Raw genomic sequence first — 144179 nt, 5'->3', positions numbered from 1 at the left:
TTATAACATTTAATTAGGTTTAGAAAAACGCTAAAAAGATTTTATTTTACTAATCCTCATTATAGTTTACTTAATTAGCTAAATAAGTTGTCATATATGCCCTGTCTGACTGCTACTGTATGTAATACTCCGAGTCCCATACAGCGGTAACTGGAAGGATTAGCTGATTGATGCGGTGGTGACAATTTAAAAGAAGTTATCTGTACTGAGGCTACACCATTTTTTTACAGTGCACCAAGAGATTTTTAGACTTTATATCTTATCTTACAGGACATTTTCAATAATGGGTCAGCCATTGGGAATCTATGAAAACACATTGCGATGGGACTTTTAATTCAGCCATTGCTTGTTACGAATGAGTTCTCCACTTGTCACAATTCCTATAAATGAGGGTTCTTTGACAATTAGCTAATCACAGAATTTCCCTTTTTCTGGGGCCCTCGTTAATCAACTGTAACCTGTGGAGAAAACTGGCAGTGAGTCCTATAGGCCCTTTTTTAACATCTTAAAATACATAACATACGTAGTGCTACATCTAAAAACATTTGGTCATTTTGGACATTTTGGTTTGATCTTCGGTAAGGAAACTGTTAAATGTGTATGTGATTTTGTCCAAAGGAGGAGAGAGTGAAACATCCGCTGATTAGCCGCAGGGATTGCGTAACATAATGTCATGTGATCCCCGGGAAAGCCAGTGTCGACAATGCTGGAACGGCGCTGGCACCGAAGGTGAGTAGTTGTTATTTTAGAAGGGAGAAACATACGGATTGAGAAGGGGTTGTCCGTGTATTAAAATATGGACTAGGGCTTGTCACTTTGGTCTTTGACAATTCTTAAAGGGGAGCATCAAAGTGCCCGGACTTCCTCTTCATGTTACATTCAACAGGAGGCGGGCACAGTGACGCCAGAGCTGATTGGGCGACGGCGTCACATGCGACAACACCACACGCAACCCTGGACACTGTGACTGCTGAGACTGCGGGAACGGCACCAGCATGGGAGTATTAGCTTTTTTATTTTATCAGGGCCAAGCAGGGGTTATGAGAAGGCGTTGTTCTAGTAGTGGACAACCCCTTTAAGCTAACATTGCTAGTCACTCAGCCACCTGGTATTTTACCAACAGCACTTAGTTGTTGTGGAAAATGCAGTTACCATATGACATGTTATAAAATCTCATTCAGAGACGTCAATGGATTAAACCACATTCCAGTAAAACAGCATGTCAAGCTGTGCTTATGACTTTCAGATGCAGTATTGCACAACGGTTTTCCATATCAGTGGTTCATTGTACATTTTCTTAAAATGCTTCTCTAAGAATAAAAATGTAGTTGTTAAAGGGGCTGGCCACTACTTAACATGCCCCTTTCATGTGAACTAACTGCCATAAACAAGCATTTACTAGAGACCTTGCTGTGCCAAATGCTTCTGTAATCTAAGCTGCTCTTCTGGTCACATGACCTCTGGCTGAGAATCTCCTGACTTCCTGTGATGTCACATCAGATTCTCTCTCACTTCCTGGTTCTGGAAACTGTGTAGTGTGGGCGGGGCTTGCCGTGTTGGCGGACAGACATGCTGCTGCTGCAGACACAGCTCTGCCTGCAGACTAAGCTTTCCCTTGTATCTTTATGTATATACTGTATTAGTATATACATGTGCACATACTGCTGTATACCCTGTGTAATGTATATACACCCTGTTGTATTCTCTCTATTATATGAATACAGTCGTATCTCTCTACCTATCTGATCAATAAGTCTGATCTATGTAACTACCTACCCCATCCTATCTATCTATCTAGAAAAAATGAAGGCAGCACACACAAACTGAAAAAGTGAAAAAAATACATTCTATTTAATAGCCTACAATGGCAATGTTTTGGCTCCAAGTGTTAGTCTTTCTCAAGCACACACAGAAACGTCACCATTATGGGCTAGTAAATAGCACTTTTTTACTTTTTCAATTGGTGTGCTGCCTTCATTTTTTTCTATATATTCAAGGCTTGGTCCTTGCCTGGGAGGCTTGGCACCCTAGCTCTATTGCTGGTGCTGTTTCTATTTATTTATTTTTATCTATCTATCTGTGTACCCCCATCCATCCCATCTATCTATCCCGTCCGTGCCACCCCATCTGTCTATCCCATCGATTTATCCATCTATCCATGTCATCCATGTGCCCACCCATTCATCCATCAGGCAGTTGGTGAGGGGGAGTAGATAATCTTTTTTTGCCAGTGCTGCTGTTCTGTTGCAATGTGCATAATTTCTATTCCCTGCAGTGTCCTGAACATGAGATGGTGCTGGGGCTGTGTATGACACAGGGGGTGAACTGTGAGGGGTGTAGGCAAAGTTAGAGATCTGTGCTCACTGCTGGCTTGCAGCCTAGCACAAGAAATGATGGGAAATGTAGTCAGAAGGGAGCAGAGAAATCTGAAGAGGAAGTGATCACTATGACAACAGAACTGTTGCCAGGACACAGGAAGCAAAGCAAAAAGGCATAAAGCCACAAAAAATTTAGCAGAAAAGGTATATAGCGACCTTTAGGGGCATTATCCTTTAGAAGTTATTGCAAAACCAGAAAATGAGCTAGGGTAGTGGACAACGTCTTTAACTAACCTAGACTGAAGACTACTTTATTAGAGTCACCCTTCTGTAGTGCAATAAACCTCAAGATTCCACTAGTTGATTAAATCGTTCTGCAGAAATATTGGTCCCTGCTGACAAGATAGCTTCCTAAAGGTGTTACAAATTAGTTGGGGGTCCAGACACATTGCTTAGGCAGCTGGTTCAGCTGCACTGAGGCCCAGAGGGGGAGGTGGCCATTTCCAACTGTATATCAGTGCTGGACACTCACAGGAAAGGCAGCACAACTGAGCAAAGCAATAAAGGATTTGTGTAAAATATCCTCTGAAGCCGCACTTTGAGTGGGAGGGCTAAATTGCTCAATTGGGCTTAATCAGGATGTGAGTGGGGATTATTCATTGAGCTAATAGAAGTTTTCTGTGTCTTACCTGCAGAAGAAGGCTGGTAAGTATAACAGTGTGAGTGATGCTTGTTTAGGATGCTCGTAATGAGTGATGTGCGCAGTGTTAGCATGTTCAGTTTACTCGGAATAATGTGTGTGCTGCACTAATGTGTCATATGTCTATAATCTGTAGCTGGCATTTATGCGTCATGTGTTTAGTGTGCAGCTGGTGTTTACAGTCAGGTCCATATATATTTGGACAGAGACAACATTTTTCTTATTTTGGTTCTAGACATTACCACAATGAATTTTAAACAAAACAATTCAGATGCAGTTGAAGTTCAGACTTTCAGCTTTCATTTGAGGGTATCCACATTAAAATTGGATGAAGGGTTTAGGAGTTTCAGCTCCTTAACATGTGCCACCCTGTTTTTAAAAGGGACCAAAAGTAATTGCACAGATTAAATAATTGTAAATAAAATGTTCATTTCTAGTACTTGGTTGAAAACCCTTTGTTGGCAATGACTGCCTGAAGTCTTGAACTTATGGACATCACCAGACGCTGTGTTTCCTCCTTTTTGATGCTCTGCCAGGCTTTCACTGCGGTGGTTTTCAGTTGCTGTTTGTTTGTGGGCCTTTCTGTCTGAAGTTTAGTCTTTAACAAGTGAAATGCATGCTCAATTGGGTTGAGATCGGGTGACTGACTTGGCCATTTAAGAATATTCCACTTCTTTGCTTTAATAAACTCCTGGGTTGCTTTGGCTTTATGTTTTGGGTCATTGTCTATCTGTAGTATGAAACGACGACCAATCAGTTTGGCTGCATTTGGCTGGATCTCAGCACACAGTTTGGCTCTGAATACATCAGAATTCATTCGGCTGCTTCTGTCCTGTGTCACATCATCAATAAACACTAGTGACCCAGTGCCACTGGCAGCCATGCACGCCCAAGCCATTACACTGCCCCTGCCGTGTTTTACAGATGATGTGGTATGCTTTGGATCATGAGCTGTACCACACCTTCGCCATACTTTTCTCTTTCCATCATTCTGGTAGAGGTTGATCTTGGTTTCATCTGTCCAAACAATGTTCTTCCAGAACTGTGCTGGCTTTTTTAGATGTTTTTTAGCAAAGTGCAGTCTAGCCTTTTTATTCTTGATGCTTATGAGTGGCTTGCACCGTGCAGTGAACCCTCTGTATTTACTTTCATGCAGTCTTCTCTTTATGCTAGATTTGGATATTGATACGCCTACCTCCTGGAGAGTGTTGCTCACTTGGTTGGCTGTTGTGAAGGGGTTTCTCTTCACCATGGAGATTATTCTGCGATCATCCACCACTGTTGTCTTCCGTGGGCGCCCAGGTCTTTTTGCATTGATGAGTTCACCAGTGCTTTCTTTCTTTCTCGGGATGTACCAAACTGTAGATTTTGCCACTCCTAATATTGTAGCAATTTCTCGGATGGGTTTTTTCTGTTTTTGCAGCTTAAGGATGGTTTGTTTCACCTGCATGGAGAGCTCCTTTGACCGCATGTTTACTTCATACCAAAACCTTCCAAATGCAAGCACCACACCTCAAATCAACTCCAGGCCTTTTATCTGCTTAATTGAGAATGACATAACAAAGGGATTGCCCACACCTGTCCATGAAATAGCCTTGGAGTCAATTGTCCAATTACTTTTGGTCACTTTAAAAACAGGGTGGCACATGTTAAGGAGCTGAAACTCCTAAACCCTTCATCCAATTTTAATGTGGATATCTTCAAATGAAAGCTGAAAGTCTGAACTTCAACTGCATCTGAATTGTTTTGTTTAAAATTCATTGTGGTAATGTCTAGAACCAAAATTAGAAAAATGTTGTCTCTGTCCAAATATATATGGACCTAACTGTATGTAGCATGTCTAATGCATGACTGGCGTCTATGTGACATGTGTCTATTGTGTGACTGGCATCTATGTGGTATGTGTCTGGTGTGTCACTGGCATCTATGTAAGTGGCAAGTGTCTAGTGTATGACTGGACACTATGTAGCAGGGGGCACAGACACATTTCTTACAGTGGGCTCTTTTTTTCAACAATTTGCAATGTGGAGTATGACTTCCACCCGACTGTGCGCTCTTATCCACTCATCAGAAAGGTTCTATTAGGAGCTAAGCCTGATTCTTATCTGTTCCCAATTTCATTTGAGGTCTGCCTGGGCTCATAGAGAGGTCAGTCATTACATTTAAGGACCATCTATATTCAGGTACACCTTGACATGATTGAATGACTTTTACTTTTTTGATCAAAACATGTTAATTAAGAACCTCACTTTTTTAACGTGTATAGCAATAGTGAAATTCATGTATTTATTAATGGCAGTGTGCTGTATGTTGTATACTGTGTAGTGTATGTTTATTAGATTTGTCTTCAATCCTGTAAAAAAAAAAAAAAAAAATTAAATCCCCCTCCAAACCCCTGCTTTTCCCAAGTCTAGTTGCCTGTCTTTAGCTGCATCGGTTTCAGAACCTACTCATTTGGGGTAGAGATGGTGGAAGGGAAAGCGTCAGGTGAACATCTGTGTCTCACTAAGGGTATGTGCGAACAGTGTCTTTTTCAGGCAGATTCCGCTCTTAAAACTGCCTAAAAACGTGCCCAAAATGCACAAATGAATTTCTATGTAAAATCAACTTGTTGTGCATATATTCACAATTTTGAATGACTCCAAAGACTCCAAGCTGTTAAAATAAGTGAGCAGCAGACACTGTGTTTCGTCACTCTCGGCAAGGATAAACATTACCCCTTGGATCCTAGTCAGATGCTTCTCACCCAGACAAACCAAATCCCACACTTTGTACTGACGAGGGGCAGTACTCGAAACACAGTGTCTGCAAATTGAGATTTTGATTTTGTCTTTTACCCTAAGTCATGTGGCAAGGCTCGTTAGAGGGTTGATATTGACTTTTAGGATTGCTACTTCCAATAGGTGGCACTAGAGTTCTAGTCCTCTTCCTCTCTGAAGACACAATTTGCATTTTTCCCAGAGGAGCATTGCAAGGCTTAAAAGTCTCCTCACCTTGGCATGTCAGGCTTGACATGTCACTCTCCGCAAGGAAAAACGTTACCCCTTGGATCCTGGTCAGACGCCTCTCACCCAGCCAAACCAAATCTCACACTTTGCACTGATGAGGGGCAGTACCCCAAAACACAGAGTCAGCAAATTGAGATTTTGGTTTTGGCTTTTATCCTAAGTCAAGTGACAATGCTTGTTAGAGGGTCGATTATGGACTTTTAGGATTGCTACTTCCTATAGGTGGCACTAGTGTTCTAGTCCTCTTCCTCTCTGAAGAGACAATTTGTTGGTAAGTATGCATAGATAAATACAAATACATAATAAGTGTATGATAAGGTGGGACCTGCATATATTACCAAAACAGAGGGGTCTCACATTCCGTGTCCGTTCTCATGTGGTAGCTACTGGCCACTGCATCTTAGCTGCAAATAAATGAAGAGTTAGCAATGAGTATCAGCGCTCTCTACTCACTTCTATGTGAACCACAGCTGGACTGTAACCACCATAGAAGTGAATGGGAAAGCAGTCTACATGCATGGCCATCTATGCATTAATTCTCCACCACAATGCAGTGTCTAGTAGCTACCACTCAACGAGGGACAGGGGATGGGAGATCCCTGTTGTGGAAATAGATGCAAGTCCCACCTATCCCACATTCCTGGCATATTCCAATAGGATGATTAGTATGAGAATACTCTTTTAAACTTTCGAACTGGGCCACCATTGTGTACATGCCACACACACACACTTACAGAGTCTTAGGCCACGTTCACAAGTTCAGTATTTGGTGAGTTTTTTACCTCAGTATGTGTAAGCCAAAACTAGGAGTGGGTGATAAATAGTGGTGACGTGTTTCTATTATACTATTCCTCTGACTGTTCCACGCCTGCCTTTGGCTTACTAATACTGAGGTAAAAAAAAACTCACCAAATACTCAACGTTGCACGTGGCCTTACTGGCTCAATATGATTGTGCCTTACTGACATTATTTTGAGCCTCCCAATAGTATGAGAGAACACCTCATGTACCTATTTTATCTTTAATATTGAGCCTTCAGTGCTGTCCTGCCTTAGACGAAATCATACTCAAAAGTATGTATAAGCTTGAGACTGATCTCAAAGCATTTTGATGCCTTTGTAGTTCACTGCCTATAAAAACATACATGTATATAAAGTACATACACATTCATACATGCATTCCACATATATACATGTACCTACAGTATATCTCCTCATACCTCACTAAACACACATTTAGTGCTTCCCACTACTATACTTCCTCCTCATCCAGCCCTCTCTTGGTTGGTGGCCCTTAAGGCTCTGTCCTGGTACTCCTATTCTTTTCCTATTCAAAGTGGCTATCACCCAAATCCTACTTCTTCTCATCACACTTTTTAAAACTGAATGTGGAGAAAACCAAACTCATAATCTTTCCTCCATCTCACTCAATCTCCTATCTATCTATCACAAATAACATCACACTTTCCCCTGTATCACAAGTCTGCTGCCTCAATGTAACCTTTGATTCTGACCTGTCCTTCAAACCGCACATCCATGTCCTTACCACCTCCCGCAGCCTCTAACTCAAAATATTTCTAGAACTTGTCCTTTCCTCAACCCTGAATCTATTAAAATGTTCCTGCATGCACTCATCATTGCACGCCTCGACTACTGCAACGTCCCCCTGTGAGGCCTCCCTACTAACACTCTTGCCCCTTTCCAGTCTATCCTTGACTACACTGCCCGATTAATCCACTTCTATCCTCGCTACTCCTCCAACTCTCCCCTCTGCCAATCCCTTCACTGGCTTCCAATTCCCTAGCCAATCCAGTTTAAACTACTAACAATGATTTACAAGGCTGTCCGTACATATCCAAACAAATCCCCCAATACCTTCCCACTTCCGTCCTCGCAAGACCTCCTTCTGTCCTCCACTCTTTTACGTTCCTCACCCAGTCGCCTCCAAGATTTTTTCTGAGCATCCCCCATCCTCTGGAATTTTAGTTTCTCAGCACATCCGATTGTCTTTCACATTTGGATTTCTCTGATGCACCCTGAAATCTAATTTCTTCAGGAAAGCCCACAGCCTGCAATAACCACGCTGCCACCTCACTACCACCCGAGCTGCTGCATCACCCCTTTGTACTGTTTCCATTACCTTATGGGGGTATGAGGGAGGATCCTCTGCCCTTCTGTACCAGTCTGTCAGTTTGTTTACTTTTCTTTAGGTATGTAAAATGTAAGTAACCCATTTCATATGTACAACACCATGAATTTAATGGTACTTTTAAAAAACTAATAATATATACACATATATTTACTATTCCTGTAGATCTCTGTATTCTGTTATCTGAGCAGCCCACATCAGCATCAGAGGAACTATAACTGTTATGCAAAGGGCAACTTGAGGTTGAGGAGAAGACAGGGTGCTGTATGCATGGGTTTGTCTCAGCAGACTCTATTTTCTCCTTTCTCACCATTCCCACAGCTGAGCAGCTGCCTCTACTGAGTTACAACAGCAAGAAACTGTTGTAACTGAAGTCAATTCAAGCAGGGAATGGAGTGAGGAGAAGGCAGGATCGGCATGTGGCCTGCCAGTGAAGATGAGTGATACCAAGGGTATTTCTTCCTGGGTGCAAAACAATACGTACTTTTCTGCATGTACAGGCTGTTGGTAAAATGAGAACCACTAATCTCTTATATCTGCAAGATCTCTATATTCTCTAATATGTGCAACAACTGCTGATAATTGGATGAATACCTGCCGGTTAAGAAGGCAATTAGGATATCTTCCAACCAGCAGATCTCCAGTAGAATCAAGACCCAGACATTACCAAATGTCAGCTGAGAGTACAGGACAGATGGCAGCTACAAACCGTATCTAGCACTAAAAATCACTTATTTAGGTGCCGCCACGTACAAACCGCCGCCCTAGGCACACGCCCCCTGATGCTTAGTGGAAAATTTTTCCCTGGCAATGTACCTTGATCACACCATCTTTGGTTTCCAATCAATGAGGAAATCCCATGAGGTTGTCAGTTATTGAAATACTGGCCCTAGCCCCCCCGCCTCCCTTTACTCCCCTACCCTTCCCCCGTTTTATAAAATTTCATCAATAAAAATTATTGGAAAATAAATACTGGCCCCAGATAGTCTAGCATCAATGATCATACCACATTAGAAATTGCTCACATCACTTGATTTCCCCATTCTAATGTGGATTGATCCATGGAAAACTTGTTTATTTACTTTTATGCAACAAATGTCCATTCAATGTAAATGTTAGAGCAAGAATGGTAGGTAGATGTGAATATTCTGGTAACAGATAGCTGTTGTAAGGGCAAAATCCACAAAGTACACTTATTTATTGCGTAATGTAAGAAATGTCACATCATACAAGTGAAATGTTAGTACAATGCAGACCAAATCTGTTTTCTAGTTCACCATTTTCAATGATCAAGAATAGAAGAAGGAACAATGATGTCCAAACATTAAATAAATATGTGTGTCATTTTTGGAAGCAACTTTTATCGTAAAATAGTTTACACCAATTTTTATTTTATGAGTAATATATTATTTCCAACTGACATTTTCTAAATATATCTGACCCTAGACAGAACATTATTGTAACATGATTGTGTTTACTTGCCAACTGATGTCCTTAAGAAGAATTGGAAACATCGTAGGAGAGGAAAGTATGACAAATATCAGCTGGAAAATATGGCCATGATTCATCATTTGTATTTGCTTTTTGAAGTCACTTTACTTTTTTGCCTTGTGGTATTTCTTATCATTTTTTATCCAAATTCTTCAAAATAGTGCACAAGATTCATGAACTTTGCATACACTCAAAAATGCTCTTTATTTTTGTCTTTAACCTTTATTTTTACCTCAAAAAGTGGCACTTTTCATAAAATGTTGCAAAAATTGCTGGCATGCGTAAAATTTCTCCAATGGGGAAGGGTTGTACTTTTGTGCAAAAATGTAGCAAAATTTCCAAAAGTAACAGAAGATGAATTAGGTGAAAATATCACCAAAGGCCACAAATTTTGCCCAAAATCGAAAACATAGAAAAAAACAGATGAACACATGTAAGATAGACAAAACTCAAAAGAAGAATTACTTAAAACTAGACAAAAAAAGAAGCAAACGCAATGATGAATCTGCCTGCATGTGTCATGGTGATAAGAGCAAATAGTAGCAACCAAGTAGAAGCATAGTGTCACATGACACCGAAGTTCCATGTTTCTCTGCTTCCTGAGATGGTGGTGAAAGCAGGGTATCGAAAACTACATAATAAAATATGCAAAGTTCATTGGGAGAGCATTTAAAAAAAATCGGACTCATTTTTTAAAGCCAATTTACAGGTGCATCTCACAAAATTAGAATATCATTAAAAAGTTTATTTCAGTTCTTCAATACAAAAAGTGAAACTCATGTTATATAGAGTCATTACAAACAGAGTGATCTATTTCAAGTGTTTATTTCTGTTAATGTTGATGATTATGTTTTACAGCCAATGATAACATAAAAGTCATTATCTCAGTAAATTAGAATACTTTATAACAAAAGCCTGAAAAATGTTTTTAAAATCCGAAATGTTGGCCTACTGAAATGTATGTTCACTAAATGCCCTCAATACTTGGTCGGGGCTCTTTTTGCATTTATTACTGCATCAATGCGGCGTGGCATGGGGGCGATCAGCCTGTGGCACTGCTGAGGTGTTATGGAAGCCCAGGTTGCTTTGATAGCCGCCTTCAGCTCCTCTGAATTGTTGGGTCTGGTGTCTCTCATCTTCCTCTTGACAATACCCCATAGATTCTCTATGGGGTTAAGGTCAGGCGAGTTTTCTGGCCAATCAAGCACAGTGATACTGTTGTTTTTAAACCAGGTATTGGTACTTTTGGCAGTGTGGACAGGTGCCAAGTCCTGCTGGAGAATGAAATTTCCATCTCCAAAAAGCTTGTCGGCAGAGGGAAGCATGAAGTGCTCTAAAATGTCCTGGTAGACGGCTGTGCTGACTTTGGTCTTGATAAAACCCAGCGGACCTACACCAGCAGATGACATGGCTCCCCAAACCATCACTGATTGTGGAAACTTCACACTAGACCTCAAGCAGCTTGGATTGTGGCCTCTCCACTCTTCCTCCACACTCTGGGATCTTGATTTCCAAATTAAAATTGGAACTCTGGGACCTTGTGGAGTGTGTCAATGACTGCCTTCTGGACATCTGCCAAGTCAGCAGTCTTCCCCATGATTGTGGAGCCTACTGAAACAGACTAAGGGACCTTTCTAAACGCTTAGGAAGCCTTTGCAGGTGTTTTTTGTTAATTATTCTAATTTACTGAGATAATGACTTTTGTGTTTTCATTGGCTGTAAGCCATAGTCATCAACATTAACAGAAATAAACACTTGAAATAGATCACTCTGTTTGTAATGACTCTATATAATATGTGAGTTTCACTTTTTGTATTGAAGAACTGAAATAAATTAACTTTTTGATGATATTCTAATTTTGTGAGATGCACCTGTAGTTCTGAAAAATACAAGGGGTTTGTCCACTTCGTGAATAACCCCTTCTCAATTGCTATGTTTTCCCCTAGTAAAATAATAATACCTAAAGTGAATTTTAGTGCAGGTGCTGTTTCAGAGGTGTTGGCACCGGCTCTCCCATAACAATGTCAGGCGATCTCTGCAGTCAGTCAGCTGCTGCTTCATTCTCCCCTCCTTCAGATGTAACTAAGATCCGGAGGACATCAGGGCTGTGGCTGCTCTCACACCACCTCCGGATGTCAGTTACGTTTGAAGGAGGGGAGAGTGAAGCAGTTGCTGATTGGCTGCAGAGATCGCATGACATAATAATGTAAAGCGAGCCCCGGGCACTGTGTTGTCAACTTGATTATTTATTTTTTCTGGACAGCTTATCAAAAAAATCACAGGTAACATCCAGTGCTGACACTGCTGGAACTGCTCTGGCACTGGAAGTGAGTATAGCTGCTATTATTTTACTTGGGGGAAACACAGTGATTCAGAAGGGGTTGTTTGAGGGGTGGACAACCACTTTAAGAATAGTATTGCCACACTAATAATCTACATTTGTGCCCATAACATCTCTCAAAAAATGTCACAGTTATAATTTCTCTCGACTAATGCAGACATGATGAAATCGCAGAGACCAATATAAAGTGGAGAAATCACAGCTTGGCGTTTTTTCAGCTAGAGTAAATACATTTCCTGTCCTAGCCTATAGAGTGAAATGTTGGTGCCCAGCACCTGGGACTCTCGACGCACCAACTTAACCCTTGTTATGCCCTTGTGAACTGCCATTTAAGTGGACACCCCAGCAGTCACAAATGCAACCATAATCAGCCATGTGAAAAGGGCCTTATGCTGACTTTATTATTTTCTCTATTGAGGAACACAACCTTTTTGTCACAGCTGACATACAATTTATAGCCACCTGCAATGTGCAGGAATATTTTTGCCACTTTCGTTTGGAAGTAGCTGGAACACAAGTTCTGATCTGTGTGGAAACGTGCCATACGTTAGCGTGGGAGTATTCTGTAAGCATGCTGCTGTATGGAGATATATACCGCTGCTCTAACATGTTGCACTCTGCTTGAACTCAATCTTGTTTAAAAATATGCACTTGCCAGAAAACATTTGATTCCGCCATTTACTGTCTTTCTGGAAGGCTGCCGTGGAATACGTGCAATTATAGTTTGTATTTTTGGACTTCTTACACCTTCGACTCACCGCCATACAAAATAAACAATAACCGGCAACAATGTCTGCTGCTTTCAGCCTTATAAATTAAGTTGCACGGTTTTTATAAAGGAAAGTTTATTATGCATACTTGCATATACACAGTAATTTCTAGATGCCTGCATGGAACAAGAAGATCTTGTCTGGTGCTATGTATAATGGGACCTATTCATCTCACTGACAAGCAGAAAATCACCAAAGAATAAATGAATTAAAACAAGTCATCAACACTGGTCACGTGGCCTTACACCTGCATTCAGAAAGAGGCGGCCAGACCAGCAGGGCCACTCGTAGCACATTCAATGCTCTTTTAGTAGCGACTGGAGGAGGAGATGCTGTAATCCCTTAATCATTCGAGCTTTTAAGCTGATTGGACCTATGCAGAGTTTCAGTTAGGTCCAATATGTTGACTTTCATTTTTTTTCATTTTTTTTTTTTTTTTTTTTTAACGAGCGGCCTTCAAAGTAGCATCTGTTTGTCCTAATAACTTGATTGCAGCACCATCTCTTCCTATGGGAAATTTAGCAGTGTTTTCTGATTTCCTCTTTAGCGGGTACGTATTTATGTGTATCACAAATGCAAATAGCTGAAAAACACAAAGGCTGCCTGATCAAGTCATAATGATGGCACCAATCATTCCTAGACCTCCTATAGTTTAGAAGAGAGAACCTCTTATTTAGGAATGGTTTTTGTCTTACAAAAAAATACAGTATATCAAATATCAAAACTGTTTTGCTTTATTTACTGAGATTGTTTAGTCCTATAGCCCTATTTTACAGATCACATAAAATTATGCAAAATTCCTTGATCTTTCTCTTAATTAATGCATAATAACATTGAGTTACTAGAGACTTAGGCTACGTTCCCACAATGAGCTTTTGGTGCTTTTTTCACACTGTTTTTGATGTGTCAAAAATGCAGCATCTTTCAATTCTAGCAAAGTGAATGGGATTTATAGAAATCTCCTGCCCATGTGCTTCTTTTTAAGGGCTCTTTCACACGTCCTGATATTTACGGTACTGTAAAAAACAGTACCGGAGTTATCCGTGTCCCTGTGCACCTGTGTGGCACATGTGTGGCAACCGTGTGCCACATCAGGAGCACACCTACTGGCACTTGGGAATCAGTGGTACAGTTAGCGCTGTTCCCAAGTGCCGGGTGCTGAACGCCGCCCTCATCATTGTCCACTGCTTGCTCTGCGATCAGCACCAGCAGGGGACCTGTCCTAAGTGTCCCCCGCTGTAATCCATGCGACCACTCACGCCAAGGAGCCAGGGAGAAAGACTCCTGTAGCGAGCGGGCACCGGAACTGCGCTCAGCGAGCGGTGTCCTGTTACTCATTAAGCTCAGCGCAGCTCCGGGGCCCGCTCGCTGCAGGAGTCATTCTTCCCGGCTCCTTGGCGTGAGCGGTCGCATAGATTACAGCGGGAGACACTTAGGACAGGTGAGTATATGTTTTTTTTATTTTATTCTTATTTTTACAGTTGGAGACAGTGGGAGCAGAATACTACTCTCATCATGGTCCCCTGATGGTACTGATCAAGGCGCAAGCAGAGGACAATGATGAGGGCAGCGTTCAGCACCCGGGGGCTGGGAACAGCACTAACTGTACCGCTGATTCCCAATCACCATTACGTGTTACACCGATGACACATGGATGACATCTATATGTTATCAGTGTTGGACAATTGCAGAGCCGTGCAGCGCGTAAAAAATGGACATGTCAGCGTGTGGAACACACGGACACACGGTCCGTGGAAACACACGGAAATATGTGCAGACCCATTCATTTGCATGGGTCTGCGTGTGTCAGTGTCTCCAGTACGTGTGGAAACTGTCACCACATGTCCTGGAGACACTGACATCTGAAACTGACCTGCGTGTTTCAAATCCGAACCATATCAATTTCTCTTGCGGCTACTTGGGTTTTTTGTGTAGATTTTCCCCATAGACTTCCATTACGTGCGGAAATTCTGCAGGTAAAAACGCACATGCACATCCGTGGTGGAAACACATCAAAAAACAATGTAATCCACACCTAAGTATGTCAATAAAGTTTTGTCAAAGATAAACACCAGGAAGTATCAAAAACAAAGCAGCTTTATTTAAAACATGACACACCACAAAGAGACAAAAACAAAACGTCAAAAACGCAATTTAAATAATAAATGCAGAAATTCTGCAATATCAAAAACTCATCGTGGGAACGTAGTCTTAATGTCAATTTTGTAACATGATCAACAGAAGAGATTTTAGCAACAAAATGAGCAAATATTTCTCCAAAGTTATTTTGATTGTTGAATTTCCTGATACAAAAAATGCAATAGTAAAATGGAAGTAAAATGTGTTGAGACCAGTCTTGATGTAAATACACTTGTATCTAGTAAAAATGACCCAATAAAAAAATCACCTCAAATACTGTAATTTCACTACAAGGCTGCTAAATGTACCGGTAAAGAGGTCGATACGGAAAAATTCTCAAGTTACTGGGTGTTCCTAGTAGATTTTATTTTCTTTAGGGCTCATTCAAAAATCCGTTTTTCACGTACGAGTGCTATCTGTTTCTTTCGTGGATAGCACTTGTACCTATGACAGTCTAAGGGGCTGTTCACATGTCAGACTGTTGTCTCAGACCAAGTGATTGCTGTAAAATCAGAGAGACATGTCCGATATTGATGTGAGTTTCGGCAATGCAAGTCAATGTGTCAGTGAAAAAATCTGACAGTATTCGGATGCCATACATGTGCTGTCCATTTTTCACTGAGGAGAAGGTGGAGAAACTTTTTTTGTCTGATCAGTAAAAAAAAACGATGAAACTCCAACCAAACTCTGATGAAAATCACTGATGAAACTCAGTCCGTTTTTCTGCTCTGTCAAAAAAACTGACGTCTGAATGAAGCCTTAGGTTGAAACAGGTCCAACTATCTACGCATATTATATAAGGGACAAAGCTCTGTAAAAAGGGGGTTTCAGCAACTGAGAAAGAAGATACTATACATAAAATAGTTTTTAGCTGGAACTATGAAAAAAAAAATCCTGAAATAGGGTAACATGTTTCACATACGTGTACTTTCTGTATATTTCACAGATACAACATGTGCCTATTATAATTTATGCTGCTGTTCACATGTCCATGTTTTTTCGCGGACCAGGTGTCCATTCAAAAATCACGGAGACATATAGTTTTTTTTCTGGTAGCACGGATGAAACGGGCTAATACAAGTCTATGGGTCCATGAAATGGCATCAGTGTGCAGTCCATTGTTAACATTACAAAGGCTAAGAGAAGCTTTGTAATTTATTTACTTATATATATTTATTAATCTATATCTGAAAAACACTGATGAAACACAGATGACGCACTGTGCAAACACTGATGACACACAGGGGTGTAATGATCGCGGTTGCAGAGGGTGCGAATGCGATCAGGCCCATGCGACAGGGGGGCCCGCCAACGCCAGCAGCTATTTCAGCTGGATGTACATCCAAGGACGCACACTCAGCTGAAATGTATTGCGCCACAGAGACCCACCAGGTCCCTGTACTGCATTACACGCTACCAGACAATCAGAGGCCAGCAGCTGACGTCGGCATGTAAGTCACTGGTGGCGCATGGCAGTGTCGTCATGCGCTGCCCGTCGCTTGCACATTGAAGTCAGCTGCCGGCTTCTGAGCCAGCTATGGAAGAGGATGCCGCACGTCATTGGAGCAGAGGAAGGTGAGTAGAATTGTTTATTTTTTTTAATATTTACTGGAGAAGAGCCACACAACAGGGACATTATTACTGGAAGAAGCCCAGGATGGGGCACATTATACCAGGATGAAGGACTAATTTTACTGGAAGAGACCCAGGATGAAGGACATATATTATTGGAAGGGGCCCAGGATGAGGGACATATATTATTGGAAGAGGCCCAGGATGGGGGACATATATTACTGGAAGGGGCCCAGGATGGGGCACATTATATCAGGAGGGTGGACATATATTACTGGAAGGGACCCAGGATGGGGCACGTTATACCAGGATGAAGGACTAATTTTACTGGAAAAGACCCAGGATGATGGACATAAATTACTGGAAGGAGCCCAAGATGTATATATTAATGGATGGGGACATATATTACTGGAAGGGGCCCAGTATAGAGAACATTATACCAGGATAGGGGACATACATTGCTGGAAGGGGTCCAGGATGAGGGACATATATTATTGGAAGGGGCCCGGGATTAGGCACATATATTACTGGAAGGGGCCTAGGATGGGGGCATTATACCAGGATGGGGGACATACATTACTGGATGGGGCCTAGGATGGGGACATTATACCAGGAAAAGGCCCAGGAAGGAGGACATTGTATCTGGAAAGGACCCAGGATGAGGGACATTATTACTGGAAGGGTCCAGGATGGAGGACATTTTTACAGGAAAGGGGCACGGGATGGGGGCCATTATTACAGGAAAGGGTCAGGATCAATGACATTATTACAGGATGGGGGACATTGTTACATGAAAAGGTGAGCACATATGTATTCACAGGATCTGAAATGCTACAAGGGCCTAGACATCTAATAAACATTCAGAATAGGGCTGAGGCCCAAATTTTGCAACAGGGCCCATTGGACTCTAGTTATGCCACTGATAACACATGTAACATTTTGAAAAACACTGAAAAAGTGAAAAACATTGATGTCTGAATAAAGCCTAACAGTGAAGGTCAGATGGGGGCAAGAACATACAGCCAAACACATTATTGAAAACTTGCTATACTCTGCATGAAACAATTTCCATCATGACAGCCACCTAAAACATAAAGCCAAAGCTACCTAAAAATGGTTTAAAACAGCAATCTTATTGTCATAAAACAACAAAGTCAGCAAGTCCAGACCTCAAAAGAGGTGACATTTTGTGTCTGGACTTAATTATAGATATTTACTTAAGAACCCCAGCCAGTTTGACAGGGTTTGGGCATTTTTGCAAAAAAAAAAAAGAAGAGAACAGCTATGTACAAACCAGATGCCGACGTATCCACACAAACTGAAGCCGGTAATAGCTGCATAGAGCTGCCTCTACAAAGCACTAACATGAATGAAAGTAATAGTTATGCATGTATGATTTTCTGGTGATTATTATTAAAAAAGTTGCCAAACAATAAAACAGGAAATAGTACAAGGAGAATTAATATTTTATAAGGGATTGAACGTAAGATAACAAAGGAGAACCTTCATCCAATAAAGCATTCATGCCTTGTAGATGCCTGTACCATCAATGTCACAGACCAATGCAATTCAAACAATTCAGCTTTACTGAACACAACTGCAGACACATTGGCATACAAGTCTATTTGGTTTCTGTTAAGAAGTTAAATATTCTTAAAGGTTTCAACATTCAGATTACGTACATAAACTTGACCTAAACATTAGCCTTCAGTGCCCTCTTTCTATGTACACTATATGGACTAATGTATTGTCACACCTACACATTACACCTAAAGAGCTTTGATGACAACCCATTTAAATTCATAAGCATTAATACTTAGTTGGTCCCCCATTTCCCGATATAACAGTGTCCACTCTTCTGGGAAGGCTTTCTACAAGATTTTGGTGGTGTCTGTGGGAATTTTTGCCCATTCATCCAGAAGAGCATTTGTGAGGCCAGACACTGATGTTCTTCTAGAAAGGTATGTGATGCTGTTGAGTTCAGGGCTTTATGCCAGTCAGTCAAGTTCTTCCACAACAAACTCACCCAATCATGCCTTTATGGACCTTGTTTTGTGCACTGGGGCACAGTTATGGTGGTACAGAAAAGGGCCTTCACCTGAACTGCTCCTGCAATGTTGGGAACATACACTACTCCAGAATGTCTTGGTGTGCTAAAGTAAAATAATCCTATATCTATTACCCACCAAACTTTACAGTTAGCCTTATGTAATTAAGAAGATAACGTTCTCCTAGCATTCGCCAAACCTAGAATCATTCAACAGACTGACACATATTGAACCATGATTCATCACTTGACAGAACATTGGTCCACTGTTCCAGAGTGACAGAGTCCTATGACAGTGTGCTTTACAGCACTCCATCCAATATTGGCATTGTGCTTGCTTATGTAAAGTTTGCATTCAGCTGCTCGGTCATAAAACTCATGCCATGAAGCTCCCGACGCGTAGTCTTTGTGCTGATGCCAAAGTAGGTTTGAAGCTCTGCGGTTATTGAGTCAGCAGAGTGTTGGTGAATTTTATGCACCTAAACACTTGGTGACCCCACTCTATAACTTTACCTGGTCTGTTACTTTGTGGCTGAATTGCTGTGGTTCATCAACACTTCCACTTTTCAGTAATACCACTCACATTTGATAATGGAAAATTTAAGAAGGAAGAAATTTCCCAAAGTGACTTGTTACAACGATGGCATCTGTTGCAATACCATGCTAGAATTCAGTGAGCCCTTTAAAGGAAGCCTTATTTCACAGATGTTTATAAAGGCAGACTTCATGGCTGGGCCTGGATTTTATACAGATCTGGCAAATAAACTGAAGGAAAAGCCTGAATTCAATGATGAGGACGTGGGTCCAATACTTTTGTCCATGCAATATTTCAAGCCCCTCTATCAAAGGACCTGTTCCTCTACCAGGGTCCTGGTTCCACCATTACAAATCTTGCTCTTTTGAGTCACACTCCAGTTTGTCTTGCCCATGACCTGAAGGATCTTGTCACTCTCCTGCCAAGATCTTGCAAGATAAGGTTGAGTGATGAGATAGTGGATCATATTTGGCTCATTATGATCTGCAAGCTTGGATTGGTCATACTAAGGTGAAGGCACAGTCTTTTTATACAGGAAACAAAAACTAAATTAATGACTCTTTGCAATAAACATCACCTGGCTTATTACAAGTAGTGGTGTCTGTCCTGTAGGCCTGGGGTGTGCTCAGGTAAGTGATGGTTGACCTCATATAAACCATGTGTTTCTCTCACTGAAGAAGGGAGTAGTAGCAGTGACTGTGTAGAAGCGGCAAGTTTTCTTCATCTAAGGTCACGGCCCTACTATCACTATTTGGTCAGTATTCGGTCAGTATTTTTTCTCAGGAATGGAAGCCAAAACCAGGTGAGGAACAACAAGAGAAAAGGTGTAATAGAAACAAGTCACCAATTCTGCATTTATCACCCACTCCTGGTTTTGGCTCCCAATCCTGAGAAAAAATACTGACCTAATGTTGACCAAATACTGATAGTGGGACCGTGGCCTTATATGAAAAAAACTTGCCGCTTCTGCACAGTCCCCATGGGCATCTCCTTCCATCTTTTCATTAGGCCACCTACCAGGAGTGCACAGTCACTGCTTCATTTGCTGGTCACAAAGAATCTCCTTCATTCAGACTCTCAACCCAGAAGCTTCTTGTTGGACTCAGATGTGCACACTACTTGAGCACATGCCAAACTTCCAATATTGGTACTAATTGTTACCTTATTTAGTATCTACAGTACCTGCCATAAACAACTCCATGCCACTATGCCTATGAAGTTACATATTTCAGTCGTCACTCAGAGATTCTCAGTAATGATCCCTATTTTGTCATCCAACTCATGAGCCCAGATCTAGCATGGCCAAGATACTGTAACATAACAGCTCCATTCAGTCAATCACAAGCACAAGTCAACTGAGCTTTCAGATCCCACCACAGGCCTTCACTGTGGGTCCGATCTAGTCCCACAGAAATTGCAGATATTTGCACTCAGACCTGGTTTTGCTGGGACATCCCCAGGAGTCATAAAAGGGTTGGAGCTTAGTAAGATCACACCCTCTTTTTGATTGGATGTTTTTGGCCGCTCCTTGGGGGTAATGAAAGTGGGGCTTAAATGTCCCAAATTTTGCTCTATAATTGCTGATCATAGCCCTGATCATTTTTAAGCATCACTGTGATTGAAAATGCAAAAAATAGCAGAAGCTCAAGCCATGTCTATCAAAATTTATGTTGCAAATTAAGTAGCTGATTGATTTCTCCAGTTTGGGTCCCATAGTCAATGAAAATATTCCCCCACCCATACACTCCAAAGAAAGTGTAGAGCAATATGTAGAATGTCTGTGCAGATTGGAGCAACGCTGTACGCAGCATACATATAGTTCTAGCAGATGTACAATAGAGGCAATGAAAGAGTTAGCAGCTCTCATTAGCAGCTGTCCAGGTTGTGATTATGATTGTGCAAATAACTGTGAATAGCGAGTGGAAGTGACTACAACACCCATATGTAGCGCGTTCTTTCTTCTTTGTGACTGTGATGCTGTTTATTGATTCAAAATGTCATAAGAATTTTCAGCCATATGATCAACTACACATGATCCGTTCTTCATTTATATTACATACATTGTGCCAAGTTCTGATTCATTGAACATATTGGACTAGGATTATATTTAACTGGTATTATTGGTGTTTCAACCTGTTTAGGAACTACTTTGGGTTTTTCCCCACACTTCACTCTCATTGGCACAGTCAGCTAAAGAGAATGTATCCTCAGAAAACGAGCTATTGTTTAAAATGTTTTTTTTTGTGTTATATGTATTTTAAAAAATGGAAACATTTTAGCAATGTTTTTTATTTATATATGAGAAATCTTGAAATTTTCACATTGGCCACTAGGACTATTGTTTCTGGTACTCATGCTATTATTTACAAAAGACTTTTCAGCAGGCTCATTATCATTGCAGGCAGGTACAATGACAGGTAACTGATGATAACTTAAGGTTCACCATTCACAATAGGCAATGTCACTGCTACCTCTACCTTCACAGTGATCTTTGCACATGCTAATTAGAAGCTTAAAGAGGTGGTCCACTACATTGTATAATGCACCCACCGATTTAAACCTTTTAAATAAGCATTTTTATAAATACCTTCTGCTGCCACATGTGCCTGTGGGCGGCGCTATCGCTGCTCGGTCAGTCCCGATCACGTGGCCCCGGCTGAAGCCGCCGCTGACATCCGCTGATATCACGTTCAATTTATTTTTCTTAAGTTCATTAACCATAAAAACCTGATGTAAACAGTAGGTCATTTTTTACATTTAAAGGAGTTGTTGACTTCATTTTAATAAATGTGTAGAGACATAATTTTATGGCACTGACCAATTAATCAGTATTATGGCTCTCCTGCTTTTTTTTAATGAAGCCTTCCTCACAGACTGCACAGCACTCCTGTCCACAAAATGGCTGCTGATGGAGGAGCATGTAACCAGAAAAATACTTCACATACAGTACCGGATAAAGGTTTGGACACATCTGTTCATGCTGCCATTTTGCTGTTCTTACAGGAATATGCACATTGTAGATTCAGACTGAAGGCAGCAAAGCCACAAAGGTTTAAAGATACACATGTGAAACGAACCAGAATGTTTGTTAAACCTTAAATTCCTCAAAGTTCCCACCTTTTACTCTGCTGACAGCTTTACACACCGTTGTCATTATTGTAAGCAGCTTCATTGGGGTCGTCACTTGGAATGGCTCCCAATGAACAGATATACTTATCAAGAATTCATTTGTGCAATCACCAGACTTCAGAAAAGTATTTGTGACCATCAGGTGTCATTTGCAGAGGCAGCCATGGTAAACAGTTCCATGTTAGGAATCTTAAGGTTTAATACATATTCTGGATTGTTTCACCCTTAGGGCTCGCTCCCACTTGAGATGTAATCGGACGAATGCAATCAGATAAAAAATCAGATTGCACTCACCCCAATGTAACCCTATGGGGCAGCTCACATCTGCGATTATTTTCTCATGCCAATTCGGCATGCGTAAACAATCACAGCATGCTGCGATTGCATCTGCAGATCGGATCGCACACACCCATATAAGACTATGGGTTCGTGTGAAACATCACACTGCACTCGGATATCACCCGAGTGCAGTGCGATTCCAGCGGATGCCAGAAATGGAGGAGATGGAGAAATTAATTTTTCCATCTCCTCCGCAGCTGTGCTGCGATTCTCTCATATGAGAGGATCGGAGCACAGAGCACTGACACTCGGCTCCCACTCGCAGCAGAGCATATCGCATCCAATGCTCTCACATCGGATGCCATATGGGTGGATATGAGAGAGTGTGCACCGCACTTGGTCTGTGGATCACATACAATACACCTCTGTCCATTTGCTCCCTGTGTCTGCTGCTCTCATTTGCTTTGAGTACAAGCATTTGATGCTGGTTAGAGCCCTTTCTTCTGGCGCTGTGTACATCATTGTGTTTACTGGGTATACTATTGTGTGATTCCCTTTGTTACTTTGTTTTATATCACACCTATACATACAGCACTTGTATCATTTTATTCCAGCTGCAGGTGTTCTTATGGACGGGTATCATCCCTAGCATAGCAGCTTTTGCCAGTGTTTTGTCAATTCACGGGACCCCGCTATAGTCATCACATTGAGGATAGTACAATACATTTTTGAGGCTCTGTGTGACTGCTTGGCTATTTTACAACAATCAGCTACTATTGTATTCTACTAGATTTGATGTGTATTACATAAATTTATGAATTTTGTCTGTGTGGTCCAAGACTAATTTTTTAATCAATTATGTATGTTATCTTGCTTCTTATGTAGTGCGGGCACTCTTGTCTTTAGTGCCACCATATAACATTACTTGTCTAATAAAAGTTTTTTATCTATGCTCCGGATCTCTCTTTTTGGCCACGGCCCCGCTATCAGTATTTGATCAGTATTTTTTCTCTGGAGTGGGAGCCAAAACCAGGAGTGGGTTATAAATGCAGAATTGGTGACTTGTTTCTATTATACCTTTTCTCTGATTGTTCCTCACCTGGTTTTGGCTCCCACTCCTGAGAAAAAATACTGACCAAATACTGATAGTGGGGCCGTGGCCTTTGACTGTTTGTTCGGTGTTCTCCTTTTGGGTCTCCTATCCTATTCCGAATGGTCTGGCATTCATATCCTAAGCAAATATATGTCACTACTTTTTTACACTTGTTCATTTAATCTTTTTTTAGTTGATGTCTATGATTTGCTGTGTTCAGTATGTGCTTCCCAAAGGATGTGAAATGCAAATTATTTTGTAAACGTTTATCTCCACAATTACCAGCACTGTATCAGTATATAAAATGTTTTTCAGTGCTTTGCATCTATATGTATGTTCAATATTAAAAGAAATGGAAATTAGTGGCATACTGTATCATTAGGGTTCCACCAATATAGAATTGGTAAGAGCGAACTACTGTTACACCCACCAACCACTAGAATGAAGTGGGTGCAGCACTAATAAACATTGCGTCAATTCATCTCTCCTAAGAGCACTGCTTACCGTTCACTGGTGGGCACATGGTCGGCCCGTCGTAGTATATGTCACTAAATTCTATTATCCTAGTCATATCACGCCGTTATCTATTCTGAATCCCCTTCAATGCAGGCTTCATACATATCTGTAATACTGGTTCATAGATTTTTATTGTGCTTTTATGCAGCCAGATGTACTTCATACAAAGTATTTTCGCTTGAGAAGATTTTGTGGCATACTGTGGTGCATGGCATTTAAAAGAAAAAAAACAGCATACTCTGGGTATGGCGTTTAATCTGGCATTAAAATACTAACTCCATATGACAATCGCCATAAAATGCTTGTCAAATGCAAAAAATGCTCTATTTTTAAAAAGTTTTTTTTCATGCCATACTAGCACTGCACCTGTTACTGGGCCAGGGGCCCACAAGGGCCCCACTTTTCAGCTACATGTAAATGTGACATTATCCTCAATCACAAATTTATATAACAATGAACTCGGTTGATTGTTAAATGAATAAGATGCTGCCTTTGTCTGTACATAGTGATTCCAGTATATAGTGCTAAGTACTGCTCATATAAGAGGGTGGTGGCCCACTCCTGCACAGGGGCCCACCAGAGGATTCTCCTGTTCTCCCGTGGGCCAGTCCAAGCCTAGGTACAGTGTCTGAGAAAATAGCTTTTAGTTCATATGCAAATGATGAGATTTTGACGCACCCTTGCAACAGTTTGGTGCACCGTTACGCCTCCTCATTTGCATATTGGGGCCCTTGCCCCATTTCTGATTGACAGTGTTTGCTTCCCATATGCACATACCCTCAAAATGTGTGAAGAAGTCGTAGGGTGGGTTTACATGTTGCGGATTTGGTGAGGATTTTACACACAGATTTCTAATCTGAAATCTTCAGTATTTCAGCATCTAAAATCTGCACATATTTTCCTTGTTTATGCAGGTTCATGTGTTTTCTTTTATTGAGGAAATGTATCAAAAACCAAAATAAAATATTGCCGGGCCAGCAATTTAATCAGCGCTTAGAAGGTCCCCATTGTAATTCAAGTAAAATCCAAACTAAAAAGGTACGTTTCTGCAACAGAAATTAACATGGTGCGAATTAAAAAAAAAAAAGCAACAAAAGTCAATATCCACACAGAATCCACAAAAAAATGCAGCATATGGATGTGAATAAGTTAAAACTCGTCCACTTTGCTGGTAGTGTAGGATGCTGTGTATTACATATGTGTAAAATCCACGCTAAGTGTGAACACAGCCTTATGGTGGGTTCTCACACTGTTTTTTCCTACTGCATTTTGCAAAAAAAATTGAATGACAAAAACTGAAAAAAATGCATGAAAATTTCTAAAATCTGAAGAAACATTTTGGCCTAAAAATACAAAGGCTTGATGCCCATTGTACACAACCATATCTGATTTTGTTTTTTAATAACATAAAGTGTAAAATATAAAAATACATAATAGGGTATGTGCACACGCCTGAAAAAGGGAAAATTGACAGGAAAATGCCAGTATAAAAGATAACCCAAAAATGGTAGAAAAACACTTAAAACAATCACCAACTGTCAAAAATAACTAAAAAGCATTCAAAAAGGTGCAAAAAAAATACTCTTCAGGACATAAAATGGCAGGGTGTCCTGTAGTGTCTTCTTCTAGAAACACTTGGCAAGTTCACATGCCCATATAGTGAGATAAATACTGAGCTTGGTAAAGACAAAACCAGTCCTCTTTCATCATCTAACATTTCACTCCAATCATGTGCATGAGTCTTGATACTGCAATAGCTGCTGAGTCGGCGTCGTAGATAACAATTAGCAGTAATCTATTCAGTGTCATTTAGACTGTGAAGTAAGTGTGGTAGGCTGTATTCACACTAGCATCTTGTTTTTAGATGTGTGAACCTGTAAGGATTTAGATGAAGAAAAGACTGAACAACTGATCCATTTTTGCATCATTTGTCCAATTCCTTCTCCATTGACCTCAATTCAAAAGCATTAAAAGAAAAGCACACTTCACTTAATTTTTTTTTTTTTTCATTAAAATCAATGGAGTAAAGATTTACCAACACATGCATAAGTGTATCAATTGTCCAATATGTTTCACAGATAAAAACTTTGGGCTGATTCATACTACATCCATGGTGCACCGTGCGAAAGATTTAGGCAGGTGTGGAGTAAGAATGCTTTCAATATTAGAAACGTTAATAGTTTATTTTTATCAATTAACAAAATGTGAAGTGAATAAACAAAAGAGAAATCTAAATCCAATAAATTGGTGACCACTATTTGCATTCAAAATCAATTCTTCTAGGTACGACTTGCACACATACGTTTATGCCTGAACTCAGCAGGGAGGTTGTTCTAAACATCTTGGAGAACTAACCACAAATGTTCTGTGGATGAAGGGTTGAGCAAATCCTTACGTCTCTTAATGTATTCTGAGATAGACATGATGATGTTCAGTTCAGGGCTCTGTGGGAACCATACCATCACTTGCAAGACTCCTTGTTCTTCTTTATGATGAAGATAATCCTTAATGACATTGGCTGTATGTTCGGGGCCCTTGTCCTGCTGCAGAAAAAAATTGGAGCGAATCAGATGTCTTCCTGATGGTATTGTATGTTGGATAAGTATCTCTCTGTGTTTCTCAGCATCGAGGATATCATTAATCTTTACCAAGATCCCAACTCCATTTGCTAAAATGCAGTCCTAAATCTCCAAGGTATGTCCACCATGCCTCACTGTTGCCTTCAGACTCTCATTATTTTGCATTTTGATTCAATTGGCCTTGTCTCCATATCAAAGGTATAGATTTTGGGCGCAACTCTTGCATGAAGACCACTTCTGTCTGAGAACAGTAGATCGGAATCGCTGGGTCCTACTGGTTGACTAACTTGGAAAAAAAATCTAATTTTGTTTTTGATCATCTCTAATTTCAATACATCAATTGTGTCTTGCAAAGTTCCTTTTTTGCACAGCCAAATAAGAAAAAACTCTGAATGCAATGTTTTTTGGTCTGGTTCTATATATACCTAACTCTGCAGACAGGTATATTTATAAATTCACCCATTGACCTCATAGGCATGTTGTTTATTTCTTTCCTTTGCATATTTCTCAGCCGAGAAGGAACATTGCCAACAACTGATGCATCACATGGATGGAAACTAATGCAAGAAAATTCCTATTTCTTCTATTAGTTATTTGCAGGACCCTTTAAAGTGCCAGATCAGAAAAAGTACACGTTGCATTTTTCCATCTGGCCCACTAGTTTTGCAGCAGAAAATTCCTGATGACTACTGGTGCCATTTTGACACCAAAAAAAATGTATCCGGATGGCACTGATATATGAATACCTGGTAAATGGCTGGTGTCAAACATCCAAGTTTTATGGACTGTACTCAGACCACAATGCACGGACTGGCTGCGGGTCTCCTGACCTGGACTCATATATGCCTTACGGGCTGTTGAGTTTGGATCAGGAGACCAGCGGTCAGTCCTTTTGAGATCAGGCTGTGAGACACAAATGTGTGAAAACGGCTTAAATGTGTATTTTTGTTTTTATTTTGATCTGAGGTTCCCTGGATGTAAATGACGACTAGAAGTAGTCACTATGGAATTGTGTAGCCCTAATTAGGATAGAGGTTAAATGTTTTATGCAGGTCAGACATCTCTAAAATATCTTCTAGTCCTCACAATAATTAACGGTAAGTGCATCACTTCATTTAATACAATAGCCTCTTCAACATTAAAAGTGTGCAATCAGTTAAGAAATTGTGTCCTTTTATTTTTTTTACCTTGTAAATATTTATTGTACAATGTGCCTGGAGAGGCAGAAGATGTTTGGATTGTTATAATGTAGCAATGGAATAAAAATAATTTTGCCTTAAAGTGGTTGTCTGAAAATAATAGCTTAAAAGCAGGAAATGTTCTAAAATAAAACAAAATGTATCAGAACTCATGTGTAGTATCCCTCATGGCTCTAGCACCGATCCTCTGGTGGTTGGTCTCTTACTTTACTTTGCTGTAGCTGTGACCTGCTGTGCATCCATGTGAGCGCTGCAGCCAATCAATGGCTTTACCAATCTTGTGCTATACAAGACAGCGTCACCGCTGAGGCCAGTGTCTAGCTACAGAAGTCATGTGGATGTACAGCAGGTTATCACTGCAGCAACGTAATCAGAGACTCGGAGGGACCATAAGGCTATGTGCCCACGATGCAGAAATGCTCCGGATTTTATCCTGAGCATTTCTGCATCTCCCTGGCAGAAAAAACGCATGCGGATTGTGCATGCGTTTTTCCTGCCAGGGACATGCGGATGTGAAGCGTTCTTCACATGCATTTCCGCATGCAGGTTGACAAGCGCTTTCCAAGCAATTTTAGCATCACTTGGAAAGTGCTTGGCAACTTGGTCACACTATGTAAATCCATGCAAACAGCATGGATTTATATAGTGTGACCTTAAAGAATGGTAAAAAATGAAAATATTAATCTATACTTACCTTCTTATGGCCCCTGGATTCTTTATTCGCTCCGTCCTGGTTTGCCGGCAGCTCGCGGTACACTGAAGGACCTGCCGTCACAAGACTAAATGACGTCAGCGCAGGTCCTTCAGTCCACCGCGATCTGCCGGCAAGTGAAGACGAGGAGACCAGGGGCCATCAGAAGGTAAATATAATATTTATTTTTTATTTTATTCTTTTTTTTACAGGTTCTATGGTACCCGGGTCCGGAGGAGAGTCTCCTCTTCTCCAGACCCGGGTACCATCCGCACATTGAAACGCTTGGATTCCGCATGTACAGATCCAGTGATGCGGAATCCAAGCGTTCCAATGCAAGTCAATGTCGACGAAAACGCAGCACTTCCGCAAAATAATTGGTAGTGCTGCGTTTTTTTCCATAATGATAACCCGCAGCGGAAATTTCCGCAGCATGTGCACAGCACATGCGTATTATCATTGGGGAACATAGCAGGCCTTCTACCATGCGTTTTTTAAGCGTTTCTGCAGCATTTTTGCCGCTGCGGAAATGCTTAAAAAACGCATCGTGGGCACACGACCTAACATTCATTTTCCTGATACCATTCCATTGATTTTCCTGATACCATTCCATTGATTTTATTGATACCACTCCATTCATTTTCCTGATACCATTCCATTCATTTGCCACATACTGAGATCCTTCTAGACAACGGGAGACATTTATTAATATTGGTTTCGTGCTGTATTTACTTTGAAAAGAAAAAATTGTTTCGCTTGAACATTGTATTTAGGCTGCGTTCACAGTGGTCATGCGGAGGCCGTTTTGCATATCGTTTTTACATGATCAATTTAATAAATAATAAAGGTCAGCTACAGCTTCCTATCTTAATAATTGTGATGGATTCGTGAAATACATATGACATATGAATGGTAGCCCGTACTTGATCTGTTTTTTTGTACTCACACTGAGTGCTGTATATATAATGTACTGAGAATACAAGGGGGTGTACTCACTTGCGCTGAACACTGTATGTATAACGTGTTGAGAATACAGGGGGATGTACTCACTTATGCTGAGCACTGTATATATAATGTACTGAGAATACAGGGGATGTACTCACTTACGCTGAGCGCTGTACGTATAACGTACTGAGAATACATGGAGGTGTACTCACTTATGCTGAGCGCTATATATATAACGTACTGAGAATACAGGGGGTGTACTCACTTACGCTGAGTGCTGTATGTATAATGTACTGAAAATACAAGGGGTGTACTCACGCTGAGCGCTGTATGTATAACGTACTGACAATACAGGGGGTGTACTCACTTGTGCTGAGCGCTATATATATAACGTACTGAGAATACATGGAGGTGTACTCACTTATACTGAGCGCTGTATATATAACGTACTGAGAATACAGGGGGTGTACTCACTTACGCTGAGCGCTGTATGTATAATGTACTGAGAATACAGGGGGTGTACTCACTTACGCTGAGCGCTGCATATGTAACATACTGAGAATACAGGGGTGTGTACTCACGCTGAGCGCTGTATATATAACATACTTAGAATACAGGGGGAGTACTGACTTACGCTGAGTGCTGTATATATAACATGCTGAGAATACAGGGGGTGGAACTCACTTATGCTGAGCGCTGTATATATAACATACTTAGAATACAGGGGGAGTACTGACTTACGCTGAGTGCTGTATATATAACATGCTGAGAATACAGGGGGGTGTACTCACTTATGCTGAGCGCTGTATATATAATGTACTGAGAATACAGGGGGTGTACTCACTTACGCTGAGCGCTGCATATGTAACATACTGAGAATACAGGGGTGTGTACTCACTTACGCTGAGCGCTGTATATATAACATACTTAGAATACAGGGGGAGTACTGACTTACGCTGAGTGCTGTATATATAACATGCTGAGAATACAGGGGGGTGTACTCACTTATGCTGAGCGCTGTATATATAATGTGCTGAGAATACAGGGGGTGTACTCACTTACGCTGAGTGCTGTATGTATAATGTGCTGAGAAGACAGGGGGGTGTACTCACTTATGCTGAGCACTGTATATATAGTGTACTGAGAATACAGGGGGTGGAACTCACTTATGCTGAGCGCTGTATATATAACATACTTAGAATACAGGGGGAGTACTGACTTACGCTGAGTGCTGTATATATAACATGCTGAGAATACAGGGGGGTGTACTCACTTATGCTGAGCGCTGTATATATAATGTACTGAGAATACAGGGGGTGTACTCACTTACGCTGAGCGCTGCATATGTAACATACTGAGAATACAGGGGCGTGTACTCACTTACGCTGAGTGCTGTATGTATAATGTGCTGAGAAGACAGGGGGGTGTACTCACTTATGCTGAGCACTGTATATATAGTGTACTGAGAATACAGGGGGTGGAACTCACTTATGCTGAGCGCTGTATATATAGTGTACTGAGAATACAGGGGGTGTACTCACTTACGCTGAGCGCTGTATGTATAATGTGCTGAGAATACAGGGGGTGTACTCACTTACGCTGAGTGGTGTATGTATAATGTGCTGAGAAGACAGGGGGGTGTACTCACTTATGCTGAGCGCTGTATGTTTAATGTGCTGAGAATACAGGGGGTGTACTCACTTACGCTGAGCGCTGTATGTATAATGTGCTGAGAATACAGGGGGTGTACTCACTTACGCTGAGTGGTGTATGTATAATGTGCTGAGAAGACAGGGGGGTGTACTCACTTATGCTGAGCGCTGTATGTATAATGTGCTGAGAATACAGGGGGTGTACTCACTTACGCTGAGCGCTGTATGTATAATGTGCTGAGAATACAGGGGGTGTACTCACTTACGCTGAGTGGTGTATGTATAATGTGCTGAGAAGACAGGGGGGTGTACTCACTTATGCTGAGCACTGTATATATAGTGTACTAATAATATGGGGGTGTACTCACGAGTTTGTCTTTCTCTTTCTTTCTCTCTCTCTCGTCCTGGACATATTGCCGTCATGGCGCCACACTGAGCATGCTCAGTCTATAGAGGCTTCGGGCAGAAGGACACATCCCTGGTTATATTAGAGATATGTGTCATATCTCCCATAACTCATCAATGTACCTTTTTCCCTCCTTATTCTGTATATGAGATAAACAAAAATTCTCTCCTAGGCAGTCACTGCTTACACACTTTTTTAAACACAAGCAGATACCACACAGATACATAATACATACATATTTACATCTGTCTGCATCAGTATTGATCCATAATGACATCTGAATAATGCGCACAGAATATGTAGATATTTCCATTCGATCTGTCATTTACAGGACACATTTACAATCTTTCATGGCATTGCAGTTCTGTGAATTTAAGGATACACCATTTTGCTGTGCATATATCTGTTTTCAGGGTCAATCAGAAAATAATAGTGGTTCATTATGTGTGGAAAATACCATGTAGTAATTGTTAGGAGGGGCTTACTAATATCAGCCATAGACTGCATTGTTATGAAGGCTACAAACCCTGCAAATGTTATTCATAAAATGATGTGTAAAACTTAGATAATATCTTCTCTTTCCACTGATCCGTACCCCAAGGAGTGTAAGTGACCTTCTGAATATTTGGAGTTACAACCTCACACTACCACGTTATCAGTAATACATAAACTAATGGCATACAATGCATGATTGTGCAATAACCGTCCCCAGAAGATAATGACGTCATACTGGTATTATAGGCTAAACTTACTATATGGTACAAAAGATGAGCCATCCCTTACTGCAGCCAATCCAGATTGTGCCACTCTCCCACCCTGTGTCATTGGCAGAACGTCTCATAGAGTTTACAGAGAGTATGACAGTATGTATGAGAGTATGTATCAGAGTATGCATGACAGCATATATGACAGTGTATGAGAGTGTGTATCAGAGTATGTATGAGAGTATGTATCAGAGTATGCATGACAGCATGTATGAGAGTGTGTATGAGAGTGTGTATCAGAGTATGTATGAGAATATCTATGAGAGTATGTATCAGAGTGCGCATGAGAGCATATATGAGAGTATGTATGAGCCATAGGCTGCGAGAAAGAGAACTGTGATATGCCATGGACTTCCATAGCCCCAACCCTGGGTGTGCCCTATCCATCAATCCTACAGTCCCTATCCCTATTCCCTACTGTATACGTGCTTTGGCAAAACTAATGTTTATTTGGTTCTGCCAATAAATCTTCTTTGAATTGGCATTTGCGTATGTATGAGAGTATTCATGAGAGTATGTATGAAAGTATGTATCAGAGTATGTATGAGAATATGTATCAGAGTATGTATGAAACTATGTATGGGTATGTATGAGAGTATGTAACAGTAACATAGTAACATAGGTTGAATAAAGACCTAGGTCCATCAAGTTCAACCTTCCTCCCCCAATTGTATGTATGAGAGTATGTATGAGAATATGTATGAGAGTATGTATGAGACTATGTATGAGTATGTATGAGAGTATGTAACAGTAGCATAGTAACATAGGTTGAATAAAGACCTAGGTCCATCAAGTTCAACCTTCCTGCCCCAATTGTATGTATGAGAGTATGTATGAGAGTATGTATGCATGAGTATGTATGAGATTATGTATGAGACTATGTATGAGTATGTATGAGAGCATGTAACAGTAACATAGGTTAAATAAAGACCTAGGTCCATCAAGTTCAACCTTCCTCCCCCAATTGTATGTATGAGAGTATGTATGAGAGTATGTATAAGAGTATGTATGAAAATATGTATGAGAGTATGTATGAGTATGCATGAGAGTATATATGAGAGTATGTAACAGTAACATAGTAACATAGGTTGAATAAAGACCTAGGTCCATCAAGTTCAACCTTCCTCCCCCAATTGTATGTATGAGAGTATGTATGAGAATATGTATGAGAGTATGTATGAGACTATGTATGAGTATGTATGAGAGTATGTAACAGTAACATAGTAACATAGGTTGAATAAAGACCTAGGTCCATCAAGTTCAACCTTCCTCCCCCAATTGTATGTATGAGAGTGTGTATGCAATTGTATGCATGAGAGTATATATGAGAGTATTTATCAGAGTAAATATGGCCGCTGTCCAATGTGTGCACTGACATTCAGTGGCTAGAAGGTACTATAGATCTGAATAAAAATGATCAGAAAGGACAGAGTAATCGATACTGATTATCAGCTACAGGGCTTGTTTGTGAAACTGAGAAATGGCACATCTGTGGCAATTCATGAGACTATTATCCAAAATTTATTGTGGTCTGTAGATAGATAGATAGATAGATAGATATGTTAGTATACATCTCTATATTGTTTTGGTGTATGGCACTATATCTCAAATCTTTGTGTCTGTTTATGGATGTATTTAGCTTTCTCCGGCTTCCTTTCTTTCCTGACAGTCATCCCTCTTTGGTGTATGCATATGTTACTATCTCATCTATGTAATTATTATATATCTATCTATGCTGTTTATTTGTATTTTACCACCTCTCAAATATATACATGTATTTTGTTTTTCTGTCTTCCTTTCTTTATATTTCTTTCTTTCTTTTTATTTTACAAACTAGTTTTCTTCCATTTGCATTTATATATTTATTTAATGGTTTCTATTTTGGTGTTTTCTATAGTTTATGTTTATGTATTTGTTAATATTAGGCTATAGTTTTTGTATATGTAACTTAGCTTTATAAGGATAGTTTGTTATTATTACCTATTTATTTATTTATCAACCATTCTATCATCTTGTATGTAATATGCTGCTATCTCTCTGTTGTTTATATAATGTCCACATATAATGGTCAGTGTGCAATAAGTTTAGTGTAAATTAATATTCCACAATAGCTACATTGATAAAACTCACGCTGGGGTCTGTACAATATGTATGTATATTTATATATATATATATATATATATAATATATATATATATATATATATATATATATATATATATTACTATGCAAACTAGTATAACACAAATTTAACTTTTGCTAGCAAAGAAGAGGCCATCTAAATGCCATGTACTTTTGTTATTTCATTGCAAATCCTAATATATAGTGTATTAATCCCATAGCAAATAGTCGGCAGAAATAATTAAGGCTTTTAGCAGTCCCGTTGCACATGTAAAGGAACTGACTCATTGGGTTTGACAAATTTTTGCAGCAAAAAGGGGAATAGAGCAGAATCTCCGGAGAAGACATAAAGAGCTTATTGACACTCCCAACAACAAAAATGTGTTTTTTTAATAAAGTAGCATTGATTGCACTTTTAAATAACCACTTTCATTAGGAAAAGCTGGTTTGTTTAACAATCAGCTTGGTTGGAATAAGAGGTATTGTGTGTCCATAAATTGTATTGTACGTTTGGTTAGAGGAGGAGGAGATGAAGCATTTTGCTAAATAATAAGTGCTAAGTACCTTGTATAAATGCATGTAGTGTTTATTCACCGTCAGGTAGTGTGCAGAATGCTGGGGGGCTCGGTGCATTGTGTGGCAGGAGGGTACTTCAGTCAGCAGGTGCTGCAGGCACACAAGTGTGTTAATGGGAGGTTACACTGAGGGACACCCATATGCATCAAGCCTTTTGTTCTTCATTTCAGGCAAATTCCACTTATCTGAATGTCTTATATTTTAAAGAAGCTCCCTTAATTGGGAAGGAATAAAAAAAAAGTCTATAGCAGACTAGACCACTCAATGCATTACTTGCAAAGCTGTTGCCCCATGTTAGAAGTGCAACCCCCTCCTTATTGACCAATTACTAGGGGGCCCATGTATAATCTACATAAGGACATCAGTCTCTTATATATTCATCAGTATCCGACACGATATAACTACATTGTGCATATGAGCTCTGCTTCTTTCTGTATGGTTGTTGTACCTGCTGTTCTTCTTACATGTCACATATGTGAGGAACACTGTAAAGTTGTGACATTTACAGGCAGAAGATTTCTATGTATCCATCCATCCAGGTTATACTTCATTCATATGAGTTCTACGCCTTGTGCTATCGGACTGGACCCAGCAGCTCATTGCACTCTCACCAGCAGGGGCAGGGTTAACCCATTTATGCACACTCTCCAGATAAACCCCCTGCACCCTGAGCAAATATCCTGTGTAGAAGTGCAATCAATCGTCTTAGTATGGGCTCATTCATTAAGGGGGTGCAGTGTAAATCCTGCCTGGTATCAATGACATGCCAGCTTAGCACTGGAACTCAGCCCATGGGCTACATAGTACAGATCTCTCATTTATTCCTATCACGTTTGCATAACACAAGGTATAAACAAGGACTTCCCCAGCAGGCAATCACTTCTGTTTGCTCTAGTTCCCATGCAGGGTGGGCATGACACCTGGATGGCACACATCTCCCTGGCACTGCAGCAGTCACTCTCTGTGCCAGGGAGGGGGAGAGCAGGCATATGAACTGTGCTCTGCTCATTTCCTGTGACTGGGGCTGGTGATGCCATCACACTGGCGATAGATGGGCATAATAATAAGTGTTATGTGTGTGAGAGCTTAGTGGGTGGTTACCATCCACAGCCAATACAGTCCTGTGTATCATTCAGCTGCTGCAAAATGGCTGCTGCTTGCAAAATGGAATTTCTCCAAGTGAATCTCTTTCAAGGGGACACAGATCTGCAGCTCTGCCCCTATCTTCAATCTATTATGTACAGAAGATGGCATAAAATAGAGTATTAACCTTCATGTGACTCTATAATGCAGTAATATCTGACAGCCACTCATATTTGCTTGCCATGCATACATAATACAAGACCTGCTGGAAGTGCTCTTGAAGACTTTGATCTAGTGCTAGGTGATCATGTAAGACGTCTCCCTATTGTGCCTGTACAAAGCTTCCTGCTAATTGTTATCTCGACGAATAAAGGGCTGTAGTACCGGCTTGCTACCAGTGGTGGCAGCAAAGAGCATGCTGTCAATCTCCTGGCCGCCTGGCACTTGCTGTAAGGGTGAATATTGTGTCATCACTTTTTTTTGACAAATTAGAAACCTAGAGACAAGCACTGATTGACCATTTCATACTACAGCTCCATCATTCATATAAAACTTCTTACATGGGTGTCATTTTTTGCTATTTATCAATGCTGATGTTTTTTTCCTATAGCAAAGAATAAATCACACATCCTAAATCTAGTGTTCTGCTTGTCTATCATAATTAGTGTCTTTTTTCACATCAGACATTAACTGTGATCCTAAGACACTAGTGAGCTGCAGTTGACCGGACAGCCATATACATATTAATATGTGGCACAACATACTGTAATCACCCTATTGTTACCTAAGCCCTTTATACAAGGCTTAGCTCCTTATAGGATATTTCTACAAAGGTCCCATGGGAACATATTAGTGAGTTTTCCTTATCACTGGTAAGAATGGGTGTCCACTTTTATGCATCAAAAGTAATGCTGGATAGATGTCAATTCCTATAAGACTGATGATTCCTAATGGATAACACATATCTTGTAATTGCTGGAGGTGTCTTCTCTGACCTTGGCACTGCTTATGTTCTTGTTGTTCATACTGACAAGTGTTCTTTATATTTGTAAGTATTTTAAGAAAAAAAAAGTGAATTCTATGACTCTTTTTCTGATTGTCAGTGAATGGAGGGTCTTGTGGACATCTATAAATTCCCCAACTCTATTCAATATAGTCTTTCTATACCTCAAGTCGAGTATTTAACAACTTCAATATAAAGGAATTCCCAAAATGTGACTAGTGGAAAGAGAATGTCTACAACGATGACACATTCTATTGTAGGGGAAAAGTTGTCATCCAGAGATATAATGAAGCAATGAGCAGAGGTTGGCCATCTTCTGGGGAGATTTGCACTTTATTATAATACCATTGGACAGACTTGTTCCTTTTGAGTAAGTTAACACTATATTGAGTTATGCTAAGGTTGTACAAATAGCCATTTATGACGAAGAATAGTTAATAAAAGTAAAGTTTCTCAGCTATCCATTTATTGTGCTGGTGAATATAGTCTATGGTTCTCTGTTATCAGCCATTGTAGGCTAGGAATAGGGTAATTAGTTGTAATGTAATGCTGTGCACATCACTACCTAGGTAATCAGGGATTATGGAGCTAACTGTATCCTTGTGGCATCAAAACTATTACAAAAGGATGACATAAACATAATGTATAAAGAAAAAGCACAATGTGGATATGTATTATATATGTAGATCAGCAGTGCCAGGCTCCAAGTCATTAAACAGAAGAAGCTGCAGCTCTCACAGCCTGTGCCTGGGTGGGATTTGTGCCAGGATTTCACTAGGTGCATATTTAGACAATGAACACACCAGGAATAATCCTCTCAGTTATTTATTTGTATCGAAAGAGTGTAGTATGCCCCTGATATTACAAGATCAGAAGAGGGGCAGTACGTTCTGGTCTGCAGATATATCTGCTATATAGCTACGAAATGCAGCAATCATTTCTGATGCAAAATCCATGTTTTTGCTATAATTCAATTGTGTTCCTGGACTGTGTATATGTCCAGATAGCTAATACTACAGATTACACCATCATACAGGCAATACACCAAAATAAATCTATCTGGACATTGCAACAGGGGCTAAATCATATGTATGTAAGCAGGTACTATCTATCTATCTACCTATCTATTTATTTATTCTGTTCAGAGTTATAGGCATGTAGGCAGAGTAGTACCCATCAGATGGGAGGTCACCTTGCAGTGGTTGATGGGCACACATGAATTGGCCAATTTATGCGCTAAGAACCTCCATTTTTTGTAAGTAAGGCTCATTGAGTAATAACATCGTTTAAATCAAATGTTTTTATTGTCTTTATGTATCTTGGCCATAATGGAGTGCTGCTGCGCTTTCTTTTTATATATCTTATGCAGTTTCTGCAGCTTGCACCTGTTCACATTTAGGATGTGCTGGTCAGTTTTCTTTTCTTTTTACATTTATCTATCTATCTATCTACCTATCTATCTACCTATCTATTTATTTATCTATCTATCTATTTATCTATCTATCTATTTATTTATTTATCTATTTATCTATGTATCTATCTTTCTATCTGTCCGCTTGTCTGCCTGTCTTTGTCAGTCTGTCTGTCTGTCTATCTGTCTATATTTATGTCTTATCTATCTATCTATCTATCTATCTATCTATCTATCTATCTTAATTGTAATATATTTTATCTATCTATCTGCCTATCTCATCTATATATCTATCCATCCATCTAATCTATCTATCTATCTTTTTATCCATCTAATCTATCTATCGAATCAAAAAGAAAAGCAGGCAGCACTCCAATTGTGAAAAAAAATATGAGGACTTTATTAGCCCATCAGATGTGGCAAAGTTTCAGGCTGAGAACAACCTTTTTCAAGCTGTCTATCTATCTATCTATCTATCTATCTATCTATCTATCTATCTATCGTTATTTCTTGTCTATCTATTCATCTATCTATCCATATCTATCTTAATTGTAATGTTGGCGCTATATAAATTACTATTATTATTATTATCTACCTTTCTACCTTTCCGCTTGTCTGCCTGTCTCTGTCAGTCTGTCTGTCTATATCTGTCTATCTTTCTATCTGTATCTCTATCTATCTCCCTGTCTGTCTATCTATCTTAATTTATTGTACATCTATATTTTATCTATTTATCTATAATCTATCTATCTTTCTACCTGTCTGTCCATTTATTTGTCTGTCTATCTATCTATGCTTCAGGGATGGACAAAAGGTAGTCCCTGTTCAAGAACTGTATAGTAATAGTACACATAAATAACATAGGGCACTTAAGAAACACTGTTTTTGATTTAAAAAAAAAGCATTAATACCATCACACCACAACAAGGTGTACCACAATCAGGATGGTCCTATCCTCTAGTATTAAAACCTCACTTAGTGTCAGACAACCTAAACACAGAGTGGGTACGGGGTTGACTGGTCAGACTCCTGGCCATGGGAAGCTATATAAATGAAATGCCCAGTTCATAAAAGGGAGCCACACCACTGTTTGTACAAAGTACAAAAAAAGTGCAGCAAAACAACAGAAATGAGAAAGAGCATAAGTTGGTATACATGTAACGTATAGGAGCATGTTCACACTGTGACCATTTGACCGACAAAACTTAAGATATTAGAAAAATGAGCATATACCCTGCTGTAAGTAAGTAAATAGTAATAGTACATATAAATAACATAGGGTACTTAGTAAATACTGTTTTTGATGAAAAAAGTGTAAAAGCCATCCCACCGCGACAAGGTGTACCCAATCAGTACGGTCCCCGATCCCGCTTTGCCACCATCTACATTGAGGTCGTCTGACATTAGGTGAGGTTTTAATACTAGAGAAGTTTGGAATAAACCTTGTCGTGGTGGGGTGACTTTTATGCTTATTTGATCAAAAACAGTGTTAACTAAGTGCCCTATGTTATTTACATGTATTATTACTATTTACATACTTACAGCAGGGTATTTGCTCCTTTTGTTTCTATATTAGATTTAATGTATTGCTACATGCAATATTATATGCGGGGAGTATTTACAAATAATTGCTAGATATAATATATGCAGGGGATATGTACAAATCATTGCTACATGTAGAATCATATGTGGGGGATATACAAATCATTGTTAGATATAATATATGAGGGGGATATTTTCAAATCATTGCTACATGTAATATTATATGTGCGGGGTATGTAGAAACCATTGCCACATATAGTATTATATGTGGGGGTTATTTATAAATCATTGCTACATGTAGAATGAAATGTGGGAAGTATTTACCAGCCATTGCCACATGTAGTATTATATGTGGTGGTATTTACCAACCAGTGTTAGATATAGTATCATATGTGGGGGTATTCAGAAACCATTAATACATGTAGTATTATATGTGGTAATATATACAAATCATTGCTACATGTAGTATTATGTGCAGGGGGTATTTACAAATCATTGCCATATGTAGTATTATATGTGGGGGATATTTACAAATCATTGCTATATGTAGTATTATGTTCAGAGGGTATTTACAAACCATTGCCACGTATAGTATTATATATGGGGAGTACTTACCCGCCATTGCTACATGTAGTATTATATATGGGGATATTTACAAACCATTGCCACATGTAGTATTATGTGTGGGGGGTATTTACAAATCATTGCTACATGTAGTATTATATGTGGGGGATATACAAATCATTGTCACATGTAGTATTATATGTGGGGGATATACAAATCATTGCAACATGTAGAATCATATGTGGAGAGTATTTACAAATCATTGTTAGATATAATATATGAGGGGGATATTTTCAAATCATTGCTACATGTAATATTATATGTGCGGGGTATGTAGAAACCATTGCCACATATAGTATTATATGTGGGGGTTATTTATAAATCATTGCTACATGTAGAATTAAATGTGGGAAGTATTTACCAGCCATTGCCACATGTAGTATTATATGTGGTGGTATTTACCAACCAGTGTTAGATATAGTATCATATGTGGGGGTATTCAGAAACCATTACTACATGTAGTATTATATGTGGTAATATATACAAATCATTGCTACATGTAGTATTATGTGCAGGGGGTATTTACAAATCATTGCCATATGTAGTATTATATGTGGGGGATATTTACAAATCATTGCTATATGTAGTATTATGTGCAGGGGGTATTTACAAACCATTGCCACGTATAGTATTATATATGGGGAGTACTTACCCGCCATTGCTACATGTAGTATTATATATGGGGATATTTACAAACCATTGGCACATGTAGTATTATGTGTGGGGGGTATTTACAAATCATTGCTACATGTAGTATTATATGTGGGGGATATACAAATCATTGCCACATGTAGTATTATATGTGGGGAATATACAAATCATTGCCACATGTAGTATTATATGTGGGGATATTTACAAACCATTGCCACATGTAGTATTATATGTGGGGATATTTACAAACCATTGCCACATGTAGTATTATATGTGGGTAGTATTTACAAATCATTGCTACATGTAGTATTATATGTGGAGGATATACAAATCATTGCCACATGTAGTATTATATGTGGGGATATTTACAAATCATTGCCACATGTAGTATTATATGTGGGGATATTTACAAACCATTGCCACATGTAGTATTATATGTGGGTAGTATTTACAAATCATTGGTACTTGTTGTATTATATCTGGGGGGGGTTAGAAACCATTGCCACATGTAGTATTATATGTGGGGGGTATTTAGAACCCATTGCCACATGTAGTATTATATGTGGGGGGTATTTAGAAACCATTGCCACATGTAGTATTATATGTAGGGGGTATTTAGAAACCATTGCCACATATAGTATTATACGTGGGGGGTATTTACAAATCATTGGTACAAGTGGTATTATGTGTGGGGGGTATTTGGAAACCATTGCCACATGTAGTACTATATGTGGGGGTATTTAAAAACCATTGCCACATGTAGTACTATATGTGAGGTATTTATAAATCATTGCTACATGTAGTATTATATGTGGGGGATATACAAATCTTTGCTACATGTAGTATTATATGCGGAGTACTAATGCATTGCTCTCTGATATATTACAGTAGTAAATGACGTCCTGCAGGGGAATAGGAAGATCTCTGTAAGGGACACACCACATAACAGAGGCCTGTCCATCATACGAGAGTCGTGATAGTGACAACGAGCGGCCATATTGCAATGAAATCTCTATCACTACACAACATGGCCCGGTGCTGCTGCTGTAACCAGAGCGTGAGGATTCTGAGTTGCTAAGCAACACTGCACGCACAACTAGAATGCAGCAGCTCAGACGTGATTGTGACTTATCATGCAAGGGGCATCTACATATTCAAATCCCCCTCAGATGACCAATTAACCCGGAGGCTGGCACCTGGAGCTTAAAGGGTTAAAGGCTTAGCCAAAGTCAGAGAGCTGCGTCTGGTGTATCCGAAAGCCTTGGTGAGAAAGTATAGATTATTTTTCTTTATATTGAACATTTTTGGGCATATTCAGTGAGTGCAAGAACTTGGGAAGTAAACAAGGCAATAGTCCGCAGTAGGGTATTCAATGGTCAAATAATATTCTCTTTTTTCGCTTAAAGATTTATACGCTGAATACGTTTATTTAATTGTATGTCTGCGAGTTTCATCACGCAATAAATCAGGTGCAATAAATAATATACCGTGAAATATAGAGTTAACCCTTTAGAGCGTACAAAGTTATTGTATGCAGTAAATGTAATTATTCCACCTTCCCATGGGTGGTGTCATTAATACTGCTGGTCACATGCAGACTAGACATCACATTACAGATATGAATACGCAACAGTATTTTTGCCAATCACATCCTCAATGAACCATCAACTTATTTAACTCCCAGATCACTTTAGGTTTCATACCGCCAATCTTAAGCACAATTTTTCACAATTTTGGCATATTGATTATATGTACAACCCATCATCATTAAACAAAAACAACTCAAACTCCTTTATAAATGCTGGTGAGAACACAATATAAAGACTCTTACCTTCATCCTGGTGACCTCCTTGAGTCTTGTCATCAGTTGTATGGAAAAGTTTGTTCTCCTATATAAGAAATGTATTTATAATCAGGCTCTGCTAGGATGCAGGAAACCTTGTGATGATGCTTCTTCCCCTCTCTGATGAATTCGTTGGACAGGGATCTAATACATTGAAATATGTATGCAAGAAGAGACTTATGTGAGTGCTTATACTGGGAAGGAAGGTTGTTAAGTTTGCCGTCAGACAGCTAAACAGTGCCAAGTACAGAAGAACCAATAAAGAGCAATTGTTAGAGAGAACAAAAGCCTGGGAGGAAAGTAGTTGAGATTCCTGGGCAAAGCCTACAAACTTGCACTTGAACTTGAATATAGGTCTGTGTCTGTCACCCTGCAGAATAAATGTGTGTCTGTCCCGCCAGCCCACATTAAATCATGTCAACCCTTGGCCATTGAACTGTGTTGCTAAGAGAATTATCACAGTTGATGGAGACTTTCACACCACTGTGTTTGGTAGACATCAGAACGTCCAGATGTATTCAATTTATTTATTTCCTCTTTCCATTTCGCCATCATATCCCCACTGTTTGTCCCACTGTTGAATTAACCCTCTCCATGCCTTAATAGCCTACAGATTTGGTGCCTGCTGGGGGGGTGGGGGCAAGGGGGGTCTTGCTCCTGCAGAAGGCCTGTCTCCTGAGGGCTGTTGTCATGACTAATGTTTTGGTTTGGAGGGCAGGGATTGTCTGGCTTTGGGGATCCCTCAGTATTTTAGAAGCAAGCTGCTGAGTTTTCTCACAGTCTGGCTGGAAGACAGGATTCTGCTCAGCCAATGCTGCTATTCAACACTTAATTAAACGCTAATGGCAGCTGTGGATGAGGTCACCCCAGACAGCTTTTCTCACACATTTTTCATGCAAATCTACTAAACTCAAAACAAATTTGAATAAAACGCCCTTTGTGAAGCCACTGTATGGACTGTCTTGTGTTCCTCCAAGGTCATTATGTCTGGCTCAACAGACTCCAAAACTTTGCTTTACCACCGTAAAATGGAGCCCAGATTTCTGCAAACCAACCTCATTCCCAAAGCAAAGAAAATATCAGTTTAATTTCATCAATTATGTCAGATTCTGTCTATGTTGTTTACAGGCTCTAGTTACATTTTATTTCACTAAGTTTTTGTTTTGTTTTTCTAGTCCCAACTGGTCCCTTTGATTCATATAGTTTTCACTTTTATTTTGTATTTTAAAAAAAAAATCCTCATTTGTTTATATGCAAAAGATTTATTTAAAATTATTACTTTTTTCACATTTGTTTTTTTAACTGCATTTTTAAAAGGTGCATAAAACACTAGACTCAGGACCTGCTGCAATTTTCAAAATACTCCTGACTACAAATGTGCTACTAAAATGCCACAACCAAATCGCTGTGTATAAGATGTGAAAAAAGTTTCTACAATTACAAGCAAACATCTTCCTGCAGCATTTCTCTTCAACAAATCCGCCTGAAATAAAAAAAATGCTATTGAAAAGCACAAAAAAATGTTGCAAAAAAAAAGAAAATCCAAGTAGCCACCTATGGTGGCCCGTATTTGTCACACTGAATTCTCTTTGGTTTTTAATAAATGTACTATGAGATCAAGATGCTCTAAAAATATAATTTTTACATTTTTGTTATTGATTCTACATTTCTTCACGTAAAGCTATTGGACATGATTGACATGGAAAAATAATTTTTGTATACCGTATTTTAGTGGTTACCTTTAGTTAATAAAATTGCACTAAGTTTCAGTCTGCTTTTTTTCATTTATTCAGTCATTTTCAGATCAAATGGACATACAGTTTTCAGCCTGATTCAAGTTTTCTCTTCCTAGAGTGTCTCTACTGATAATATAGGCTGGATGAAATAATCTTTGCATATGTAGTGTTTTGCTGTCTTCATTAGCAAACATGTCAGCACAGCTTCTATGCTGTACCAGTTCCTCTTCATGTGCTTCCCTCCTTATCTGTAGCTTCTTTTCTCTGCCTTCTGTGAGAATATTAATGCTTTCCCATCTTTCAATTGAGATCTGTGTACAACCCTTTCCCTCTTCATGCTGCTATCTCTAAGGCCACTGCCCCACTATCAGTATTTGATCAGTATTCGGTCAGTATTTTTTCTCAGGAGTGGGAGCCAAAACCAGGTGAAGAACAATCAGAGAAAAGGTATAATAGAAACAAGTCACCAATTCTGCATTTATCAACCACTCCTGGTTTTGGATCCCACTCCTGAGAAAAAATACTGACTGAATACTGACCAAATACTGATAGTGGGGCCGTGGCCTAACACTGAGAGAAGGGAGAGGGGAGCAGAGTTCTATCAGGAGCATGATTTCTGACAGACTGCATCAGTTTTGCGAAAGCACTTAACTAGATAGGACTTCTAGACTCTCTGCAGCGGCAACCTGGTAGAAATTTTTTTAATAAAAAAGTATTAAAAAGAGGCTTAATATTGCATTTAGTAAGCAAATGCTTCATAAAAAAAATTGTGTGAAGGTGTACATAGCCTTTAAAGAACACGGTTATCCAACAAAGGTAACTGTCTTCTAAAATATCGTGACTATTTGCACCACCTTTAACAGAAATTATAACAATCTAAAGAGTCATATAATTTCAAAGAGTTTTCACATCTCTTTTGAGAGAAAGCTAGACCAATCCAAACCTATAATTTTTCTTCTCTTCCGCCATTCAGATGTAGACTTGCTTTTGTTCTTTTATCTTTTTCTTGTGGTGTAAACTAATTACACTTCATTTTCAGCTTACAGACATTTGAATTACCATTTTTATTATGACTTTTCAGGTACATTATAGGTCAGGAACCCTTCAATATTAACAAGTTCTACAGGTCCTTAGGTAGTAAAACAACTCACACAAAAACTCACAAATGTTATTATTGTTGAATATTGAAATGTATTTTTTTCACATTTTTATGAGACAAGATTTGGTGTTAATTATTGATAGCAGTCCTTCTGTTATAGGCTCTCTAAGCCATAAGTCTGGAGGAGCAGCACGAACCAGAGGTGATGATGCAGCATATTAGCAAATACCACGACCGCAGGTTATGCAGGATGGCAGAAGAAAAAGTGGAGAAGGAAGCACAGATAAAGCGGATACACATCATCAGAACATTAAATGTATAGGAAACTTGTATCTTTCAGCAGTTAATCAAAGGAATACAGTCTGGTATCTTCAAGCATGGCAGTCGTTAAACGTGTAGGAAAGAAGTAAATGCAGCCTGGTAGCTTCCAGTAGGGTAGTAGTTAATAGCAGTCATGTATGCAAACTGGGACTTGTAGAAAAGAAATGGCTTCACAGCAAGAAAGCAGCAAAGTGTTTAGGCATATTGAACACTCACTTGCAGAGACCAGGTGTGACCAGGACCAAGAATAGTTGTGAGGCATTGTTAATGTGCATGCTGAGAGGTAGGTGTGGAGAACACCTAGTAAGCATTTGCTGAGTTTGGAGATAATGCTGGCTGTGGCATGAAAGTCAGAAGTAGCAGAGGTGGGTGATAAGACACCTAGCTGAAGCTGAGGTAAGTGGCTCAGAAGGAAACTCCTGACAAACTTAAGGCAACTGTGAGCAATGCTACTAAATACCAAATCACCAGATCTCTACCTGAGCTAGCCGTAAAAGGCATAGGGTTATGATATCATAGGAGTTTGAGGGGTTACTTAAGAAACCTGCCACCTTCTACTGCAAAGGGAGGGAGCAATAAGAGAAGGGAGCAAGACCAGGAGTTGGAGCCAGCACACGTACCAGCTTCAAGTCTTGCAACTTGGCAGTGTAGAGTCATAAGCACTAACCTTGGTCTGCACTGCTTTGGAATCCTCTTATACAATATTTAGTGACTTTCTAAATTAATTTTTGTTTATCCCTTGCATTAATTTAACAGATCAGCCACTACTAGAAAGATATACTCCTGTTCAGGGCCGGACTGGCCATCTGGCAGTTCTGGCATTTGCCAGAGGGGCCGCACTCTGCTGAAGCCCCTTTGATGTGGTTTCAGGACGGGGGCAGCTCAGGAGCAGGAGAAGGAGGCGCAGCCTGAACGCATCTTCTCATGTGAGCAGCAGCAGCGAGACCTCTCTGGTCCCAGCAGTGAGACAGAAGTCGGCAGTAAGGAGGAGGGGCAGGGGCGGGGCAGTCTCCAAGCTCCTGCTCTGGGCCTGCAAGGCTAATTTACATACATCACTAGGAGGCCATCAGATATAAATCTCACAACTGCTGTCTGTAGCTCCCATCCAATGAAATCAAGCAGGGGAGCTACAGAAACCAAATAGAGGAGGTGGGCGGGGCCAGTGCTGTGAGGAGAACAAGACTATGGAAGATTCTACAACTGAGCTCTTCCCATAGCAGCTCCGGCCTCCCTCCCCCCTTTTGCTGTAATGTCACCAGCAGTCGAGACGGGTGAGAGAGAGTGAAGGAGGGTCAGGGCTGGAGAATGCAGGGCTGAGATCAGAACAGGAGGGCTCAGGGCAGGACGGGAGAGCCAAGAGCAGGGCGGGAGGGCCGAGAACAGGACGGGAGGGCCGAGAGCAGGACGGGAGGGCCGAGAGCAGGACGGGAGGGCCGAGAGCAGGACGGGAGGGCCGAGAGCAGGACGGGAGGGCTGAGAGCAGGACAGGAGGGCTCAGGCCTGTGTGCACAACCACCACCCTAGCAACTGCCCTGAAATCCCCGATTCCTAGGATGTAATATCGCATGATGAAGAAATCCAGCTGCCTGCAGAAAAGAGTGAGTATATATGTGCTCAATGTGTAAAGTGTGTATATGTGCAAGTCATGTCTGTAGTACATGTATATGTGTATGACGCGCCCCCTGGGCCGTGGGGATACCGGGAGCCGGGCCTGATAGACGCTGGGGGTTGTAGTCACCTGACTGACTGGAACTGAACTCTCTTCACTCCCTGAACCAAGATGGTTCCTTACATTTATACTTCCTACTACAGTGCTCCCAGGATCTACGTCCTCCACCTATCCACTACATAGTTCCCCCTCTCTAAGTGGTTCCTCCCCACTCCAGCCAGGGATCAGGGACTGTGCTCTCCCGTAGGAGCAATCTCGCCCTGTCCCCCGGAAATGTGGTGTAGTGGATGTAGTGTTAGGGTCCTGAGCCATACTCCTTCCTTACCTGAGAGTGAGATACCACACCTCTGGGTAAGATACAATACCTCTGTGGCGACCGAACCCTCAGGGGCGCTACATGTATATATGCACTATTTGTAAATATATATATATATATTATATGTGTATGTGTGTATATATATATATATATATATATACATATATACACTGCTCAAAAAAATAAAGTGAACACTTAAACAACAGAATATAACTGCAAGTAAATCAAGCTTCTGTGAAATCAAACTGTCCACTTAGGAAGCAACACTGATTGACAATCAATTTCACATGCTGTTGTGCAAATGGAATAGACAATAGATGGAAATTATTGGCAATTATCAAGACACCCTCAACAAAAGAGTGGTTCTGCAGGTGGGGACCACAGACCACATCTCAGTACCAATGCTTTCTGGCTGATGTTTTGAATGTTGGTTGTGCTTTCACACTCGTGGTAGCATGAGACGGACTCTACAACCCACAGAAGTTGCTCAGGTAGTGCAGCTCATCCAGGATGGCACATCAGTGCGAGCTGTGGCAAGAAGGTTTGCTGTGTCTGTCAGGGTAGTGTCCAGAGGCTGGAGGCGCTACCAGGAGACAGGCCAGTACACCAGGAGACGTGGAGGGGGCCGTAGGAGGGCAACAACCCAGCAGCAGGACCGCTACCTCCGCCTTTGTGCAAGGAGCAACAGGAGAAGCACTGCCAGAGCCCTGCAAAATGACCTCCAGCAGGCCACAAATGTGCATGTGTCTGCACAAACGGTTAGAAACCGACTCCATGAGGGTGGTATGAGTGCCGACGTCCACAGCCGGGGATCACGTGATGCCTGTGAGTGTCCAGTGATAGCGCCGCTCACAGGCAATAAATACAACTAAAGGTTATTACAAAAAGACTTATGGGCACAAGATAAATACATTGGGGGACATTGGGGCAATTGAAAAAAGTAACGGACAACTTCATTAAACCTTTGTTGGAAAAACTTGCAATACATTTACAGAAATTTAAGCAGAGCTTTGTTAGCAATCTGAACACTAAAAAACTGTGTTTGTATAGGAAACACTAGTGTTAGGCCACGTTCACACGTTCAGTATTTGGTCAGTATTTTACATCAGTGTATAAGCCAAAACCAGGAGTGGTTGAGAAATGCAGAAGTGGTGACGTGTTTCTATTATACTTTTCCTCTGATTCTTCCACTCCTGGTTTTTGGCTTATACACTGATGTAAAATACTGACAAAATACTGAACATGTGCACCCAATCACAGAGGCCTCTGCTCCTTTTAAGTACACCTGACAGCAGATACATGGTGCCGATCTATGGGCAGGGTGTATCAGGCACTGGCTTGTTTTTCTAGTCAGAATGCGGCAAGGATTATGCATATCGCCTACTTTCAGTCCTGGCACTGGGGAATCTTGACAGTCAGCTGTGCACGATGCGAGGCTTCACAAGTCTGCAGTCACATAGTGCATCTGCAGGCTATCACAAAAAACATGGACCAACCCCTTTAATCCCTTTACGACCTTGTCAGTAATAGTACGTAGCTGCGCCCTGGGCCTATAGGGCCAGCTATGTACTATTACGCGGGGTGCAATCGCGCCCGCACACAAGCGTTGCGGGGCGATCGCTGCGGGTGTCAGCGGATTGTGACAGCTGACATCCGGTGCTATGTGCCAGGAGTGGTCCCGTACCGCTTCCGGCACATTAACCCCCGCAATGCTGCGATCGAAGTCGATCGCAGCATTGTGGGGACAAGGGGAGGTAAGCGTGATACTCACTTCTCCTGCCGGCGTCCCGTGATATCTGCGGCGGCTCCCGGATGTTGTCATGACGACCTGATGTCATCATGACCACATCCGGGTCACCAGACAGCAGGAAGTTATTTTGCTCATGCGCAGTGCCCAACCAAAGTAACTTCTCCCTGTGCAGCGCTGACAGGCTCTATAGCACAGGGATGGTGCTGCATTCCTGTGCTATATAGCGATCAGGCTGCAAAAAGTGAAAGTCCCATAGTGGGACAAAGTGTAAAAGTAAAAAAAGTGCCAGAAATTGAAAAAAAAATTAAAAAAAATTGTAAAAATGTATAGAAAAAAATAATCCCCAAAAAATAAAAATATATTGTACCCATAATATTTATTTATTATGAAAAAAAACAATAAAAGTACACATATTTGGTATTGCCACGTCCGGAATGACCTGACCTATAAAACTGGCCCACTAGTTAACCCCTTTAGTGAACACAGTAAAAAAATAAAATAAAAAACGAAGCAAAAAAAGATGCTTTATCATCATACCCCCAAACAAAAAATGGAATAAAACGCTATCAAAAAGACGAATGCAAATAAAAATGGTACTGCTGAAAACGTCATCTTGTCCCACAAAAAACAAGCTGCCATACAGCTCCAAAGACCGAAAAATAAAAAAGTTATAGCTCTCAGAATAAAGCGATGCAAAAACAATTCTTTTCTATAAAAGTTTTTATTGTGTAAAAGTGCTAAAACATAAAAAAACTATATAAATGTGGTACTGCTGTAAACGTACTGACCCGAAGTATAAAGCTGCCTTATCAATTTTACCACACACGGAACGGCATAAAAAAATATATATTTCGAAATTGTTGGTTTTTGTTTATTCTGCCTTCCAAAATTCAGAATAGAAAGTGATCAAAAAATGTCACATGGCCGAAAATGGTACCAATACAAACACCAACTTGTCCCGCAAAAAACAAGCCATCACATGACTCTGTTGGCCAAAATATGGAAAAATTATAGCTCTCAAAATATGGCGATGCAAAAACTAGTCTTTGCAAAAAAAAGCGTCTTTTAGTGTGCAACAGCTGTCAGTCATAAAAACCCGATATGAATCTGGTATCGCTGTAATCGCACTGACCCGAAGAATAAAGTCATCTATTCACTTATACCGCATGAGGAACAGCATAAATAATAAACTTTAGGACTAGGGTTGTGCTAGGGTTAGGGTTGGGCTAGGGTTAGGGTTGGGCTAGGGTTAGGGTTGGACTAGGGTTAGGGTTGGACTAGGGTTAGGGTTAGGGTTGGGCTAGGGTTAGGGTTGGGCTAGGGTTGTGCTAGGGCTAGGGTTGTGCTAGGGCTAGGGTTGTGCTAGGGCAAGACTAGGGTTATGGTTGGGCTAGGTTTAGGGTTGGGGTTTTATTAGGATTGGGGTTAGGCTTGTGTTGGGGTTGGGATTTTTACAAAAAGTGCTCTCTATTTGAGTTTGCATCGGGTGCTCGGGTATGCACCGTGTATCATGAGTGCTTGAGTCTCCACCCCATATGTTTTGCAGCTGTTATACAGCCAAAAAAACCTCGCGGGGATTGCCTGCCATGCACGAGCGATCCCCGCATGTTTTTTTTTGGGTGTCTAATAATCGTGAAACATGCGGGGCGAGGACTCGAGCATGTCACTTGAGCACCTGCGATACATGGTGCATACCCAAGCACCCGATGCAAACTCAAGTAGCGAGCACTTGCGCTCAAGACTAATGACAACTTATTCAATATGATGACATAATGTTATCAAATTCTGTGTCGAACAAAATGTTCACTTAACCCCTTGATAAAATCCTTGAGGGGTCTAGTTTCCAAAATAGAGTCACTTCTGGGGGGTTTCCGCTGTTTAGGCGCGTCAAGGGCTCTCCAAACGCGACATGGCGTCCGCTTTCGATTCCAGCCAATTTTGCGTTCAAAAAGTCACACAGTGCTCCTTCCCTTCTGAACCCTGCCGTGAGCCCAAACTATGGCTTTCCCCCACATATGGGGTATTGGCTTACTCAAGAGAAATTGCACAACAAATGCTATGGCACAATTTCTCCTATTACCCTTATGAAAATGCAAAATTGGGAGCTGAAAAACATTTTTGTGGGAAAAATGTGAAAATTTTATTTTTACGGCTCAATGTTATAAACTTCTGTGAACCACCTGAGGGTTCACGGTGCTCACCACACATCTAGATAAGTTCCCTGAGGGGTCTCTAGTTTCCAAAATGGTGTCACTTGTGGGGGGTTTCCATTGTTTAGGCACATCAGGGGCTCCCCAACGGCAACATGGCATCCGCTAATTATTTAAGCAAATTTTACATTCAAAAAGTCAAATGGCGGTCCTTCCCTTCCGAACTCTACCGTGCGCCCAAACAATGGCTTTCTGCTACATATGGGGTATCGGCGTGCTCAGGAGGAATTGCACAACAAATTTTGTGCTCTATTTTTTAATGATACCCTTGTGAAAATAAAAAATTGGGGTCTAAAGTAACATTTTTGTGAAAAAAAATCAATGTTCATTTTTTTCTTCCACATTCCAAAAATTCCTGTGAAGCACCTGAAGGGTTAATAAACTTTTTGAATGTGGTTTTGAGCACCTTGAGGGGTGCAGTTTTTGGAATGGTGTCACTTTTTGGTATTTTCTGTAATAAAGGCCCCTCAAAGTCACTTCAAATGTGATGTGGTCCCTAAAAAAATGGTTTTGAAAATTTTGTTGTAAAAATGAAAAATCGCTGGTCAAATATTAACCCTTATAGCTCCCTATCAAAAAAAATGTTGGCTCCAAAATTGTGTTGATGTAAAGTAGACATGTGGGAAACGTTATTTATTAACTATGCTGTGTGACATATCACTCTGATTTGAAAATTCAAAGTTTGAAAATTTTCAAAATTTTCAAAATTTTCGCCAAATTTCCGTTTTTTTCACAAATAAACGCAAGTGATATTGAACAAATTTTACCACTATCGTGAAGTACAATATGTCACAAAAAAAACAATCTCACAGTCAGTGGGATTCGTTGAAGCGTTCCAGAATAATTACCGCATAAAGTGACAGTGGTCAGAATTGTAAAAATTGGCCTGGTCATCAAAGTGCAAACCACCTTGGGGGGTAAAGGGGTTAAAGAGAATGTTTCACCATTTTTACATCCTAGACTGGCCACATCATGATAAAGAGGCTGAAGATCTAAATAAAACATATATATTTTTAACTTTTCCTCTCCATTGTGGGGGTTTTAGCTTACATCTCAATCCCGTACAGAGTCCTCATTCAGGTGTTATTGATTTTTCATGTACTCAAAAATGGTCCTAGTTTAATCAGCGTTTCAGCTTTTGCCATCAGTATTTCATTAGTGATTTTCACATATGAAAAAAATAAATAAATTACAAAGCATGTCCTATACATTACACTGTTAATCACGGACCACACGGATTGTGCACTGGCGCTACCCGTGTGCTGTCCATGATTGTCACAGTAGGGCCATAGATTTGTAGAGGTGATTTTCTCTGTGGCGCTGATAAAACACGAAAATGTCTCTGATTTTTTTTGGGAGACACAGTCTGCAATAAAATATGGGGATATGAACAGGACCATAGACTATAATGGAAATGAAATCATGAAAACCACAGATAGAACATGTACATGAGAAACAGATGTCTGAATGAGACATGACTGTCATTACATGTGTCAGGAGTAGAGCGGGATGGCGCACGCTGCAGCTGTAGTCTCCCTGGTTGTTATAACATGTATATGGCCACCCATCAGCTATATACATGCCAGTCATCGTCCTATACGGCCTATTCACACAGGAGGTCCGCACTTCTCTGTGCACAGAGCGATTGTTAATATGTTGTGTGCACGTACAGTCATGGCCAAAAGTATTGAGAATGAGACAAATAGTAATTTTTCCAAAGTTTACTGCTTCAATTTTTGTAATGGCAATTTGCATATACTCCTGAATGTCAAAGAGTGATCAGCTTAACAGCAATTACTGTACTTGCAAAGTCAATATTTGCCCAGAAAATGAACTTTAACCCCCAAAGCACATTTCAACATCATTGCAGTCCTGCCTTAAAAGGAGCAGCTAACATCGTTTTAGTGATTGATACATTAACACAGGTGTGGGTGTTGATGAGGACAGGGCTGGCGATCAATCAGTCATGATTAAGTAAGAATGACATCACTGGACACTTTAAAAGGAGGCTGGTTCTTGGTATCATTGTTTCTCTTCAGTTAACCATGGTTATCTCTAAAGAAACACGTGCAGCCATCATTGCACTGCACAAAAATGGCCTAACAGGGAAGAGTATCGCAGCTACAAAGATTGCACCTCAGTCAACAATCTATCGCATCATCAAGAACTTCAAGGAGAGAGCTTCCATTGTTGTCAAAAAGGCTCCAGGGCACCCAAGAAACACCAGCAAGCGCCAGGACCGTATCTTAAAACTGTTTCAGCTGCGGGATCGGACTACCACCAGTGCCGAGCTTGCTCAGGAATGGCAGCAGGCTGGTGTGAGTGCTTCTGCACACACTGTGAGGCGGAGACTCTTTGAGCAAGGGCTGGTTTCAAGGAGGGCAGCAAAGAAGCAACTTCTCTCCAGAAAAAACATCAGGGACCGACTGATATTCTGCAAAAGGTACAGGGAGTGGACTGCTGAGGACTGAGGCAAAGTCATTTTCTCTGATGAATCCCCTTTTCGATTGTTTGGGACATCTGGAAAACAGCTTATTCGGAGAAGAAGAGGTGAGCGCTACCACCAGTCTTGTCTCATGCCAACTGTAAAGCATCCTGAAACCATTCATGTGTGGGGTTGCTTCTCAGCCAAGGGAATCGGCTCACTCACAGTCTTGCCTAAAAACACAGCCATGAATAAAGAATGGTACCAGAATGTCCTCCAAGAGCAACTTCTCCCAACTGTCCAAGAGCAGTTTGGCGCCCAACAATGCCTTTTCCAGCATGATGGAGCACCTTGCCATAAAGCAAAGGTGATAACTAAATGGCTCATGGAACAAAACATAGAGATTTTGGGTCCATGGCCTGGAAACTCCCCAGATCTTAATCCCATTGAGAACTTGTGGTCAATCATCAAGAGACGGGTGGACAAACAAAAACCAACAAATTCTGGCAAAATGCAAGCATTGATTATGCAAGAATGGACTGCTATCAGTCAGGATTTGGTCCAAAAGTTGATTGAGAGCATGCCAGGGAGAATTACAGAGGTCTTGAAGAAGAAGGGGCAACACTGCAAATATTGACTTTTCTAACTGTCAATATAACCTATTGGTACTCATAATATGATTGCAATTATATTTCTGTATGCGATATAAACATCAGACAAACACTAATAAAAACCAGAGGCCAGCAGATCATGTGAAAATATAATTTTGGTGACATTCTCCAAACATTTTGCCATTACTGTACAATGTCATGTTCTCAGGAGTACATGTCCTGTTTACCGGGACTAATGTGCTACCAAGAACCACGATTTTTAAGCTGGCTAAAAATCATCGCACGTGACGAGTAACCATTTTGCTCTTTTATCAGGTGATTACTGACCTGTTTAAATGAGCCAATATCTGGAAGGCTCCTACCAACACATACCGGTATTTCATGATTATTGGATCATCTAAATTGGCCATAATTCAGTGGCTGTCAGCTATGGAGGTCCGCAACACAAACCACACATCATTGTATGCTGCTGACCTGTAGTTAGACTATCTAGAGAGCAAGATTACAGAAGTTACAAGAAGTGGGCCTGTGTTCTTGAAAATGCCAGGGCTGAATTTCAGTCCCAGTCCGGCCCTGCTCCTGTTGCATTGAAACCTCTTTGGACTATTTTCAGAGTTCCCATGAACAGCTACCCAATGCTCAACGATTGGAAGCAACTCCAAACGTTTTTCCATATTATTTTTTCATAAAATAACTAAGTAACCCCTGCACAAGGTTATGATGTACACTAGCTTTTCAGTCAATTTTGCAGTTGCTGGCAAGTCTGTGCTACTTGTGAAGGCTATGTAAAAAATACCTGTAATTCCACAATGCTTAAAGAGGTTGTGCTAGCTCAGCAATTTATCACCTACCTAGAGGGCAGGTGATAACTTGCTGATCACTGAGGATCCCACTGATTCTGAGAACGGGGCTCTGAAGTGTAAAGTACTCAGCTTTCTCCTGCAGTCCCATACAGAATGAATGGTGCTGCGGTCGAGAATGCACACTGGCACTCTATTCTAATGGGGATAAAGTAACCGGTCCTGGTAGATGGGGGTTCTAGCAGTCAAACCCCCACCTATCTATTTATTTTAATCAAATTTTCATTTCTACGTTTAAAATCCATTGTACTGGACTGAACTATATACTCATAGTCACGTGTTATACATCCCATTGCTTCATGATATCTGGCTCCATATATGGAATGGATTAAACTGAAAATATAATTTAAAAGAATATTATACCAGATCACACAGTTATCTGTGCATTATTCCACATAAAAAAATCAGTGAACTCCTCGCAATTTTTAAAAACAATGATCAAACACCTGATAACATATATTTGTAGCCAATAATACATTTCTGACTTTATAAACTAGAGAAAGGTTGATGTGCTTTTCCATCCAGAGACATATGAGGAAACAGAAGGTATAGAGATATTTTTTTCAATTTTTCCACTGATTTTATGATAAAAAAATCCCTATTTTATCTTAGGGTACAAGGTGAAATAAAACGCGTATAACGCTTCTGTACAGTTCTAAAAACAAAGAGTGTGTTAATACGATACTTTTTGATACTGACTAAGGCCCCTTCATACATCCGCTTAAAAAACATACTAGTGACACTGACCGTTTTATCTATCCGTGTGATTTTCTGTTGGCCGTCCTTGAGTACATATGTAAAATCCATGTGTTACCCATGTACTATCCATGTGACATTCGTCTGCCGTCCATGTGACACTTACCAGATTTTTAAGTGTTAAAGATGTGCAAAGATATAGATAGATAGATAGATAGATAGATAGATAGATAGATAGATAGATAGATAGATAGATAGATAGATAGATAAATAGATAATTAGTGCCTTGCATATGTTGGTTACTGTACATGGATTAATCAAATAAATAAATGAGAAAATTTATGTGGGATCCCCCTCATTTTTTGTAACCAGCAAAGGTTAAGCAGACAGCTGTGAGCTGATATTATCAGGCTGGGAAAGTCCATGGTTATTGAGCCCTTCCGAGCCTAAAAATACAGCCCTCAGGCTCCCCAAAAGTGGACCATCACATGAGATGCTCCATGTCTGGCGCTTCACCTTTGCTCTTCCCGATTGCCCTGGTGCATTGGCAGTCGGGGTAATGGGGCTTGGACTTGATGTCAGCTGTGAATTGTCCTAAAACACAGCTGGCATCAAGCCCTGTTGTAATGGAGAGGTGTCTATCAGACCCCATGATTACTAACCCAGTAATAAAAAAAACACACAAAAAAAATTCTTTATTTAAATAAACACCCCCTGACACTTTCCCTGGTCTACCAGTTTATTTTTATTTTTTAAAAATCCCACGCAGGTCCACCGTAGTCCACCTCAATCAGACGTAGTCCAGCAAATGGAAAGCTGAAAAGAATACACACACAAAACACAGAGAAATAAATCAAAGACACTTTCCCTCGTTCACCACTTTTAAAAAAAAAGTTCACACTCCGGTCCGACGTAGTCCAAGCAAATCCAGAGATGTCCATCGAATCCACCATACTAGCCTATGGTGCCTCATTCTGAGGCTCCATATTCTTTGTAAACAGTCACTGCCGGGTCATACTGCGCTGAGCAAGACCAGGCGATTCTGAAGGACTTTGACGTCATTAACGTTACCGCTCATCAGAGTCGCCAAGTCACAAAGAGGGCAGCGTGACACGGTGACTCTGATGTGAACCAGGGAAAGTGGTGAACCAGGGAAAGTGTCGGGAGTGTATATTTAAATAATTGCCAATGCACCAGGGCTATGGCAAAGCCCCAGACTTGGAACATCTCATGTGATGCTCCACTTGTGGGGTGGCTGCAGGCTGATAATTTTAGGCTGGGAAGGGACCAATAACTGGGGACCTTCCCTGCCTGATAATATCAGCTCACAGCTGTCTGCTTTATCTTTGCTGGTTACCAAAAATGGGGCGGACCCCATGTCATTTTTTTCATATATGTATTTATCTATTAGGCTAATACATGTACAGTAAGCTACACACGCAAGGCACTAATTATATATCTCATGGATATCTATCTATCTATATTTTTGCACATCTTAAACCTAAAAATCTGTAAATTCTATTCTGCACTCTATTCCGGTACATATCACACAGAAGGTACACGGATGACAGAAGGATGTTATCCTTGTGTGGTACGTATTGTCATACATGCTGCCGGGAAAAAAAACGGACATGTCTACGCATGGGTCACATGAACACATGGTCCGTGTGAAAACTCTGACATGTGCACAGCCCCATAGATTATAATGGGTGTGTGTAAGTAAGTGTCTCCGGTACGAGTGAAAACGGACTCCACATGTACCGGAAACATGGACGCGTGAAGAGGGCCTAAGATAAAATTGAATCCTACAAGTTGTGAAACAGAGCATGTAAATTGGGAGAAGAGAATAACAGATGCCAGGTGATACATATAAGTTTAGGCTGGTAGGGTCATTAAGGAGTTTGTCTTATATTATCTCTGATTATTCATAGCACAACAGAGTAAGCTTCTAACATAAGTAACGCATTTCATTTACTGGAGAAATCGGTACACAATAATTCTTTTCTTTCATACCCCCTACAGGAAACTCCTTTATTGGAAGGGAGCCAAGACAACCTTATTTTCTGTGCCATTGTCACTTTATGGACTGTAAAAGGAAGAGAGGAACATTGCTGCCATAGCAGGAGATTGAAATGAAGTTTGCCAAACAAGCATACAATTTCATTTGCACTTAAACTTTCCTTCCAACAAAAAGCCATTGCTGGTGGATTGACATGTTTACACCCTGTGATTTTCCTTAAAGAAAGGGATATAAAAAAAAGCTTACCGCTGATGTTTTCAATAGGCTCTGGCCGAAAATACATTGTTGTGTGACTTTGGAGCAAACCTTTGCATTCATTATAATATCTTGTATTGTGAAGGGAACGTGATTTCATTGAGGAGCTATTGGGCTAAAAGGTAGATTGTAGAGCCCAGTGGGATCATGTCTGTCAGAGTCATTCATATACTACAATAGCAAGTATATGGCCTCAAAGGGAAACACAAAAACTTAACATAGAAAACTTGTGAAAGTAAAAAGATCTTTAAACATCTATTGTATACAGTACTGTGCAAATGTTGGTGGGTATGGAAAAATTGCTGCAAAGTAAAAATGCTTTCAAAAATAGAATTCTTGATTCTTTATCAATTACAACTTGCAAAGTGAATGAACAAAAGGAAATCTAAATCAAGTCAATATTTGGTGTGACCGCCCTTTGCCTTCAAAACAGCATCAAACCATCAATTCTTCTAGTTACACTTGTACGCCGTTTCTGAAGAAACTCGGTAGGAAGGTAGCTTCTTGAAGAACTAACCACAGATCTTCTGTGGATGTAGGAGTACGCAAAAACTTCTGTCACTTTACGTAATCCTACACAGACTCGATGATGTTGAGATCAGGGCTGTATGGGGGTCATATCATCACTTCCAGGACTCATTGCTCTTCTTTATACTGAAGATAATTCTTAATTAAATTAGTTGCATTTTGGGGTATTTTTCCTGCTGTAGAATAAATTTGGAGCCAATATGCCTCCCTGATAGTACTGCATGATGGATAAGTATCTGACTGTATTTGTCATCATTGAGGACACCATTAATCTTGACAAAATCCCAAACTCCATTTGCTGAAATGCAGTCTCAAATTTGCAAGGAACCTCCAGCATGCTTCACTGTTAAAAAAGAAGTTAAAAAATAATATAACTTTTTGGAGCTGGAATTCTTCACTTTTTTTTTTGCATTGATTCCATGTGTGACCACACGTTGTTCCTGGCTTCGACACTGTGAAATCCGTGGAGGGTGAGCTGACTTCCATTTGTTGTCTATTGCTATGCTTCACTGTTGCCTGCAGAAACTCATTATTGTACCGCTGTCCAGCTCTCTGGTGAACAAACTGCCTTGTGCTACAGCCAAATATTTCAAATTTTAACTCATCGGTTCAGAGCGCCTGATGCCATTTTTCTGAACTCCCTATGTTTTGGGGCATATTTGAGTCACTTAGCCTTGTTTCTATGTTTAATGTATGGTATTTGGCTGCAATTCTTCCATGAAGGCCACTTCTGGCCAGACTTCTTCGAACAGTAGATGGGTGATGGGTATAGTTGGGTCCCAATTGTTGCTGCCAGTAATTATTTGATAGTACTGGGGGACATCTTCCGATTTTAAAAGGAAGTAAGAATGATGTCTTTCATCTGCTGCACTGTTTCTTTGGCCGACCATTGATATGGTCATCAACATTGCCCATTTCTTGGTGTCCTCAGGGAGGTATCTGATTGGATTCAAATTTATTCTGCAACAGGTCAATGTCTCTAAACATACAGCCAATGTCATTAAGTACTATCTTCAGTATAAAGGCAAAGAAAAAAATGGCAAAAAACTATGCTTTCTCATAATGTCGCCAAACAAAAAGTGGAATAACATGCTATGAAAAAGAGAAATGTAAATAAAACTGCTATCACTGAAAACGCCATGTTGTCCCTCAAAAAACAAGCTGCCATACAGCTCCGTATATAGAGAAATAAAAAAGCTATAGCTCTCAGAATAGAGCGATGCAAAAACAATTGTTTTTTCTATAAAATAGTTTTAATTGTGAAAAAGCGGCAAAACATAAAAAATTATATAAATGTGTTATCACTGTAATCGTACTGACTTGAAGAATAAATCTGTCTTATCTGTTATACCACACGGTGGGCGGCATAAAAAAAAAAACAAACAATTCCTGTCTCCCAAAAATCAGAATAGAAAGCGATCAAAAAATGCTGTATACCCGAAAATGGTACCAATAAAAATATAAACTCGTCCTACAAAACAACAAGCCCTCACATCACTGTCAACAGAAAAATTGAAAAATTATAGCTCTCAAAATATGGCGATGCAAAAACGTATAAATCTGGTATCGCTGTAATCGCACTGACCCAAAGAATAAAGTCGTGTAATCACTGATACCGCATGAGGAACAGCGTAAAAAAATAAATAAAACCAATTGTTCACCTGCTGTTCATTTGTTTCTACTGCCTCCCAAAGATCGCAGTATGGCTTGGCTCACATTTATCCTGCACTCTGCGCTGAGCGCTTACACCGGGGTTTCTATGCAAATCTCTGAAATATGTGATTCAGACGGAACCCCGGCAGAAGATTCCCTATAGGGCAGATGAAGACACTGTGGATGCCGTCTGGCCTAAGATCCAGCGGTGTCCGTCTTTTTCAGTGTTCATAAAAGCATGGTTGACCGCAGTTTTATTCACTTCTGAAAAGAAGAACACCGCAGAGGCCAGACGGAGTCCAGAGTAACTTTGCTGCCTCATTATAGTGAATGGATCGGGGGTTTCATCTGAATCACGTCATTCGGAGATTTAGATGGAAACCCTGAAATAAATGCTCAGTGTAGAGCGCTGGATAAATGTGATCCAAAATGTTATGTAAAATGTTCCCAATAAAAGCTTCAAGCCAATCCATAAAAAAAGCGAGTCCCCACTCAGGTCCATCATCTGTCAATGGAAATATAGGGGGCTTCCACATTACTGGTAGCTCAAATGCTATGGACAAGGACTATTGCTCCTTGCCCCTCAAAAGAAATCAAGCTAATTTTGCGCTCCCAAATCCAAATGCCTAAACCACATTTAGCTTCCACATATTTGGCATATCTGTAGCAATGAGAGCCCGCTTAATTTATGGATGCATGTCTCCAGAAACACAAACTGTGCGTAATGTATAGGGCACTACAATGTACCGGGCACTACAACATAATGGGGACTACAATGTACTTATCTGAAGATTTGCAATATTCATTTAGCAAAATCCATTGCTGCTTGTTTCCGGACAACACCCATGGAGTCCAAATCATCACTACACCTGTAGATAAATTCCCAGAGGGGTGTAATTTTCAGAATGGGGTCACCTGAGGGGGGATATGGCTCTTCTAGCACTTAGGGCCTCTGTATATGGAGTCTGCAAACTATTCTAGGAAAATCTGTGCTTCAAGAGTCAAATAGCGCTCATTCCCACCCGAGTCTCGCCGTGTGGCTAAGCAGTACTGTACAGCCACATTTTTTCATTCAGCAGAAATTGTATAGCCAATTTTGGTTCCATTTTTACCCTTGTGAAAATGTAAAACCTGGGGCTAAAACAATTTTTTGGGGGGTAAAAATTTAATTATTTTCTTTTCACTGACCAATGGTATAAAATTATGTGACACATCTGTGGTGTCAATATGATCACTGCACTCATAGATGAATTCATTGTGAGGTATAATTTAGAAATAGGGTCAGTTATGGGGTGTTCTGCTGTTCTTGCTCCTCAGGGGCTCTTCCAATGGGTCATCATGGCATAAGCAAACCATAACAGTAAAATCTGCACTGTAATATGGCGCTCCTTCCTTTCTGGGCTTTCCATTGAGCCTGAAAGTAGTTCCCGATTACATGTAGGGTATTGGCACACTCAGCAGAATTTGCACAACAAACTGTGAAGTCCATTTTTTCGTATTAGCCCTTATAAAAATTAGAAATTTGGGGTTAAACAACATTTTAGTGGTAAAAATTGTTACGGATTCGGGTGGTGGAACCTCTGTGCTGCGGTGCAAGGAGGGACCAGAGGGGCGTAACTAGGTATCAACCCGGACTGACCAAGGTCGCACGGTGGCTCAATCGACTCCGTGAACCAGGGAAGGACCGAGCAGAGGGACCAGGTGTTACTCTGGGCCAGTCCTTGTATGAGAGCAGGTGACTCTCACGGGTCAGAAGGCAGGGACTGACCGATACAGCAGATGAGCACAGCAGGCAGGCTGACGGGTGATCCGGGTAGACGGACTGGCAGACACCACGGGTAACTGGCAGGAGCCTCCAGGTAGGCATGCTGGTAGGCACAGCAGGTAACAAGCAGGAGCCTCCAGGTAGGCTGGCTGGTAGGCACGGCAGGTAACTGGTACGTTCTCCGGGTAGGCAGGCTAGCCTGGCCCATAGACAGACTGGCGGGTTTGGACCGTAGGCAGACCGTCGGGCTGGAGAGTGTACTTAAGAGGAAGCGTGGCGTGGATGTTCTCCCTGGGTTCCCAAGTTCTCTCCTCTGGGCCAAACCCCTTCCAATCCACAAGGAAAAAGGCTTTTCCTCTTACCCTCTTGGTGGCCAGAATATTCTCTACCTCATAGAAGTCCTCAGCGGAGACCGGAGCTGGGGAGTTACCTGGATCGTCGGAAAAAGAATTAAGAACAACTGGTTTGAGGAGAGATACGTGGAAGGAGTTGGGAATCCGTAAGTTTTAACTTGTAGGCCACTAGATTGATTTGCTTGAGTACTTCAAATGGACCGATGAACCGTGGACCCAACTTATAGGAGGGTATTTTGAGACGAACATGTTTGGAGGAGAGCCAAACCTTGTCTCCCGGACGGAATTGAGGTGGGTCCAGATGTCTCTTGTTGGCATGTCTCCTCATCCGCTCAGAGGATTGAAGAAGTGCGGATCTAGTGTCCTCCCAAATGGTGGAAAATTCGCTGACCAGAGACTCCGCGGGAAACGGAATCCGGGGGTGTTGACCGTAGACCACAAAGAACAGGGACTTGGAAGAAGATTCACTCTCATGGTTGTTATAGGAGAACTTGGCCCATGGGAGGAGCTCTATCTAATCGGTATGGTGAGCGTTGACAAAGTGCCGGAGGAAGCTGGTAAGGATCTGGTTGATACGTTGCACCTGGCCATTGGACTGAGGATGATAAGTAGAGGAGAAATCCAGGGAGACATCCATCAGCTTACACGTAGCTCTCCAGAAGCGCGAAGTGAACTGGACCCCTCGATCAGACACAATGTGGAGGGGTAGGCCGTGGAGACGAAAGATGTGATGGATGAAGTCCTTAGCCAGCACAGATGCAGATGGGAGACCAGGCAGAGGGATGAAGTGGGCCATTTTAGAAAAGCGGTCAGCGACCACCCAAATGACAGTACAACCAGCAGAAACAGGGAGATCAGTAATAAAGTCCACGGGGCAGCAAGTACGGGAAGAGGTAGGAGACGGCCGGCTGGAAGATGTCTGGGAACTTGTTGCGGGCACAGGATGAACAGGCCGTGACGAAGTCTACAACATCCGTGCGCAAGGAAGGCCACCAGTAATGCCAGGTAATGAGCAAGAAGGTCTTCCTCTGGCCAGCATGGCCAGCTAGTTTAGATTAATGACCCCACTGAAGAACCTTCTTACGATCCGGAACCGCTACAAACGTCTTACCGGGTGGGAGATGAGACAGGTCCAACGGAGCCACATTCATCACTTTGGAGGGATCGATGATATGCATAGGCTCCTCCTCTTGATCGGAGGACAGGAAGGATCAGGACAAAGCGTCAGCTTTAACGTTCTTGTCCACATGGCGGTAATGTAGGGTAAAGTCCGGACCTGACGCGGATTGAGTCTTTGGGCATTTTGTAGATATGCCAGGTTTTTGTGGTCAGTGTAGATGACCACCGGGTGCAGAGCCTCCTCTAGCAGGTAACGCCACTCCTCTAGTGCCAATTTGATGGCTAGCAGTTCTTGGTCTCCTATGGAGTAGTTGTGCTCGGACGAGGAGAAGAGCTTGGAGAAGAAGCCACAGGTTACCATTCTCCCGGACGGAGATTTCTGGGTGAGCACCGCTCCAGCTCCGGAAGAGGAAGCATCAACCTCCAGAAAGAACTGTTTGTTGCAATCCGGACGGTGCAGCACCGGGGCAGAAGAGAAGGCTTGTTTTAAGGAGAGGAAGGCCTCCTTCGCTTCGGACGTCCATTCCTTAGGATTTGCTCCCTTACGGGTGAGCGCAGAGATGGGTGCAGTCCGGGAAGAGAAATGTGGGATGAAGAGACGGTAATAGTTACCGAAGCCCAGGAATCGCTGAATCGCCTTCAACCCCTCCGGTCGAGGCAACTTTCGACGGCAGAGACCTTCTCGGGGTCCATCCGTAGACCACTCTTACAAATAATATAGCCCAGGAGCGGAAGAGAGGTCTGCTCGAAGAGGCATTTCTCAAATTTTGTGTATAGGCGATTCTGCCTAGCCTAAGCAGGACCTGACGAACATCCCTCCGGTGTGTGGGTACATCTGGAGAGAAGACCAAGATGTCGTCCAGGTACAACACCACGCATGAATACAGTGGTGGCCAAAAGTATTGGCACCCCTGCATTTCTGTCAGATAATACTCAGTTTCTTCCTGAAAATGATTGCAATCACAAATTCTTTGGTATTATTATCTTCATTTAATTTGCTTGCAAGGAAAAAACACAAAAGAGAATGAAGCAAAAATCAAATCATTGATCATTTCACACAAAACTCCAAAAATGGGCCAGACAAAAGTATTGGCACCCTCAGCCTAATACTTGATTGCACAACCTTTAGCCAAAATAACTGCGAACAACCGATTCCGGTAACCATCAATGAGTTTCTTACAATGCTCTGCTGGAATTTTAGACCATTCTTCTTTGGCAAACTGCTCCAGGTCCCTAATATTTGAAGGGTGCCTTCTCCAAACTGCCATTTTGAGATCTCTCCACAGGTGTTCTATGGGATTCAGGTCTGGACTCATTGCTGGCCACCATAGAAGTCTCCAGTGCTTTCTCTCAAACCATTTTATAGTGCTTTTGGAAGTGTGTGTTGGGTCATTGTCCTGCTGGAAGACCCATGACCTCTGAGGGAGACCAAGATTTCTCACACTGGGCCCTACATTATGCTGCAAAATTTGTTGGTAGTCTTCAGACTTCATAATGCCATGCACACGGTCAAGCTGTCCAGTGCCAGAGGCAGCAAAGCAACCCCAAAACATCAGGGAACCTCCGCCATGTTTGACTGTAGGGACCGTGTTCTTTTCTTTGAATGCCTCTTTTTTTTTCATGTACACTCTATGTTGATGCTTTTTCCCAAAAAGCTCTACTTTTGTCTCATCTGACCAGAGAACATTCTTCCAAAACGTTTTAGGCTTTCTCAGGTAAGTTTTGGCAAACTCCAGCCTGGCTTTTTTATGTCTCGGGGTAAGAAGTGGGGTCTTCCTGGGTATCCTACCATACAGTCCCTTTTCATTCAGACACCGACGGATAGTACGGGTTGACACTGTTGTACCCTCGGACTGCAGTGCAGCTTGAACTTGTTGGGATGTTAGTCGAGGTTCTTTATCCACCATCCGCACAATCTTGCGTTGAAATCTCTCGTCAATTTTTCTTTTCCGTCCACATCTAGGGCGGTTAGCCACAGTGCCATGGGCTTTAAACTTCTTGATGACACTGCGCACGGAAGACACAGGAACATTCAGGTCTTTGGAGATGGACATATAGTCCTGAGATTGCTTATGCTTCCTCACAATTTGGTTTCTCCAGTCCTCAGACAGTTCTTTGGTCTTCTTTCTTTTCTCCATGCTCAATGTGGTACACACAAGGACACAGGACAGAGGTTGAATCAACTTTAATCCATGTTAACTGGCTGCAAGTGTGATTTAGTTATTGCCAACACCTGTTAAGTGCCACAGGTAAGTTACAGGTGCTGTTAATTACACGAATTAGAGAAGCATCACATGATTTTTCAAACAGTGCCAATACTTTTGTCCACCCCCTTTTTTAGGTTTGGTGTGGAATTGTATCCAATTTGGCTTTAGGACAATTATTTTTGTGTTTTTTCATTGAAGACAAATTAAATGAAGATAATAATACCAAAGAATTTGTGATTGCAATCATTTTCAGGAAGAAACTGAGTATTATCTGACAGAATTGCAGGGGTGCCAATACTTTTGGCCACCACTGTATAAGAGGTCACAGAAGATGTCGTTAACTAGTTCTTGGAAGATAGCTGGAGCATTACAGAGGCCGAACGGCATCACACGGTATTCATAGTGGCCGTCCCGGGTATTGAATGCCGTCTTCCACTCGTCTCCTTGGCGGATCTGGACCAAGTTATACTCCCCACGAAGATCGAGCTTGGTGAAGATCTTTGCGCCTTTAAGGCGGTCGAACAGCTCTGAGATGAGTGGCAGGGGGTATTTGTTTTTGATGGTAATCTGGTTGAGTCCTCTATAATCGATGCAGGGGTGTAGTGAACCGTCTTTCTTTTTTACGAAGAAGAATCCTGCTCCAGCCGGGGAGGTAGATTTCTGGATGAATCCCCCAGCCAGATTTTCTTCAATATACTCAGACATGGCCCGGGTTTCGGCCAGCGACAAGGGGTAGATACGCCCACGGGGTGGAGAGGCACCGGGTACCAGGTCGATAGGGCAATCATATGTCCTATGAGGTGGCAGTGTCTCTGCTTCCTTCTTGTCGAAGACATATGCATAGGACAGTAAGGTGCCGGTAGACCTGGTAAATTAGCCAGAGTAGACGGAGGTCGAGCCGGGTGAACCGGGACCAGGCAGGTCTCATGGCAATCCTGCCCCCAACCTCACCGGATCGCCAATTCAGAACGGGTTCATGTCTCTGTTGCCAGGGTAGACCTAGCAAAAGGGAGTGAGAGAGTCCGGATAGCACATGGTTGGAGATCCTCTCCGAGTGCAGAATTCCCACCTGAAGGGTTACAGGCTCTGTGACGAGCAAGATGGTCACCGGAAGGAGTCTTCCATCCACGGAAGCGACTGCCAATGGTTCAGCCAGACGTTTGGGGGGAATCTGATACTTCTCCACAAGGGACTGAGAAATGAGATTCGCAGCGGCTCCGGAATCCAGGTGGGCGGTTTAAAAGAAGCGGGTCTCTCCCCAGGAAATATAAACGGATAGAGTCAAGGATGGAGAGGATTTACTCTTGCCTAGGACGACCTCTCTGAGCGGTCCTAGACACTGGAGTTTCCCGGCTTCACCGGACAGGAACGGATCAGATGCTCCTTACAACCACAGTAGAAACAGCTCCCCTCGGCTCGACGTGTTTCTTGGCGAGACTTGACCATCTTGGTCTGGTCGATCTGCATGGGTTCGGGCGAGCGTGCCCGGGGAGTTGCTGGTTGGGAGGCAGGTTTCTGGAAAACAGGAGCAAGACGAGGAAATCTTCTCTCCCAGGTAGTCTCCCTAGCTCGTTTCAGGAAATGGATGTCAATCCCGGTAGCTAGTGACACCAGGTCATCCAGGGTGGTAGGAATGTCCCGGCCGGCTAGCTCGTCCTTGATCCGTCCGGAAAGACCCAGAAGGTGGACACCAGAGCCTCGTTGTTCCAGGCAAGCTCAGATGCGAGGGTACGGAACTGTATGGCATGCTGGCCCACGGTGAAACTCCCTTGGCGGAGAAGGAGCAATGAGGAGGCAGTAGAAGTCCTTCGTCCGGGCTCATCGAAGACCTTCCGAAAGGCAGTGAGGAAAGCCGGAAGATCGGACACCAGGGGATCCTCTCTCTCCCATAAAGGGTTTAGCCATGCCAATGCTTCCCCGGTGAGGTGAGACATGATGAACGTCACCTTGGCCCGGTCGGAGGGAAACTTATGTGCCAGGAGTTCAAAGTGCAGGGTGCACTGGTTCAGAAAACCCCAACATAAGATGGGGTCACCCCAAAAACGAGGAGGCACAGAGAGCCGGGGTCCAGAGCTGGATGCCATGGCACCAGTGGGCTGAGGCATCGCCGGAGCGGGTGCCGCTCGGCTCGAGGCGGACACAGGTGGGACGGACAGCGTGTCCAGGTGGGAGGTGACAGACCGCAGGTAGGTCAGGATGGTTTCCTGTTGGGATCTCTGACGAGAAACCTCCTGGTACAGGTCAGCAAGTGAAGGAGCCTGGGGGCCACCGGGTTCCATGGCCCGTGCAAACTTTTACGGATCCGGGTGGTGGAACCTCTGTGCTGCGGTGCAAGGAGGGACCAGAGGGGCGTAACTAGTATCAACTCGGACTGACCAAGGTCGCACGGCGGCTCAATCGACTCCGTGAACCAGGGAAGGACCGAGCAGAGGGACCAGGTGCTACTCTGGGCCAGTCCTTGTATGAGAGCAGGTGACTCCCATGGGTCAGAAGGCAGGGACTGACCGGTACAGCAGATGAGCACGGCAGGCAGGCTGACGGGTGATCTGGGTAGACGGACTGGCAGACACCACGGGTAACTGGCAGGAGCCTCCAGGTAGGCAGGCTGGTAGGCACGGCAGGTAACAAGCAGGAGCCTCCAGGTAGGCTGGCTGGTAGGCACGGCAGGTAACTGGTACGTTCTCCGGGTAGGCAGGCTAGCCTGGCCCATAGACAGACTGGCGGGTTTGGACCGTAGGCAGACCGGGCTGGAGAGTGTACAAGGCTGGGGGAGACAGGTAGCAGGTAAAGGCTCCGGATAAGCGGACTGGCCAAGCTCATAGACAGACTGGCGGGCTGGGCTGTGAGCAGACTGTCGGGCTGGACTGGTAGTCAGGCTGGCGGACTGGACTGGTAGTCAGGCTGGCGGACTGGACTGGTAGTCAGGCTAGCAGCGGGACCTGAGGGCTGAAGCAGAGTAAGTACACAGAGCTACAACCTTGCACGGGCACCTCCATTTTGGAGGAGGTGCCTTTTATATGAGAAGTCTTCCAGCCATTGGCCGGGGACTCCTTAGGACGACGCGCACGGCCCCTTTAAGAGGGAGGGAGCGCGCGCACGCCCTAAGCACAGTTCCCGGGAAGCTGCGCACGCCGGCAGCAGCAGGAGAGCCAGAAGACGCCGGCCCAGGAGCGCGGCGGTAAGGGGGACGGCATCTCTGCCTGTCAGGAGGCAGAGACGCCGATGCTACAAAAATGTAATTATTCTTTCTTTAACGCCCAATGGTATAAATTCTGTGAGGCACATGTGGTGTTAACATGCTCCTTGCACCCCTAGATGAATTCATTGGAGGTGTAGTTTGTAAAATAGGGTCACTTATGGGGGGTTACGCTGTTCTGTCACCTCAGGGGGGCTCTGCCAATGTGACCTGGCACCCTCTAAACTATTCTAGCAAAAGCTGAACTCCAATATGCCGCTTCTTCCCTTCTGAGCTTTGCACTGTGCCTCAAAAGTAGTTTTTGACCACATATGGGATATATATACTGTACTCAGGAGAAAAATTGCATAACAAATTGTACTGTTCATTTTCTTCTATTATATCTTTTGAAAATTAAAAACTTGGGGCCAAAGCAACTTTTTTGTGGGAAAAATGGTAATTTTTCATTGACTCAACCCAATGTTATACAATTCTGTGAATCGCCTGAGGGATAAAAATGCTCACTATACCGTTATATAAATTCCTCAAAAGGTGTAGTTTCCAAAATGGGGTCACTTGTTTCTGCTGTTTTCGCATGTCAGGGGCTCTTCAAATTTGACATGGTGTCAAACCATGTTTTCAAATGCAGAGGCACTCCCCAATTATAGTGGGGGAGCCTCAGCAGATAACCATGCTGTTACTGAATAAAATTCACTATACAAAGACCAAGACCAATATTACCCCCCAAACAGTTAATATATAGTGGTAGATATCAGTCTTGTAGACCATATAAGTGATTACAGAACAGTTTCAGATAGGGACCTACAGTTCACGTTCTTTCTTATGAAGCTGTTCACTTTTCCTGTCTTTTCCATCTTGTCCAGACTTACATAGAATCATAGAATCATAGAATCATAGAATGGTAGAGTTGGAAGGGACCTCCTGGGTCATCTGGTCCAACCCCCTGCTCAAAGCAGGATTCACTAAATCATCTCAGACAGATGTCTGTCCAGCCTCTGTTTGAAGACGTCCATTGAAGGGGAACTCACCACCTCTCGTGGCAGCCTGTTCCACTCATTAATCACCCTAACTGTCAAAAAGTTTTTTCTAATATCTAATCTGTGTCTCCTCCCATTTAGTTTCATCCCATTGCTTCTAGTCTTTCCTTGTGCAAATGAGAATAAAGATGATCCTTCTACAATGTGACAGCCCTTGACATATTTGTAGACAGCTATTAAGTCTCCTCTCAGTCTTCTTTTTTGCAAGCTAAACATTCCCAAATCCTGCAACCGTTCCTCATAGGACATGGTTTGCAGACCAGTCACCATTCTGGTCGCTCTTCTCTGAACTTGCTCCAGTTTGTCTATGTCTTTTTTAAAATGTGGTGCCCAAAACTGTACACAGTATTCCAGATGAGTTCTGACCAAAGAGGAGTAAAGACCGATAATGACTTCACGTGATCTAGACTGTATGCTTCTGTTAATACATCCCAGAATTGTATTTGCCTTTTTTGCTGCTGCATCACACTGTTGACTCATGTTCAGTCTATGATCTATTAGTATACCTAAGTCTCTTTCACATGTACTGTTGCTTAGCTCTATTCCTCCCATTCTGTATATGCTTTTTTCATTTTTATTGCCCAGATGTAGTACTTTGCATTTTTCCCTGTTAAAAACCATTCTGTTGGTTGCTGCCCACTGCTCCAGTTTATTTAGGTCTTTTTGAATCCTCTCTCTCTCTTCTCTAGTATTAGCTATCCCTCCTAGCTTTGTGTCATCAGCAAATTTAATCAGTTTACCCTCAATTCCTTCATCTAAATCATTGATAAAGATGTTGAACAATACAGGTCCCAGGACGGAGCCCTGCGGTACCCCACTTGAAACATTCATCCAGCTGGATGTGAAACCATTTACAACCACCCTTTGAGTCCGATCACTAAGCCAGTTATGAATCCACCTAACAGTTGCCTGGTCCATTGCATACTTGGTCATTTTTTCAATAAGGATGGTGTGAGATACTTTGTCAAATGCTTTGCTGAAGTCAAGATATACTATATCTACAGCATTTCCCTGATCCACCCAGTCAGTGATTCTGTCATAGAAGGAAATTAAGTTAGTCTGACATGACTTGTTAGTTACAAACCCATGCTGACTCTGGTTAATCACTTCATTCTTATCCATGTACTTACATACATGTTGTTTAATAATTTGTTCAAAGATCTTTCCTGGTATAGAAGTCAGACTCACCGGCCTATAGTTCCCTGGGTCCACCTTCTTCCCCTTTTTGAAGATAGGAACAACATTTGCTCTTCTCCAGTCTTCTGGGACTTCTCCTGTTCTCCAAGAATTTTCAAAGATTATGGAGAGTGGTTCTAAAATTTCTTCTACGATCTCCTTCAGTACTCTGGGGTGTAATTCATCTGGACCTGGAGACTTGAACTCATTTATATTAGCTAAATATTCCCTCACAATCTTTCTGTTTACAGATAACTTGGATTCCTCTATTCCTTTAAAAGGACAGTGAAGATCAGTTGATGTTACATTTTTTTTCTGAGAGAAAACAGATGCAAAATAGGAATTAAAAAGTTCGGCCTTCTCAACATCCTCTCTTACCATTTCTCCATTTTCATCCTGTAAAAATCCTATAGCATCTTTGACTTTTCTTTTACTTTTGACATACCCCCAAAATCCTTTTTTATTGCTTTTGACATCTCTTGCAAGCCTTAATTCATTGTCAGCTTTAGCTATCCTGATACGTGCCCTACAGGATCTGCAGACTGCATTATAATCTTCTTCAGATATGCCTCCCTCTTTCCATTTAATAAACATTTCTTTGTTTCTTTTTAGCATGTGTTTAAGTTCTGTGTTCATCCATCCTGGTTTCCTTAAATGCTTCCCATTCTTCCTACTTTTCGGGATTGTTAACGATTGTGCTTTGAGAATCTCATTTTTAAAAATTTCCCATCCTTCCTGGACATTTTTGTCCTTAAGGACATTCAGCCATTGGATCCCTCCTATTCTCTTTCTGAGTCTCTTAAAATCTGCCTTTCTAAAATCTAACCTTGAAGTTTGAGTCTTCACATGTCTTCCTCCTCTAGTTATCCAAAATTCTATAATAGCATGATCGCTGCCTCCTAGGGTCCCAGCCACCTTTACCTCCTCAACCATTTCCTCCCTGTTTATAAGGATTAGATCCAAAGCAGCAGATCCCCTTGTTTTCTCCCCTACCTTTTGGAAGATAAAGTTGTCAGCAAGAGAGGATAAGAATTTGCTTGACCTGTTAGTTTTACTTGAGAGAGATTCCCAACAAATGTCTGGATAGTTGAAATCTCCCATGACCACTACGTCATATTTTTTGGAGAACTTGGTCATTTGATACATAAAGAGTTCATCCATATCTTCAGCTTGCCCAGGTGGCCTGTAGTAAATGCCTACAATGGTGTCCTTTCCGTTGTTCTCTCCTTGTATTCTTACCCAAACAGTTACCACAGAACTCCCAGTCTCTGAAGCTTCAATCTCTGTGCAGATATACGCTTTTCTAACATACAATGCGACACCTCCTCCTCGTTTATCAAGTCTGTTTCTTGCAAATAAGTTGTATCCTTTTAGCCTTTTATTCCAATCATGTGTATCGTCCCACCAAGTTTCAGTGATTCCAATGACATCATATTCCTTTTCCTGCATTAGTAGTTCCAATTCTCCTTGTTTGTTGCCCATGCTTTGTGCATTTGTATAAAAACATTTTAGTTTGTGATTGGTTTCTCTTCCTCCCATATTTTTATTATTTAAATTGTTTTGTCTTTGTTCTTCCTTTCCACTTCCAGTAGCAGAGATCTCAATAGTATTTGTCAGCTGTATGGCTTTTTCTGGCCTTTTGCTTCCCTTCCCACATTGTTCTAGTTTAAAGCTCTTCTGATGAGTGTAGCAAGGCGACTTCCAAATACATGTTTTCCAGTCTTCGTAAGGTGCACCCCATCTCTAGCAAGTAGTCCATCGTATAGGTAATTCATTCCGTGATCCAGAAATCCAAATCCTTGTTGACGGCACCATCGACGTAGCCAGTTGTTCACCTGTAGAATCTTATTCCACCTCATTGTTCCATGGCCATCCACTGGGAGGATGGATGAGAAGACCACCTGCGCTCCCAATTCTTTCACTTTCTTGCCTAAGTCTTCAAAGTCACTGCAGATGGTTTCCAGGTCCTTTCTTGCGGTGTCATTTGTCCCCACATGTATTAGCAGGAATGGGTAGTGATCTGTAGGTCTGAAGAGTCTTGATATCCTGTCAGACACATCTTTAATTTTTGCTCCTGGAAGACAGCACATTTCTCTTGAGGTTATGTCTGGTCTGCAGATAGCGGCCTCTGTTCCTCTTAACAGGGAATCCCCCATGACCACCACTCTCCGTTTTTTCTTCACAACATTCTTCTTTCTCCATCCAGGAGGATTCTGAGGGCTTACAAGGTTATTCATTGCTGGCAAAGTCTTATCTTGCTGTATTTCTTCACGGTTCTCCTGCGTGAGAGCCTGGTACTGGTTCCTGAGCAGTATGGGTGCTGACTGCCTCTCGATCCTCCTGCTTCTGTGGGTCACATGCTTCCATTCCTCTGTTTCATCAGGTGCAGTTCGAATTTCTTCTCTTTCTGAATCATGAAGAGATAATTCTGCCCTGTCTAAGAACTCTTCACCTTCCTTAATGATTTTCAAGGTAGTTAACCTCTCTTCTAGATTTCGCAACTTTTCCTCCAACAGGGACACAAGCTTGCATTTCTGGCATGTGAAGTTTGGCTTTTCCACTGGCAAGTCTGTGAACATGTAGCAGGATATGCAGCTCACCAAATGGCTCCTGGACTCTTCCATGTTCTTACTGTTAATGTTCTGAAAACAGTGAAAAAAGTTAAAAAAAAAAAAAGCCTCAAAGCCTCCCCTGGTTTACCGATGTCCTCTTTTCAGCTCCAACAGCCAAAATCCAGTGTTCTTTGAGCTCGCAGAGACTCTTCACTTACCCCAAAATGCAGTGGGAATATGCAAATTATCTCCTCAGGACTCCTCCCCTGGTTTGACATGACATCTTCTTCCAGCCAAGACTCATCTGCAGAGACTACAACAAAGACACCTTTGACTTCTCACATTTCCAGCACGGTCCCCATCTATTCCCAGCCTGCACAAATGCCTCATCCTACTGATACCCCAATGCTGAGCTGTTGCTGCCATATGTGTCCCTATTACTGCACCTGCTGGGTAGTAAAGAAACAGTAACAGTGCTCGTCTTAGTCCCCCATATAGTAATAACGCACACTACTCTGCCCCTACATAGTGATAATGCCCTTTTTTTGCTCTTTAGATTTTAAAATTGCTCCCTAAAATATTAATGCCGTTTGTGAGCACCTCGGAAAGTAATTGTGGCAACCTGCTGTGCACAGGTACCACAGGACCAAGGGTGCATGGATGGATTTCTCCACAAGAGGCCCTCATTACATACAAACACCCCCACCCTTCCACCTCATACCACCAGAGGGAGCCCGTTAGGAATATATATATGGAGGGTGGAGCCAGGCAGAGTCAGAAGAGAGTCAGTCAGACAGAGTCAGAGAACCAAGCAATGTGAACTGAGGTCTAAAATGGTACAGGTCAGAGAGTCTGAGAGCGTGCTGACGCTGAGAGCACGTCTGCTGCTGTGTATTGAGGGCCCCGAGTGTGGCCGACGGCGAGGAGGAGATGAGAGAGGAGTTGAGGGGGCAGAGGAGCATCATAGGCTCACCCCAAGATACAAACCGGACACCGGGTCCGCGCCTACAGGGTCCTTTATACCCAGTAGGGATCACCGGCATACCAGGAGGACTACAAGTCCCCGGTCGACCTGAAGCTAAACCCTTGACAGGACTAGGAACCACAAAGGCCCTGGAGTCCAGGGATAGTGGTTGCCAGAAAAAGGTACAACTATCAAGCGACAGGTGAAGGAACAGCACGACACAGAAGCTAGGCCCAGTTGCAGGCTGGCCAGGAGCTTATAGAGAGGGAAACAGGGACCAGGAAGCCTTATACCCGCTCACTGGGGAGAAGTCCTGAAGTGCACCCTTCCTACCGAGTACCCTGGACCGTACCTGACATCCGCACCAGTAAAGGTACTAAAGTACTGAAGTGTATCCCCTGTCTCTGTCAGTTACTCCTGCTGCGCAATCTCTCCGGCACTGCAAGCCCCAGCATCACCATCATTTGCACATACACTGCCCCGGGGGCCTGCTCCGCCTGTGGGGAGCAGAAACATCCCAGCTGCCATCCCATCACCCCCCGGAGGTCTGCAGCAGCGCCGGTAACCATTACCGGAAACCACAGGTGGTGTCACGAGACAAACTGTACACTAAAACCCCTTTTTAAAGAGAGACCCAGAGTATGGGCCTGGGAGCTGACTGCCGTGACCTCCTAAACAAGGTAAAAGTGGGCCTTCTTAGCTCTTGGGCCCCTTTGTGGTTGCATCAATGGTATGTCCACCTCTGGTAATAATAATACCCACTTAGCTCCCTAACAAAAAAAGTTACAGAGTGGCAGAAATTAAAATAATAAGCAGAGCACCAGATAGAGCGCCCCCCCCCCCCCCTCCCAAGCCACCACAAAGCATGAGCATATCATTATCTCCAAACTGAAAGTAAAGATTACACAAGAAGCACAGGACGGATTTCATCAACCGAAGTATCATATTAATCAATGTAATGTCGCCCACCTGACAGTGTATGTAGTTTACTGAGCACAATACTGCTGATGTGTGCACTTTAACATTGCTGATTTCTTAGTGCTTATTGTAAAAAGCTTAAACAGCTCATCTTGAAACCCCAGTCTACTTTGAAATCTTTGCCTGGGAGAGACCTGGCTGATGCACTATAACTACCTTGTGTCTTGCTGCATTGCTCTGTCTTGCCATGGTGTGTGACCCGTGACATGAACCTGTCTTTCTTTGTACCAGAGTTTGGCTGTTCTTCACCCACTTTTAAGCCTCTTAATCAGTTGTTTCAGTTTCAGTTAATGGCTTTGTTTGAATCTACATATGAAAAATTATGATCATTATCATCTGTTTGGTATAATTGGTTACTCATACACCTGACTATAATCCTACAAAATCCCTGACTATAATCCTACAAAATCCCTGACTTTGTGAAAGTGTACCTGGAAGAATTGATACTATTTTGAAGCCAAAGGGTGGTCACACCAAAAATTGATTTGATTTAAATTTATTTTTATTAATTAATTTAGTTCTAATGTAGTTAATTGATAAAAAAATAAACTATTAACATTTCTATTTTCAGAAGTTTTCTTACTTTGCATCATTTCTTCCACACCTGCCTAAAACTTTTGCACAGTACCTTACAACGGAAGATATTTTTTGAACATTCTCTCAGTAATTTCATGGACATTACAGTCCTCCTTTACCAAGCCTGAAATGTTGCAAAATAAAAAATCTGAAAATTGTGAAGGAAATTTCTAAAAGAGAATCTGTCAGCATGATCCACCCCAAACTGTCTTCATGGTCATGTTGCTCTGTGAAAGATGATGTCACCAACACCTTTACTGGTGCTGTGCACTTATGGAAGTGCTCCAATCATGCCCAGAGCACTTAAGCTTCTTTTGAATATAAATAATACACATTTTTATCCAGTCACGGAGCAACAGTAAAGATTAATAAAGATAATGATGGCATTATCTTTCAGAGAGCAACATTGCCATATAAAAATGTGGGGTGGATCATTTTGGAGATTCCCTTTAAGTTGCATTTTTGTGCACAAGCCTTTATTATATGCCACTCTTGTGTTTCTAAAACTTTTTAGGTGTGACCAAACTTGACCCAAATTCCTTACCATATTTTACACCAAAAATTGGTATAAATCATAGAAGAAATTTATGCTATCACATAGACACGTGCAGCACAAATGCTTTAAATTTATTGAGTACTGCACAGTTGTGTCTTACTCCAGCAGGCTTCTGTTTAAGTCTGGTGTATGAAATTTTAGTCTTAGTAAATCTTCACCAAAGAGGTCGATTTATGAAGCAGTTTGTTCCAGTTTTCTAGCAGAAATTGCTAAATTTTTGGGCAACTCATAGTTTTGCCAACTTTTAGCAACTTTTAGCATTTTACACCTGTCCTGGCCAGCTCTGCTAACTTTCTGAAAAGTGGGAATCAAGGATACAAGAAGCGGAATCATGCAGGCGCGGCACAGGAAGAACACACCAGGAGTGCCTGGATGATACCGCTTTTTGTTTTTTGGTTCCCATTTCCTCTGCTCTTTGTGATCAACATTGTGAGCTTGTGGTCAGTGCCACTACAGCTCAGGAAGAGCTCCCGTGCCTTTACAAGTGTTGTGCTTGGTGTGCACAACAGCCCCAGGTGAGGACATCTGTCCTATTTGCCATATACTTCTTGACCTGATCAACACACACATGGAGCGCTTTTCTCTGTTTTATCTACAACTTTCTGAAAAGTGGGCAGGGTTGGGCAGGAAGGGGGCATGTCTGAGCAAGTTCATCACAATTCACACCACAGATGTGTAAATTATGATAGAAATGTATCCCAGTCTCATTGGGTGCAGAGCAGTTAAAAGATGTGCCTCTTCACTCCAGCACATACTTCATCAAGACTGGAGTACAAATTTCCAGTCTTGATGAAGCGGAGGCGTAGGCCCCAATTAATCAAAGCTTTGTTTGCCAGAAATCTGGTGTAAAAAGCTTTGAAAAGTCACAATTTTTTCTGCGCAAAAATGTTGCTGCTTTTGCCATTGTCGCTCAATTCTGACAAGTGGGCAGAGGTTTGACAGGACAGGGGGTTGTAACGGGGCATGAAAATTCCCACTCAAACTCATGATGATCAGTGGTATTTGCTACACATCAAATCTTAATCCAGTCCCTGACTGAAGTAAAATTGTGGCGGGGCGCACATGGATTCTTAATGGATCAGGAGCCTCACACTTGTGAAAAATGCCGGTCTTGATGAATCAGGGGCATAGGGTTTAATACCAGACCAAAATTTAAAGGGGATACCCAAGATTAGAAAAAAAGAGTCTGCTTTGCTGCTATTCACAGTATAAGGACCATATGACAGGTTAGACATGTAAATATACAACTGAGGTTATATGATTGCCAACTGCACAGCAAGAGACAGTCGGAGAGATAATTTCTACCTATCTGCAATATGTTCTTTTTGTTTATTTTTTTTTTCCCAGAATGAAAGTTCATTTCAATTCAATACAGAAGTTCAGTACAATTTAACTTTCTTGAGGAAACCCAGACAATGATTAATGAGAACCTCTTGGGTGAACAGTTTATTAAAATGGCTATGTCAACCTTTTCTTTTCTGGGTCATTGAGTGTAGATGTTACTTAGAAATAGACTGAATTAATGTCTTGATTTGACATCTTGCATGTTATTTTTAACCATTTTATTTTTGTACGAAATGTAAATAATCCACAAATATTTTTTCTTTTGTGAAACCGACCTTAACTTCTTGACAATGTTACGAGGCATCCATTTTTTATTTTGGGGGAGGATTTTATGTGGGAAGAAAAAAATAACCCAGATGCAAACGGTTATACATTTATATTTATAGTTTTTTATTAAGAAAACTTATAAAAAAAAATGTATCAATGTAGCCTTATTGTAACATCTTTTTTTCAGAAACAAAAATAATAAAATTGTTTCTAATCCCGTAACTCCGTAGCAACGTACTGTAACAATACATAAAATTTACTTTAGGAATGAAATAATTACTTAAAAATGCTTTATTTTATATTACAAAATAACAAACAAAAAAAAAAATAAAGTTCTCAGAAAAATTATTTTTTCAGCTTTGTTGCATAAATTAAGCACAATTCCTTTCGTCCTCTATGAGTACTAAATAAATAAATACAATTAAGTTGAAAAAAAAGTTGAATCTCTCCAAAAGAGCACTTCTTTGAGAGGATCATGCTTATTCTTTCTATACAAGATCACTTTTCAATGCAATTTTGGGAGCTTATTTGCCCATTTTTTAGTCTCTGTAAAATAATACTAAACACTGATTGCAAAATTGTGTTATTGTTATTAATAATAATCATGTAATTAAGTCTTTAAAAAATATATTTGTATATAGTACAAGTGACATTTTTAAAAGTCCATATATGGAGAAAGTCATGATGTTCTTCTAGCATATTTCATGCTTGATCCATTGATGAAACCGACTTGGAGATTATTAATATTTGCATATACTTGATGGTTCTTCTTGGACACCTGGAAGACAAGATAAAGATTCAGTCACTTTAGTGCCAAGAGATCCACATAGAAGCAATAGAGACCTCAGCCTCATAGTCCGGCCCCGCAATTTATTCAATTACACAAAAGTTGTCTGTGGCCTGCTATTATCTTGGGTGGGGGATTTCATGGACATCACTTCCTCATATCCATTATCCCCCCCCCCCCGATAAATCCTCTCCCTCTGAGAATTTTATCATCGTCTCCAAAGTCCAAGATTGTCTTGTGGACAGAGAGTGTGTATGTGGGAAGTGGAGACCCCAGGACACCAGGATTACCCTGCATGTCAAACTGCCTATACAAACCACTCTGTGATGTTTTAATCTTCATGTTAACTTTGCCTGGATTTATCCATCAGCACTGGCCCCCTACAGCCAATATTGACCAGACATCACTAGACCTTTCTGTTTTGTTGTTCCCGCCTGTAGGAAGTTGATGTCCTCCTAACCATTAATGTCATTTTATTCCTCATAATATAATTATCTACTGCAAAAGCCTGATAATGAACCTACAAATGCACCAAATACATCACATACCTCAAATATACACGTTCTTCAAATCAGTGCAGATCCTGATCTCATACAAATGTTACTGTTTCCAAATGTAATGAGGTCTAGAGTTGTCTCATGTAAAAAATAATACAAATACTAGCCATAAGTGTTCATGAATATACCTGGAAACGTTTGAGTCCAAGGGAAATAGGGGCACGAACCAGGAGTATCATTTGCACAATGAGTTGGAGAGGAGGTTGAAAGTCAAGCCTAGCCAAAGGGCATAGCTATAAGGGGACTAGAAGGTCCTGGGGCCTGAGAGGGCTGAGAGAACGCTTTACCGCAAGGAAGACACCAGTATTCTAAACATCACAAAGTAGTCAGAAGGTCCTGATTCTACAGGGGAGCACAAGACATTCAGGGGATACCTTATTGTACATGTACCATATTTTTGGGGTTGACATAACTACAGTAGCATCATGAATTGGTAGACATTTTGGTACAATTCTTGGTACTTCTGACATCATTTCTGACCTATTTCTGCAATTTTAATCCTTCTCCCATGATTTCCCAATCCCCATATACTAGTGTAAGTATTCATATGCAAAATTACATAATAAGTCATTATTCTTATATAAAAAACAGTAGATACGTACAGAAGAATATTAACTTTTATATGTGTGCATGCAGTAGCACTTTTATATCTTTAAAAGGGTTGTCTTGTTTTGAAAACCCATCGCCATATATCCTATTATACAATTAAGACATAATATAGAGGGCTCCCCTGTTCATCATACTCATCTCTTGGCCTAAGTAGAGATTAGTTTTAAGAGCATCCCTCACTATGGAGGACATGTGTCCTGTCATGCACTTTGTAAATCAGAAGAACTATACTACATTTCTAATTGAAGGTATTTGCTAATATTATTATTATATCTACTACATATTGGGATAGGGTCTTGGAGATGGGAATACCCCTTTAACCGATCCTGTGGTGGCACTGCAGGTAAATTGAACACTTTCTGCCAGGGGTACATGTCACTTTTTGTTAAAATCTCTAAATCTCTTTCAGGCAAGCAGGTATTGTCAAATAAGAGAACCCCCTTTATTATTAAAAGAGGATGTCCACTACTTTTTCATTTTCATTGATGACCTATCCTTAGCACCCCCCCCCCCCCCCCCCCCCCGATTAGCTGTCATCGGTGTCGGCAGTCGTCGGCTGAAAATACTCACTTGCTGAGCTGCTCTGTCTTCTGGTAGTGGCCAAGGCTTGGTACTAAACATATGCCTCCTATTCAAGTCACTAGGAGATGGAAGTGTAATACCCTGCGGTAGCCACTATCAGAAGAGGGAGCAGCTCTGCAAGTGAGTATTTCTGACCGGCTGCCGCCGCCAACACAGATAATGGCTGATCTATGGGGGCGCCGGATGTCGGACCCCGGCCGATCAGACATTGATGACCTATCCTAAGGATAGGTCATAAATGAAAAAGTAGTGGACAACTTCTTTAAATCTATTTTTCTTTTGGCAAGTGCATAATAAGTAGGGCAAGGAAATTATATCTATATACAAGAACACATTAAAAAAGACAGAGATGCTGTCCCCCATTTCAAGCTTAACTTTTCATCTTGCATAATGGACCTATGTTGCCCCATCACTACTTGACCATGTAATCTGATACAAGCATGAATGGTAGAGATTGGCCCCAATATTCTGGAGAGTGTCACCCACGCTAACATGCCAGTTACACCTATGTAGTTGTGGGGCATGTATCTGTAATGCACCTGTTATTCAGCACTTGCTTTACATTCACAGGTATCACATTTTCTTCCTGTTGGCATAATACAATCACAACCTGCTTTATTCCTTCTATTACTTTAAATCATTTGTATTGTTATGTAAAAGTTCCAGCCTTTAATTCTGACATTACCTTCACCCTCAGGCCTTCCCGTACAAAATATTGTGAACATGATTTTAATTTCCTAAGCACTGGAACATTTTCCTCTTTCTAACTAATAAAGATCTCTTTCTTCGCCTATTTCCCATTCATGCACTTAGGGAGGTGTTGCCACCCCACCCCCTCTGTACACCCCATTGCCCATTTCGCAAAATCATGGGGAGAAACTTTCTGGACAATTTAATCTCTCCAGGGTGTTACTTAGCTAAAACCCTTTCACTATCAGGTTTTCTTCACCCCTCCTCTCCCTCTGTCCCTTATTTTCCTTCAAGTCTAGATTAAATTTTGCAACCCCTGATATCTTTCTTTCTCTTGCAGACACATGCTGCTTATGTAAATGAAGTTCTTTATACTCCCTCCCCATCTAAGGACCTCAGACTTAAATGTGTGCAAAAGCTGCTCTCCCCTGCTAACTCTTTAGCACAATTACACCTCTATTCTGTTACGGAGGCCTGGTGAGGGGAAAAATCATTTTAAACTAATAACACGTGCTGGCTGGCTTGGATAATTACTGGGAAGTCGGCTTATAAGAACGGTTAAATATTCCGTACAACTGAATAAAAGACAAACTGGACATTTTAAGGTTATGTTTCACACTACATTATCTCACTGCTGCATGCTGCTGTTGGGCTTTTTATACATACAGTATGACCATGGGAAAAAAATGGAAAAAAAAATGTAAAAAAAAACCTTAAATGTTTTTGTTAATAATGAATGGTCTAGTGGTGCATAATAATTATAATCATTCCTCAATATGGCTAGATAGATAGATAGATAGATAGATAGATAGATAGATAGATAGATAGATAGATAGATAGATAGATAGATAGATGATAGATAGATAGATAGATAGATAGATAGATAGATAGATTTTGTACTTTTTTGTTGCTTTTTTTCTTTTATCATAGATAGATAGTTAATAGATATATTTATGGATAGATAGATAGATAGATAGATAGATAGATAGATAGATAGATAGATAGATTGAAAAAAAATGGAACAGCACCAATACTTTGTAAATAAAGTGGGGTGCAGAGCCTCTCAAGTAAATATCCAATTACAAAATAGATAAAAAAAAATGAAAAAAAGAGGCAGAATTCCAAAAATAAGCAAAAAGAAAAAAAGGACCTTTTAATAGGTCAATGTGGCGTGGTGACGTTTCGGTTACACAGACCCTTGAGAACCAAAATGTTGCAACACCACATTGGGCTATTAAAGGTCATTTTTTCTTTTTGCTTATTTTTGGAATTCTGCCTCTTTTTTCATTTTTGGATAGATAGATAGATATCTGAAAGAAAGATCAATAGATAGATTTTCTACTTTTTTGCCTTTATTTTAGATAGATAGATAGTTAATAGGTAAATATACGGATGGATAGATAGATAGATTTTGTACTTTTTTGTTGCCTTTTGTTGCTTTATTTACTTTTATCTTAGGTAATAGATAAATATATGGATAGATAGAAGGATCAATAGATATCTGATAGAAAGAAAGATCATTAGATATCAGACAGTTAGATTTTGTACTTTTTTTGCTTTTATTTTAGATAGATAGTTAATAGATAAATAGCTAGATCAATATATTGTGTGTGTGTGTGTGTATATATATATATATATATATATATATATATATATGTATATGTATATTGATCTATCAGATAGATAGAGAGATAGATATATAGATAGAGCCGTTTTGCTGCTGCACCATACAATTACCATCATACATGGCGGTGTACATACGAATGATGTATTATTACATTTATGGCCAGTGTCTGGCTGCGGCATAAAGATTAATCATCATAGAGCTATGGGGGTTGGGGTGTCATTTGTAGATTATGTTGAGAGTCCGCCTGTTGTATACAGATAAAATAATATACTGTGAACGAGGCACGTATTTCACGGTTAAGGTAAAAGGGCCATTTTGTCAAAGTTTGTGTGCATGGATTGCAAGGGAGCAGACAGACTCGCAACGCCGTGGCTTCTTTCTTTCAGTGTATTTCTGCAGACATTGTCCTCCTCGCCTCCTTGTTTCATACTACAGTTTATGCATGGTCTTGTGTAAAGACAAATAGACAAAGCAGGAGGGGGGAAAGCTCTTATTCTCCCAAAGACACAGTGGAATGTGTCAAAGATGGAGAGAAAAAAGGACGGAGGAGAAGAGTGGGAACATCAAGGCCCCTGACTAATGAATATCAAGTTTGCCCTTGAACCTCACTGGGCTTTGCCATTCCCAGGCCCCAGACAAGGGCTGAGGCATGTCTGAGACCAGCTGCAGGGGGACCGGGCTATGGCTCATCTCAGACACTTTGACAGGCCGGGCCTTGGCGCTGCATATTTCGGGCCTGCCTAGCATCTCCCCTGGCAACCAGGCAGAGCAGGAGACCGGACAGAATCCCGTCTGTGGTCTGCCGAGCAGGCAGCAAGGGGAGAGACTGTCTGCAAGCCGCAGAGAACGCTACTTTCCATGCTGGTTTCATCTGTCACAATGACAAGAACTTCTCATACATTTCATGTGGGTGTATGCTTAAAATAAAAAAGAAAGCCCTACAGTTTTATGCATACTCGCTTTTTATAAGCATTGAACAAACCCATTCACATTAGTCAGATGTGAACGTCTCTAATGCATTTTGCTGCAGTAACTGGAAGCTTTTAGGCACATCATTTGGCCAAACCATGTCAAAACTCTTTACTAGTCATTAAACAGAGATCCAACTTCTGCAGGTGCTTAACTGGCTTTTAGAGTGGTGGGGATGTAAATGTAGTGAATTTGTAAAGGCGGCATTTATTATATGGAAGCAGGAAGAGACACACACAAATATGTATATTGTACATAACATACTGTATATAATATGTAGTTTCATTACAATTTACAGTCATGCAGTTTATTGGGACTAATTCAAGCAAAACAGACATATATAGTTGTGTCCATTTGCCATAGACACATATTTTTCTTAAAACCAAACAAATGAGCCGGAGCATAAGTTGGTATACGTGCAATGTGTAGAAGCACGTTCACACTGGCCATTTCACATACAAGATCCAAGAAAAAAACACAATGAACATATACCCAATAGTAATTAAAGTAAATAGTAATAGTACATATAAATAACATAGGGTACTTGGTTAACACTATTTTGATCAAAAAGCATAAAAGCCATTCCACCACGACAAGGTGAACCCAGTCGGGACGGTCCTATCCTGTCTCTGGTAGTAAAACCTCACACACTTTTGATCAAAAAGCATAATAGCCATCCCACCACGGCAAGGTGAACCCAGTCGGGACGGTCCTATCCTGTCTCTGGTATTAAAACCTCACCTTGTGTCAGCCAACCTCAATGTGAAGAAGGGCAGAGCAGTACATATTTTTTTTAGCATGCAGTAGCATTTTTTATGGTTGTGCTGAAAAGTACCTTTACGACACATTTGAATACAATTTAATATCCTTTTGCAAATTGTTATTAGTCTATGGGCACATCAACTTCTGTTACACCATTTTGAGCCTAAAGTTCATCCACACATATTAGATTAATATTGGCCCAACCCATCATCTGTACTGAGGCCTCCTGACCAACAGGAGAGATAAGGATGGAGCAGTTTGAATTGAAACACTTGATCCTTTTATTCTCCAGATAAATAAGTCGCTGCCAGACATGCCTGGCAGCGATTTGCTACATTCTCACCATAGAGAACATTCTTCCAAACTCACAGAACTCATGAGAGATATTGAGAGTCATCTGACTTCTCGCTAAGATCTATTGGTACCTTTGTTCTACTGTGTGTTTTATAACAGATCTTTGTGTCCCCAAATAAATAAATGTTACACAACATATCTTTATGCCGACAAAACTTACTGTAAACAAGTCTGCCTGAGTCCTTAATTTGATAATCAAGATGTCATAGGATATTATAGGTGTACACTCTCTGGCGAGTTGTAGAGGAGCCTAAGTTTAGGGTCACACAATCGTATTTTCTCTCATCTGAGAAAATCGGTCCAATTATGCTAATCACACTATGATCACACAGATCAGAGTTTGATCAGAGTGTGATTTGAGTTTCTCACATGTGGAGAAGATGGAAAAAAATAATTTCTCCATCTTCTCCATTCTTTCAGTCCATGAAAATCAGACTGCATTCAGATGTCATCTGATTGCAGTCCGATTTTTTTTGATGGATCCACTCATTTGCATGGCCGAGTGTGATCTGAATATCGGATGCAAATTGTGCATGCTGCGATTTTTTTCCTCAGACAGACTCAGTCCGAGGAAAAAATGGGACATATCCCCAGCCCCATAGAATAACATTGGACTGAATGTGATCCGATCTTTTGTTAGATTGCACTTGGACCGAAAATACTGTCGTCTGCCCTAAAGCTGAGTTCCTACAGCAGCATGAAAAAAATCTTTCAGAAAAAAAAACGTACATTTTCATTCGAATTGTCATTGCATGGTATTCATGTCTGTCTTTGACATTCATATGACATCCTTTCTTATATATCAATAGTGAAAAAAATGTATATAAAGCCAAAACCTGTTTTTTTTTATACTAATAATTGCCATATGGATGATTCTTTTTTTTATACACCCATTGAGTTTAATGAGTGAGTATGACAGAAAAAATGGAGTAATTTATGCTGTGTTTTTTATGGTATGTTTACACAATGCTTTTTTGCAGCTTTTTTTGGGCATGAAAAAGGCAGAGTGATGGCAGGAAAAACGCTGCATACATTACACTCATTTTCCATGCATTTTGCAGACGCTTATTTGATACACTTGTTATGAATTCAATTAAATGGGCCAAAAAAGGGTGAAAGAATTGACATTCTGCAGTTTTAAAACATGCAGCTCAAAAACGCAATAAAAAAAAATGCACCGTGTGAACGAGATTTTAGAAATCTCATTTATTTTGCTGCTACTGTAAATACTCCGCACGGACGGGGCAAAAAGGCAACAAAAAACGCTGAACAAGCCCGTACACGTGGAGCATCCATGTACAAATGGTCATCTGGACTATCCTGCATTGGTCCCTTGCTGTCTGCTCAGTCCATTCGGTATACAGACTGAAAATACACTCGTCTGAATGAGCCCTTATTATTAACAAATATAAAATTATAATTTTATAACTTTTAAATATGAATTTTATGCTTACTCTAATTAATTGGATGTTATTTTAGAAAGGATTAATTAAAATGGACTGGCGCTGGTCGTCCACACTTGCCTTGAACTCCATCTTCAAATAATTAAACTTTGGGCATTTATACAGAGCAGGAACGAGACCAGTTTTAAGTAACATGATGTTACATCTATCATTATTGCCTTTTTTTTTGCAATGGATAGAAGTAACGGCGAGAAGAATCTTTCGCTAACTGATTTCACAAACAGGCACCACTCCCCCTTTTATCTGTGTGCAGTGGTCTGTTCCACAACACGAAGGGTATCTCTCCTCATCTGACTGCATCATTGAGGAACAGACCACTGCACCGACATAAAGGAGGGTGCAGACGACCATAAGAAATAATAATTAGTCGAGTGAATTACCTAATTTTTTTACCATTGGGTGCAAAGTGGGATAACAAAAATAAGTAATACTGCACCTTATAATATATTATACAAGAATGCTTTAGACTAGTTATTATTAAAACATTTCTGGTCAATGCTACGCAACATACTGACGTTATATAAATTAATGACGATAATATATTTCCACTTTTTTTTGGGCTTGTGTGAAGCATGTGCTCTGATCTCGCTCTTTCTCGTTCCTTTCGGAATAAAATCCTAATAAAATCCACAAGCACACGAGTCAATTCCACGCACTGTGCTCACACCAGCAAGAAATGCAAAGCCACGCATAAGGTCTCATCCCTGGCTTTACACGCCACTCTGCCTCGAATTCTCTGCTGTTACTGGCACAAAGCCCCAAACAGCCCATCCGTGGATTATCACCCTTATCTGCAGATTAGGACGGACAGGGCCACAGCTGAGCTTGGAAGCATGCAGAGGAACGCCCCCTCTTTTCTTCTGCACAGTCCCATTTAACATACTGAAGTGTTTCTTGTGGAAGCCTTGGGAAAAGCTTAGCCATCATATCTTCCTTCCTCCCTGATCCTGACCTATACAATATACCTGCAATACCTCACGATCATCAATTAGAATAGTACAATCTCAGATCACAGAAATGGCACTCCTTAAACGAGAACACTTTGGATCTAAGAAGTTGATCTTCCCTGTGGATCCTCTTGTAATCCTTCCAGCTTCTGGTTCTGCCAATGGGGCACGATGATTAAATATTGCTAAAGCTTCACTAAGAGAAAAAACGGGAATATAAACTAATTCTAACCATCCTGTTAATCTAAAAGAAGCGGTGTGAATTTATGCCTAAAAGTCTGGCTATATGACCAGGTATAGGAGGGAATAGAGCCAGGCCTCATCATTATTGCCACCACATCCTGGAAATGCCCTATAATTACACAATTAATGAAGTGCTAGAGATATTATCAACCTACATCTCGTTACAGCAAGACAACGCTGATAGATGACAAAAATGGCAAAGAATGCCAGAATGAGTCATTTCATGTTACTCAAAGTCTCAGGGCAATGGAGGGTTAATCTTCCCCTTCTGACATAGCCAAGGCACAGACTGATTACGTGACTTTAACTGGGCCAACCAGCCTTTCCGGAGAAAATACATTATCCCCATATTCATTAAGAAGCTTTCCTCATATGGAAATTTTTTTATATCCCTGCAGGCATATCTTTCTCAGATCAACATGCTAAAGACTTTACAAAGTAATTTGTGCTTCGTAATGAAGACCGTGTAAGGAAAGAAACTGCCTACTGATACCAAAAGGTAAATAAAAAGGTAAATATACTAAAAGGTATATATACCAAAAGGTAAATGAAATGTATATGTAACAAATGGTAAATAAAAGGCACATATACCAAAAGGTAAATAAAAAGGTAAATATACCAAAAGGTAAATAAAAAGGTAAATATACCAAAAGGTATATATACCAAAAGGTAAATGAAATGTATATGTAACAAATGGTAAATAAAAGGCATATATACCAAAAGGTAAATAAAAAGGTAAATATACCAAAAGGTAAATAAAAAGGTAAATATACCAAAGGGTAAATAAAAAGGTAAATATACCAAAAGGTAAATAAAAAGGTAAATATACCAAAAGGTAAATAAAAGGCACATATACCAAAAGGCATATATACCAAAAGGTAAATAAAAATGTAAATATACCAAAGGGTAAATAAAAGGCACATATACCAAAAGGTATATATACCAAAAGGTAAATGAAATGTATATGTAACAAATGGTGCATAAAATGTATACATATAAGAAGGTAAATAAAATGTATATATACCAAAAGGTAAAAAGGGTATATATTTAAGCAGGTAAATAAATGCCATATACACAAAACGATAAGTAAAAGGTATATATACCAAAAAGTACATAAAAGGTGTATATATGTACCAAAAAGTAAATAAAAGATGTATGTATGCATATATACAGGGTGGTCCAAAAGTAGGTGGACAGAAAGTGTAATAAGGTTATGAAGGGGGAGATTTGCTCTTAGCAACCAATCAGATTCCACCTTTCATTTTCCAAAGCGTCTGTGAGGAATGAAAACTGGAATCTGATTGGTTGCTAAGGGCAAATCTCCCCCTTCATAACCTTATTCCACTTTCTGTCCACCTACTTTTGGACCACCCTGTATATATACATATATATACATACAGTATATATATATATATATATATATATATATATATATATATATACAAAAAGTTAAAGAAAAGGTGTATATATACCAAAAGGTACATAAGCCGTATACATATAAGAAGGTAAATAAAATGTATATATACCAAAAGGTAAAAAAATGTATATATTTAAGAAGGTAAATAAATGGCATATATACAAAAAGATAAGCCAAAGGTATATATACCAAAAAGTACATAAAAGGTGTATGTATGTATATACAGTACAGACCAAAAGTTTGGACACACCTTCTCATTTAAAGATTTTTCTGTATTTTCATGACTATGAAAATTGTACATTCACACTGAAGGCATCAAAACTATGAATTAACACATGTGGAATTATATACTTAACAAAAAAGTGTGAAACAACTGAAAATATGTCTTATATTCTAGGTTCTTCAAAGTAGCCACATTTTGCTTTGATGACTGCTTTGCACACTCTTGGCGTTCTCTTGATGAGCTTCAAGAGGTAGTCACCGGAAATGGTTTTCATTTCACAGGTGTTGCCGGTCAGGTTTAATAAGTGGGATTTCTTGCCTTATTAATGGGTTTGGGACCATCAGTTGTGTTGTGCAGAAGTCAGGTGGATACACAGCTGATAGTCCTACTGAATAGACTGTTAGAATTTGTATTATGGCAAGAAAAAAGAAGCTAAGTAAAGAAAAACAAGTGGACATCATTACTTTAAGAAATGAAGGTCAGTCAGTGCGAAAAATTGGGAAAACTTTGAAAGTGTCCCCAAGTGCAGTTGCAAAAACCATCAAGCGCTACAAAGAAACTGGCTCACATGAGGACCGCCCCAGGAAAGGAAGACCAAGAGTCACCTCTGCTTCTGAGGATAAGTTTATCCGAATCACCAGCCTCAGAAATCGCAGGTTAACAGCAGCTCAGATTAGAGACCAGGTCAATGCCACACAGAGTTCTAACAGCAGACACATCTCTACAACAACTGTTAAGAGGAGACTTTGTGCAGCAGGCCTTCATGGTAAAATAGATGCTAGGAAATTACTGCTAAGGACAGGCAACAAGCAGAAGAGACAAGTTTGGGCTAAAGAACACAAGGAATGGACATTAGACCAGTGGAAATCTGTGCTTTGGTCTGATGAGTCCAAATTTGAGATCTTTGGTTCCAACCACCGTGTCTTTGTGCGATGCAGAAAAGGTGAACGGATGGACTCTACATGCCTGGTTCCCACCGTGAAGCATGGAGGAGGAGGTGTGATGGTGTGGAGGTGCTTTGCTGGTGACACTGTTGGGGATTTATTCAAAATTGAAGGCATACTGAGCCAGCATGGCTACCACAGCATCTTGCAGCGGCATGCTATTCCATCCGGTTTGCGTTTAGTTGGACCATCATTTATTTTTCAACAGGACAATGACCCCAAACACACCTCCAGGCTGTGTAACGGCTATTTGACCAAGAAGGAGAGTGATGGGGTGCTACGCCAGATGACCTGGCCTCCACAGTCACCAGACCTGAACCCAATCAAGATGGTTTTGGGTGAGCTGGACTGCAGAGTGATGGCAAAAGGGCCAACAAGTGCTAAGCATCTCTGGGAACTCCTTCAAGATTGTTGGAAGACCATTTCCGGTGACTACCTCTTGAAGCTCATCAAGAGAATGCCAAGAGTGTGCAAAGCAGTCATCAAAGCAAAAGGTGGCTACTTTGAAGAACCTAGAATATAAGACATATTTTCAGTTGTTTCACACTTTTTTGTTAAGTATATAATTCCACATGTGTTAATTAATAGTTTTGATGCCTTCAGTGTGAATGTACAATTTTCATAGTCATGAAAATACAGAGAAATCTTTAAATGAGAAGGTGTGTCCAAACTTTTGGTCTGTACTGTATATACATTTACATATATATATATACAAAAAGTTAAAGAAAAGGTGTATATATACCAAAAGATACATAAGCCGTATACATATAAGAAGAAAAATAAAATGTATACTGTATATACCAAAAAGTACATAAAATTTATATATTCAAGAAGGTAAAAAAAGCTATGTATAAAAGGTATACATATACAAAAAGATAAATAAAAATAAATGTTTTTAGTGACTGATAAATTATGCACTGGATGTGCGTGTAGCATATGAAGAAAAGCAGGGGAATCAGTCATATTAACCAATCGGGCTATTATGATTATTTTCCCACTTGAGCACTGCAGTCTGATTGGATGCTTTGTATAATTTGCACAAATGATCATTATTATGTATTGTTTGGAGCTATCAACCGATAAAAGCCCAGCCTGCCACTGACCTTGTACCTTCATTGCTGTTAAGACAACCACAATGGCCTCAGTTGGGTCAGACTGTCCCACCAGATCGCATGACCTTCTGGTAAAAAGCAGAAAAAGTCCCTGGGAGGACCAACAGAATAAAACATCCTTCTTATCTGAATCCAACGAATGACTTTGGTTTTATGAGCAACCTGTTAGTGGTTATCAATATGGCCTGTACAAACAGTGGTAACATCATTTACAACACTAGCATAGAAATTCACTTTTTTTCTGCCAACTGTGACTATACTTATGTAATAGCTGCTGGATGAATATTAGTTTAACCGAAACCCCCAAACATGCATGCTCGGTTTTGCCAAAGGTTCATGTGTTCTCAATGGGGAGATGGAAGTAAGCCTCTGCCAGATTACTCTGGAAATGGGTTATTTCCCCTAAGAACAAAGGAATGAGCAAGTTGAAATTCAATGTCTGATCCTTTTTTTGCTCAGCACTGGCCAAACAAATACGGGTCAAATATCGAATACACATCGGTGGGTTCAGCTTAATTTAGTGTATTGAGAATGGCCACCTCTAGTTGAACGTTGGGCTTTCCGAGTATGGTCATTTATTTTGATAGGCTGTACTTATCCCATTTTGACAATGTGTTCAAGTAACTAATTGAACCCAAGTAAAAATATTTATGCAAAAGAAGAATACCTGATATTTAAAAATTGTCATAAAAATATAAGACAACTGTGTCCCAAGGTCCCCCCAAAATAATGAAAATCATAAGCTCCATCTTAGTTTAGTAAAAAAAAATGGTTTGGAAACAAACCTGGATGTAGTCTGAAGACATGCTGGAAAAGGTGTCAAGTAGTGCACAATCCCCAAACATCTTTTTGTTTAGGATAGTACACAACGCTGATAACAGCTTTAAAAAAGTTTTTTTCATCATTTTTTCATAAATAAATAAAATTGCAAAGTGTTTGTAAAAACAAGGAGAGCTTTGCAATTTACCTCTTAATCCTCTCTGTTCTCAAAATCAGAGTGATTTTTAGCTCCATATTTTACTGCTCAGTGTCTAGGTTATTGGCCACTTCTGCAGTCTCAGAGGAGGCTGGTTTCCTAGGCAAAGTGTGTGCGCTTGATCGCTGGAGCCCTGTGCTCTTTTAATGCTGCAGAAAAAAAGCTGCCTCGGTAGACGCATTAGAGAACCTGCAGCTTGGACCAGCAGCTCAATTATTCCACTGGTCCAAATTGTCAATCTTCAGGAGCATGCCGCACCTGGCAATCAGGAAGGCAGTAGGCTGGGGAGCAGTGTGCTCATGAAGAAAGAAGATGACAATAACTCTTTAACCATCTGTTCTACATTTTTCTAATTTCTCCACCCATTGAATTGGTTTTACAGCTTCATAGACGTGTCCTCGCAGGAAGCAATTGAGGATATTATATTATATTATTGTATAATCCTGTATTTTGCTGCTCAGGCAGAAGTGACAGGTGCTTGTTTCCTCTTCCATACTCTTTCTATGACCAAGGGGCCAATTCCCCACCTCTGTTTACTAGTTGCACACTTCTGCTGTAAATTTAAATTAGTTTTTGCTTCCCAGTAACAAAAGGGATGCCAGTGCTGGCCCCCTTTTTGTAAGCACTCTGTTTCAGCAGTATAACCTGCTATCATATGTATAACTTTCAAGCATCTAATTTAGAACATAGCCAGAATGAGAGTAACCATCTTTTTTTTTTTTTTCTTCATAAATCAACAGTACACATGAAAATAAAAAAAAACTTTGAAAGATATCATTAGAGAAATTGGCTTCTTTCTCCTACAAGATTGAACTTTAATTCTCAATACTCTCAATTCACAGGAAAAAAACTGTGTTCGCTGAATACTAATTTTTGAGATAGGAAATAGCAGTTGGTGCTCATAAAGTTCTATGGGAGGGGGAGGAGAAGGAAGGCGCTAGAGACAGATACACACATTCTGCTGCAAGTTCTCTTGAAACAACAGTTATACTTTGAGCTGCATTCACACAATGCGGTCGTGGTGTGATTTTTTTTGTTTTGTTGCTTTTATAGCAAAAAAAAAAACACCATGACTACAACATTTGAGCCTAAAGCCCCTCCCTATAAACATTAGAAATGTCATCTGTACTCATTGATATCAACTGGTTCAGCCAACAGTCTCGTGTGTATACGGGCCCCGAACAGATGATTGTTTGGTGAGTTAAGGATCCGGTATGTCCGATTTCAGACTGCCATTCCTCTTTGTTCTCCGTGGGATGAAATAAGTCACTGCCAGAGATGTCTGGCAGAGGTAATCTCATAGAGAACACAGGAGAGCATGGCAGAGTGAACGCTCCTATATATCGGAGGATACCACACTACCACTACTGTTACAATACATTTAATGCACAGCACTTTAATTTACCAAATGACTCGAGTGGTAAAAGATTTGATCGCTGATTTGAATGATAACTCTGGAAAGGTCTTATGTTTAATGGTAACATAAAGATTTCAAACAATTTCTAGGTCACACGAATAAAAATATGGAGAGAGAAAACAAGAGTCAATGGAGGAAGCTGCCCACTGCTGATGGTGGATGATCCCAAGTCAGTTAGGTTAAGGTACAGAAGAATGAAAGGAAAGCCGAGAATCTGATAGCTTTTTAACATTATCAAGTATACTGTACAAGACTGATTTTCTCTTTATTATTCTGCGTTATTGATATTAAGCTTGACATTATGTTTCATTTTCATTTTTTGCTACAGTTTTCCAAAATCATGAATCCAGCAAGAAACACTGAACAGAATGCTACAAAACAACCTACAGAACATGAAGTGCCGTATATAATGCTCTGTGGTGTAAATAGCGGAGATAGAAGAGAATAGCAAATAATGTAAAGGATGTGTCCGCAACTGAGTCAAAGGGATACTCAACCCTGAAACATTTATTACATATTTACTGGATAAATACTAAATCTGTGCACCTTTTTTTCCACCCAATTTATTATTCTATATGAGCCTTTCTTAAAGTCTATGTTCCCACTGATCGCTGTTTTTTTCTTTTGTTTTCTGCTTTGCGAGTGCAGTTTAGGGATTCCAAATGTTTTGGAATAATTCATCAATTGTGACTTTTTTAAAGTTGCAAAATTTGGTGCAATTTCACTCCAGTTTGCAACCCCCGCCCCTAAGTATATTTTTGAGTACATCAGTATTTTTGTTGCAATTTTTCGCGCCATTTTGCAATGAGTGCATTGTGGTGCCAAAGAGTTGGAAAAACAGTTCAAGCCAGAAAAATACCAGTTTTGACTTTGCGCCAAATTCTTTAATAATGTTTAAAATTTAAAATTCTTATCATTTTTAAGAATTTGACTTAAAAAAAAATCGCAAATGATGAATCTTGCCCACGGGTCTCACTCTCCATTTCGTCTTATTAGCTGTCATGTTTTACTATGAAGGAGTCTGTGGTTAGGCTGGTGTGACTGTCACAGGGATATATGTATCTGTGCTGCACAACGCATATCGAAGGCCACGCTCACAGGTATTGTGTAATTGGACGGTAACTATAAGGCCACATTTTGATGTGTTATTAGGGTAGATTGTAAGTTGTAAAAGCTGAGAGCACTTATATATTATGGAAGAAATTGGAGTAATGCAATTCGACAAAGATGTGCAGTATATAAGAGATATTATGGAAGTGGAAGTGAGAGGTCATTACAATACTCTGTCTCTGACAGATAGGAGATCTCTAAAGATATAAAGAAACTATCTATAAGGCCAGGTTCACACAAGTGTAATGCAGGTTCAGTTTTATGGTCACCAATCCCAATCTGACTGCATGCTAAATGATATCATAAGGATCTAGGTATACATGGTATATGGGGAAACAGGGTATGACAATATGCTAGTGTCTTCACAACACAAAATTTGGTTGGAGACTGGTTGAAAGAGTTTTCTAATGTTGTGAGTTGTATTTTATTTTGCGTTTCACTTTGCTCCTTAAGAACTGCTAGCCAAGCAATTTGAAGTAGATTGAAATCATGTGTCAAAGCGAGCCAGCAAGCCCCGCTTGTCATTTGATATGCTTTTAAAACATTGCTAGCATGAAAAATTGTTATGTACTAATAACAGGTATGTCACAAAGCCACAATCATTGTTGCATCCTGCAAAGTCTTGATGTGTAAATAAAGGAACAACAGCCTCCATCATTGGGCCAGAGTATTATTCATCATTAAGTTTCATTATTACTTGGCACACCTTTCATTTACATGTCAGGACTAGGTGCAAGGCTATACTTTAAGCCTAATGGCAGGTCCACTCATTCATTGACTACCTTTCTTTTCAATCATTTGATTCTCGATGTATATGCAGTGAAATTCTAGATGACTTGCATGCATTTATTTCAGAACTTAGATTGGTGGATGTCATTTTATTTTTCAATTCATTTAGTTGCTTATTCAACAAGGCAAAATGATACAATATCCAGCATTTATAAATGCCACTTTGACCTAGCCTATGTTCTACAATCTCATTGTAAATGTCTACTGTGAGTTATCACGAAATTACTCAAAATCTGCATATGTACTAATGGTTAGTATAATAGTCAGGAGAATGGCTTTGTTGTTGTTTTATAATATGTTTTTATTTATCCTGCTTTGTTTTGTTTGTTTTTTACAATTTCTTAGCCGTTCCTTAATTTTGCAGAATAGATGACTGGCTTGTTTGATAGGTGCACCCTTTAACAATCCATATGCTAGGATTACTTTGTGGGGTTTTTAACTTTAGATTCCACACAACTCTTTCACTTTACTGATATCAAATGGTATTAAACTCCAAATGAGGGGGCACATTTAATAGATTTTAGTGGACTGGGAGCAGGGTCTGCTCTATGTGCGCCCCAGTGATGTAACGACCACGGTCGCATCAGTCGCCGCTGTGACCAGGCCCGCAGGTCAAGGGCTCGGATGCACATACAGTTGAAGTGTATTGCAGCGCACGGGTCCGCGCACCACAATACACACTGTGGGCCAATCACAGGCCATCTGCTGACTTCACATGCGCATGACGGGTCACATGGCAGTGACGTATACGCTATGGATGTCTATGGGGTGCATTATACTTTATAGGATGACTATGGGAGTGCATTATACTTTATGGATATCTATAGGGTGCATTATACTTTATGGATGACTATGGGGTGCATTTTACTGATATGGATGACTATGGGGGGCATTATACTTTAGGATGATTGGGGTATATTATACTATATTACATACTACTATATATGACTATGGGGTGCACTATACTACTATGGATGTCTATGGGGGTGCATTATACTTCATAGGATGACTTGGGTGCTTTATACTACTATATATGACTATATATGACTGGGGGTGCATTATACTTTATGGAGGTCTATGGGGTGCATTATATTTTATAGGATGACTATGGGGTACATTATACTAAAGATGATTATGGGGGTGCATTATACTTTATAGGATGACTCTGGGGGTACATTATACTTTATGGATGACTATGAGGGTGCATTATACTACTATGGATGATTATGGGGGTGCATTATACTTTATTGATGACTGTGGGGGTGCATTATACTTTATGGATGACTATGGGGGTGCACTATACTTTATGGAGGACTATGGGCTGTGCATTATACTTTATGGAGGATTATGGGCTGTGCATTATACTACATGAATGACTATGAGCTGTGCAGTATATTATATGGAGGACTAAGGGATGCATTATACTACTTGGAGGACTATGGGGGTGCATTATACTTCTTCTATGGAGCCCCATGGCTTCTATATACACCCCTGGTGAGAAAAATAGTTTATTTTCATAATACCAGGATGGGGATATATAGACCAGGATGGGACACGGGATACGGGACATATAGCAGAATGGGCGATATATATACCAGAATGGGGCCAGGAGGATGGACATATATACCATGTTGGAGGACGCATATATATAATTTATTCAGGATGGGGGGGCCCGGGGCAAGATTTGGACTCTAGTTATGCGACCAGTGCTCCCCTTTAGTATTTTAAAGATGTACTTGCTTCTTTTAGCAGAAATAGTAGCATTATCTGTAAAACTCTATGGGCCCAATTCATCAAGACTGGCACTGTTCATGCCGGTCTTGATGATGGAGTGTGCTTGAGTCAGATGCTCCTGGTTCATGAAGAGGTGCACATCTCTTCTTGAATCTGGAACATCTGACAAGTGGTGTACACCAGTCCAGTCAGGTACTGAAGTGAGATTTCTCGTGTAGGAAATGCCACAACTCGTGAATTAGACAGGCTTTGTCTTCACACCCCCATCACGCCACTGTCCTGCCCCAGCTGCATCCATTTCGGCGGAACTGAGAGAAACTGGTGTGAAGATGCCAAAAGTCGCGATATATTTAGTTGCTCTTAAATTTTGCTACTTTTCAAAGGTTTGATGATTCGGGCCCTATGTGTATGTATCTGTAGTGTTCATTTTTAATTTTTATATTGGCTTATTGATAACACTGAAATCTGATGGTAAGTACTTTAGAGGATCATTACATACACTCGGAAATTACTTGTATGCAGTTCCCTGCAGTCATTTTTTACATTATCAAAAATATAGAACATTTAAAGGGAACCTGTCACCTGACTCATGCTGCCAGAAACAGCATGCAGCATAAATTGCAACCAGGCTGCACGACTGTAGCAGGTATATTATTTTCTGAAAGGCACCAGCAATTCAGAGAAAACGTATTTTAAAGATCCGGCTGGGGACCATAGGCAGAGAAGAGACTAGCCAGATCTGCCCCTGGCCTTCTTTTCCCAGCGCTACTAGAGGTGATTGACAGGTCTCTCTCTATGGGCAGCAAAGAATGTTTATTAGACAGTTTTGATAAATGAGGCCAATTATCTTTTACATGTTCATTTTTTATGTTATATATGATGAAAATTTTAACAGATGGTATCTGTTTGATGACCGTTCATTGTCTGCATTGTTATTTTATTACAAGCAATGGGTCTTCTTGACATATTAGATGAATTTTTTTAACACTGTGTAAGATACAAATTGTTCCAAATGTATCAAAATTACACATGCGGTTTCATGAACTTGGCACCAGGAATGTAAGACACATTTGTTTTCCTAAGAATATCTCCACATGACGTCTTTAAGACATCAGCAGAGCCGCCAAGGTTTTCCTAAGCAAAGTCGCTTTAAGAAAAGTTTCACTCTTTTTTTTTCCTGATGTGGCTTCACTGGCGGTCTTACTGTCACTTTTCATGGTGCCAGCATCTTTATTCACTGTCCTTTCAACTATAGTATAGATAACAAACAGCTTCCAGATGAAACTACCTGAAGAATTAAAATGTTACTTTCCGAACCCTGAAGCAGTTAAAAGAAATTACAAAAGACGGAACATGTGCACAGCGATCTCAATATCACATTGCTGTGCAATATGTTTATTTTTTGCAGACATTTTTTTTTATGTCGTGTGTAGGCAAGAGCGACCCTGTGGAAGTTCGGGTTCTGGTTCCCGCCCTGAACTTTAGTCCAGAGTTGGGTTTGGGTACCAGAATTGTACCCAAACTTGAACCAGAGCCCAAACTCCATTGAAAACAATGGACAACCCGACTTTGGATTTGGAAAAAAAAATATCTGTCCGCAACGGACTTCCCCCGGAACTCTGAACTTTGCAATCGACTTCTGGGAGGAGTCTGTGTTCAATGTTTATTGCCGGACACTAACTGGCCGGTACAAACCCCGAACTTTTAAGTTCGGGTTTCGCTCATCCCTAGTTGTGTGCACATACCCTTACACTGGTGTCAGGCAAATTTGACATCAATATATTGCGGACACAAATTATGCAAATTATTCATAAACTTGGTGAATTTTATGACTCATCTTCGCCACATCTTTAATTTTATTTTGATGCCACGTTAGTAATCACGGGTAAATTTGCATGTGCTCAGGTTTTGGGAATTGTGAATGTACACGATTTCCCCCCTGAAAAATTCTAACAGTTTACAATATTTTGCACCATAGTCAGCCTACTATTCTAGTTTTTGAACTTGGCAGCCACCATACCCATTAGTACTTGGCCTTCAACTATTTAAGGTAAATCCACTGTGCTTGAGTAATAGCATCTTCTGGATGAGATGCCTACAAAGACATGTGGCTCTGAAACACAATGGCCGGATTAGTGACATACAACATGTCAGCAGCTAAAAATACCCTGGCTCTACAATTTCCAGCACTGACACAAACTCATAGTCCTTACCTCAACGAATGAGTTAACTCTAGTCTTATATGTTAGCAGTTCAAAATGTCTGACTTAATCCAATGAGGTGAGAGGGGTGTGAGTATGGCAGTGAGGCCAGGCTTCCAGCAAGTAGTGCTGCGCTGTCCTACTAAATCCACACACACGGTATGAATACAATGAGGATATAGCAGCGGTGAGGAGAGAATCTGTTCTTTCCTCCACAACCCCCATTGGTATACATGCTTCAGTCGCCTCCACCAACACACCCCCCACTTTCCCATCGCTCGCTAGAATAAATTAAAGCTGGGCATCTGTACAATAGCAGCAGACATAAATTAAGAAGTGCTCTGCCAATCTCCCCACAATGTGACGGTTACAGTAGCTCTTCAAGTATAGTGACAGCTTGGAGTCCTTTCATCTTCCTGTTCATGTCATATTCCCTCCCCGCCTGCGCCTTCCATCCTTTATTTTATCATTTCATATTTCTGCGGCAGAGCACCAAGATATTTCGTTTTCGTTCACTTAAATCTGATTCTGGTTCATGACGTTTGCAGTTATAACAAAGGTTTACCAAGGAGTAGTACATTTTACATTTCTACATTTGTAAAACGAGACCCTAGTAAACACAACACTAATTTGCAATACGAAATAAGGGATTTTTATACTTCCTAAAGGTGCACATTGGTAAACTCAATATTTGCATAGTTCCAGGCATGTTTAGCAATAATTTCCAATGCCACATTTTTTTATATATTTTTAAAAATTAGCCCCATAGTATGACCAATGTGCAAGCTAAGTTATCAGAAAAAAATCTTTCTACAGGTCAGTTATTCAGCGTTCATGAGGGTCATTGCTATAAAGTATGCAGGACTCTGGGAACACTATTTGGATGCAAACATGGCCCAGGAATTCCTTAGACATTGCATTCACCAATTATATATGGATGATGAAGCTCTGAAGCCCTTATTTAATGAGCGATAGCTGGCTTTTCAAGACGAACAAGTGGATCTAACTGGTGAAGATACAGGGTCAACATCTGTTAATGAATGAAGGCCAGTGTATGTATGAAAGTGGGGCATGCTCAGGCATTCTGCCGCCTGAGAGGGCAGTAGAAATAGGACTCTCTTAGATTTAAGTTAGGTTGACTTAGATATACATTCACTAATGTGAGTTTACAAACCAATTATAAATTCCAGTATATGCAATATAAATAAAAAATGATTAATAAAATGAATTCCTTCTCCTTCAATGCTTATTTGATGTCTTTGTGATCTGCATATGTACATATAACATTTTAACCTTCAGTAATATTTTTTTGGAATTTCAACAAACCTTGCATTAATCAATAGTACAAGCAAATGAATGAATGACTCTTATTTAAAGAAAAATACCACCTTCTCCACTCTAAGAGTCCATTTACATGGACCGACTGGCCGCATGATATGTCCGTCAGTTGGTAAACCTTTACCGATCAATCCTGTTAACCCGGGCAGACCAAAGTCAACAATGCACACTGAGCAATCTATAGGCTGCCATGTTTCTCGGCATTGCCAGTCCTGATTACACGCGACGATGCATCAGCCAGAACGCTGATCTATTATGCAGCAGAAGAGATCATTTCACCTGATGAACATCTTGCTCATTCATTGGATGATCAGTAGCCTGTACACATGACAAGATAATCAATAAACCAGCTTTATTACCAACGCACGTTCGCAATTGTCTTGCAGTGTAAATTCTCCTTAAGTTATCTCCTCCTCTCCCTCCTGCCTCCTACATTCATCAATCACTCTGAAATAGTGCTAAAATCCACCTTGAAAGATTAAATGGAGTTTCAGCTCACTGAGGGATCATGTTACATGCTTCCCAGAAGCCTATAGCGGTGGAGGGAGGAAGGAAGCAAAGAGAGAGATAAAGTGACAGACACACAGCAATGCCTGCTTCTTTCTTTTCTCACCCCAGAGCTAAAGTTGTAGCAACACTGCTCAGTACTGTTGTATGATGCCCCCCATGCTGTTGCTGATTCTGGGGGTGTGATACAAAGAAATAGGCGAGCAGGATCTCCTCTTTTTTACTCTGTATAAGAGCCATCATAGCAGCTAGTGTCCATGTCTGAGTTAAAGAACAACTGACAATTAGAGAAAGAGGCTGAAAGAAGGGAAACTGATAATGAATTCCATATAAAAGTCATATAATGGTCAGAAATAGTGTTAATCTTCATGTATACACAAGACTGCTTGTTCAAAAAGTCATCTGAAGCAACAGGTATGCTTTAAGATATAATGGCCTCAAGTTACAATATTTTCAATATGCAATGGCCTCTCCTGGGCCATTGTAAATCAATGCCGCAGACAATAGTAATTTACAAGCCGTGTGATTGGCTCCAAGATATAGCCATTAATACAGGCATTTCATTGATAAAACACCTGTAATATTGAAGTGTAAGTATTGACCACATGTTTAGCTGCACTTCTTTACAGCACAATGCATTACTACATGTTCTATACTGTTTTTTCAAGGTGACGGTACACTTTACTGAACACGACCCTGAAAAAGGCCCAAACTTTTACATAGAAATTGATTAACAGTTTTCAGCAGCTTTTTCTTTTACATGTAAAGACGAGCAAAAAACATTAGTCTAAATTTGATCAAAACACACAACCAAAACTATTCAGTTAGGTAAATTTAACAAGGAAAGATTGTTTTAACCCTTTCATCTTCTAAAACAAAAGTATATCATGTTAAAGAATGGCGACCAATTGTTGCTAGTCCACAAAAGATCTTCTCTTGAGAAAACATTCTCAGAACAGTCCTAGAAAAGTCAGTTGTCCACCTGCATCATGGTCAGTTTGCAAGGCATCGTCTGTATCAATTTATGGATTGACAATTTAATTATATAGTTGTTCAATCTTCAACCCACTTCTGTCTGTGTATGGTCATCTCTAAGAATTGCTTCATTTGTTTTAAAGGGGTTGTCCCACGAACAAAAGTTTATTTTAATCAATAGATCTTGGAATAATAATAATTTCCACAATTGGATGTATTTAAATAAAATGTTCCTGTGCTGAGACAATCTTATAAATGTGCCCCTGCTGTGTACTGTGTAATGGCTGTGTCTGACCGTGCAGGAACATGGTCTGATCATACCATAGCTCCTGGGCAGGGGAGGAAAGAAAAGAGCGGGATCGCAAATGATTCTTTCTTTGAAGTAAAACATTGTTTAAAAACAGGCAGTGAAATGTTTTATCTCACAGAAAAAAATCAGCTGTGATCCCGTGCTGTAATGTCTGTATACTCTTTTGCTCCCTCCCCTGCCCAGGAGATGCGGTATGATCAGACCATGTTCCATACATGGTCAGACACAGCCATTACACAGTACACAGCAGGGGCACATTTATAAGATTATCTCAGCACAGGAACATTATATTTAAACACATCCAATTGTGGAGATTATTATTATTCCAAGATCTATTGATTAAAATAAGATTTTGTTGGTGGGAAAACCCCTTTAATTATCTGCTAATATTTTTTCAATCCTCATTTTTTCTTATTTGGGGTTAATATTGTGGTGGCTGTTGAACTAATTACTAGGTTTTATAGAGTTATGGTCCCAACTTACAATATTTTTAACTTACTTGTCCAAGAACAAATTTAATATTGTAACTAGAGGGACCACTGTAGAACATTTTTTGTTTTCATTTAATATACTATATATGGAACCAAAACCAGATTATAAAATATACCACAAAGTCCAATATATAACATTGATTCTTTTAGCTACTTACTTATTTGGATACCCTATTCCTGAGTAATTGTGTTCTTTGGCTCCAATGATACCAGCCTTTTGGGCTATGTCAGAATGATACATTTGGTCAGCAAGACAAATGAGCCAAAGCTAAAATGTGCCATATCTATAAGGGTCTATAAACTATATATGCCAAGAGACTGTCATAACATATAATTACATATACATATAAGTCAACTGGATGCCGCAAATGTGGTGAGTACAGTATAGTTAGCTTTGGTCTACATGGCAACATTTTCAATCACGACACGTTGACACACACACATCATCTGGCTTGGATTTCATGCACCTTGTGCGCTGCAGTTGCCATAACTTTAAGGTTCCAATACAATCACATTCACTTTAATTGTATTGCGATGTAGCACTGCAATACTGTAACCTTTGACCATGCGACCAAAGTACTTATGTACCCCCAGCTTAAAGTAATTGACACCAAACTAAATTAAATCCTTGATTAATCCTAGCTTCAGTTACTGTAAGCACATGTGGCAGATTTGCTGCAGAAATGTCTGCAAAATCAGGAGAGCAGGAAGCAAATAACATTTCTGTAGGTTGCTAAAAAAAATTAAATCGCAAGTAAAAAAAAATTGCAAAAATAATAAATATAAATGACACAATGCCGAAAGTTATTTATTACATTATAAAATGCGCGGCTTCAATATTCAGGGCCATCAACTAACCCCTTCCCCCATTCAATCACATAAGCTTTCCTTAGTGCAGGGACAAAATATTCATTGGCACCCTATCAGACATGCATGCAAGAAACTAATTAACATGGGCAGACATGCAACCAGCGATAAAGCTTGCTCTACAATCGCACACATACGCACACACAGACACACATACATACACACAAACAAGCCAGCCTTGTCTGGGGGCACATTGAAAAAGGCTTTGTTGCTAATTTAGGCATCTGTCTGAGTCTGGTCTGGTTCTCCTGGCTGGACCATTTTTCCCACCCCCTTTGACAATGCTGGGAACATGCCCAGAGACCCTCATTCAAATCCTCCTATAACAATGCTGTCATTGTGCTATGATAGAGAAAAGGGGAAGGGGAGGAGGAGATCTGAATAAAATTGTTAACCCACGAAAGTGTTTACTAACAGACTCTGCAGCTGTCTGACAAACCAACAGTCATGGGGACCGAAGAGCTAAAGAGGTGGGGGGCTTGTAAAAAAAACATTTACTCAGATCTGGTCTTGTGGTTGAATGCCAGTCCCTATAAAACACACCACACAAGCAGCTTTTGTGCGCATTAGAAGAACCAACAACAGCGGCACAGTGTAGCCATTATTGTGTGTTTAGACTAATTATGTGGTTACACAACATGGTGTCTATGGGGACAATCCTGTTTATTTGCGCATTTACAGCAACAATAAATTAGCAGACTTGTCTACAGGAAAGGAGACATAAGGCAGATTCAGTCACAATGACATATAAGAACATCTCAGATTTTTTGGACTGCATGTAGTACATTTTGTTGGATATATCTAAAATATCTGATATATATAACATGTATTTTTGCAGGTTATTAGATAAGTTACATATTGCTAGTTCTCATATATTTAATACTTCTTTTCTTGAGTTGTACCATTGCACAATGTCTAGTATACTAGTTAAAGGGATATTCCCACAATCATATTATTTTTCACAAAGTAAAGTAAATACATAAGTTTTGTTAATATACAGCCTAACCTCAACATAACATTTCTTTCTTGTACCCTTGTGTATTTTTTCATCTCTATCTGCCCCTATGCATATCCAGCTTCATTCTGCTGAATGGGTGGTCCTATTCTTAAATTGCTGAGACTACATTTCCCAGCAGCACTTGCTTCTCCTCAGGGCTGCAGACACCTCCCATTTCCTGTGCACTCCCGATCAGCCCCCCCTTTTTGAGTTATCATCCAGCTAATTTCAGTGTTAGATTCACCTTATGCTTTTGTGCACTTTCAGCTCCTGTACAGTAGCCTGCCTGACCAATTTTATCTTCTTCCATCTTTATCACTATAGCAGACTCTGTGTTTTTACATCACTGTTAGCTGGTTTCTAGCAGAGCTCCACTCTCCTGCACTCCTCCACAATGTAGCTTGTAATAAGTAGGCAGTGCAGAGTTGAGCTGTGTTTGTTGCCTGCTGCTGACAGATTAGTGATTTGAAACTGCAGATGCTGCTCGGTTGATGCATACAGCAAAGGATTAACTTCTTCTATATGCATTAACAGAGCAGTATTTGCAGTTTCACATCACTGAAATGTCATCAGCAGGCAAAAAAACTGTTCAGCTAGTGATATTACAAGCTCTGTGGTGGAGGAGAACAGGAAAGTTGAGCACTGCTAACAGCTATCTAACAATGATGTAAAAACACACAGGCAGTTATACTGATGTAGATGGCAGAAGATAAAATTGAGCAGTATACAAGAGCATACAATCTACAGGAGTTTTTTTTCTAAAAGTACAATGCACTCTATGTTAGAGATGGAGGCAGAGGAAAGCTATGCAGCCAGGAAGTTAGCTGAGAGAAACAGCACTTTGCATTATCAATGAAGAGCACTGGAACTACTGCAGGATAGATCCAATGGCAACAGGAGGGTAAATAAAACCTGGAAGAACATCTTTTTCTGCAGGTGGGAGGTGGTGCGTGTGCAAATGGGGCAGATTTAAGTGCTAAACTGGCACAAATTAACAAATATGTGTACATTATTATAAGACCACATTGTAATTTGGGGAATAACTTTTGAAATATTTTAATCATAACTTATCCACTGTAAGTAGAGTTGCATACATGTCTACAGGCAAAACCTCTCCCATGCCCTTTTCACACTCTGTTTCCTATGCATGATACTTTTGTGTATTTATAATACTTATGTAATAGTAAATCTCAAAAATACTTATCTGATATACCTTTTCCCTGTTTCAAAATAGATGTAGGTTGAAGGGTAGGCAAGAAAGGCAGCTGCCTAGGGAGTTCCCACACTTGACCACATAACACTAGGGTCTGGGATAACAAACCAATAATCACTATTGGCTGGCTGTGGCACCATGACAATGGAAATTAGGAATGGTTTGAGGCATCCAACAATTGTACATGAAGCACTGTCTGGGCAATAAATCACAGCACAACACAACTTGTCTGGAGCACTAAATCTTTGGACACCAGAGGATACTTTGGGTGCCCAAGGGTCTAGACACAAAAGGGAAATGGTATGAAGTCATTGCCCCTGCATGCCGCAGAGTAATACAAATATGCGTTTGCAAGGGTTAGGTTGGTCCTTATGGTAAGGTATGGCATTGTAAAGGGGTTGCCTGGCAACATACAATTATATTGAAACATTATTATTGTCTAATGAGTATTCCTTGTAGAAAAAGTTGTATATTTCTTTCTTTGGGCCATGTTGCTGTTTTATGTCCGAGACAAGACTTACACTCGCCTTACTGTACATATTTTAATAATATCAGGAAAACCTGCTGTTTTGGGTGGACTGGGAAGCCATTGAATATATATGGTAGCCTTCCAAATGTCCCCTAATGGAAAATATCAATGGACAGAAAGATGGGGCAGATGAATATTAACCATACTACATTTTTTTAAACAAGAGGTATGGGAGATATTGTAGTAAAACATACAAAGTATTTTATTATTTTTTTCTCATAACTACACTCCTTCTGCAGACAAATCCTCTTCCATACCTTTTTCACACTTTGTTTTCTATGTCCCCATTTGAACAGCTGAATTAGGTCTGATGACAGACCATTTTTGGTGCCATAGACAGGAAACCTTGAAGGAGTGCTTGCATATCAGGCGACTTCCAGGAGTCCAGTTGTTCTCCTCTTTGTCCACACAGCCTCTCTGAGGAGCCAGAATAAGTTTTCAAGTCCAATTTTACCATATCCCATCCTTTTATTTATACTCAGCTAAGCATGCCTGTGCATACTGAGGTATGAAGTAATAGCTTTCAATTAAACAAGCATTTAGCCAATAGGTAGCTAAAATGTATATTGTTAGTGTTTTAGCAGACGTTATAAGACTACAAATCTTGGCATAGAAGAAAGAGACAGTGTCCAATTCAGGTGAAAAAACTTCAAGGTTCCATTTATTCTGCCATAGATGCGACGCTTAGACCAGCCATAGGTCTTTTTTAACCATGCTTGAAAAAGACCTATGGCTGATTGAAATGTCACATTTATTGCAGAATAAATTGAACCTTGATGTTTTTTTCACATGAATTGGACGCTGTCTCTTTCTTCTATTGAATTTTTTCCAAGTGGACTCCTTGGAACTTTTTTGACGGTGCGTCCTTTTTGTGGCTATGTGCCCTTTATAATTGTCCAATATTGGAGTGCTTGCAAGTCCCTTTCATTTTTATACAAATCTTGGCATGTCCCACTATCTGCTACACCTATGGTATCTCCCTCTTCCACCAAAGGGTTGCCTGAAGCCAACCCTGGTGGGGTAGGAATATCAGAAATCATGTAACCATAAGGGCCTGCAATCTTTCTCTAGTTAAGACCCTTCCACTAATGTAATTAGTGAGAACCTGACATGAACAGGTAGGAGAGTCATGGGGTGCTGTGTTGATATGCCACAGCTCTGAAAGAAACCTTAGAATTTCCTGTGCCATATAAAACAGAACAGGGGATTGGTGCATCTTTGACACAATGAATACATTATTAAGTGCCTTCATTTCCATTAAAAAAATCCATTGTAAATATTTTTTGTTTTAAGTGCTCAAAACTCAAGGCATGTATTGCAAACTTGTGGAAATTTTGAAACTGCAAATGCTACTCCGTTAATGCATATGGTAAAGAATTATCTTTTGCCATATGCATCAACAAAGAAGCATTTGTAGTTTCACATGACTGAACTGTCAGCAGCAAGAGCATTAAAGATATAAAACTAATGAAAACAATTTTATTTATTTACTTTTACATAGATACATGATTTTTTTTTTACTTCTAATATTCCCAGATAACAATATCTACAGTCATGAAACTGAAATTATCTATAGAAAATCAAATTTGAAATCATTTTATAAAAAAAAATTTCAATGTTACATTATACCTTAGGCATGTATTATGCTAGCACAGTCAACAAAAGTTGAGTATTTGTCCAAAGCAACTGAACAGATCACAGCTCTTATTTTCCAACATGCACTGAAAAATAGAAAAAACGATTGTCTGCTACAGGATTGCTTCATTGTTTGCCACTTTTTACACACCAGGCCCAGTTGTAAATGAAAGGTTTATATCATTATTATAGGCCCTGAATCAAAGCACTTTACACAAACATGTAAATTGTTTCTTTTTTCTATTTATTTTTCTTGTCTTAAGGTATTAATTGAAGAGTCCAACTAAATAAATTTATATTTTAAATGTGCTGCCTAATGCCATCCTATACATCTGAAGCCATAAAATAAATGTCAGCAGACAATGTAAAATGACTTGATAATGCATTTGTGGAGGTCATATTGTTGATGTTGCCAAGCAACATGGCTGCTGTTCCATTGTCCCCAGGCTGTTCAACTGTCTAGAAGTTTCTACATATTTTCCCATACAAAAGAAAAAATGAACTATGGGTTTTGATTCCAAACTTGAAATACATAAAGTAATTTATTATCTTCTTGTATATCTAAAAAGTCTAAAAAGCTTCATGTTCTATAGGAGTTTCTAGTGCAAAGTAACCTTGGCTTTGAATATTATTTTAAATAATGGACATTCGAGTATATTATTTCCTTAAGTAACATCCGTAAACATGAAGGACATGTGAAACCTCTGCAGCCTGCCATCAAGTCCCTGCACACAGTGGGTAGCGGTAGGCCGAATGGTGGTTAGGCTAACAACTCACACGCACAGGAATGCTCAGCTACTGTGTTTTCCATGAGAGAGCAACTACTAGCTGCATCTCATAGGAGAACAAAAGGATCAGCCATTGAAATTCAACAGGCTGGATCCCTCTCTCCCCACAACATCATCTGTCGGGGGAGAGACAGGAGACCAACATACGAATTAGACTGTCATGCGATCCTGTTGATAAAGGCAGGTTTGGCCGACTTTAGTCTAATCTGTATAGGCTTCAAGAATAAAAAATAAGGGAAGACCTCATGTTCTAAACATTGTAAATAGCCTGTAGGGCCATGCCATCTTTCCCCTGCAATTGTGGAAGAGGTAGACAAGGAAGCCCACTTGTGCCAGGAGATGAGAAGGAGGTAGGAGGATATAAGTACATTTGCTATGGACACATTCCCCCTTATAATGCTACTGATGTATAATAATTTGTAATATTGTAAGAGTAAATACAGATTTATATGACCAAAAGCAACATTGGTTAGCAAATATATATTCAGATTCCATATATAGAGAGGGAGATAGAGAAAGAGAATATAAATATACACACTTCTCAAAACGCAACAATACACAAAACTATAAAAAAAAAAGGTCAAAGTTGTCTCCTAAATTGCTAATAGTGATTGCTCAAGACATTGAAGGTTTCAATGTCTTAGAGCAATCACTCTTAGCAATTTAGGAGGCAACTTTGACCTTTATTTTATACTTTGGATTTTTTTAGTTGGCTCCTGTTCACACTAGTAAGGATGTACTGGCCATTTTCACTATGCTTCTAAATACACAAAACTAGTTATGGAAAGTCAATACATATATTATTTATATGTTGTTATGTCCAACAGATCTGACTATTTTGTACCTTTAAAAGTATAGATGGTGCACAGTAATTTAGCATGATTTTATTTTACTTTTCTACAGTTTCACTTTGAGCCATAAGTATTCTCAATTATTAAAAGGGTTTTACCATGAAAATAAATCCATTCTTTGTAAAAGATTTGGTGAAAAAATTAACTTTTCAAATGCAATTGATTTTAAAAAATTCATTATTTTCCATTCCAGGCTTAACTTATGTAGCCTGATCATTTGTTTTTATTGCTGCTAATGATATAGTTTGTACAGTAACAGACTTCTACTGCTCTGGTCTAACATGCGCCAATGTTTTCTGTAGCAAATGGGTTATGTGTGCATTCCCGGCCATAGTGCAGACAGACAGCTGCATACAACAATTGTCTGAGCACTACTCATAATGGGTTATGTATCTTCATACACATAACCCATATACTACAGAATTCATCTGTGCATGTTAGACTAGAGCAGGAGAAGCCTGCTAAAGGACAACTATAACATTAGCAGCAATAGGAAGACAAGAGATCGGGCTACATAGGTAAGCCTGCAGTAGCAAAATGATACATTTTTGAAAATCAAGTGCATTTGAAAAGTTTATTGTTTTCACAAAATCTTTTACACATAATTAATTATCTTGCTAAAATCCCTTTAAGTCTTACAAGCCAATTTGCCTTGACAAATACTTATTAAAGGTTGCACATGGTCTTGATACAACTCAAGGACACTTGTTATCACTGTGTTACATTAAGCCATAAGTGGAAACATCCATGAGAAATTAAAAGCAGGGCCACAAATATCCACATAGTTGCCAGCTATAAATGGAAGGATTGTATATATTTTATACAGTTAGATCAAAGGAAGAAATCCAACTGACAAGTTCTGGCTAAGCCATGGAAAATAGGTGTAGAGAGACATACTGACAGCACCTCGCATAGCGCACCTCAATGTGATGTGCGAGGGTAGCACACAAGCCCATCACTGTTCTCCCACTGGACTTGCAAGATTGAGGAGAAGAGGTACACACACTTTATCCTGGTGTCGATGCTGTCATCTTGTGTGACTTCATCAAATAGAAGATCCTTAAGGGAATGTTTATAGGGGGATTGGTCCTCAAATGCAACATGTCTGCAGAACTGCAAGGTTTATTTATGTGAAGATGTGTATTCATAAAAATAACATAGAGTCCTAAAGCTAGAGTGTAATCGAAGAATAAATTTATTTGTTTTCTATATATCTTATATATTGTAGAAATGTAGAAACTTTGTATCAAGAATATATCATTTTAAATGTTCCTAAGATCATATAGTAAATAGTACATTCTAGCAATTGAAGCATGGCCTTACCAGTTTAAGTTCAGTATATCAAGTTCTTAGAAGGGCTCTTTCCGTAGCATATGTCTAGTCAGTGAGGGTTTGACCACTGTGACTTGCTCCAATCCCTAAATCTACATGTCGCAACATTGAGAAAGAAATGTACTACTATATCTACATTTACAGTAGCTCCTACCATCTTTTTCTAGAAACAACATGGTAGGCCCATTTTAATCATTGATTAACTGTGTGTCTCAACAAGCAGAGCAAACAGAAGCTGAAGTGGAATAATACCATTCTAATTTAGCTGCCACTTTGTTTTAGTGTTTGGTGGAGATTATTGTGGCGGACATCCACCAATATTCCATTAATGCATTTTTAAATGATATACCATTACCTATGCTGAAAGAAGCAAAAATTATTAAGGGAGCAATCCAACAAAATTTATTTTTCTGTCCTTGCAACTCCCAATTGATTGTCTATCATACACTGCAATTCTTTTATTCATGTTGTAGTTACTTTCCTTTAGTTCAGTTCTCTTTGCTGTTCTTCAGACTCTATCTTAATCCTCAGATTTTACCCTGCATTTAGTTCTTCTATGTTCTGTTATAAATCCCATGATACATCAGGGCAGCATCACATAGGAGGCTAGAGCCACTACTATTTTTGCTTGCTGTGATTATCCTTCCCTCTACATTTCCATAAATAAACTAATATATTAAATCAAAATGGCTGGACTGCCATCTTCTACATTATAACTGTGTGACAAGAGCTGTCTAGTCATCATAAGTAACTGTGATTTGAGTTTCTGTCACCAAACCAGCGGAAAAACTTCAGTGGTGCAGTCCATGCAATTTCATCATAAAGGCAAAATAAAACTAATTAAAAAATTATAAACTGGTTTATTTGTAATTGTAATAGTGCAGTAATGATAAAAATAAAAATGGTAATTCATTTGTGAGGCCTAGTTCCAGTAAGTTAATGTAGTGTTGGTATGGGGAGTACAATTGGGGAGAAAGGTTGAACTTGATGAACCTAGCTCTTTATTCAACCTACGTTACTATGTTACTATGTTATGTGACTGAGATAATGACCCTTTTCAGAGAAAATAAAGCTGTGTATTTCTCTGGGGTCATCATGAGATCGCATGATCTAACTGAAGAGAAGGAAGCCATGAGATGCAAAAGAACAACATCATTGGTAATACTAGCAGAGTTATATATATTGGGGACTAGTGGCTGGATGAATTTAAAAAAATCACTGGAGTTCTATTGTTTCTGTATATATATTTTGTTTGTCAATAAAGTAACTACATCTTATTGGTTATGATAATGAGAAATCTACTGAAAAGACAGGAAGTGCCAGCTTATTGTGAGGCTTAGTGACGAGAATAAAAACTGCAAGATTTCAGAAACTTTCTTAGAATAGATAGTAATGTGTAAAATTTGGGGAGAAAAATATATATAAAAACATATGTAACATAAAAAATAATTTTCCATAAACATGTTTAACAAATACATTAATTAATTCTAATGACCAGGTGGGGTGAAATCGTGCTCTCCTCAAAATTGACACATTCACTGTGACATCTTTTTCTCTCTATTGACACATATGTTAAGGTCACCTAGACCACACACAACTGCTGTTTTCAGTGTGATAAAAGTGTAATGTCACTGAGAGAGTTTAAGCAAAGCAAAAGGAATATGGGCCACACATAGGTAAATTCTGCCAATCGTGACCACAAATCACTAGACAAAATATGCCGTCAAGAGACAGGACGTGCTCATCCCACATATATGACAATTCCACACATAATCCTCCTAATTTTAAGAGTGCTATTATTAGAAATGGAGGCTATTTGAGCCCTCACATGATATAATGTTGGAAAACTGTTATATAAACCCCTCATCATTGAAATTGCAACACCAAGAAAGATAAGGAGTTATGAAAATCAAAGGATTGTTAGTCATGCTAATATGCAATTGATATAAAAATGTAAACAAAATGTTCAAAACATCTCGATTTACTCAGTGTCAGGTGTAAAGACCACGCACTGAAATACACATACTTAGACGTCTTAGCATGCTATCAATGAGGTTATTAATGCTCGTCTGAGTAATGTTCTACCATGATGAATTCACAGTTATCAAGATCAGCTGCTGGCAGCTCCCTTCGCAGAGCAATGATGTCCCAGATATGTTCAATGGGAGATGAGTCCAGAGATGTTGAAGGCCATTGTGGCAGGTTTAGGCCACACAGGCTGCTCTCAGAAGCACCAGGACCATGCTGCTTGGAATTGTTGATAAAACATCTCCTTGGACACTTTGGAGAAATGGCTATGCTACTAGTTTTATCACCAAATCATTGTAATACCGAGCTGTTAATGTACCTGGAAAGAAGACTAGAGAGGTCCGACTACTGTACACCCCACACTATAATCCTAGGAGTAGTACCAGTATGATGTTGCCTCGTGAAGGCCTCTTCATGGTGTTGCCCATGTGGTTTCCAAAGCAATCTCCAGCTATCATTGCATCCAAGACAAAAGTGTGTCTCATCTGTAGAGGCCATGGAGATGCCTTTCCAAGGGAACGTCACACCAGCCCTATTCCCAGGATTATGGTATGGGTTGACCCAATGCATATTAGCCGGACTCCTCTAGTCTCCATTCCAAGCACACTAATAGCTTAGCGTTACATTGATTTGCTGGTGTGACAAGTGGTGCAGCCATTTTTCCATAGAGTGCCAGGAGCCATTTTTCAACGTGACAATGCCAGGACACATCTTGCTCATGCTACTGAGAGCAGCCTCCTTGGCCTAAACGTGCTATTATGGCCTGCAGCATCTCCAGACTTGTCTCCTAATGAGCACATCTTGGACCTCATTGGTTGGCAATTGCAAAGAGAGCTGTCAGTAGCGGATCTTGATGATTTGCATTCAACATGGCAGACCATTGCTCAGACAACCCATATTAAGCTCATTGATATCATGCTAAGGTGTGCAAATGTGTGAATTTCCGCACATGCCACTCAGACATGATACTTATTAACAAATCGAGATGTTATGAAAATTTTGCTTCCACTTTCCCACCATTTGAATTTCATTAACATGTGACGTTTACAATTCTATGACTTTTACTACTTGGTGGGACAATCCCAATTTTTAGAGTATATATATATACATATATATATATATATATATATATATATGTATATATATATATATATATATATACACAGAGGGGGTGAGTGGATAGATAGATAGATAGATAGATAGATAGATAGATAGATAGATAGATAGATAGATACATAGATAGATTAATAGAAAAATAAAATAAAAAAAATCTATCTAAGTCAGGACAACAATATGTATTTGAAATTAACATGAGTGAATTATTGTATTTTTCTAGCAATTTTTTTACTGATAGTCCACAGTATTTATCAAACATTTGTGATTTTTGTACTGGGTCTAAAAAAGTGAGTTAATAAATTAGTGTGTTTTATATATTTGATATTTATTTATCTTTAACCCAGTTAGTTTAAAATCCCAAAAGAGACAACCCCTACTGGCATCACTCACACAACACCTATAAATAGTTTGGTGCAAAATACATCTCACTATAGGTTTTATTATTAAAGAGTAAGAATCAGAGTCAGGGACTTGGAATAAAAGGAGGATGGTCTGTCTGATAACCAAGAGAAGCATGAATGAAGAATCTGGGTGGGGGTTATTCTATGGAGTGCAGATACAAAATGAATCCCGTCTAATCATTATGGCAGCAGCTCAATCACAAATCTACTTTGCAGAAAAGCTTAAACAATATGTGTGCCACGAAATCAGATAGCAACTGAATGGGGTCTAGGCATCTCTGTCAGTAAAGCAGACGCTATACAGGGTTTATTTACTGAAATCTCCAATCCGTCTGCTTGTATACAGAAATTCAGACATATTCCACACGCAACCGTTGCCTTGATGGCATCTGCATTCTGGTGCAAAAGTAAGAGAGTTTTATGTAATCTACAATGTCAATAAACCGTCTATATGTATCTTGTTGTACAATATATTGTATAGAACATTTATTTTAATGCAATTTTTGGAAATATATGATCAATATATTGTCGTTCCCATATTTCTGTAGGTAAAGTATAATATTTTACTGACCATAGGAAAGTAATCATAATTAGTAAATCATTAAACATGACCAGCATCAGAGCAGCTCTTACAAGCACAATAGAAAAGAGCTTGCAAGCACTGTGCTCCATGCTTAGGAAACTGACCCATGTCTGATAGGACTGCAGAGATGTACGGTAACCTAGTCCACAACCGGTGAAGAACACAAATAAAAATCCCTCCATTCTTACGAGTGGAGAAGATTTCTATTAAGAGGTCATTTGTAAAGTCGCTTGTTTTACCAGACACTTTGGCCTCATTTCATCATTTGCAGACTTTTTTCTTTTTCATCTTGTGGTATGTGTTGTTTTTTGTGACAAATTCTTGAAAATGATCTTTACTTTTGTCTTTCTGTTATACGAGAAAATCACTCCAGGTGGAGAACATTTGCGCAAAAAAAAATTGTGACTTTTTAAAAAGTCGCATTTGATTAATCAGTTTAAAACATTTGTAAAAGGCATATTAACGCAAAAATCAGAAAATTGACTAAACAACAGCAGACAATTTTAAAAAGGTGTAAATCCTTTGGTGAATTTGTCAAAAATCAAAGAGTCACTAACTGAGAGTTATTCATGCCGAAAAAAATGACAAAAATGCAATGATGAAACTGGTGCTTTGTAATTTTACTCATGACTATGAGAAATTTACTTATGATTATGAGAAAACTCTTTAAAGATGATTGCAATAGCTGATGGCTGGGCCATCAGACCAGCTTAAAAAGAACCCAACTACCCGCCATTGCTGCAGGAAGAAGTAGCCAGCCAGATATTGGCAGCTGAAAAAAATGTAGTATTATAGGGCAACCAATCAGGGCACGTAATGCATAGACTGTCCAGGATGAGAGCTGCTCTTTGTAAATGCCGCTCATGTGGCTCATAGGGCCTCCATGATGTTTTAGCAACATAATCTCTTTAATTCACAAGTTACCTATTAATTAGATCTAGTGTATGCAAATAGCATTACCAGGCTTTGCAAGTGAAACCTATCTCAGTTTGCTTTACAATGTCTTCCTTAATCCATACCAGTATATAGATTGCACAATACTTAGAGTTTGCTCAGTATCATCTTTGCATTGCTTGTTCTTCTCCTAATACCGGTTTCATGTGCCCCCATGGAGTGCTGTGGTTAATTTGTTCTACATTTGGGGGGATTTCCACTACCACGGTAGCACGTTCATTAAACCGGTACTGCCCAACCATTATATTTAGTGGTTTCCCATGCCTATCAAACACTATTGGAAAACCCGACCACCAAGTTTCACGACCTGAGGTAACGGTTCCATAAGTTAGCTCAGATCAAGCAGTTGACCTGGCTACTAAGATCTGACTATGGACCTTGTTTCACGGACGTGCGAAACTGTCCTAAAACCGCAAGGTTTTCTTTGCATATTTTTTCATGACCCTGCTGCTTCATACAAGGGGTCCAAAGGAAGACCTGAGTATCATACAAAGGTAGCACCTGGTGCTGCTGGTAGAACTTCATGTGACCCCATCAATACATGTAGTTACATATACAGATATGATCAAGGATTGAAGTTCCATTTCTGCTACATAATCCATACTATCCTGGTCTGCAGGATCAATTAAGGTTGGAAAAACAGTTGTGTGTAATTAATTCCACTATGTGCATCCAGTAGAGTTAGATGGTAACTTGTGTGATTTCTATCTGTCTTGATACCATGAGTGAACACAATCTACATAGTATTTGCTGTATTATGTATAAAAAAATGCAATAAACATATAGGAGGTACATACCTAGAGTTGTCGCCTCCAAAAGCAGAACGTCTTCACTTTATATCGGGATATGCAATACTATGGATATTAGGTAGTGCTCTCCATGGATTTCTGTTCACCTGCTTAAAGAAAATTCACAGTCAGACATGAAGACAAGTGTTTTCCCCAAATGTGCATTATAAAATGTTCTGGTTTGTGAAGTCCATTAGAAAGAATCTAAACTGCTTTGGCTCATTGGGACATCCAGTATTTTGTTTTCCATTTGTGCTATGCATCCTTCCTTATGGATCAATGTGCACACAAGGATGGTGAATCCCAATTATGTACAAGGATGGGCCAACATCAAGATTATGACTTCATTTTCACTTAGAAATGCTTAAAAGGGAATTCCAGTGAAAACAAGTTATGACCTATTCAAATGATAGGTGATACCTTGCTTATTGGTGGGTTTCCACCACTGGGACCCTCACCAATTGGCAGAATGGATAATTTTTATCCTTGATGGAACACTTTTATCCCTGTTACAAAATGGAGTGGCAAGTCGGACGCCTAACTGCCGCTACATTCATTCTTTATGATGCTGCCAAAAGCCCCGAACAGCACTCATCAGCACCATAAGAATGAATGGAGCAACAATGGAGTATGCGCACTGCAACTTCATTCTAAGGCTGGGGTCACACCACAGTATAAAAAATCGGTACGATTTTCATCCAGAAAAGTTGGACGATTTGTTTCTCACTTGTTATTCATGTGCAGTCTGTTTTTTTACAGTAGCTGTTAATTATTTGCAAGACCATTTACAGTTTCCTATGTTACAGAACTGCATTGTATCCGTAATAATCAAATGCCATACTATGACATCCAATCACAGCATGGTGTGATTTTTTTCACAGACAGATTCTATAATCTATGGAATTCCATAGCTATAATGTAAAATAGAAAATAAATCTTATGGACCTTAACCCCTCAACGAACCGAAAATGTTTCATTTTTGTGCTGTCATTTTTTCCTACTCTTGTTCAAAGAGCCATAACTTTTTTTATTCTTCCATTGACATAAGCATTTGAGCAGTTGCTTTTGTGGGACAAGTTGCAATTTTGAATTATACCATTAATTTTATTATAGAATTTACTAAAAAACAGTAAAAATTCTAAGTGCGCCAAAATTGCAAAAAAAAATTGCAATTTCCGACATTGTTTCTTGGGTATTGTTTTTACAGTGTTCATTTTGAGATAAAAATGACTTGGCAACATGATTTTCCAAGTCAGTACTATTATGGTGATACCAAACCTTTCCAGTTTTTGGTTATTTTAGTGGTGATAAAAAATCCTGAAATTTAAAAAAACAAACATTTTATTTGTGACCCGCGATGCCATTTGTGACCTGTAACTTTATTTAATCACTCATGCTATACACTTCAATACCATAGTATTGCAGAATATGAAGAATTTGTGGTTTCCCTATGGAGATTCCCAGGAGGACCATAATAGCAGTTATGGGGGCCTGCAGCAGGCTTTTTACAGGGGCATTTAAATGGTTAAACTGTAGCGATCGGAGCAAACTCTGGTCACTGCAGTTACAGGCAAATGCCGGCTATGTAACACAGCCAGCATCTGCCTGGAATGAAGTAGGCTCAGCTCCTGAATTGGCTTTATTCATTCCTTATTGATCTACGACAAAAACATATGTCATAGGCCATTAAACAGGTTGCCCCCTTTCAGGAAATCTTGATTCCCAGCTCAATTTGGTATTAAAAAAAAACACATTTTACTCACTGTCCCCGAATCCACCGCTGAGTCTTCACCACTGCTCACAGTTTTTGGCATTGGCGGCACTGACATCATCTCAAGAGTATGGTAGACAATCAGTGAGCTCCGCTGCTCTGCCAGTGTAAATGGAAAACGTCGCTCACAGTCATTGAGCTCACTGATTGGCTGCCTCTACATTACACCAGTGCCTCAGCCAATGCCAAGCACCGGGAGACTCTGCAGTGGACCAGGGGATGGTGAGTAAAGTGCAGTTTGTTTTTTTAATACCAAACTGCACCCAGGGACCAAGATTTCCTGAAAGGAGACAGCCCCTTTAATGGGTTAAAATATCTGGTTGGTTAATAACTTTGGATTGTAGTTATAGAGTTTGCAACTTAGCTCCAAATATACACACGTGTATTATAATCTGGAAACAGACTGACATTTGGATCGTTGACCTTCCATAACCTTTTGGCCTCCTTCACACGCACTTTTTTTCTGCATTTTTAAAACACTTTAAAAAGACAAGCATTTTAGTAGAATTTTAGCTTGTAACGTGTACATAACTTTTCCTCTGTTTCTGAAATTCAAAGAGAAACCCATAGCCAAAAATGGCAAAAATGATACTATACTTAGGCCATGCTCATCAATGATCCCAAAAACAGCTGAAAAACAAAGCCAAAAAAAAAAAAAAGGTACTGGAGTGGGGGAGTTATGGAAACAATGTACTGTACAACAGAAAATCTTTGTTGCCCACAGCAACCAATAAAAGTGCAGCTTTCATTTTTCAAAAGCACTATAAAAAATGAAAACTTCAATGTGATTGGTTGCTAGGGGAAACAAAGACAGATTTTCTGTTAGACAATGTTCATGAATCTCCCACTCTCTGCATGTAGACTTTTCAGAATTTGTTACATTTGTGACCCAGAATACTTGTATAAAAATATATCACCATTGAAAAGGAACAAATAATTAACACTCTCCTTTCCATCAATTCTTTAAACTTCAAGCCTTTCATTAAATAATTATTGCATATATCATATATATATATATATATATATATATATATATAGTATATAGGACATATATATGAATATCGATATAGATATATATTAATACATTATATTAAATTCAGATATAACACTGTCGCATTAAAAAAAAAGTCACAAAATAAGAAAAATAATGAAATAAATACATTTCTATGGAATTACTAAACCAGCGAAACGCATCAACATTGTATTTCTCAGCAGCAACCATTCTAACCAGTAGAAACTGCAAGCAACGTGGAGAAGGCCGCTTGCACACATAAGAACGGCGAATTAGAAAGTATGTTAATTCAATTAATATCAAGGGAAGATTTTCCGCTTGAGGAGGATGGTGGCAGACGAAAGTGGGTCATGCCAGCTTCATTTATTGTCCCGCTTTCGCTGCTAATTAGCACGATGAGAAAATGATCAACGGGCAGGGAAGGGAGGAGGGCAGAGGACAGGCAACATACCTTGTACCAACGCGGCCATCTTATACTGTTCCTGAATTCTATCAAAATGGCCTCCATCGGTAAATATGTGGAGGGAAATCATAAGCAAGATGATGCTGCTGTCCATGGGAAAATATTTGCTTTCCTCTTGACCTTTTTTTCTTATAAATGGAGACTCCTTGGCAAAGAGAAGCTTTTAAACGCATATTCAAATGAAGAGGCTTTGATTGTCATGACTCCTGTGCTTGGCAGTCGGAGATGTTGGTAATACTCCACAGACGGCAGCAGATGTTGATTATCTCACTGTGCAGAAGAAATAGGAACAATATATATCTTTTTAGATCCTCTTGCATGTAAATATTCAAGCATTTTACATTTGCTTGGATATATAAGCAAGTGAAGGCCTTAAAGGTAAATGGCAGAAGAAGGAGTTTATGATGAGGACATTGTACATACTAGATATGATTCACCAAATGTGTCTTGTAAGAGATGGTTTTAAAAGAAATTCAATGTACTGGATTATATTTACTAAGCTGCAGTGTGTATATATATATATATATATATATATATATATATATATGTATATATATATATCAGTGTATCGGGCTGAATATTTTTGCTACTAGTCGGAAAATGATTAATGAAATTTAGAAAATCCAGCCCAAACTAACAGCAGGAAGATGACTCATCTTTATGCATGTAATTTATATCACAATTGTCAGATGCTCGGAAATAAATGAAGGACATTTGTCAAAATGCTGTGGACATACATTAACCGGCTTCATAATAAAGGCCAATTTGTACCACCTGAAAAATATTATAAATTATTAAACTATAGTTTTCACATCGAGACGGAATATATTTTATAGGGATAGGGGTTTGTAGCTAAGTGAACATCTCAGCAATATATTTAAAATATGGGTTATCTAGGAAGGAGAAACACAATACATATTTGGGTAAGTGTATCACCTTTTGACTCGCTTCTTTATCTTCAGGCTTTAAAAAATTAATATTCAGGCAATTCTACAATTACTGGTGGAGGGGCCTACAATATATTTCAATATGATATGGCAAGGTAGAGGTTAAAACCTCAAACACGGATATAAAGCAGTCAAAAAATATAACAAAGAAATTCTGATTACTGCCACGACCGAGTGTGGACTGATTGTGGGAACGCCCTACATGCAAATTGATGCAATTGTTATTAAGATGAGTCTTAACACATGCAGATTTGTTCCATGCATATTCATTTGCCAGCTTCTGAAGACTTGGCCAATTGCTGCTTCTCATTAGCCAGACGATGAAGCTCCTTATAAATCACTATCATGCTCGGCAAGCCGTGTGGGAAAAAGGGTTTGTTCCATTGTGGGTAGTGTGTGGCATAATGCACCGACTGTATAGCTGTGAATTTAATTTAGAACGGATGGCCTTCCCATTACTACAGAAAGCTATTTCCCCCGGTGGCTCAGTAAAAAAAAAATATATTGGCACATGCTCTACTTCAACCAGACACCTCACGATTATTTTTGCACTAAATATATGTATTAATTAGGATAAAAAGTAACAACAAAATTTGCAATAGTACCCAAAAGTATTTAAGCCATTTTTAAATAAAATGATTAAAAAAAACAAAATTTATATATTTATGTCTGAAGGCGCATTGGTTGTGTATGTGGTAGATTAATATATTTAGTTTTATTTATTTATTTTACCCATTAATTTCTACAGCATTTTACAAACATCTTCATCACTGTCCCCATTGAGGCTCACAATCTAAATAAAGCTTTTTGTTGCGCCAATAAATTCCAAAATATCAACACAAAGCTGAAGCTTTGTAAAAGTCTAAGAATTCAACCATTATTTAACCTTAAAGACAAGCTTGAAACAACAACGAGACTTACCTACATATTGGAAGCCATTTTGAATTTTAGGCCAGCTTCTTCATTGGCTGCTAGCAGTGAAATTTTAATTTTTTTTTCTGTGTCCTTGTGGAGCCTGCAAAGGTTAAAGAGAAAATGTTGTTTATGATGCATTCAGGCTCCATTTTGATATAACATGAATTATTACAGTAGAAGGATAATACATCTACCTTGGGATTTGCATAGCATTACATTTTTTTTATAGATTTCCTCATACATTGAATGGGGCAAAACAAACGTGAATTTAACGGTTATTCTAACAATTTCAACAGTTAAATGGGAAAATAAAAAGGGTTATGGGGAAACAAAGCCCAGAGATCCAAATTATATATGCTCAAAATTATTTGAAAGAAATGACTTGAAAAAGAAAATCCCAGTGGATGTCTGTGGATCTTAATGTAAGAAACATGAGGGAATTAGATTTTTCTATTCCATTCAAATGATGCTGGCAAGATGTGACCCCCTCATGACTGATAAAAGTGGTTATTTCAGGTTAATCACACATCAACTGCAAAGCAAGACTGCTTAAATCTTTATATAAGCAGCAATATGCACTCTCATATTCATCCATAAAGGCAGAAGTGTATATCATTTCCACCATACACATTTACTTTATGCCTTCATAAGTGGTCTATGTATCTAAAGCATTATTCTCTAATATGATTGAAATACATATTACATAGATGTATGTGAACATGGTTCTAATTCAACTTTGTATTATTGTGTTTCTGCAACTCCAGAATAATGAAGTCAATTATAGATACTTTCTATCACGTGTAAGAATAACAATTGTGAAACTTCATATTGTCTTCTGCCTTGAAGTTTATTAACATCAGTTGGAAAACTAGAAACACAAATGTCAGGAAATTGGGTAATAGTTATATAAATGGTTAAATTTAAAAATATTTTTGGAATTCTTCTTACCGACCATCTTTGTACAAATGTGTTATTAGTGGTACAAATAGACTAGTTTGGTATATTCACTCATGATGCTTAGGCTGGGTACATATATATCAGTTGAGTCTTGAATCTGGTGTAACTCAGTGGATCACAATTGATGTTAAAATTGATTGCATCAAACCTCGTGAGCCAGTATTCCCCATCCTGGACCTGTCTGGTGTAACAACTGATAAGCTGGACAAGTGGAAATGATCCCATTGCAAATTATATGACCAGTTCCTCTATCAGTTTGCATTTGGTGTTCCGCTTAAAGGGGTTTTCACACGAACAAAGTTCATTTTAATCAATAGATCTTGGAATAATAATTTCCACAATTGGATGTGTTTAAATAAAATGTTCCTGTGCTGAGATAATCTTATAAATGTGCCCCTGCTGTGTACTGTGTAATGGCTGTGTCTGACCGTGCAGGAACATGGTCTGATCATACCACAGCTCCTGGGCAGGGGAGGGCAGAAAAGAGTATACAGACAGGACAGCATGGGATCACAGCTGATTCTTTCTTTGAAGTAAAACATTGCTTAAAAACAGGCAGTGAAATGTTCTACCTCACAAAAAGAATCAGCTGCGATCCCCTGCTGCTGTAATATCTGTATACTCTTTTGCTTCCTCCCCTACCCAGGAGCTGCGGTATGATCAGTGTTCCATACATGGTCAGACACAGCCATTACATAGGGGTGCATTTATAAGATTATCTCAGCGCAGGAACATTTTTTAAACACATCTAATTGTGGAACTTATTATTATTCCAAGATCTATTGATTAAAATCAACTTTTGTTTGTGGGAAAAACACTTTAAATGCCAAATGGAAACAATGCAACACAGAATATATGCAGGGGGTCCTAGAGCAAAATCATTTCTAAATACGAATCAACCTTGCAAAAAGAGAATAAATCCCTTTCGCAGTGTTCAAAATCAGACATGTAGATTTGTGACTGCAAAGGTAGCATGTACTCTCAAGCCGCGATGTTTAAGGGAGGACCCAAGGGCTTCTCAGCTACATTAGAAGACACCAATATCATCAATGGCACATGGCAGATGGAGGAAACATTAAAGATTTTGCTTTAGGGCCCAAAAGCTTTAAATTATGCCTCTACTTAAAACAAGGACAATATATGGAGCCTGAAAAGGTAATTAGTGCAACTCTTAGTCATACTTGCTCTTTATATGGATGCTACCCTTCCCAGAAACATGTCGGTGAACAGGATTGTGTATATTAAAGAAAATGCAGAATCTTGTATCAGTAGGGGTAAGGCCTAATTCACACATCAATTTTTATGTATTATCCGTTTCTATAACGAACAGCACATGGACATATTATATTCTATGTTTTTATATATGCTTCCAAAAACAAATAATCAGAGACATGTCCTACTCTGCTCTGATTTGCGGATCAAAAGTCTCCCATTCCAAAAAATGGGTCGCATTTCAAACGGACAGCACATTGATGCCATCCTTTGCATCAATGCACTAACAGCTGCGGACATAAATGTGTGATTAAGGCCTTAATTTGAACCATAATATTCTGTAGAATCTTACTTATCATAGTTATGTTTTTTACATACCTCCATTCTTTCAAAATGATGTAGAATCAGATTAATCTTACTGATGAAGGTCCTACTAATAGTGACCTAAAAGAGCAAATATAAATCATTATCATGGAACACTTGAAACACACTTGGAACACAAATTTTACATCACTTCCAACCCAAATTTTCTCTGTATGTTTTAACACTTGTAAAAATTAACAACCTTAATTTCAAGGATTTTTAAAAGCCTTTTTACAAACTTTTCTGGCAGCATTTTTTATTCAGTTACATTTTTTTTAATATTTGTCTAGTCCTAGGTGAAGCAAAAAAAACATCCAAAACACCAAACTGATAATAAACCCCAAAAAAGCACAAATCAAAACCCTATATACATAGTTAATTATTATTTTTTTTTACTGTGGGCTTTACTGGCACCTGACCAAAGCAAAATGCCTAAAAAAAGAATCACATTGTATAGCCAAATGCAATAGTAGAAAGGGATATACGGATAAATCTGCTGCTCTGCTGGTCCAGAAGATATCCATTGGTGATGATGGTGTTGAACAAAGAGCAGTTTTATTAATTTACGTGTTTCAGAGTTGAACAAACTCTTTCATTGGGAAAAAATACAAATTGTTTAGCCAAATGCACTAATATAGATATCTTCTTGTTTTAACCTTGATAAAAAAGCTAAATGATTGCCAGTTAGAAATAGATGTGTTGTTTGAATAAGCATCTATCAGTGTTGTGATAAAAAATAAACGTTACATTAGACATAATAAACAAATAAAACAATGATAGATAGATAGATAGATAGATAGATAGATAATGAGATAGATATGAAATAGATAGATAGATATGAGATAGATAGATAGATAGATAGATAGATAGATAGATAGATAGATATGAAAAAAATAGTAGAAACAGCACTCCATAAATATTTGATTTATTAGCTCAGCAAGAGCTGTGGCAACGTTTCAAGCCTTCTTATTCTTTTTCTTTTTTTCTAGATAGATAGATAGATAGATAGATAGATAGATAGATAGATAGATAGATAGATAGATAGATAGATAATGAGATAGATATGAAATAGATAGATATGAGATAGATATAAATATGAAATAGATAGATAGATATGAGATAGATAGATAGATAATTGATAGATAGATAATAGATAGATAGATAGATAGATAGATAGATAATTGATAGATAGCTAATAGATAGATAGATAGATAGATAGATAGATAGATAGATATGAGATAGATATTAGATAGATATGAAATAGATAGATAGATAGATATGAGATAGATATAGATATGAAATAGATAGATAGATAGATAGATAGATAGATAGATAGATAGATAGATAGATAGATAGATAGATAGATAGATAGATAGAAGTCCCTAAACCATATAGGGGACATTTTAATTCAGACCCTAATTAACACTCCTGCCTTCACTCTTCATTAATGAATTGTCATGGGCTGAGTGACTTTGTTAGATCAGTAAAAGAAGGTGTCAACATTCCTCACAGTCTCTTAACACAGGAGAAGGTGAGAAGGAATCTTAAATACCTGTCTGCAGTTTTGTCATCCACAGATCTGGCAAAATGTATTTCCATCTTTCTTTTCTATACTGCACTTATATCCAGGCGGTTAAACAAGCCTGCTAAATTTGAAGACTTTTAACACTTATCCATTAAAGTACCTCTATATTTAAAGGTGTATATGGTATATATATATATATATATATATATATATATATATATATATATATTTCTTTGTAAACTGTGTGCGTTACTGATCTGCGAAAGTTTGAGATGGTGTAAAGCATACATTGTGAATAAAAGGTGAAACTAAATATAAACAGATACCAAGTGCTAATATATTGGCATCCCCAAATCTATAAGGTCCAGTGAGACTTTTTTTTCAGTGCTGGTGCATATATGTACTTAATTAGCTAAAACCCCTAAATCCTCGAATGTTTACCTTGTGCCTTTTCTTAGGAGCAATTTGACTTAAGAGTGGTGGCTATGGCGTGGGAAAGACCTATTTGGGATTTTCACAAATCAGTTCTCTCCTTCTACCAAAACCAATTAGCCTGGGCCAAGGTCCCAGCATTTAAGAAATTGCCTTCTTTTCAAGTCCACAGTTTCAATTGCTAAGAGCAGCTTGGAAGTGAATGAGTCTATCCCACTTAAAGCTCCCCTTTAGAAGAACTGAGGCTATGGTACACAGGACATCCCTATTGAGTTCCACATGCCCTGAATGATGTAGTCCACTGACCCAAGATCAGAGTCCTATATCTGCTAAGACCAGTGCAAATCTGGCAAACAAAGCCCCCAACATCACTTAATCAAGTACTGTGCTGTCGTAGGTTTCTCCCGAGCTGCACAACAAGCACTACAATTACATATTGCAAATACTAAACCTAGGGGTGTAACGATGGTGTGTGCAGGGGTTGCAATCGCACCCTGGCCCTTAAGCTTAGAGTGACCCAAATGTCCCTTTGGCCAATATGAAAAGACCAATGATATTAAAGACTTATAATAGTTGGGGTCCCTGTTGGATATTTTTCATTAGGGCCCACCATATTTAAATTACACCACTGACTAAACCTATTAGGGATTGGATTCTGCTCTACTATAATCATGGTGAGCTCCAAGCAAGTAAGGATTTAGCTTAGGCCTTGTTCACAGTTGAGCACCAGAACAAAATCATAAAAATCTTGTTGCACCTTTAATTCACTCACTGGATAGAGGTCCCAGTAAATCTCAGGATTACTACACTAAAGTTGGATTAGTAACGCTTTTCAATGTGGTTTAATTCTGGTCACTCATACTCTAAAGCCCCCCTCCCCTAAACCTTTACCTGGGAGACTGCACACAGTCCATGTGCCCCCAGTTATCCATCACTGCACAATTAAATCAAAGCTGTGTCTATAAAGCTACTTAATTATAAAGCTATTCATAGTACAAATATGGAAGAAATGCTGAGACTTGTAATGCCACAACTACCTGTGACCCACCCAATGCCCAAGCCTGGCTAACATTAGGAATTCTTATTTATACTCTTGTACAGAGAAATGGCAACAAATGCAAGTCATGCAAGGACTTCTAAGATGGATATAATTAGTTATACCAGAGAAAGTAATGACCTGAACCAGAATCAGAAGCTCAAGAGTCAGTCAAAACAAATGGATAGATAGATAGATAGATAGATAGATAGATAGATAGATAGATAGATAGATAGATAGAAAGACAGATATATAGATAGACAGACAGAGGCATGATGGAGACAAAGAAAAAGATTAGATAAATAAATAGATAAATGTTTAATCTTTGAACAATATTAGAAAATATAGATCCCGAATTATCCAATAATATCCATATTAAGTATTTTCAAGAATAAAAATTATTTTAAATTATTTTAATTTAATTTTAAATTTAAAAATTTTTAAGGAACATTACACATATATCTATATATGTATATCATATATATATATATATATATATATATATTATATATATATATATATATATATATATATATATAATCAACCGTATCTGTATATATAGTGTGAAGCCGTTACAGCGTTATAAATGTATTCTGCATCCAATATATTTCCTCTGATGATCAGACAAAGCGCATTTTGACTACAAATGACAGCTAAATGTGGGTGGAGTATTTTGTGTTACCATGGAAACTGCATGTTGATTTCACCATTTTCTTAAATATTTCCATGATCATGTCTTAAGCTGTTTCTCAATGATAGGTCTAATAAAGGAAGACAAACGTATCCAGTGGTAATTTCTGTAAATCTATAGAGATGTAAGGTCCAGCTGGAGGAGACTACCCTGGAAGGTGAATATGGGCACCCCCTCCACCTCCTCTGCTCCTCTTTGCTTCACTTCACTCTTAAACCCACCCCCCCCTCCTAAACAGCACAAAGAAAGCTGCCACTGCCCATGGAAATGATACAATTATCAAGAACTTGACCTGTAGAAGAAGTTAGGGCTCTGAGAGGCTTTACTATAGGCATACCTGTCTTATTAGTTGAGTATAGACATTCTCTCCAAATGATACATGAACACATAACAGGACATTCATCCTAATGACCCATCTGGAACTTACCTTGGTGGAGAAGCACATGGAGCCCAGAAGCCTTCATCACACAGATCAAATATCATCATGTTGGTTTATGACGTCATGGAAGTTATTCCTACTTTCGGTTATCTAGCTTTATGACGGCTGATTTAAACTCATACAGCTAGATAACCAAAGATAGAAACAAACTCCCCACCCTGCTTACATTGTGGATGTCAGAATCTTTCCCAATCCAACATCTAGCAGGAACAAAAAAAGAAAAAGAGAAGATATGTAAGAAACAGGTTGGCCATGGAGATCCATAACTGCCTCCTCTTGGTTTCTACCCTGCTCCTAGGAACCTTGGTGGCTCTTCACTAGTGGGGGACGCAGGCCATACCCTGAGGTTCTGAGAGGCTGAGACCCTGAGCTGTGTCTCTTCAGCCAACTATGACTTCTGCCTGCAAGTAATAGGCTGGATAGAAGAGTGACATCACCCTGGATGCGACCAATTGAAAGGCAGATATTTAAATCACACCAGCTTCCCGCTCTTTTGATATTAAATGGGCCATTATGTTAGAGACTTAGAACTCTTTAAGGACAGTTTACTATAGGACACTCCACAAAATATGGGAAAAACATAAAAAATAGCAGCACAGAAAATAAATATACAAAAACATCAAAAAAAATCATATACAAAGCAGAAATAAATAAAACTAATAAAAATATTATTTTTATATATACACACACTTATGCTTATATATAAATAAATATAAATATATATATATATATATATATATATATATATATATATATATATATATACCACTTCCAGTATTTGTGCATGAAATAATTAAATTGCTGCTACTATACATTTCTGCATTACAAGACACCTAGCTTTGCTTCAGTATTATCCAGGCTTCTGTATTTTCATAAAAATGCCAACATCCAGTAAAACACCCTATTTCTATTTATTAAAATTATCTACATTTTTCCCTTCATCAGATATTTAAAAAAAAACTGCATTGCAATTCCACTAGAGAGCAACGAGGTATGGATAAGTATGATGGTGGTAATTATTTGAATATAAGATGCTAAAAAAACACAATATATTGGCGAGCTTGCAGAAGGATGAGGGCCTCTAAACATTGTCCTTTGATTCTCCTAAGCTTCTATAAGTTTAAAGGGTTAATTGACTTTCTATTGCGAGAAAATATAACAAATATTACTATTAACATGGTAGCTGGACTTTGATAGGTGTATGATAGATGGAATCATTGTGTATATATATATATATATATATATATATATATATATATATATATATAGATGTATATATATATATATATATATATATATATATATATATATATATATATATACACACACACATTTCGGCAGTATATGTTACATGCTAAAATATATTTTTAAAAGTACATTTTCTGTATTATTACCCGTCGAAAAAGACGTTGGAAAATCCATTTTAAATAGGGAGGGGTGAGGTGAAAAATGAGGCAAATATCCTGCATATATTACAATCTAGTGAAAGGCGCTGCTTTCTAATACCTACTATAGTCAGGCTTGCAGAATAAATGCTTCTTTCCTGTTTTTATAAAGTGTATTATGGGTGTTTTTTTTTCATATAAAATCTCATTATTTTTTTCTATGAAATTACAGTGTGAATGAAGATCGTGTTGTTTTCTACCTTTTTTTAAATAACAAAATTACTTTTTTTCATCGTGTTCGAAGGTGTGAACAGATTATTTTTTTTTTATTTTGATTCCAGACAATGCTTAAAACGTGAGTAAAAAGAAAAAAATATATATGTATATATATATATATATATATATATATATATATATATATATATAATATTTATGGAGTGAAAAAAAAAATTCAGACGATTATATCTTGTTAAGGACACACGAACTACTAATAAAAGAAAATGACACTAGCGTTTAGGTCAACTTTAGTACATTTTAGAAAAAAACTACAGTTGAATTTTCTTTTACTATTTTGTATTATTATTTTTCTTTTTTTCATTTTAATTTTTAATTCTTTCGTCTATGGCTTTCTGTATGGGTATATAGGGAGTGTAGAGTTCAATTGTTAAATATGCCTCATGGCAAATAGATTTAGCACAGATCTTAGACTCATCGTGTAGGTTTATTTTCAATAAAAGAATAAAAAGTAAATTCCAGCTTTGCCCGGTAATAGATTATCAGGTGCCTGTCTTCCCCACCCTTTTTCCAGGTGCCTGGCTGCTACTATAGGGCGTCGCTGACCAAGGTGCTGAAAATTCACCTTCACTCTATTGATAAGGAGAATCTATTTTAGTCTGAAAATTAAAAGCATAATTGAAATGTATCCTCATCCTACAAAATAAAATAATTCTGGTGTCTGTAAGCTACATATCTTTGTATGTGTAGCAAGAAGAGCAAATAAAAGACACTAGAAACGGTATAAACTTTGAACTATTCATTTTCCATTCAAGCACATTAAATAATGATGATGATGGTAATAATAACAATCATAATAATAAGATTAAAGATAGATAGATAGATAGATAGAGAGAGAGAGAGAGAGATAGATAGATAGATAGATAGATAGATAGATAGATAATGAGATAGATAGATAGATAGATAGATAGATAGATAGATAGATAGAGAGATAGATAGCTTTATGAATGTGACCTGACAGCTTAAACATTATTGTATTACATCCAATAATCCTGAACACCAACATTGTATATGCATCTTTATACTAATATTCTACAACAACGATACTAGAGATCTAAGGTTGTGCTTTAAAGCAGTAAGAAGCTAAAGGCCATCTCTCTGGTTTGTACATAGAATTTCCTCGTCTCCAGTAAAGACAGCTAAATCCACACAATGCCACTTATCAGAACTGCCATCACTAAATGTATCAGAGCTACCAGAGTCATAGCAAATCACCACCTAAAATGCCAATGTGGGATGGGGTTTTTACTAAGGTGTGACGTCACTTGTCTTTAATTGGGTCTAGCTATTTTTAAGCAACCTGTAATAACCCCATTTATTTTAGTCGTCAATTGCCGGTTGCACTAATTACTACTTAAAATAACATTCCTCCAAAACTCTGCATGTACCACACACTATAATGGTCCATTTATATAGAGGTATGTGGACAGAGTGCACAGAGGCCAATTAAGTTTTTTAGCAAAACATGTACGTACATAGAATAGGTATAATGCAGAAGCCAGGCAGCAAAATGTATCCTCACTCTCTCGATATATATATATATATATATATATATATATATATATATATATATATATATATATATATATATATATATATTGAAGTACAGTATTGCAATAATGAATTGAGGCCTCAGTAAATGTAACATTTCTTTTAGCGCATAGGATGCTCAGATTCCTAATCTAGAAAAATCCAACTTTCAACAATACAGATCACAGTGCAGAGGGCATGACTACACTTCACATTATCTAGTTATCATTTCCATAGTTACATCTTCATACACACACTGTACATATCTGTGGGGATCACAAATGTTTACATCTGAATTTTATGTCCCCAAAATACATCTTCCTAAAACTCACCTAACTCATAACTGAGATACAAAATGAAGTTGTTCGCAGGGTTATTATCAATAAACTATATTATAGCAGAAGCAATATAATAGAATTCATAGAATACACCAGTGCTGCACTTAGCAATACCTACAAATGGACATGATCTGTCTGGCTGATGGAAGAAAAAAATATATATTGCCAGAAAATAGATAGTTTGTGCTGTTGCAGGTGAGAGGCCTTTAACCCACAGTCATTTCTCATCTTCTGTGTACAGAGACACTTTGCTGAAGAAATATAAAGCAAGGTTGGCCATGGCCTTGCTTAGCCTCATAGGATGACCTGGTCAAAGGGTTAAAGTGCAGATTCGGCATTCCACCATGAATGAAATCCACAGCTATGCAATGATATATCGCCATAATCCTCACGTGAGTGGCAAACGGGCCTCTTCCTGGGCAAGTTGCCCCCCACTAGCCCTGTGGCCTATAACTAACAACAAATGCCATTGTTTCTATGTGATCCTGAACGTGTGTCTGGAAGGACAATGCTCCTCCAAGGTGTCAGAGCCGTGCAGGCAGCAGCAGTGCTGAATCCCACCACACTTACAGGCAGCGTGCTCCTCCAGCTCAGCAATGGATGGATGGGAGGCAGAAATAGGCAAGCGAGCTGCTGGGATTTCTCCTGCAAGCCAAGGGAAGACGTGGCTCCTGCCAACATGTGCCATCCTACTTCATCACCACCACCTCTGCTGCAAGGTGTCTTCTCCTTCTATGGCAATTCCCAAGGCATGGCACCTGGCCGGGCTCCTGGCATCCTCATTGCTTTTCTAAGGCTCTGGTTCTATTCCAAGAGCTGTCTGTGGTAGCAGGCTGAGTCCGCAGTGATGTCACCGCAGCAGCATCTGACCCACTCCAACCACTGCACAGCAGAGGAGGAGGAAGATGCAGGGGGAGGACAGAGCAAGTAAGGAGGGGGAGGAAGAGAAGAGATGGGAGGGAAAGTGAAGGCGATAGAAAAGAGAGAGGAGAGAGGGATATAGTGAGAGAGAGAATGGGAGAAAGGGAAAGGGTGGGGGTGGTAGGAGCTACACCATCAGCAAGCAGCAGTCTTGTTCTATATATATATATATATATATATATATATATATATATATATATATATATATATATATATAAACACAATATACAATGTATATATATATATATGTGTGTGTGTGTATAAGATTTTTCTTATCTTCCCTGGGCGCCCATACCTCCAGGTGTGCTATTTACAAAGCTGCTTCTGTAGACTTTACTCCTAGCCTGTCACCTATAATTACAAGTTCTCATAAAGCCCTAATTGCTGGCATCACATGACCAACTTCCTCCTTAAATTACCGAGGAGCTTCTATTGTGTATTGGTCGTTAGACTCTGTGGATTATTTTTTAGCACACACCTACATCTTGTATATATATATATATATATATATATATATATATATATATATAGATTTATATATATATATATATATATATATATATCTCACTAATGTAACTTAGCATTTAAAACAAGATATCACTGGAGCATTAAAAAGCAATAAGGCACATTGGCTAGCTGTCTGAGATGTTGCAGTGGTAGATACAAAGCCCCCAGACTGCAGTGAGAGAAGGAGTCTTCCTCAAGTTATCATCCTGCAAATCCTGCCTTTCTGTTTTACAATCCATTGAAATGTACGTTTTGTAGACAACAGGATCCCATTGTGTGACTAGTATTCCTTCCCTTGTAGCCCCAGAAATGCCTTGATCTCTTTCAGTTTACAAGGCGCTGTCCAAATGCTGAAAATTAACTCAGATTAACAAAGCACAAAGCCCTAATGCTATCCTGTTAGCTGGGCAATGGCCCTATACATAGCACCTTTGAATTATCCCATTATATGAGGGTCTATAGAGAAAAAGGGCTGTTCTGCGGGGGATCAGGGCTGCAGAATTCACAGCAATTTACAAGTTTCTTTGATGAATTGGAACAAGAAAGAAAAGCAGGCAGAAATCCTTCTATTGCAACGCGGGATGTGTTGCAGGCAGCCTGGGCAGGGTCTTGGGCTGGGGCTTCTCAGGCTCAGGATCCCGGCAGAAGCAGCAGGGGAGGTCCCGTCTGCTGAACTTACCAGCGGGATGTGCGATCCATCAAACTGCAGACGGATGGACAGTGAGCCAAGTTCAGGAGCAATCCCATTAACCCATGCAAAGCCGCAACCCCACCCAGGCCATAGGAACAAATTATTATTAGTAAGGGGGGAGGAGGGTACACAATACAGCATACAGATATTACTCACCAATCCTTACTTCTTTTTTTACTCTAGCAATTAGTATGTTGCCCTATGATATACCTTGCCTTGATATTACTCAAAAATTAATAGGCCTGGAAGACAATGCAGTCATCTGCTAAGCTCTACTACACCTGCTGGGAAATAGCATCTGTTTTGCTTGTACATGTACAACAACCAATAAAAGAATTATATATACAGTATAGTATATATATATATATATATATATATATATATATATATATATATATATATATATATATAGTGTTAGTTCGAATGGTATGTCTACCACATTATATAGCATAATGCAGAAAAGAAACAGTTAACTAATTGAGCTCTGCTGCATTATATATAAACGCACAATGTACAATGCTCTCTGTAGGGCTATGAAGGGAGAGGAGGACTCTACACTGTACACAACAACCACACACTGTCTCCTCTGTCTCTCTCTATAGTGCTATGATTGCACATTTATACAATAGGAGCCCTAATATTTAGCCTGCTTGTTATTCAAACACCAATATGAATAAGCAAGGAATATACAGTCTGTATTTAGAATATAGTCTAGAAATTACCTATAAAATATGAGTGTGTACTCCAGATGTTTGTAGTAATGTGTGTAACATAAAGAACGTATTAATTGTATTTAGTAATGAATTCTCCTATTCTACGTTTTGTTTTTAAAAAGGTTGAATTTAATCTACCTGTGTCTTTATTATTATTAATTGTTATTATTATTATTATTATTATTATTATTATTAATAATAATAATAATAATAATAATAAAAAAACAAATAATACTATTAAAGAGATTTGCTCATCCTGTGCAGCCCCCAGTTGAAAGTTGATTTGTGGTAATAATGACTGAATGGGGAATTTCCCTAACTTTGCAGCCAGACTGATGAGCTTTTCTCCCAGTTTCCTATTGAATTATATCTGCTCCATTGGCATTGAAATAAAGACGCCAAGCAGACTTTTACCCTAAGTATTTTCTCACCAGCCTAAAGAAAAGTGCTTTCTTTCTTTCTCGTGCCTTTCTATTGGGCTCAAGCACCCGGGCAGGAGACGTGTCCTGCACTTTAACTAGTTCCAACTTCTTTGTTCAGGTCACACTGGGGCCCTATTGTATTCCCATAGAGAGAGCTGATTGCCAGCCCGGGCTGGAATGGTCTTACACAGCTACGAGGCTGTGAGCTGAGCTGGATTGATTTGCTTGTTATATAGTTCAAAGGAAAATATAATACAAACACAATCACAGGGTGTGTGAGCAGGGAGCCAAGCACCCACCTCATGCCAGTGCCCCCAGTCTGGAGCTCATTTATCATTCATCTGAAAGAGGACTGGGGCTGTAGTCAAGAGCAGAGCTACACACCCAAACCTGTGCCAACAACTAACCAGCCACAAATACCAGTGTATACCATTAGAAGTGTTTATGTGTATATATATATATATATATATATATATATATATATATATATATATATATATATATATGTGTGTGTGTATATATATATATGTGTGTAAATAGATATGTGTGGTTATGTACATATATGTGTGTGTGTATATCTGTTTATTTGTATATATGTGTTTAAATATATATGTGAGTTTATATATAGATAGATATAATCTCTGTATGACACACTTGTTTACACACACACACACACATATATATATATATATATATATATACATGTGTGTCATAGAAATATAAATTAGAAAAATAAAGTAAGCCATAGTAAGTGTGTATAGAGAGGATTACATATATATAATTGTAGACCTTAAACACAATTGCAAATTCTACATTTCACATGCACAAAGCAGATGCAGCAGAGCTGAATATGGTTCTTCCAGGATGCAGTTATATGGTTACATGTCTTACCCAGGACTGAAGGTAAAACCTACTGAGTTGTGTCACCACAATATGCCCTATCTAAATGTACACATTATTTAGTAATAATATATTTCAATAAAGCACAAACTGATATTAGAAGTGTAATTGCCTTACCTTAGGAATGTCCGGGTAACTGCTCCCATTCTCACTTCAGTACCCCAGGTCCCGAAAGGGTGGGTTTTGCCAAATTATGTGGTATTGCCTGGGTCTCCCCCACCCCTCTCCCCCTTCCTCCACTTCTTTGCCTCTTTTTCTATGATGGATAGAAGGTTTGTGGAGCTATGGGGCCGTCTCCTGACCAGGGAAGACTGAGGGGGGAATGAAATCCGCAAGCAGATGTCACTTCAGGAGGAAAAGCCTATAAGATGTGGCATTTGGGTGAAGGCTGCCCACGTAGGATCATACGTCACCTATAAAATCACTTTACAGTGCCTGCTGCTCCTGCTCCTAAAATCTCACCAAACTCCCTCCTTGTGCTTTGGATCCAAGCAAAGAAGCCTAATACTGAGATGGGAATCAGAGAACCAGCACCAAGTGTATGGCCAACTGCGACCACCCTGTGCCATAGACAGGACAGGACAGACTGAAGGACAGGCGCTCCAGAACTGGTATTTGAGGGGGAGCAAACTTCAGAAGTAGATCCACAGTATACATATATATATATACACACACACACATAAATAGATATATATACATAAATACATACATGATAATGGTATTTCTACATTAATATAGACACATTGATATCAGACCCAATGATATTCAAGTTCATGGGCACTAGGAAGTCCATCCACTTTCTTACAGGGGAACCGGCAGCATTTGGGCAATTTTCAGTTCCCCCCTTTTCAATCAATCATTCTTCCAGCCCAGTGGTTATGAGAAGACTAGGAACCTGAGAAGCTGGAAAGACTTAATATATTTTTCTTTTACCATATTTTAATAGAAATTTATCAGATTTGATGCTATATTCAGTAAAATAAAAAAAATGAATATTATATATTATTATTACTACTAATAGTATTATTTCTATTATTACTGTTCATTGTTACTATAATAGTCAGGATTATTTCAAGATTAATCTTCCTAGTATGTACATTAATTTGTAGAATTACTCTGATTATATATATATATATATATATATATATATATATATATATATATATATACACGATTTTATATATATATATATACACACACACATACTATCCACATATGTAGCAATTCTGAGTTTGTAATTTAACCCTTTGGAAGTACATAGTTTGCCTGCAATTCCTATGGAGAACCACGTCACGTTGATACGTCTATACTAAGATGAGTTGTGCCCAATGACAAACTCAACTCGACTGCATCGTTCTATCATACACCTGCCGAATACTTGGATCCAATGCGTTGAGATCGATATTAAATATAGTGCTATATCAAAGTGTCTTTAATATTTTAACCCTTCCTATTCACCCGTTAATGTTCATTTATATGTTCGCACACTCCCTCATGAAAAAAAAACACCATAACACCAGAGTATTCCTATTTTTTTCTACGATATATATTTTTTACATTATAATAAACACATAAGGATAGATCTGCTGTTCTCCCAGATTATTATTATTGAATTTGTGGGGTGTAAATATATTGCAGGGTTGAAACAATGTAACCAGAAATGCGATCAGATTCTACATTTCCATATCTGTTCGTCTATATTTGTTACATAGATGAACGTGATCGAATGATTGCTTCTGCACACAAACACATACATTTCATTAGATTTTAAATGGATGTTTAGTATTTCCATTCCTAAAAAAAAAAATAATGTATCTGTGGTTCGTTATTACCATATTTAGCTTTAATTCTTAAATATTTCTGTATTATTTGTATACATTTTTAATGTATCACTGCTGCTGATATAGGTTCATATATAGGAATATATCATACATTAATCAGTAAATTTATAGCTGCACCATGCACATATTTTTCTCTGTATGTCATGCACAATAAATACAATCTGTATTGCTTGCTAGAATTATTGGAGATCAATTGATTATCTAGGATGTGTTGCCTACAAATACGTGTTGATGCACTGAGCACATTTGTGGCAGTAGTAGCAGCAGCGCTGAGATACACGATGAGATACACGATGAGATACACGATGAGATACTTTCTGGACCCACATAGAGCATTGTGACATCCTTATTAAACGTATAGGAATCCACCAGAGAGCAGCCGGGCACAGGGGTGACCTGTTTATGATCCTTGGAGAGCAGGGGTCAGCCCCATAACGGGGCACATAATAGAGCACTGCTTGACCTTTGATCCTGCGCTTTGTTATTTTACTATCAAGTGTCTACATCATACTGATGGTCCACTCTTCCCTGACAATGGAGCCTGGAGATCCCTATTATCTGTTTATGCCATTCCTACATGTATATTTACTGCAGACTACATGTACAATACAAGAGCACTTGTCTGACACAGCTAAATATGTATAGGACTATGTTGTAGTCAATGTTTAGGTTCTGAAATCAGAGAATAAAGAGGGCTAGCCTTCAGGGTCAACAACTATAATAGGGTAGATAGATAGATAGATAGATAGATAGATAGATAGATAGATAGATAGATAGATAGATAGATAGATAGATAGATAGATAGATAGATAGATGATTAGTTTAGGTACATGAGAGTGCAATAAAAAACAGCACTGCTCCCCCCCCCCTTAATTTCTGTGTTTTATTTCTGTATATCAGTATATCAGTTAGTGCATTTTCCCTTCAGTTCTCCTGATTAATATTAATTATTACACCTGGGGATTTGAGGGCGATCTTTCCCAATGTATAGGAAATCATATATAAAATAAATATTTAAAAAAACAATAATGATTTTATTGATAAAGGTGTCAGGCTCCTGTACAGACAACACCGCCCTCTAGTGGCACAGTTAGGAAACGAGCAACTGCGCGATGTAAAAAAAATAAATAAATAAATACAAACGCAGAATATGTTTGCGAATTCGTCTAAACTGATAAAAGCTAAATAATTCTGTAAATTAAGAATCACTTTACATTCCTGGGAGAAAGAGATAAAAAAGGTTTTAAACTTGATCTGCAGTTTTATATTTGCTGCATTATAATTATTAAGAAAAAAAACTGATAACCGCATCATTTCATTGTAATGCATTTTACGATCTAATGCGACATAGAAAACTACAAGCAGTTGTCTTCATAGAAAGACCAAAAACTATATCTACAATACTGGCATAATTAATATATGTCTGCATTTTATACTACCGGACATATAGTATTGATTCAGGAGTGACATGAATTTTGGACATTTATTGTTGATCCCTGAGTGTTTGCACTTACTGTATGATTGTGATTTCATAGCTATGTAATCTATGAGATGCCAACTAATCCCAAACCAAAATCAACATATACACAGTATCCGGAATAAGTAAAATTGTTTTTTTTTTTAGTTGAAGTTTGATTTTTTTTTTCGCAATAAAATCTACATGATCATTATTATTGTGCTTTTGTTTTGTTTGTTTTTTGTTTTTACAAGGCTGCACATTTAAATGATGAAATAAATAAAATGGAAACAAAATGAAGTTTCAGAAATAATAACCAATTATATGGGATTCTAATTGCTATTTATTTGTATTCAGCACATTGTGAATTCTAGTAGAACATAAAATGTAAATCTAAGCTTACACTTACACTGATTTAACATTTAGTGTATGTATATATATATATATGTAAATATATGTGTGTGTGTGTTGTGTGTGTATATATATATATATATATATATATATATATATATATATATATATATATATATATATATATTCTTGAAGATACACAGATACATTTTCTTATACATTCACAGCATTAATTACAGTCACCAGCCTATGGGGATGTTGCAGAATATGTGCTCACTGTGTGAACTATGCCTGTTAGATGCACATAGGTGCAAGGGTTTGTGTTATAGATACAGAATCCAAAAATATAAATGTATAGAATATATTTGTTTACAAATATCGATCACCTGAATTTAGAGAGGCAGCTGAGAGGTGGAGACACATCGTGTAATATTGGTAAGACCACTGCTGGCAATCCTGGGTGTAAATGTGCCCGATCCATAAAACTTTCTCCTCTACACAGTGCCAGATGAAGTCAAACTGTCATCTCCAAACATAAGGTAGTGAGGTGGAAAGTGAGCTGGAGATGGCATTTTAGGTTTTAGAAGAGAGGCAGGAATTCTTACCTTCTGCTATTAAATATCTGAGAATCAGAAAATTCCAGGATAATGACACCGATGGAGATGTAGCCGGGAATTAACTTCTTTAGAGGCACCATAAAGGTGGCAGTGTGATCCGATCAGATTCTGGTACTAGCTGAAGACATCTACTTTTCCAACATGAAGGGCTCCCAGACTAAGGACAGGCCTGGCAGCCTGGCACACTGTGGCCATATGAGGTTGGCATAAGCTACCCCTTTCTATACATATGAATGAATATTACTAAAAACCAATGCATAATAACCACATATTGTTAACGATGGATCTGAGCCCTGCCCCCACTAATATCACAATTAATCGCCCCTTTCTGTTAGTACATACAAATCAGTGGCACTGAATGCACATGATATATTTCTCATCATGGCTTCTGCCTGTTCTGCATCTCCATACTGCAGCAATTCATGTCACTAACAGAACAATGAGTCAAGGTCAGCAACAACTCAGTTATAGAATGCTTGTATTTGTAGTTCCCCAGTATCTACAGGGAAGGTTACAGATGCCTTTCTTGTTGCACAGAAGACCATAGAAGATGCAATCTTACCACTGTCCAGGATTTATCATGGCTACTTTCTAGCAAATGTCTTTGGATCTTAAAATGTCAAGTCTTTACATTTCTGTAGTTCATGATTAAGTGCTGGATAAAAAAATGATGTGTGGCAGCAGCTTTCCAATGCCTGCTCCAGCAGTAAATAATATATGCCCTGGATGGCAGAAATGTGGGCAGACATAGGAATCAATTGCTGCCATAACATTTAAAGAGCCAACATGTGTAAACCAAGAGCAGAACATAGCATGAATATGGCAGGAAATAAAGCTGCATCCATAGGTCTGAGGGTATTTGCTAAACTGAGCCTGGGATATATGTTGGAATAGTAAGGTATATATATCATCAGAGCACACCATAAAAGACTGGCCAACATTTAGGCTACATTCACTATTTGGTCAGTATTTCAGGAGTGGGTGATAAATACAGAAGTGGTGATGTGTTTCTGTTATACTTTTCCTCTGATTGTTTCACTCCAGATTTTGGCTTACAAATACTGATGTAAAATACTGACCAAACACTGAATGTGTGAACGTGGCCTTAGGAATAAAAAACATATTTATGAGTTATTATCAAGATTGCATTACAATAGATCAAAAATATGAAGCGTCATAAAAGTAAATTGATGATTTTCTAGTATAAAACAATTTAAAAAATACATAATGCTTGGTTGGCTCCAATTCTATAAATATGGAGCCCATATCTCAATATCTCACTTTTTTCCAACATGTTAAAAAGTGTTAGGGATTAGAAGAAAACATTTTGAGGAGGAATACAACAGTTCTGACATGAAATTGTTTTTAACCAGTTCCATATATCAACAGGACATGTTTTCTATTGATAAATGTGGCACGCTTCGCTCAGAAAAAGATTGGAGAACAATTCGCACAGTGTGCCATGTGGTGTGGGTAAGCAGTTACCATATACCGATCAGCTGTAACATTAAAACTACAAGAAAATAAATAATATTGGCACCAGTTGAAGGATCAGATATAAAAATTGGCAAGTGTAAGGACCTGTACTAGTTTGATAAAGGGTCAGATTGAGATGGCTAAATTAGTGGGTACAAAACAGGAGGCCCTCTAACAGGTGAGCCTGGTATTCAGTATTTAGTCCCTGTCTAAAGTGGCCGAAGGAAGAACAGGTTACAAGAAACAGGGCCATGGCCATCCAATACTCAATGGTGCCGATGGGGAGAAAAGGCTAGCCTGCCTGGCCCAATCCTCCCGCATCAGCCACATCAGCCATGGAGTG

The 144179-nt window shown here is 39.4% G+C and overlaps 2 long non-coding RNA genes across 3 annotated transcripts; one reads left to right on the top strand and one right to left on the bottom strand.

Annotated features, from left to right (window-relative positions):
* Nucleotides 1-42290: 42290 nt before the first annotated feature.
* LOC141166514 (uncharacterized) lies at nucleotides 42291-59415 on the top strand. Its single transcript, XR_012251314.1, has 3 exons — nucleotides 42291-42597; nucleotides 46172-47930; nucleotides 58892-59415. It is a non-coding gene; the product is annotated as an uncharacterized lncRNA (long non-coding RNA).
* A 20163-nt stretch (nucleotides 59416-79578) lies between these two features.
* On the bottom strand, nucleotides 79579-130523 carry LOC141165230 (uncharacterized). 2 transcript variants are annotated; one of them, XR_012251100.1, is made up of 6 exons: nucleotides 130383-130523; nucleotides 126287-126352; nucleotides 123746-123839; nucleotides 121866-122147; nucleotides 118641-118741; nucleotides 79579-80193 (listed from the first exon to the last, which is right to left on the bottom strand). It is a non-coding gene; the product is annotated as an uncharacterized lncRNA (long non-coding RNA). The 2 variants fall into 2 exon arrangements; XR_012251101.1 differs by having other exon boundaries at nucleotides 118641-118738.
* Between the last annotated feature and the right edge of the window lie 13656 nt (nucleotides 130524-144179).

The sequence above is a fragment of the Phyllobates terribilis genome, unplaced genomic scaffold (genome assembly GCF_046119375.1).
Source record: "Phyllobates terribilis strain yellow unplaced genomic scaffold, ASM4611937v1 Scaffold_11__3_contigs__length_659146591, whole genome shotgun sequence".
Taxonomy (NCBI): Eukaryota; Metazoa; Chordata; class Amphibia; order Anura; family Dendrobatidae; genus Phyllobates; species Phyllobates terribilis.
Note: the sequence above shows the minus strand (reverse complement) of the source record. Positions and strands in the feature narration are given on the sequence as shown.